Source organism: Colias croceus, chromosome 13 (genome assembly GCF_905220415.1).
Source record: "Colias croceus chromosome 13, ilColCroc2.1".
NCBI lineage: Eukaryota > Metazoa > Arthropoda > Insecta > Lepidoptera > Pieridae > Colias > Colias croceus.
This window is the reverse complement of record NC_059549.1, coordinates 1,715,454-1,859,632: the sequence shown is the minus strand read 5'-3', so window position 1 is coordinate 1,859,632 and position 144,179 is coordinate 1,715,454. Positions and strand designations below refer to the sequence as shown.

General features: G+C 32.9%; 8 protein-coding genes and 3 long non-coding RNA genes across 17 annotated transcripts in view; 4 read left to right on the top strand and 7 right to left on the bottom strand.

Moving 5' to 3' along the window:
- The window catches only part of LOC123696623 (monocarboxylate transporter 10), a 19,106-nt gene extending 1,223 nt beyond the window's left edge, over positions 1-17,883 (bottom strand). The window contains exons 1-2 of the mRNA XM_045642940.1: positions 17,453-17,883; positions 298-1,413 (exon numbers count right to left, since the gene is read on the bottom strand). Coding sequence (XP_045498896.1) covers positions 298-1,413; positions 17,453-17,711 — 1,375 coding nt within the window. The 5' untranslated portion in view covers positions 17,712-17,883. The remainder of the gene's footprint in view (positions 1-297; positions 1,414-17,452) is intronic.
- A 4,878-nt stretch (positions 17,884-22,761) lies between these two features.
- On the top strand, positions 22,762-25,681 carry LOC123696953 (putative nuclease HARBI1). 3 transcript variants are annotated; one of them, XM_045643348.1, is made up of 6 exons: positions 22,762-23,275; positions 23,468-23,658; positions 23,984-24,116; positions 24,531-24,672; positions 24,840-25,199; positions 25,619-25,681. In XM_045643348.1, the coding sequence occupies exons 2-6, from the start codon at positions 23,597-23,599 to the stop codon at positions 25,648-25,650; spliced, it is 729 nt and encodes a 242-aa protein (XP_045499304.1). In that variant the 5' UTR covers positions 22,762-23,275; positions 23,468-23,596; the 3' UTR covers positions 25,651-25,681. The 3 variants fall into 3 exon arrangements, with proteins under 3 accessions (XP_045499304.1, XP_045499302.1, XP_045499303.1); XM_045643346.1 differs by having other exon boundaries at positions 24,840-25,681; XM_045643347.1 differs by lacking the exon at positions 22,762-23,275 and having other exon boundaries at positions 23,336-23,658; positions 24,840-25,681.
- Positions 25,682-26,234: 553 nt separating this feature from the next.
- On the bottom strand, positions 26,235-29,166 carry LOC123696972. 2 transcript variants are annotated; one of them, XM_045643371.1, is made up of 6 exons: positions 28,838-29,166; positions 28,595-28,727; positions 27,681-27,863; positions 27,462-27,528; positions 26,544-26,918; positions 26,235-26,369 (listed from the first exon to the last, which is right to left on the bottom strand). In XM_045643371.1, exons 1-6 carry the CDS (start codon positions 28,897-28,899, stop codon positions 26,365-26,367), a joined length of 825 nt encoding a protein of 274 aa, XP_045499327.1. In that variant the 5' UTR covers positions 28,900-29,166; the 3' UTR covers positions 26,235-26,364. The 2 variants fall into 2 exon arrangements, with proteins under 2 accessions (XP_045499327.1, XP_045499324.1); XM_045643368.1 differs by having other exon boundaries at positions 26,235-26,918; positions 28,838-29,165.
- A 2,864-nt stretch (positions 29,167-32,030) lies between these two features.
- Positions 32,031-32,880, top strand: LOC123696808. Its single transcript, XR_006752131.1, has 2 exons — positions 32,031-32,399; positions 32,781-32,880. It is a non-coding gene; the product is annotated as an uncharacterized LOC123696808 (long non-coding RNA).
- An 899-nt stretch (positions 32,881-33,779) lies between these two features.
- Positions 33,780-34,393, bottom strand: LOC123696764. Its single transcript, XR_006752119.1, has 2 exons — positions 34,261-34,393; positions 33,780-33,876 (listed from the first exon to the last, which is right to left on the bottom strand). It is a non-coding gene; the product is annotated as an uncharacterized LOC123696764 (long non-coding RNA).
- Positions 34,394-35,793: 1,400 nt separating this feature from the next.
- LOC123696830 (E3 UFM1-protein ligase 1 homolog) lies at positions 35,794-39,674 on the bottom strand. The gene is made up of 7 exons (XM_045643205.1): positions 39,513-39,674; positions 39,221-39,309; positions 38,115-39,100; positions 37,533-37,962; positions 36,893-37,351; positions 36,344-36,555; positions 35,794-35,975 (listed from the first exon to the last, which is right to left on the bottom strand). Exons 2-7 carry the CDS (start codon positions 39,301-39,303, stop codon positions 35,857-35,859), a joined length of 2,289 nt encoding a protein of 762 aa, XP_045499161.1. The 5' UTR covers positions 39,304-39,309; positions 39,513-39,674; the 3' UTR covers positions 35,794-35,856.
- A 3,107-nt stretch (positions 39,675-42,781) lies between these two features.
- On the bottom strand, positions 42,782-45,054 carry LOC123696933 (prefoldin subunit 3). Its single transcript, XM_045643329.1, has 4 exons — positions 44,934-45,054; positions 44,450-44,692; positions 44,104-44,258; positions 42,782-43,592 (listed from the first exon to the last, which is right to left on the bottom strand). Exons 1-4 carry the CDS (start codon positions 45,000-45,002, stop codon positions 43,505-43,507), a joined length of 555 nt encoding a protein of 184 aa, XP_045499285.1. The 5' UTR covers positions 45,003-45,054; the 3' UTR covers positions 42,782-43,504.
- A 284-nt stretch (positions 45,055-45,338) lies between these two features.
- LOC123696744 (guanine nucleotide-binding protein subunit gamma-1) lies at positions 45,339-46,034 on the top strand. Of its 2 annotated transcripts, none has more exons than XM_045643107.1 (2): positions 45,339-45,449; positions 45,524-46,034. In XM_045643107.1, exon 2 carries the CDS (start codon positions 45,613-45,615, stop codon positions 45,823-45,825), a length of 213 nt encoding a protein of 70 aa, XP_045499063.1. In that variant the 5' UTR covers positions 45,339-45,449; positions 45,524-45,612; the 3' UTR covers positions 45,826-46,034. The 2 variants fall into 2 exon arrangements, with proteins under 2 accessions (XP_045499063.1, XP_045499064.1); XM_045643108.1 differs by having other exon boundaries at positions 45,350-45,452; positions 45,522-46,034.
- A 1,601-nt stretch (positions 46,035-47,635) lies between these two features.
- LOC123697086 (DNA fragmentation factor subunit alpha-like) lies at positions 47,636-49,231 on the bottom strand. Of its 3 annotated transcripts, XM_045643501.1 has the most exons (4): positions 49,166-49,231; positions 48,515-48,938; positions 48,334-48,445; positions 47,636-47,962 (listed from the first exon to the last, which is right to left on the bottom strand). In XM_045643501.1, the coding sequence occupies exons 2-4, from the start codon at positions 48,810-48,812 to the stop codon at positions 47,848-47,850; spliced, it is 525 nt and encodes a 174-aa protein (XP_045499457.1). In that variant the 5' UTR covers positions 48,813-48,938; positions 49,166-49,231; the 3' UTR covers positions 47,636-47,847. The 3 variants fall into 3 exon arrangements, with proteins under 3 accessions (XP_045499457.1, XP_045499455.1, XP_045499456.1); XM_045643499.1 differs by having other exon boundaries at positions 48,334-48,938; XM_045643500.1 differs by having other exon boundaries at positions 48,334-48,938; positions 49,153-49,219.
- Positions 49,232-71,666: 22,435 nt separating this feature from the next.
- LOC123697084 (D-beta-hydroxybutyrate dehydrogenase, mitochondrial) lies at positions 71,667-128,944 on the bottom strand. Its single transcript, XM_045643498.1, has 8 exons — positions 128,879-128,944; positions 118,284-118,406; positions 114,912-115,091; positions 101,883-102,086; positions 100,162-100,315; positions 84,605-84,792; positions 80,375-80,548; positions 71,667-72,213 (listed from the first exon to the last, which is right to left on the bottom strand). The coding sequence occupies exons 2-8, from the start codon at positions 118,392-118,394 to the stop codon at positions 72,055-72,057; spliced, it is 1,170 nt and encodes a 389-aa protein (XP_045499454.1). The 5' UTR covers positions 118,395-118,406; positions 128,879-128,944; the 3' UTR covers positions 71,667-72,054.
- On the top strand, positions 87,784-88,654 carry LOC123697085. The gene is made up of 2 exons (XR_006752172.1): positions 87,784-87,982; positions 88,235-88,654. It is a non-coding gene; the product is annotated as an uncharacterized LOC123697085 (long non-coding RNA).
- Positions 128,945-144,179: the final 15,235 nt, after the last annotated feature.

Here is a 144,179-nt window from a genome sequence, read left to right as displayed (position 1 = left end):
CATGTAATTATGAATAGATACTGTTATTTAGATGTGTATCTAAATTTTTAATGATTATAAAAGATCGTACCGAGAATGGTAGATCTTTATCATGTAAGCGAAATAATTATAGTTTTGCAGTCTAATTTAATGATACTGTACTGGTTCTGCGGTAGCAGTCATTTGATTAGTAAGGATGAAATTCAATTAGCTATGCACAGTACGATAAAACAATCTTACTAGCTGTGCTATTACAATTTACGATGTATTTTTACAAATACCTAATGTTTATTTAAATATATTTTAAAATAAACTCACCAATATCTTGTGTACTAGAAAGGTGTCCATTTGTGCTAGCCCCTTTTCTTTCATCCTTTCGACATCGGAAACGAATAGTAAACATAAGTGAAGCACCAATTATAGGAGATATTCCTGCCAACACGAAGGGTAATGTATACGATTCATAGAACGTGTAGAGTTTAGCTGCTAACGGGGGACCAATAGACAAAGGTGTCGCTGACAATCCTAACATACACCCTATAGCTTGAGCGGCATAAGCACTCCCACAAAATTCAAACGCTATCGGACCTATCAAAGCTATAAATGCACCATCGAATATACCCATACCTAAACATATCACAATGAACAGTTCGAATGATTTCACGAAAGGCAAAATTATCGTCAACGTCCCAATGACATAAAAAGATATCTGTTGCAACAGGATCCTATCAATGCCCTTTTTATCAGCTAAAATACCAAACATTAGCCTTCCCAGACCAGATGTAGCACCGATGCATTGAAGGGGTAACGTAACATTAACATTTGTAAAGGTTTTTTCAATAAACTCTTGAATATGAACATAAGGAACGAAATATCCGAACAAAGCGACCGGCATAGATAGGGCCCACAGTCGGTATTTCCTATTCTTCCATATCTGAACATTTACTATAGTTTTTATGAGGGCTTTGAAAGTATTTTTCTCACGTGACGGTTTTTCTATTACAACAAGCGGGATCGGTTTGAATAGTAAACCGCAAAGAGCAATTCCGAACGTGAATACAGCTAAGAGTCTGAACATCCACGGAAGACCGTAGTTCTCAATCATATGTTTCATGAGCGACGGCATGATGACAGTGAAGATAGAACTGCCTATAGTGACGAAGCCGTTGACGCGTCCCAAGTATCTCTTGAAGTAATGTCCGAGTATGGCCAAGGAAGGAGTATACGCGAGGGACGCGCCCAACCCGTACATAATCCCATAGGTGAAGTAAAGGGCATCTACGTGGTCAACGACAAAGGACGTAAGGAGCAAACTTCCCGTAGCAATGGAGCCTCCCAGAACAGCAGTCAGTCGCAGCCCCAGGAGACCAGTGAGAACGCCCGACAGTGGCGACAGTAGGAACGTTGTGCCCATTGTCAAAGCTCCAACCAAGGCTGAAATGAAAGAAAACAATACATGAATCATTTGTATGCCACTTGCGTATCATATACGTAACACTTCAATGAACGGATAATAAGGCTATTATATTATTCATTCATTACTCTATGAATGCAACACCCCAATTTAAAGTTGCAATGCTTTTGTTGTCATATATTAATCATTTCAAATTATAAGATACGTCATACGATAAATAATAAAGTTCTAATAAATGGTTCTAATATCATTCATCATATAATCATAACCATAAAGTGGCAAAGCGAAAATCACGACACGAGACAAGCATTCATTGTATGAACAGAAGTTTAAGATAATCCATACTATAATATTATAAATGCGAAAGTAACTCTGTCTGTCTGTCTGTTACTCAATCACGCCTTAACTACTGAACCAATTTGCATGAAATTTGGTATAGAGATATTTTGATACACGAGAAAGGACATAGGCTACTTTTTATCCCGGGAAAATGACGCAATCCCGGAAATCCCACGGGAACGGGAACTATGCGGGTTTTTCTTTGACTGCGCGGGCGAAGCCTCGGGCGGAAACCTAGTAATATTATAAATGCGAAAGTAACTCTGTCTGTCTGTCTGTTACTCAATCACGCCTTAACTACTGAACCAATTTGCATGAAATTTGGTATAGAGATATTTTGATACCCGAGAAAGGACATAGGCTACTTTTTACCCCGAGAAATAGGATAGGTTTTATCCCGGAAATCCCACGGGAACGGGAACTATGCGGGTTTTTCTTTGACTGCGCGGGCGAAGCTGCGGGTGGAAAGCTAGTACTGAAAATATTCAACCTTCACCACACACTTATGTAACTATTGACATTGATTAATATTGACATACATAAAACTGTATTCAGCGGTGAATATTGAAAGCAAGCTTTATCGTATTTATCGTAATTACCTACCTATTTAAGTTTTTTTATCAAACAGACAGAATCAATTAATGATATTTGATCTCTATCAGTTCTTACTTATTGCAGTAGGGTAATTTTGAAATCATTCGTTAAATTTTTATTTGCATTTATACTAAAATAACAGTTATAAATAAATAAAAGTGACGAAACGACCCACTTCATAAAATTTCTCCAAAATTGTAGTTATTCAAATTTCAAATTCACTTACTTTATCAAAATGTACTAAGCTATTTATCGAAATAATTTCATCTTTTTGAACTATGAACATTTCGACATTTCCTAAAATTTCTTTGAAGTGCAGTCTCATATCCTCAGAGATTAAACTGATAACAAGCTGTCAAACGGACACGGTAAAAGAGCTGATTGGCGAAATTGTAACAAGGAAACCGTTATCTTCTTTATACAAGCTTTTTCTACGAACCAATTGGGTTAATGCCTTGAAAACCCATTTCTTAATAGGAAGCACTTAATTTGTCTCTCTTCGTTGTCTAAATATACACCTACATTCACTCCTACACGTCTCGGAGACATTGGAATATAATGTGCCTTTATTCTTTTGTTCGTTTCTTCGTATTTTTGAGATGCGATGTTATTTTATAAAGTGATTAAACGTTCTAAAAAAAGTAATTAGATCCATTTAAACATAAAACGTTAATTTAGTATTTTTTTTTATACTTTTATATATATTTATTTTAAACTCGGCAGAGTCTATGGCTCTAAGTCAGGATTTTTTTTTATACGCTGTATGTGAATTTACACTATCCCACGGTATAATTTATCTTCGCCAAATCTGTAACATGGTCCGATAAGAAACACCAAGATGAATACAGGAGTAATCTCGGTCGGCCTGATTAGATTATGATACATTGTATGCCACTTGTCAACTTTATCTTTGTCAAGTTAATATCAACTTGCGACCTACAAACTTGGGTCAAAACATGTGAAGGTTCTCTTTATCAGTAATCTTACGATAATTGGTAACTTCTGTTCTTTCATTATCTCAGTCATGTGCTTTTAAAACAAATACATTAATTAACTTTTACGTTTTTCTTATTCTAATGAGTAATGATAATCCGTTTTTACTTTACGGTGATATGTTTTATGCATTTAAAAAAAAACTCTAAGTGATTTAGAATTCTGACATTTTAATTAAACGCTTTCAAGAAATTCGTTCGTGTAAAAAATATGTTTATTCATTTGTATTATTTTCGTGTAATTGCTATTAAATTCATTCACAACTCGCTTAATAGTGTCTTGGCTCTCGAGGCTGATAAATTAACGCTTATTACATTTTATATCGGAAGTAAATTTTGTCATAGGCATTGACGAATACTTAACAAAAACTCTACTACCTACATACTAAAAATCTATATTCGTAGCAAAAACTATATATCCATACGAACTATGAATCTAGTATAGAAATATAAATTGGTGTAGTGTAGTAGCAGATAATATAATTTAGGCAACGTAAATCAAAGTGGGAATAATTTAGCCAATATACAATATAATACTCGTACATTGCTTTATAAAATACTGGCATCCCGCAAGCGGCTTCGCCCGCGTAGTCAAAGAATAACCCGCATAGTTCCTGTTCCCGTGGGATTTCCGGGATAAAGCCTATCTTATGTTCTTCTCAGGTCTCAAACTATCTCTGTACCAAATTTGAAGTAAATCCATGCAGAACTTTCTGAGTTTCGCCCGTACATACATACAGAGAAAAATTCTAAAAACTATATTTTTGGATTTTTTGGTTTCGATGTCGATTGTAGATCACGACCCAATAATCTTTTTAAAAAATATTCAAAGTAAACTTTTGACATTCCTACGATTTTATTATATACGTATAGATAAGTTCAGTCTGCAGACGCAAGCGCATGTTACAAAAACAACAACATATCGAAAAACAATATGTATTTATATAAAAAAGCAGATTTAGCACATGAATGACACTCGATACATAGGTAAACGTAGCGTACGCGTGTCAATTGCGAGCATGATCATAGTATAAAGAAGAAAGTAGGCCCAATCCCGTCGTTTAGGAGCGCTCGGTACCTAAACTGGGAAGGCGCATGGTTGTCACTTGTCACATTGATTTTTAAATAATTTTGTAATCCAACACCGACCGCTCACAGCAATGAATGAAGGAACCGAGCGGCGTTGTGTGTGTGCGTATACATACAAACGGCGCGATGTACCTTTATTCGAAGCAGTGCCGGATTAGCCACGTAGCAAGAGTAGCAAATGCTACGGGCCCCGCGACTCGGAGGGCCCCGCGGTCTATAAAAATATCAATTTATAATACACGTACCGTAAAAAAAATACACGTACCTACCACGAGAAGCGTTGGTATCAAAATCTACAACAATAATTTAAAATTTTACCACGTTTCTACAATTGAGCGCTGGCCAAAAGTTGTGTTGTACTGCTTGCACTGCGCTACACGCAAGTTGGTAGCACGGCAAAACTAACAGGGGAATCCCTTGATATTGTCATCGAACGAGCTAGTCGTAAAATAGGATTCTATCGACTATCAAACCTTAGATTACAAAATAAACGGCAAATGGAGCATGACAATCATCCATCGCCCTTGTCAAAGAAAATACGAAATCAAAAACGAATACGAACCTCCGCCAGTGCTATAGCGATTATAGGATTATAGTGTCATGCTAAGGTGTCATGCAATACGTCAAAAGGGGTTTGCTATTTTAGTAAAAAGACTCAGACTCAGACTTCAAGACGAAGCAAGCGGAATACAAAGTACGATCATGTCACCGGCTCTACTACACTCGACAACTTTGTTGAAAATCAAACACCTGGACAACGTTTTGAAATTCAGGTGTTTATTGTCATTATTGATAACGTACTGTCTGCTTTAACTAAACGTATGGAAGCATATCATGAAATTACTGGTGTTTTTGGAATATTTCGACAGCTAAAATCCCTTACAACAGAAGAGATTTTGGAAAACGCCTCACGTATGGTCAGTGCTTACGAAGATGAAATGAAATGAAATGAAATGAAAATGAAATGAAGAAATGAAATGAAATAAATTTATTTGTCCATTATATGATTTACAATTAATGTACGACAGTGGGTCCCAAACTAAGTGAAATACTTGTGTCTTGGGACCCTGAGTTGCGCTTCTTGGTTATATACATATGTTATGGACAGTAGAAAGTTAACAAGTAGGTAAATAATCTAATGTAATGGAAGTTAATACAATTATTAAAAAAAATAAAATAAAAACAAAGTACATTATTTTGCGGTTTGCAGCACGCGTGTTCGTGATAGTGTGTGTGTGTGTGTTTACGTGTGTGTGTGTGGGTGAGTGTGTGTTTGTGTGTGTGTGTCATTGTTTGTGAGTGAAGGCATATTGTTATAGTGTGTGTCAGCTCAGTGGTCCTTTAAGTAATTGTTCGGTTTCTTCAAAAGACAGCGTATGTAACCATTTCTTTATGACCTTCTTGCATGTGTAGTTCGATAGTAGTGTTATGTGACATCGTTTGGCTAAAAGGGAGGATGCACGAGGACATGGCAGTGAGAATGTACGCCTTGAGGTGAGTTTTTTAAAGTCCTTTCTTATTTTTAAGGTTCTGTGAGTAGTTAACACAGCCTTGAGAACGAAGAGCTGCCTGACCCTTAGGACTGCGAGCTCGCTATACAGCTCAGCTGTTGGGAAGCGGAAAGGTTTTCTCAGCATCACCTTTATGATTTGGAAAGTAGCCTAGGCGACGAATTAGTGCAGTTCGCTGAACTGCTGAAAACAGATGTGACTACTGTTATTGATAGCAAGAAACAAGAGTCTCTGGAACTGCAATTTTATAAACTTTTATTAAATAATTCCTTAGAATCGTGATTCCTTGCCTGCCTGCCTGAAATTGCCTTGCGCATTTACTTGTCTCTCATGATCACTAACTGCAGTGGCGAACGTTCTTTTTCAACGTTAAAACGTATTAAAAACGAGTTAAGAAACACGATGGGTTAAGAACGTCTTCACCTTACTTTGATGAATATAGAGAGAGTATAATTTGCTTAAAGAAGTCGAAAGTGAAAGTGTTATCTCTAAATTTGCCCATATTAAATGCAGAAAAGTTTATTTGTAATAGTTTTATTTTATTTAACTAATACCCTTTAACTTGAGAAACTATAGCAAACGAAGGGCCTGTTGACAGAATTTGCTACAGGCCCCGCGCTGGCTTAATCCGGCACTGATTCGAAGATAACTTACTTTTCTCTTTATACTATGGCATGAGTACGGTGAATTATCTTGATGCAATCAGCGCCGCCGCGTCGCCTATGGCGTCTGGCTTCCAATATTCTCCTATTGTTGACGCCACGTGATCGCACAGATACAAATTACAATATGATTTGGTAACAAAATGATAAAAATCTATATAATAAAAATGAATCGCTTGTGTTGGTAAGCGCAAAACTCGAGAACGGCTGAACCGATTTCTGATATTTCCTAAATGTACAAAGTTTTAATTAAAGTTCTCCGTTTAAAACGGGTCAAATTAGAGTCGAAAGGAGGTTACATACAAACATACAGGAAATACAAAAAAAAATATCTTTTTGCCCACAACCCATTTCATGATAATAGGGTGTAGGTATTAATTTGCCTATCTGTTAAACCTAGATCCTGTTAAAGGTCCAGTCTAGCAGGAAAAATCACACACTTTACTTTTAACGAATTTATATTATTTGCCTTATAGGATTTGCCATCTGCGTCGCATATCTACATAATTATTTAATATTTTGTGGAGTTAAATAATAAGTAGACAAATTAAGACAAATATTATTTCAGCAGGATGATACTGTTATATCAAGTCACGCGCTACAATTTAAGTGTGCAATTTAATTATTTTTTGTTTAATTATTATCAAAGTCATATCAGCAGAGCCGTCTTTACCATAGGGGCACAGGGGGCCAGTGCCCAGGGCCCCCCATCGTCAGGGGGCCCCCCTGGAGGAGATGTAGGACTGACAATTTTTCTCACATAAATCTCAAAATATTTTATTAAAAAGCAATACAGCTTTTTAATGCCAGAACGTCAGATCATTTTCAGATTTATTCGAATCAAAACATCTATGTTATTACAAGGTTATTACATGGAATAATTCGAGTGATTCGAACACCATTATAATTAACTTATCAGACATTTACTCGAATTATTTATTTACTTATTAACGTAATATAATATATTTTTACTTGAATCATTTTGAGATTTATGAAAATTACTAACAAGTCTAAGTTTACAGAATAGCATACAAGGGCGTTGTGACAAAACTTTAATCTCTGGGCCTCTAGACAAGTGGCAGAATCGCTAGAGAATAGAATCCACTATTGATACTAATTGATATAAGCTTATGACGTTTTGCTAATGTTTCGGTCACACTACCAAGGACGACGACGACCACGACCAAAATTCCCATCCAGCCGAAATTTGGTGAAATTATTAAAAACACAATCTATACTTAATATAATAAAGCTGAAGAGTTTGTTTTTTTGTTTGAACGCGCTAATCTCGGGAACTACTGGTCCGATTTGAAAAATTATTTCGGTGCTAAATAGCCCACTTCTTTGGCAAGATTATAAGATACCAAAATCGTTGAATTACTCCATGACGTTACGGTATTGTTATGATGCAACCTTGAAATTTTACTCTCAACGCGCCTAAAGAAGTTTCACTTCAAAAATATATTAAAATTTCCCGATCTTCTGTTACTACGAAAAAATTTTTTCCTAAAAGTCAACAGATATAGGTTTTTCGTGATTTTTACCGAAACGGTACAAAAAATGTAGATGAATGAAAAATGTAGTACCCAAATTGTAGATCATAAAATTATCTACTTATACAAAAGAATCAATACATTATTTTCCTAAGATGTAGCTTCCTACCATTTTCTAAGATATAACGATTTATAAACTCATTCCATCCTTATAATATGCACACGTTTCTTAAATCACTTCACACCTAAATGATTTTATGATAAAACTTATCGTTTCAGAATAAATCGCGAAATCACCTATTTTTTTATTTATTTATAACCTGGAATATGTTTTTTAATTCACGTACCGGAATGACAGTTAATTTTGAATTTTATTTTTAGTAATCCTTATTCCTTTGAACAATTTTACTAATTTTCTGCTGGATATGAAATTTTGTAGTTTTAAAGGTCCTAGAATTTAGTGAACTCTGTTCACACCGGACCATTTCTATACGAATAGATGACAAGCGTTTTGACTTTTGCCATTTGCCTAGGCTTTGAATAAATTATGTTAATAACGCACGCAATAATTTTGATCAATATGAAACGGCTACGAAAGAAAAAATCCAGATGCAAATTAAAAAGATAAATTTGAAAAAGAGAAAGGTATAAATTTATAAAGAACCGAACCGACTCGAACCCGCATCCTTCGCGCCATTCCGGGGCGGATGCTTGACCAACTCAGCCACTCGTGACCCGCCGGAGCAATCGAATTTATTCTATTCCTTCAGTTTTATGTGTCCTAAGGGACACACCGCACGCCATCTATTGAGATGATTTTACAACCATCTCAACCAATATGAAGCACTTTTCAGTGAATACAATATTGTAACGATGGAACACGACCTTTTTTGTTGAATTTATATTTTATTTATAAAGCATTTGAGTGCCATAAAACCTAAAATATAAATTCAAAGAGAAAGGTAATTTGAAAAAGTAATTCTTAAAATATTTCTTAATTAAATTTAATTAAAGTCAACTTTGGAGCGCCATTACAGCAGCAGCGTTTCAAATGAATTATATAAAAAAAAAATAAGGAAAAAAGTTTCCTCAAAAGACCATATTATAATACAATATTGGTCAGAAGTAACTTTTTTGTAAAATGTATAAAAAAATGGAGCAAAAATTTTACATAGAAATTTTCTTTAAGTTTTCTTATTACTTCTTTAAGTTTCAATTTAGGGCAAAAACATATATAATTGTGGGAAAAAATTTGCGTACCTAGTTTGATTTCTTTATATTTCAAAGGGCCCCCAATTCTTGTGTGCCCAAGGGCCCCGGCATAGTCTAAGACGGCCCTGCATATCAGCATACGATAATTACACCAAACAATCAACTCAAGTGAAGACCGTTAAGAGGAAAAAAAAGCAATTTTAACAATTCCTTGAAAAGTATGATCTGTAAATACCTACATCTACTTTTAAACATAGGTAGGTATGTCGGTTATAGAGAAGTAAGTACTTTAATATTATTATACCGTAAGCTAAGTAACTAGGTATTAACTATTAACATTAAGTAAAATTACCTACCTCCCTACTTCACTTTTAAAACGCAAATCATCCCATTCTACCATTCGAAACAATTATTCTGCAAGCGTACCTACTGCGTAGTTACGGGTAGACTTTCGTGACCATTCAAAGCCATCAAGCCATGCCAGGTAAATAATGTTATGATGAATCGCGTTTCAAGCTATAAAAGTCTTTGATTTCTAAACTCAAATACATATTTATATTCATACCCTGAAACGTTATTCTCCTTTTTTGGACAGTCGTGTAATTATTGTAATTGTTTCAATTGAATAGAATAATACGTTTAATATAGTTAGCGTAATCACGCTACTCTTCAAATCACTGTTGCAAGTGTAGCACTATTGTAATTTGTAAGCCACATGATTGTATCCATCAACAAGTTTAACACTATGGGCGTTGTATTCTGTGCTTACCTAACTAGGTATATGGTGTAAGGACATTGCCAAAATCGGAGCATAACTCTGTGCTCTATTTCGCTATTGCTGCGGGCTGCCTAGCAATTTTTCTATAGGTAGTGTTTAGCAGTACCCTGTTCTATACACGTTCAGCAAAACTAGCCGACCACACAAGTTGTTAGCCCAAATTTAGAAAGTATATTGTAACTTAATAAAAGTCACAAGAACACAGAAGCCGCATTGTAGTCTACATGACCGTCAATTAGTTACCATCTATTTGATCGGAACTTATTAATTGATTAATAATAAACCTATTTATTATGAGGTCACACGAATCGCGGTCAATTAAGGATATTATAGTTTAACCCATACATGTGGACCACGGAGTTATTAATCCAGACAGAATTCATTTTAATTAATGACAATTAATGTAATTAAATAGACTGGGACCGCTTTCGTTAATTTGCTACGTTAATTTATCAAAGGAACGCGTTGTAAATTGTGGGTAATCTTACATTTATAGTTAATCAAATATAAAGTAAAGACTGGATAAGCCTGGAAAACGAATTTGCGTGTTATTGGACTATATTATTGATGATTTTTAAAGAGCCGGGAATAGAACCAAACTTTTGCATTTTTTCGTGACATGTACGAAAAACCGCAAAGTTCCGAAACACACTAATTACCAGTTGAATGAATGATTCATCTAAAACAATATTTTTGGTGTTATTAGCTTCTTCCAATATTTGGATAGATAACAGTATAATAAGAACAAACAAGTCATTAACAAGAAAATCCATTATCCTCAGAAAAAATCAGTACAATAAAAACAATAACAATGTATATGTTTAACTGATAACCCGTAATATCTACACCACAACTGCTTATCAAGCCCTAATGCTTACAGTTCATAGTGTCAAGATAACACACATTATTAGAAAATAATTATGTACGTAGAAATGCTTTATGCAAATTGCGCTGTTTATTTCAAATGATTGACAGTATTATTGTCATATTAATCATGACCCAATTAAATGACAACATTGTGAAACAGCTTGTAAATAATAAATATATTATACTAGCGGTCCGCCCCGGCTTCGCCCGTGGTACATATTAACGTTTTCTCTACATAAGAACCATCCTCGTACTTCAAGGAATATAATAAAAAAAGAATTATCGAAATCGGTTCAGCCGTTCTCGAGTTATGGAATTACAACGAAAAGTGGCATTGATTTTTATATATTAGACTAGCGGTCCGCCCCGGCTTCGCCCGTGGTACATATTAACGTTTTCTCTACATAAGAACCATCCTCGTACTTCAAGGAATATAATAAAAAAAGAATTATCGAAATCGGTTCAGCCGTTCTCGAGTTATGGAATTACAACGAAAAGTGGCATTGATTTTTATATATTAGATAAGTATATTTTTTTAATTAAAATAAAGTTTATTCAACTGCAAATATTTGATGTGAAATCATACTTTCAATTTGCATGTAAAACCTCAGTGTTAAGAATTAAAACAAAAGTGTTGAGTCTTAATGCATGTGAATCATATTATGAAATGGGCAAAAAAGTAACTATGTTATTCAAACATGAAAAAGTCAGAGGTATCCAAAAATTTGATGGTGTAACTTATAAAACTTATAAACTGTAAATTATAGAAAATAAATAAATACAAAATAAAAAACAGACTATTAACCCCTCAGCTGTCGCGGCGCGCCGCGCCGAAAAGGTGCTGTCTGTCGGGCAAATTCGAGCGTTCGGCGCTGATTTGCCGATTTTTTTCGATATTAAAATTTGTGATATAAACTTTAACCTGTGAGACTCTTGTAAATTTTGATGATAACTAGATAACCAAACTTTATATTAGTTACCTTACTTACTCCCTGGCATGTTTATTTTACTTATTAGAAGCATTTTTTCCCACACATTTTGAATAAATGTGACATTGTAAAGAAAAATACTCATAAAAAAATAATATCAAGGTATTTTAGATTTTTATTTTTGTATTTTCATACTAGAATAGACAATCTTTTGAGTGAATATAACAAAAACATAGGTTTATTTTATAAAAATTCGAGAAACTTGAGTACGAATATCATCGTTTACGCATGAACATAAGCGGACGCGATCCCCAATCATGTTCATACAAATACAGACTTTACAGGGTGCTCCAAAATTACAACATTTCAAAATTTTTTGGTACTTGTTTTTATTTTTATTTTAATCAAAACTAGATAAAAACGAACAGTAATTTTTACTTTTTGGAAATATTTAGGTTTTTATTAATGTTTAAAAATCGTCTTATTCCTAAATGACGTCATTCTTATGGTGGGCTTTGTTCTAACGTCTGTATGTATAACGTCTCCACATCAATTTTAATTCTAATTTATTTTCTCTTACAATTTGCGATTAAGAAAATATTTTTGTGGTAACAATAGCATTATGAAGAAATGCTTTTTTTTCTTTTATGCTCTTAATTATCTATACATAATATAATAAATCTGTAGAAGGGTCAATTCTGTACATTGAAAATATTGAAAATATAAATAGCAGGGGGTGTTACTGGATCGATACCAAGCCCAAATATGTGATTAAAAAAATTATTGTCTGTCTGTCTGTCTGTATGTGAAGGCATCACGTGAAAACTAAGGTTTCGGTTTCGATGAAACTTGGTATAATTATACCTTATTACCCTGGGCGTAAAATAGGATACTTTTTATCCCGGAAAAATATGTAGAAAAAAATCTTAATTTTTTCCGTGCGGACGGAGTCGCGGGCGGAAGCTAGTAATCGTATAATATGAAATGTTGTCCAACTACAAATCGAAAGGCACTGTATCCATTCAGAAAAATGTCTAAGCTGTACAAATGTGAAATCTACATTTAATTATACCATAACTTAATTATAGACCGTTACATTTAATTTATAAATCAAAAATTTACGGAAATTTGAGTTTGAAACATTTTTTATAAAATACAGCTTATGTAAAGGATAAAAATCAATAAACTTAAAGATTCAGAATAAATAAACAATTACATATAAATGATATTATACATCTTAATGTTATACTTATCATTCTAAAAATCAACAAATAATAGGAATCAGGAAACATACTAAATGAAAATCATTATATTATGTCCCTAGTTGTATAGAAGAAAGAATCGTATCATATTATTGTTTTATTAAAAAAATGAACGTTATGCCTTAATAAAATTAACGCTCCCAATCCTATTTATGCATATATTACTTAGCCACGCGTTACTCAAATAATTTTGTCCGTGGGCTAAATTAGCTTATGAGTAAATAAATAGTACAGAGATTCTTAAAAAAATATCAATCATCTAACGGATTGAAATAATAGGTAAGTACTTAAATAAATTTTATTTAACTGATAGCACTATAAAAAATTGTTATGAAGCTTTGTGTCTGTACTATTTATATACTCATGTGGTTGTAATGTGTGATGTTGACGCCAACATTGGCCAATTAATAGGAATATTTGCAACTTAGCACAAATAACGTCGAACAGAACGAACTTGTTCATTATTTCTTGTAATATATCGAACACAACGACCGCCTTGAGACGACGATTTATTACCACGAGGTTCCACTTGAATTTGATCAGGAAAGTGATGAAAGCTATCCAATCTAGTTTTTATTTTACTTCAATACATGCAGTATTTCCAAGCATATTGTAATTAAGATATAAACTAATCGGTAAAATTGTATTAAAATCGGTTCAGTAGTTTAGTCCTAACTACTAAGTCCGTAGTACACAAACGGCATGGAACTTAAAAATATTTTGATTGGAATAAAATAAAACGTAATGTGTAGAATTTCATGAAGAATCCTGGTATCAGGAATTAAAAGCTGCAAATTCCCAGACACTGATCGTGTAAGTATTATTATCTGTTCATTTGACAAAGTATACAGAGTTATATTTTCTTGATTTCAAATACTGTTAGGTACGTCCTATTGTTAAAGTAAGCCTTGGAGTGTCTTGTCTTCCATTGCCACAAGGATCGTTGTTCCATTTGAATTCTCTTTTATTGATACTCAAATGCTTACGAATCGGAAAAAGGTAATCCTATCAAATAGTTACCTACTTAGATATTTTTATCTTCAAATGAAAATTAAAATATCAAGGTGGAAGTTTATTTAGGGTTACCTAACAAATAAGTAATTATTGATTATGTAGTTTTAGACAGCAATGTGATATCTTCAAATAAAAAAATTGCTTTCTTCTTCTGGGTAATAGAAGCAGTTTTGACACCAAAAATACAATAATTGTTATCGCTAGTCATTTACAAAATGAGAGGATAGATTTATATTTTCAGGCGTACTGCAAATGATGCATTTAATTCGTTTTATTAAATCTGTAATGTTCCAAGACTATTTAAAGTCATGAATGCAAAAAAATAATCGTCTTCAGACAGCGATCTACATCTATAACGTTCTGCCTACGAATGTACTACATATAGTACATAAGAATAAAAAACTCGCACACCGAGGGCTCCGAACAAACCAATTTTTTATTATGTTGTAACTCTAAAATTTTATGATTTTCGAAATTATTCCTCAATCTGCGCTATAAGAGCTTATTTTACCCCAATTTCAAAACTCTACGTATACGGGAAGTACCCTGTAGGTGTCGATTCCCTTGCTAATGTCGAAATTTGCGAAAATTTGCAGCATAAACGGCTGTATCTTTTGATTGCGTTGGTTTATAAGTTTGATTGTTTCGCAGCTTCAATCGACTCAAGTAATCAATATAAATTTCAGTTAAATGTCACATTACGCGCTCCTTATAAAATGCGTCTTGACAGACAGACAGACAGATGGGCAGATAGGATGGACAGACGTAATCTTATTAGGGTTCTGGACCCTTAAAAACCAAACCCTTTGGGATGCAGCCGTTAATACTGCAATTTTTAGCAAATTTTTACATTTGCAAGGCAATCAAAACCGACAGGGTACTTCCCAAGTACATAAAATCTTTAAATTTGGTAAAAAGCAATGTTTTATAAAAACAGATATAAGAATAATTGCAAAGAACAAAGAACAACAACATTTTAATTGCCATTTACAAATAAAAAAAGTACTTAATAATTTCAACTTTCAACTAATATGAACGCCTACGTGTATTAACTTGATATTCACATTTAAAACTCAGATTTACAATTTAAAAGATACCTACAGCATAATAAAAAAAATAAGTTTGTACGAAGCCCTCGGTGCGCGAGTCCGACTCGCACTTGGCCGGCTTTTTATTTTTTCTGAAACTTAAGGTTCCCCAATAAATAATAATATGTTGTATTTGTATGAAGGTAAGAATATGTTGTACAATTAAAGTGTTAAATTTCTTTTTGAGTTTGTCCTACACAAATTACATAGTATCACTTTGTCCTATATATAGGTCATAGTGAAAACCATTGTTCCCTTGTTCATTGTTGTTTGTAGGTTTTTTTACTATTTTTCCAGCATATATACACTTTTAACCATAATATACTAAAACTAAAAGAATTAAGAAAGAAAATGTGTCTCTGGAATTTTTTCGTAAGCAGGTTACGGACTATAATTTTTGTAGTTGATTATGTATATCGTTTTTAACCTGAGGACAATTATAAATACCACAAAAACGATACCTTTTAATATAAACAAAACATATTATCATGTACATTTTATTTTGTATGAAAATGAAAAATTTAATTGAAGACGAAATTTAAAAAATAGTGACGTTGAATTTGTGAACATCCTGTATGCGGATTTTACGGGGAAATTATTGTCGGTTTTGATTTGAAAACGAAATATCTCTAAAATGGAACACAGTATCAAATTTTGAATTATATCATTAAAATCTTCATAAAATTTCTCGTAAAATGATGTAAAGAACAAATACATTATGTAAAAAAAAATATGATTTACCAGGGGTCAAAAACTAAGCAACGTACAGTTAAGTGATAGATACATATTTGAAACCATTATTTATGGTATAATTGTTGGTAATTTTCATTATTTCGGCACATAAACATTAGGTTATATAGTCAATAATAATAAAAAGAGCAATAAATAATTACCGTTTTTCAACTTTCCGCAAAATTTTACATTTTGTAAAACTTTAAAAGTTAAAAGTTACTCGACTAAAGTATGACATAATTACTGTTATATTTCGAATATTTATCGGTCAAATTATTATTGGATGGACTTTAAATATTCAGTAATTCATAAGCTATCAACTAAATAGTCGTTTATGCAGATTTGAACTATATTTGCGTTACAATGAGCCAATTTCCAACCGGCGATGATTTGGCACAGATCTGTGCCCCGACAGACTACGGGTACAAAATTTTTGGCACAGATCTGTGTTCCGACAGACGAGGGTTTAATAAAAATTAAGACAAAAGCTATGATAATTAAGTCTATGTCATGAGATTTAGAATTCTGAGACATGTTTATAGCAATCAATGTGTTACTCTTATCAATATGCAAATGCATTTTTATTTATTATTTAACTAGATAACCCGCTGAACTTTGTATCACCTACTTAATGTATAGCTCATTAGTGTAAGATATTTTCCATTACTTACAAAGAAACAGATAAAAATCACTTCTTTTTAATATCTATAGTACTAAATAGATTTATTCTTACCTCTACCTAAATAATTGGGTAACTTACAACTAATAAGATAAATTTTTTGTTGCATATTTTACTTCTGAGTTTAACATTGCACGAAAAAATATACTTGAAAATCCTACTTATATTTTAAATGCATAAGTTTGTAAGAATTAATGGATGTTTGGTACTCTTGGATTTAAATGGGCTATCTAACACCGAAAGAATTTTTCAAATTGGACCAGTTGTTCCCGAGATTACCGAGTTCAAACAAACAAACAAACTCTTCAGCTTTATAATATTAGTATAGATACAGATGGCATTGTAATAACACATTTAAGCATCAAACATAAATCATATTTTATTTTATTAGTTGCTGATTAAAACTTAAGTAGTTTTCTCACATGTCGGTTGGTTTCTCACTCACATGGAAAGTAAATTGTAATTGATAGAGCCTATTTCATCATTCAAACTGCTTGTAAATAATAGTGTGGTAGACATATTAATTGACTACACTGCATATTTTGTTCTCTAAATAATTTTATACAATAGTTAAAGTATTTTTCATTAATAAAAAAAATAATAATAAATTTTATGCTTCATTTTGGTTCGTTTTTTTTTTTCCTTAATATAAAAACATTTTTATACTTAAATATTTTGTAATTTCCTTATCAATTTTACAGGAAAAAATAATAATGAGGCATATATTAACAGTAATTAGACCAGCATAAAGATGAAATTTTTTGCGACATTATAGTGTAATCAGAATTAAAAAAAAAAAACAAATTTAACATTCTTACCTGCTTTACTGTCCGCATTAGGAACATTTTCATCTCGCAATCGCTTTTGAAGCACTGTATATATAACACTGTAGGAATTTATTACACCAAATAATAGTCCATTTGTTAAAAAAGAACCGATTACTATGGAATATGCTCTAAAACCCCCATCGGGTGGATCATTTGATGTACTATTAATAATTTCTGGTTCTACAGATTTTGGCCTTACTGTTCCCGACAGTAAATCACTGCTTTCCACTAGGTCTTGATCCTTATCCATTTTAATTTAAAAATAAATATGTCTCGCAATTCTTACAGCCTAAAGCACATGGCTCAATAACAGTTACAGCCAAAAAATATATAAATTCTGATAGAAAAAGCTAATAATAAATCAACTTTTATTTTACATTAAAGTAAATAAACATTTTTATTCAAAACTAAAAAATAAGAAGTCAACAAATTATTTACTATTTCGATGACATTTCACGTTAATTCACCACCTACTTCTAGACGTAAGACAGGACTATATACTATATTACTCTATGGACAGGACTGAATCATGATTCATGAATGGCGTAGAGATGAATGGGAACGAAGAATTAAGAATTGATCATTGAAGATAGAATGTAAAATGACTTGTGAATGAAATCCTTTTAAAGCTCGGAATACACGTACTCGTTGTGATTGCTCAAAACCATAGAGCATACTCAAAACATATTGTTAAATCACAGTGTTAAATTAACATACATAATATTATTTATGATTAATAAATTCGCCACAGCTTTAAAAATATATTTTTTAAATCTATTTAGGTATTTTCATCATACAATATGATAAAATATATTAAGGCTATAATTAAATTTAAGGTACAAATTTAACGCCTTGATATTACATTCAGAAAATCATACATTGTATTATTATGTAAAATATACGTTATTAACCCATTGTATTGAAAATGTATGAAAGTATTCTTACTTTCATATTTTCATACATTTTCAATACAAGTAGTAGTAGTAGTAGACTTTTGTATATCTGGCATTCTTTAACTTCTCGAATCTTTGGAAATGCTGTCGAGATTTTTATAAGTATATTTAAAAATGAAATATCGAAGTTTATGATAAAGTCACAGAGCAATATAGTAGGTACACTGTACACTTGGTCTAAGATCCGAATAAAAGCCGAAATGCAACGGCGTGATAATAGAATGAGACCAATTTTATAATAAATTTAATGTATTAAAAAATGTATTAAAAATGGATTGACTGGGAAAATCCTGGACAGGATATTTTTTATTAATTATTAAAAAAACCTTGCAGTTTCGAGATAATAAAACAATTTTGTAATAAAACAGCGCTGACATAATTTTTTTTTCATCATCCTATCAAGTGAAAGTAACTGGTACCGACATATCTACCTGTTTATACCTGCCAACCTAGCCGTTTGTCCCGGTAAATATTAGAAAACGACTATGACTGCACATTCTGTAGGTTTCCTACTTTAAGTCTATTATAATTTTTTTTATTATGTTGATACTGCAATTAATTAAAAAAAATGTTTTTTTTTTAATTCATTAAAAGTGTCCTGTCCAGGATTTTCCCAGTCAACCCATTTTTGATACATTTTTTAATACACTAAATTTATTACTGGTAAAATGGGGTGAATAGAAATCGCGGGGTGTATAGAAACAAACCTGAGAACTTTATTAAGGTCGTTCTAGTGTCTCTATAGTCTGTTAAAGTATCTTTATTCCCACTATTAATAAAACTGCAACATTTTTCCTTCAATCTGGCAACATTAAAATTTACGTAAAGTTTAATGACATAAAGAAAAAAGCTGTTGAAGTGAACGTCTGCGTACAACTGTTTATTAACTGTGTAAAACTTTTAAAAAAACATCAAGTTCTTCACCGTTATCTCCTTGTCAATTTGCATACTTGGATAGCTAAGTTTCTCATCTATTAGGAATAAAAAGTTGAGTATCAATATTCCATCATTTTGTTCTAATTTTTTAGTAAAGTCGAGACTTAGAAATTTTTTACAGAATTCGAGGTGAATAGAACCGAGTGGGGGGCGATTAGACACGCCCTTAGGGTCAATAGAATCGATCAAAGGTGTGAATAGATACGAGTGAGGGGTTGATAGCAACGAGAAAGAGGTTAATAGAAACATGATTTTCAGGGTTGTCAATCGAGTATTTTTTCATCATGACAGTTTTCAATTAAAAATTTTTGTTAAAATGTTTTTCTGTGACACTTTAATTTGAAAGTTGCATTTTTTATCTTCAACGGCCTTAATCGGCATTAATTCTTTCAACCTTTGTAATGTTACTAACGCTACCAATATGATTATAATTACAAAAATTAAACTTTTCAATTATTGTTGATAGTTGTTTACTGAAAAACGAATAAGTAGGTACATAACATTGAGATAATATTAATATGGAGCAGACACCACGAACAAAATCTGTGCGCCAAGCGCGGCGGCGCGGGGCGCGCGAATGACGGCTAGACAGTCATAGATTATGCGATGTCACTGACTCACCGCTATAGAGGCGACACTTTGTTTCATTCTGTCTATTTTATTGGGTGCCACTCCTTACATGCACGTTGACTTGAAATTTTCTTTGTACTTACTTAATATTTATTTTAGGTATAAACTGACTTTACTACGCGGGGCTAACAATATCTGGCATATAATATAGGATGATGTAAATAGTGACGTCATATGGAATAATTTAATTTTTTTCGTGTTTTAGGTTCAGTCAGGGCTATGGGAAGTTTTATTCCTTACAAATTGAGCCTTTTTTAGAAAAAAAATAATTTTTCCCTTTCTTCACGGCCCAAACATGGAAACCTTGAATAGAAAAAATATTAATTACTTATCTCTGAACTAGCGGTCCGCCCCGGCTTCGCCCGTGGCACATATTTCGCAATAAAAAGTAGCCTATGTTCTTTCTCAGGGTCAAGATTGTCTGTGCCAAAGGAGAATGCCCATGAAAGTATGGACCACAGTACAGTGTTGCGTCAATGCCAGAGTGGTTTTGGAGGGTTCTTCGATATTCAAAAGATTTCTACCAATTGATTTTTTTGTGATAAAAACAGGGGTTTTCAAGATATTGAGAAAAATGTGAAATAACCTCAAAACTTAAATAACCCCGATTTATGTGTGATTTAGGTAACATTTTATCGTCCAAAGGTTATTTTTCGATTAACATATTTAATCTATGCGTAGAGCTTATGCTTTCAGACAAAGTCTATCTGTTCATCGGCTAGTGTAGGTAGGCACCAGAAATCTTCCGGGACGGATTTCAAGAAAACCTAAATATATACATAAAAAATGCCAATTGAGTTTTTATTCGGTTTACATGTTGTTGTTTGAATCATTTTTTCACTACATATTCGAAGAAAGAAACAAATAAGAAATAACTGGTTTCCTACCAAGCTATGTCATAATAATATTTTTTTTATATATACATATTTATATTATTTTACTTCACTATCTTTGTTAAAACAACCTACAGTGTATAAACAATACCATAAAGAGTGATTTTATGTTAATTGATTTTTTTTGTAATTCAATGAAAACAATAATCGATATTAATACATTTAGCTATTTACCATAGTAAATGTAATAAGTTACCGCTTGGTTACCGTGGTAACCGGTAATGGACACTAATTCTATAATAACGGATCTAAACAATTACATGTCTTAATAGATTTTACAAAACATTCCCTGTTCAAAATATATTTTCCGATGGTAAGAAGGCCTCTAAATTGCCGAGATTTTTTTAAATAGTATTGTTGTCTTGATGCATGAGAAAAACCAGTACCAAAAATGGGCATTTTCCTTTCATCAAAATCGGTCCAGTAGTTTATGAGCCTATTAATTACAATCAAACAAACAAACAAAGTTTTCCTCTTTATAATATTAGTGCAGATAAATAAATAATAATTCAATTATACGTTCAAGTCAGTAGCTTATACAATATCAATTAAAAACTTGATTAAAATCAATTAACAAAAAAAAAATTGGTGATTGAGTAATTGATTTTAATATTTCATGATTTCACCTTTTTTCAATTAACAACCAGTCTATGCTTTTCTAAATATGTAAAATTATTATTTTATACTATAAAAATATACGCTAGCAAATATTACTAACAACACTTATTTCATGCCCAATGTCATATCTTAAATTTTTAATCTATGACAAAATGTCGCCAGCCAAAAATTTTGCTCTAACTAAGTTTTAAAAATTATTATCTAGTTACTTACTGATGAAAAGTTATTCCTTTGCACTTTTCCGTATTCTTTGTATTATTTGTGCAATATCGTAACACACACGTAGGCATATTTGATGCGTTTCTTTTTAAAACAAATAAAAAATGAGCGTGACGTTCGCGCCAATGAGCGAGCAAGCGACTGAGTGCAGTTACGCCACATGACGTATGTTGAGTGGAACATAAGTGATGTAGGCGGTATCGTCTCCATATTAATATTAACTCAATGGTACATAAGTACAATACAAGTTGATTTTGACAACCCTAAGTTTTTTCTCTATTCACCCCTCTGTCGTATCTTTTGACCCCACTTTCAAGGTAAATAGAAACGGCCTACTTTTTCCTATTTCACAAATAATTCTCAAATTTATGTATAATCAAAGCATAACTATTTGGTAAATTAAAACGAGACTCGCAATTTGACAAATATTTGATAACAGCTTTAATACAAAATGTGTAAGAAAATCAGTCTAGAAGTTGAAAGTTGTGTCTATTAACCCCATTTTACGGTATAAAATTGGTCTCATTATCACGGCGCCGGCCGCGCCGTTGCATTTCGACCTATGCTACGAGACGGGTGTATAATGATGTAGAGTACCTACCTGTCCGTCTAATTATTATTATTCTCGAGACCATGAATTGAACTTTGAAATGTGGCTAATTTGCCGGAATTTACTTTAGTTGTCTCTTTTTCGCTCACGATAATTTAATAATGCCATCTTGGCGTTTAATCGGGTGTTCGTTATTATTCCTTATTTTGAAGATCGAATATTGTGCAGGTAACAATACCTATAGATAGGGAGGCGAAGAGGGGAATTTTCTGTAATACTCGAGCGTGGCAGTTTAAGATATGAGAGATACCGACCTAATAGAACAACCTTGTTAACTATTTAGCTCTTTATGTAGTGACGCGCGCCTAGGATAAAGGATCTGGGGGCCTTAGACAAAGTAACAATTAAAAACGATAACGAAGTTAGAAAAGGCAAAAATGTATGGAATTGACATACGCCGCGTTAGATCACGTGGTCTATCGTCATCGTTATCGCAAGTTGGTGGACAATGCTAAAATTCGTAACGAAACCATAAAGTAACGAACTGTTATCGTAGTTATCCCATACAAATGCGTAGACAAGCTGCACTCTTGTGTTCACCTTCGCTTCGGTCGCGATCGCCAAAAAAGATAACGAAACGTTGTAGTTAGGTATTGAAAAAGTATTGAAACAATATGGCCGCATGGCGCATTTCATTCATCAGCTGACAGCTGATACTGTGGCGCGTGGCGGACAGCTTAGAGAGAGGATTTATTAATTATAAATTTCATTTGTGCTTTTGTGGTATTAATCTTTGTAGTTAATATGCATTCTTTGCGTTTATTGTGGGCTGCACACAATGAAAACACCTGGGAGAGGCGCCAAAAGCGTTTCCAAATGCGAAGGCAAATAGAGGCAATTGAATTTGTTTATTCAACATTTTAGGCTAAATAAAAAGACGTTCGCAAAATTGTCTACTGATTTAAGGCGTCATGCTGGATTGAGAGGTTCCCCTGAAATTCCTGTAGAAATAAAGGTAAGAAATTTTAATCTATAGAAAGAAGACTTAGGTATTTACTGCATGTTGCACTTGAGTTAACACTCAACTTTAAAGCGTATTCTTCTTTTGCTTAAAAAAAAACAAATCAAACCTAAAAGTTACTGACCCATGTAGGTATATGTTATGTAGGTATGTATATAATAATTTAAGTATCATTATATTTTTCAGGTGCTATGTGCTCTTAGCTTTTTAGCTACTGGGTCATACCAAAAAATTGTGGGTGTGGGTCAGTATTTCACCCAGCGTACGACAAGTCGCTGCATTAGGGAAGTTGTGAACGCCCTTAATCACAGTTGGATGGTTAGCAGGTGGATAATGTTTCCACAAACACCAAATGAGAGGTGTTTAATCAAAGAGAAGTATGTAAATTTTATTTTATAAATAAGCTGAATGCCTGTTTAAAAATTAAAACATATTTTTATAGAATTCAAAAGATAAGTTTAATGATTTTGTTTTCTATTAATATAGGTACCTAGATCTTATCTCATAGAGTAACGGTACAACATATCATTAATATACAGTAGTGGCCACAAAATTAGGGATGCAGGGTGATTTTAATACAAACGAAGTCACTCTGAGTCCCTAATTATGTGGCCACCACTGTATATAATTGTTTTCTTTTAGCAGAGTGTAAATATGTATATTGATACAGCTACAGTACCTAAATAATTACATATTTTACAGATTTCAAAGGACTCATAATTTGCCTGGAGTGATAGGGTGCATTGACTGTACCCATATTGCTATCACTAAACCAATTCATGATGAACATATGTTTTTTAATAGAAAAGGATATCATTCATTAAATGTTCAAATGGTAAGCAGCTGGATAAATTATATCCATAAAATGAAACTATGTTGCATAACATAATCAAAAATAAAATAAAATACTTATGCTCTTTTTACTGTATGAACTCAATGGAAAATATTGGAGATCTATGCCAAGGTGCACAGCAAATAAAAGTCGTAATGAAAAATCTATAAGTCATCTATAAGTCTTTTTATAAGTAGGTGCCTTAATTAAAATGAAGGACTATTATTATTAAATATAGGAATAATAATTCCTTTTGCATTCAGCCTCTTGAACTGGTCAATGTCAAATCATATGTAAAAAAATAAGTACCTATCTGTTAGATTGAGTAACTTAATTTCAGCGCTTAGAAACACTTCCATTCCTTGCAGTTTGATTCTTTGTTGGAGAGAACCATAATATTCATCATTTTGTTTTCAGATTTGTGATTTTGACTTACGCATAATAAGTGTTAATGCAAAATTTGGTGGAGCTACACATGACTTCCACATATGGTCTGCGAGTCACATGGGCACATACATGCAAGGGCTTCACGAAAGTGGTGAACACGTTTGGTTATTAGGTAAGACATTGTTCCTTATATTGTAAATAGTAAGACATCTGTAATAGCCCTATACATAGTGGTAAGTAATAGTATTATTAAGTGAGCATGACATGACTACAAATAAACAACAATTATTCATTAAAATTGGAGCAGTCTATTAACAAAAATGTAATTGCTTTTTTCAGGAGATTCTGGTTACCCACAGCGACCATGGTTAATGACGCCAATATTAAATGCTGAACCAGGATCCCAGGAAGAGGTGTACACACGACGTCATGTCCAAGCCAGATCTCGCATTGAGCGCTGTTTCGGATTACTTAAGGCACGTTGGCGGTGTATGCTTCGACACAGAGTTCTTCACTATCACCCTTACATGGCTAGCAGAATCACTAATGCATGTTGTGTGCTACACAACATCGCATTAGCTGCTAAAATACCACCTCCAAGTGATTTGCCAGCCGGGGGTCTAGAAAGTAGTGAAGATCATGCTGTACAACATAGTACCTCCACCAATGATAACCAAAATGAGTTAATCCGAGGGAGAGTTAGGGTCTCAGCACACATATGGGATCGGAAAGGGATCGTAACCGTATCGCCTCGAGCCGTTCAGAATGGTTTGTATTAAACTCCCTACTGCAACGCACACTAATCGGAATAGTAACGTAATCGCCTCCCCTCGGAACAGGCTCCGAACTTGCAATTCCAGCGCTAACGGCTCATCGTCCCCGCGCTTACGTCTCTCCGTCCCCGCGCTTATGTCTCTGCCTGCTACGACTTGCCGTACTTTGCAGTTTGCCGTTTTTAGGCGTAACGCCGGTGTCGCCTAGCCGTAGCCGAGTTGACGTACAGGCGCTGCTGATACGCTTTCGTCACGTGCATACGGTAGGTTGACGCCTGGTTGACAGCGAGGCGAAAGGCGTTACGGTTACGATCCCTTTCCGATCCCATATGTGTGCTGAGACCTTTATGCGCAATTTCTTAGTTAGTAGGATGTAATTGTTAAATAAATAAAATTAATATTAACTGATATAATATTTTTATTAACAGTCACAATTATATGTCTTATTTATAAGATAAAATTAAAAAAATCAACTAAAGTATCTCTATTCATTTTCTACATTTTTTTTTAAAGTACTATAAAACACTGCGCGCGACCCGATTCAAATCAGTCGGCAGCGAGCCTTTCTAGAGAGAGGACACGTTGCTGGGCGCTCTCCTTGACCCCTGAGTTGCAAAACTTAATACAAAAACATGAACAGTCTTTCATTGCAGTCTTTAAATTTAACAGTAAAAGAGACATTTCACTTTTAGTGTCAATTTCGAAGCTAAACTGAAATTGCTGACAGATCTAACAAACAATTTTTTTTAACTAATTGCAAAAATCCTTAAAGTTGTCAGTTAAGATTTTTTTATTTTGGACTCCCTAACTTACGAAATTAAAATCCGAACAATGTGATTTCTTTTAGAAATTATAATCGACAAAATGATTATTTTCACCAAGATATTTGACTTAATTGAATTTATACATATTGCACTAAAAGAATGTCTTATTTATAAGATGAAATTTAAAAAATCAACTAAAGTATCTCTATTATTTTTCTATATTTTTTTTAAAGTATAAAACACTGCGCGCGACCCGATTCAAATCAGTCGGCAGCGAGCCTTTCCAGAGAGAGGACACGTTGCTGGGCGCTCTCCTTGAATAGTTACTCAGTCTCAGTGGTTAGATAGAATCTACGCGATCTATCGTAGCTTGCACTATCCTTTTACTATGAACAGCAAAGGTCAACTCAGGGGACCTTTGCTGTAGTAAAAGGATAGCGCAAGCTACGATAGATCGCGTAGATTCTATATAACCACTGAGACTGAGTAACTATTCAATGATCAGTGGTTCAGTGTTCTATCAAGCCAGGCTTGAGCGACGTCCACTAGTCTATTAAAAACTTGGTTGCGTTCATGCTCAACCTCCAATGCTCGCAATTCACGCTCGTGCTGCTGTCTCATCCTGGTTTCCTCCAGCTCCAGGCGTCGTAATTCCACAGCCGTAAACTCGCTTGCCGCTCTCTCGAAGGGGGTAGGTGCCCGTCTACAGCGAGGTCGCAAACAAGGGCGGTCGGGAGAGGCAGCAGACTGCGGTGTCGCTGGCGACCTTAGCCGCGGACGACGCCTTGCAGATGGTGCTGCAGGGGCTGGTGAGGCTGGCGGGGATGGTGCAGCAGGCCGCTGTTCCTGAGCACGAGTGGGCCTCGTGGTGGTATTTGTATCTGGGATGTGGAAGGCAGATGTAAATTATTTGAGGGTTATGAAGTGGAAGGTTGTGGTTGTGGCGTTTTTGCAAAAAATCAAATTGAGTGTTATTCTAGACAGTTATGGATTAACTACTACTAATCTTATAAAATGTGAAAGTTTGGATGGTTTTTTTATTTTTTACAAGCTAACGCCCGAGTCTTCGTCCGCGTTTAATTCGGATTAAAAAAGTTTTTTTTATAAATCCCATGGGAATTCAATATCTTTCAATATCTATCCTACTAATACAAAAAAAAATTATGTAATTATTAATGTAGGATCAATCAACGGCTGAACGAATTTCGATGAAATTTGGCACATAGTTCATAGCCTGAATAAAAGCACAGAAAACTTTTTATTCTGATGAACACTGAACAGTTTCCAAAGATTACACGGACGAAGTCAAAAGCAAGAGCTACTGAAAAATTTAAATAGCAAATCTATGGTTTATTAGGTAATTTTAAAGAATTGTTATTTGCAATTTATTTACACTAAACAAGTTAATTACTAAAAAAACTTACCATCTACACTTTCTATCACATACACTATATCCTCTTGAGCAACAGGATCATCAGAAGATTGAGATATCTGAAAAAGATTGTTAAAAAAATCAAAATCAAAAAATGTTTATTACTTTTTGTAGCACAAAACTTAAAACTAGTTACCGATGACTCCCATTAAGCCTTATCAGACTGTGTTGGGAGGCACCGCTCAATGGTGTGATAGTTACATATACATACATTAAATCCAAGCTTTTCTACAGAGGCTTGTCCTTCCACTGCTATGGAACCCATTATAGCTAGCACTCTTTTGTCACTAGCTGACAAGGTTTGCCCGCTGGCTGGTCCACCTCCAGTCCGTCCTGCATGTTGCTTTATAGTCAATCCCTTTTTTTTGGTCTTTGACTTCCAATCTGCCCATACCTTTATAATATAAAAATCACTTAGACATAAGTATGTTAAAGTATAAATGAGATTAAAAAGCCAATTAAAATAAATTGGACATATGGCCATCGGACCCCAAAGCATAGCTTATAGTATTCTTTGTAGTCTGTGCTTGAACTATTGGTAACATGCGACTGATTATTATCATCATAGTGAAAGTCCCAGTTACATTACAAAGCATTCACTTCCAGTGCTAGTCTAGTAATAACAAAGTGTGCACACTGGTCTATAATGTATTATTATTTTTCTGTAGTCTCTGTAGTTTTTTGTAGTCAGGCAGCGAGCGAGATAAAAAATAACAAACCAAAATTCATAACCACAAAGGTGTCCTTGTCCAGACACAAAACCATTGATTAGATTAATTAATACACTTTTAGATGAATGATTGTCTCAGTTTGGAATGAACATTAATCTATACTAATATTATAAAGCTGAAGAGTTTGTTTGTTTGAACACACTAATCTCGGGAACTACTGGTCTGATTTGAAAAATGCTTTCGGTGTTAGATAGCTCATTTATTGAGGAAGGCTATATATCATCACGCTACGACCAACGGGAAAGGAGTCAAGGGGATGAAACCGCGCGGAGCAGCTAGTTAGATATAAATGACTGTTCCAGCTGGGAATCATACCCACAACCCTTGAAATCATGTGTTATCCGAACGAGGATTACTAGCCTTTTAATTCCAAAAATGTTCATTAGGTCCTTACTTTTTTCCACTTTTCTGTTGTCTTGCTGACCCCACCTCCCTGAGCATTTAAAATGTTTGTAAGATCAGCCCATAGTTGCTCCGATCTTACCCGACCTTGAGCTCCAGCCAGAGGCCTAGCCAAGTCACTATGACTGTAACATAAACAAATTAAGATTCAATTTATGTAGGTATCACAATATATCATGGCGTCATTGTTTACATTACATGCACGTACTCATGAATAAAACCTAGATTTACTTACTTTTCCATAAACTCAAGAAGCATTAACAATTGTTCGGAACTTGCTCGCGCTCTTGATTCCATTTTTATAAGTTTATCACTATTAATAATATTTTAGCAGTGATATTAAGTGAATTGAATGTTATTACTTTTAATAATATCAAAAAATATGATTTCCCAGTTCGCGAGTTTATTCCGACAAGAAATGTCACAATTCTTGTTTGACATTGGCACTATATATTTTCGTTTCGTACGAATAAAGAATTCGACACAACGATCGCGACCGCGACTTGGCTAGGAAATTGTTATCGATATCTCAGAGACGATGACGAATTTAGATATCGTTTCGCTGCGAAGCGATGTTACTTTGTCTAATGTACCAGATTAGTAAAAAAAAATCGATAAGTCCTTGACGCCGCCGAGTTATAGGGTCCCGAACTTGTAAAAAAAAAACGTTAATCCGGCATTCTCGAGCGCGATTTTTTTTATTTTTATTTTGAAGAATATATAAAACTTACTAAAAATACAAAATCTGCCGGTTTCCGCATGACCCGAAGTCTGGAGGAGCCATTTCGTCTTCCGAAAAACGCGTTGCAGCCATTGAGATAATATTAATATGGAGTCGATACCGCCTACATCACATATGTTCCGCTCAACATACGTCATCTGGCGTAACTGCACTCAGTCGCTTGCTCCGCTCATTGGCGCGAACGTCACGCTCATTTTTTATTTGTTTTAAAGTGAAACGCATCAAATATGTCTACGTGTGTGTTACGATATTGCACAAATAATACAAAGAATACGGAAAAGTGCAAAGGAATAACTTTTCATCAGTAAGTAATTAGATAATAATTTTTAAAACTTAGTTAGAGCAAAATTTTTGGCGGGCGACATTTTGTCATAGATTAAAAATTTAAGATATGACATTGGGAATGAAATAAGTGTTGTTAGTAATATTTGCTGGCGTATATTTTTATAGTATAAAATAATAATTTTACATATTTAGAAAAGCATAGACTGGTTGTTAATTGAAAAAAGGTGAAATCATGAAATATGAAAATCAATTACTCAATCACCAATTTTTTTTGTTAATTGATTTTAATCAAGTTTTTAATTGATATTGTATAAGCTACTGACTTGAACGTATAATTGAATTATTATTTATTTATCTGCACTAATATTATAAAGAGGAAAACTTTGTTTGTTTGTTTGATTGTAATTAATAGGCTCATAAACTACTGGACCGATTTTGATGAAAGGAGAATGCCCATTTTTGGTACTGGTTTTTCTCATGCATCAAGACAACAATACTATTAAAAAAAAATCTCGGCAATTTAGAGGCCTTCTTACCATCGGAAAATATATTTTGAACAGGGAATGTTTTGTAAAATCTAATAAGACATGTAATTGTTTAGATCCATTATTATAGATTAATTAGTGTCCATTACAGGTTACCACGGTAACCAAGCGGTAACTTATTACATTTACTATGGTAAATAGCTAAATGTATTAATATCGATTATTGTTTTCATTGAATTATAAAAAAAAATCAATTAACATAAAATCACTCTTTAAGGTATTGTTTATACACTGTAGGTTGTTTTAACAAAGATAGTGAAGTAAAATAATATAAATATGTATATATAAAAAAAAAATTATTATGACATAGCTTGGTAGGTAACCAGTTATTTCTTATTTGTTTCTTGTTCGAATATGTAGTGAAAAAATGATTCAAACAACAACAACAACAACAACATAAACCGAATTACATAAACCGAATAAAAACTCAATTGGCATTTTTTAAGTATATATTTAGGTTTTCTTGAAATCCGTCCCGGAAGATTTCTGGTGCCTACCTACACTAGCCGATGAACAGATAGACTTTGTCTGAAAGCATAAGCTCTACGCATAGATTAAATAATATGTTAAGTAATCGAAAAATAACCTATGGACGATAAAATGTTACCTAAATCACACATAAACCTAACTAAATCGGGGTTATTTAAGTTTTGAGGTTATTTCACATTTTTCTCAATATCTTGAAAACCCCTGTTTTTATCACAAAAAAATCAATTGGTAAAAATCTTTTGAATATCGAAGAACCCTCCAAAACCACTCTGGCATTGACGCAACACTGTACTGTGGTCCATACTTTCATGGGCATTCTCCTTTGGCACAGACAATCTTAAGACCCTGAGAAAGAACATAGGCTACTTTTTATTGCGAAATATGTGCCACGGGCGAAGCCGGGGCGGACTGCTAGTTCAGAGATAAGTAATTAATATTTTTTCTATTCAAGGTTTCCATGTCTGGGCCGTGAAGAAAGGGAAAAATTATTTTTTTTCTAAAAAAGGCTCAATTTGTAAGGAATAAAACTTCCCTGACTGAACCTAAAACACGAAAAAAATTAAATTATTCCATATGACGTCACTATTTACTTATATGCCAGATATAGTTAGCCCCGCGTAGTAAAGTCAGTTTATACCTAAAATAAATATTAAGTAAGTACAAAGAAAATTTCAAGTCAACGTGCATGTAATCAGTGGCACCCAATAAAATAGACAGAATGAAACAAAGTGTCGCCGCTATAGCGGTGAGTCAGTGACATCGCATAATCTATGACTGTCTAGCCGTCATTCGCGCGCCCCGCGCCGCCGCGCTTGGCGCACAGATTTTGTTCGTGATGTCTGCTCCATATTCATATTATCTCAATGGTTGCAGCATATAAGTCGCGAACTTTACTTTTTCCAAAAAAAAGTTTAAATAAACAAAAAAGGTAATTTTATTTTACAAAAAAAGGTCTCTTTTCATTTTTGTCCAAAGTTAAAACTTTTTTTACTTGAAGCATCATAAAAACTCAAACTCCCGGTTTTTGAGTATATCTCTTGGTATATCTCGAAAACTGAGGGTGATAACCGCTCATATGCTTTGTGCAACCACAGTTGCAAAAATGAAATACGCTAAATTGTTTCCGAAAAAAATAAAGGTAGCCTACTTTGCTAGTGCTCAGGAACGTGCGCCGCGCGTTCGACCCACCGCTATTAAAAATTAATTTATTAGTTCCGCGTGAGGAGTACTTCAAATATATTGATTGTAATCGATTGCTATTGAAATAATACTATACAAATATGTGTTATTTTAACAATATATGATTACCGTATACCTCTAAAAGTTATGAAATCGTCTAAAGTCTACTAACTTTTACAGTGCGACATAAAAGAGATGAAATTAATTAATTTGGAACTAATTTTTTTTTCATTATCCGGCAACCCTGAATTTTCAATGCAGCTGTCAAGATTGCGACTGAAGGACTTGTATCCATGGTTATAAATAAATTATTAAAAAAAAAAAAATGCAGCTGTCAAGTTGAACAAAAATTTGTTGTTTTTTTGGCGAAGTTGAGATAAAATTGTTATTTTAAACATGAAATTTACTCAAAAAAGGAGAAATCATGAAAAAGGTTAAACGTAGCGGTGTCCGTGATGGCATATATAAAGTTTTCATTCGGTGTTTGTCATAATTTCAAGCTGAGAAACGAGAAAAATATTTGGCTAACGTTTACAAACGTACAGCAGATTATACCGGTGAGATTCCATTTATTTTTGCTCAGTACTACGTAAAATAGAATATTCCATTAGTGACGAGTGTTTAATGTACGTATCTATGGCGATTATTACGTTTTTGAAATTTAATTTGAGGTTATTTGTATGTAAACAAAAACTAGTTTTTATAGTGCGACCAGCACAATTTGAGTCAAGAAGTTATATCCAATCCAACCAGCTTTAAATAGCATAGTGATAACTATTTTCATAAAGCTATCTATGAATCCTTACTTACTACATACCTACGCAGGGACCCAAAGTGAGTCTTGGCCTCCCACATAAAAAAATAGTTTTAAACTACTTACTAAATAAATATGTTAAATGTACTATTTGATTTTATTCATCTTAATTCGTTTGTTATAGGGGTTTCTGAAAGCACAGTACGCAGGATAGTAGAGCAATGGAGTAAAAATGAAGGAGAATATCTACAAAAAATAAATAAAAATATTATGTAGTTTTCAAATCACCTTGTTTTTTTTTTACCTGACGGACCCAGAAGGAGGGTAATGTGTTTGAGCTGTATGTATGTATGTTTGTTTGTTCGTATGTTTGATTCTATGTGCGCTTCTGCAGTATAAATGGCTTGACCGATTTTTATAAACTAATTCCAAATACATTTAAGTAAAATTTGACCTAGGTATTAGGTAGGTCATTTAAAATACTAATGTATTTTTGTCTTAAATATTTGTTTTATATTTTGAATTTTTATTCTATAGTATCAAGATCGCTTACGTCGCAGTATCAGTGTTGCTATATGAGCGACGGTGGCGTCCTCATTTTTTGTCATCTCTTTTGTGTCGCACTATAAAGTCGTCTTAATTACATATTTATTACAATGGTCACTAAAATATTACTTTATAACAATAAAACTCATGTTAGAGAATAATTTGGTAAGTAAACACGAGTAGAAATCAATAAAATACAACAAATACGGCATATTTTAACACTTCCTTCTAAGACACGTGAGATACATACAGTGCGACACAAAAGAGATGACAAAAAATGAGGGCGCCACCGTCGCTCATATAGCAACACTGATACTGCGACGCAAGCAATCTTGATACTATAGAATAAAAATCAAAAAAATAAAAAGTAATAAATACCGCGATTTAAAGTTGTTTCATTCATCATCGTGTAAATTTAAGACAAAAATACATTAGTATTTTAAATGACCTACCTAGGTCAAATTTTACTTAAATGTATTTGGAATTAGTTTATAGAAATCGGTCAAGCCATTTAGACTGCAGAGGCGCACATAGAATCAAACATACGAACAAACAAACATACATACATACAGCTCAAACCTAAGGCTCAAACACATTACGCTCCTTCTGGGTCCGTCAGGTAAAAAAAACAAGGTGATTTGAAAACTACATATTTTTATTTATTTTTTGTAGATATTCTCCTTCATTTTTACTCCCATGCTCCACTATCCTGCGTACTGTGCTTTCAGAAACCCCTATAACAAACGAATTAAGATGAATAAAATCAAATAGTACATTTAACATATTTATTTAGTAGCTTAAAACTATTTTTTTTATGTCGGAGGCCAAGACTCACTTTGGATCCCTGCGTCCACTCTAGTAAGTAGCAAGTAAGGATTCATAGATAGCTGTATGAAAATAGTTATCACTATACTATTTAAGGTTGGTTGGATTGGATATAACTTCTTGACTCAAACTGTGCTGGTCGCACTATAAAAACTAGTTTTTGTTTACATACAAATAACCTCAAATTAAATTTCAAAAACGTAATAATCGCCATAGATACGTACATTAAACACTCGTCACTAATGGAATATTCTATTTTACGTAGTACTGAGCAAAAATAAATAGAATCTCACCGGTATAATCTGCTGTACGTCTGTAAACGTTTTCCAAATATTTTTCTCGTTTTTCAGCTTGAAATTATGAGAAACACCGAATGAAAACTTTATATATGGCATCACGGACACCGCTACGTTTAACCTTTTTCATGATTTCTTCTTTTTTTATTAAATTTCTTGTTTAAAATAACAATTTTATCTCAACTTCACCAAATAAACAACAAATTTTTATTCAACTTGACAGCTGCATTGATAATTCAGGGTTGCCAGATAATGAAAAAAAATTAGTTCCAAATTAATTAATTTCATCTCTTTTATGTCGCACTGAAAATTCTGTTTGAAAGGTTGGTAGTATTGGGTAGAAATAGAAAAATCAATTAGTTGTCTTTGGTGTAAATACGTAAAAATAAGACTCTGAGAGTATGAAATAAGGTTTATAATCAATTGAAATAAGAAAGTCGCTTCGCAACCACAGTTGCACGAAACAAGATTTGCGATCGTGTTATTGCAACTGTGGATGCACGGAACAAAGCAAGGGGTCTTTTTTTTTTTTCTGAAGCATATGAGCGGTTAAGAAAAATTGATATGAAATAACGATGATTAAAAAAAAGAAAACCACAAACCTTTCGGTCAGATTAAGAGAACCCACCAACATTTTTGTCAGATTAAGAAAATATGCTTTCAGGATACCGAGATAAACCTCTCCTATGAAAATCTGACGCGCTCGAGTATTTCAAAAGGACTTTTTGTTTTCTGCATTTTCAAATATTCATCGTAACTTATCGTCATGCCGTAATCGTCAGTTTTTTTAAGGGGAGCTTCCTTGGGGCCTACTTATCACCCCTTCCAAAAATCTGACGCGCTCGAGTAAATTTTTTTTGTTCATTTTTGACGAATTTATATGCCTAGCCCCACCACGCAAACCGGCAGATTAGTATACCGTTGTTATCAAAGGCACTTGTGGCATACGTAGTATGAATATCTGACGCGCTCGAGAATGCCCAAGTTACTGTTTTTTTTTTACATTTTTGAAAATCCGTACACGCCAAACCCACCGCTAAAATGGTTTTTACCATAGAAGCTTTTCTTTTCGAAATTATTTTCTCTTTCGATTTTGATAAGTCTCGACGACGCCGTTGAATTACGCCATTTAGCTACCTCGCCTCCCTATCTACTACACCTTTTATTGAGAGTCTGGCCAGTGGCCAGTCAAAGCTGAACCCAGTGTTTTTTGTAGCGGCCACACTATGGAAAGTCATCATGGCGTTTCGGCGTAGTTAGTTGTCAGTTTTGTTGAAAAGGGTTAAAATCCTTTACTTTAATAATGTTTAAATCCTGCTGTGTTGTGTACATAATGCACCTATATACTATGATCACCTTTATGAATATCAAAAGTATCAAAATGTTTTTTTCCTACTAAAGCCGATGTTACCTGGTCCATATTTTTTTAATTTGCCGCCCTTTACTGGGTTCAGCATTGGCTGGCCAGACTCTACCACAAAATAACTTATGATTCGTTCAAAAACTAAAGGAATGAGTAAAACAACCTTATAAAAAAATAACATATATATATATATTTCTTCATAAAATATTATATTTTAACAAAACAAACAATTATTTGTACTTCTTAACCTCGTTTACCAAATTTTTTATAGCTGGCATCTCTTCTTTGAGATTTTCTTCTAGAGAGCTCTTTTCTTGCTCAGGTGCTATTAAAAACTTGGTAACAGATTCTGCAACAAAATATGAATTTACAATATTTTACAACCATATAATATATTATACCCACTATTACCTATAGGTAATAGTATAAGAATGGTATGACATGGTCTCATGGGTGTTCATAACCCATATACAAAACGCAGATTATAAATACAGAAGATTTTAGTGACTACTATTAAAATCATAGTTACTTTGAAAACATTCTAAAAGTATAGATGGTGATATCATCCATAAGAGAATAATAAAGAAAAAAAATTATATATTGAGATAATGATCAAGTTACATACATCAATTGGACCACAATATGGCAACGGTTATAAAAATTGAAAGAAAATAATCAACAGTCTTTGAAATATGTAAGAAAATATGTAAAATTTACCTTGATAGTGTTGTAGTTTAGCATAATCCTCTTCCTTTAGTTGTCCTTTCAAGAATGCTATAATAGAGGGGACTTGACGACCAGACGCATGAAGCATGTTTTGGTTCAAGATCGTAAAAGTTGCAAGCGCAGCCAGGTGTAAAACTAGTGCTGGATCATCGCAATTCTCCAACTCGGATATGAGTTTCTCACGATGATTTTGTACAAGCAATCTGTAAGAGAGGAAAGTACTTGTATTTGAGGATTTTAAGAGACATTACAATATAAGTGCTGTGGCTGTTGGTTTAGAGTTTATATTGCTTTATTTAATGATGATCATATAAACTACTAGCGGTCCGCCCCGGCTTCGCCCGTGGTACATATTAACGTTTTCTCTACATAAGAACCATCCTCGTACTTCAAGGAATATAATAAAAAAAGAATTATCGAAATCGGTTCAGCCGTTCTCGAGTTATGGAATTACAACGAAAAGTGGCATTGATTTTTATATATATAGATATATTATTAATTTCAGTAAAGTATTTCATATCACTGTAGATTTATACTTACTTATCCTTCTTCTTATCAACCTTCTTCAAGATCATGCCACATTCTGCCAGACACACGTCAACAGCTTGATAAAATGAATCCATATTTTGTTCAGTTAGCGTCACATTCAAAGCACGCAACGGTTTCATGTATTCTTCCGGCAAATCGTTAAGTATTTTATTCCGTTGCTCTGGTGATAATGTATCAACTTGCACAGAAATATTGCACTGATTCGCTGCATATTTACAGAACTCTCCAAGAACGTCAGCTCCAAATGTTTTCAATAGATATTTAATGTATGCAGCTTGTTGGTCAGCAGGAAGGAGTTTTAATCCTTTTTCGTATAACTTCATATCATTGACGAGAACATTAATCCTGTCTTGAGCTGATGAATGCGTTTGTTTCTTGTTTTGATTTGCACTTTGTAAGAGCTTTTCGGCCAAATCCTTTGCAATTGTGAGCGCTGTTTGGTTTAAGCCCCTGTAAGCAAAAACGTGATCATGTTTTAATGATGAAATATTCGGAATTGTTACGATATGACCACTGTAGACAAATCAAACTAGGTAAGTATGTAATATTGAAAAAAATTATATATTTCTTGTAATAATAGTGTGAATTAACATAGAAAATGATACCAGTAAATAATTTCAGAGTCACTTACACTTGTAAATACTCCGCAATTTGCGTGATCAAATCCTCCAGACCCTCATTGTCTAACGTATCTTTAATAACCGCTTCCACATCATCCACCTGAACAATTTCAAGATGCGCTTGTGCTTTCTTAGTGACCTCCTCTTCAGAATCCGAATCATGCGCTGCTTGTTTTGTTCTTGCGTGCTTTTTGACCGCTTTAGTCTTTGTTTCTCGGCCCTGTGTACCACCACCGCCCTTACCGCTAGTTGCTTTGCGTCTACGCTCCTCGCGTCTTTCCGTTTTATGGTCTACATGACTTTGAAGCTGTTCAGATTTAGCCAGTTGTTTCTCTAAGTAGAACTGTTGGTATTGACCAGACTTCACTATGGCCTCTGCTTTCGCATTCGTCATTGGCATGCAAGCTTGTCTTAAGTTCTCGATGTATTGGTTGCTGAAGACTGTAAAATTTATAATTACATAATATTAGGATCGTAATTAAACATTGGAAAATATGGGACACTTATGATCTATGTGTAGTTTGTAATATATGACTCATAAAATATTCTTGATTCAAAATAAATATTAATAAATATTGTATTACAATTTTTACCTGTATTATCAAACACAGTTGTAGACTTAGCATTATTTTTCAACAAAACATCTAAAACATTTTCAATATCCTTATCAGATAGGATTGAAGGCAACAAATTAACAACATCCAAATAGCTTTTGGACGCAATACATTCTTCCAACGCCGTCTCCAATTGTAACTTAATTTGTGACCCAATCAAACAAGTGCTTAAAAATATCATATCTTCATCATGTATCACTCTTTTTACATATCCTTTAGGGTCCGATATTCCCAAGCGAGTCAAAGCATCATACTCCAAATAGTTATTTTGCTTCCAAAAGCTCATAACCCATTCATTTTGAGACTTGGTGTAACAAGATGGTACATAAAGAGCTCCCGAATGTCTGCCTGTCAACACACCAGGAGCATTTATCTGATCAAATAAATTCATAAAAAGACGCTCAGCTACATTACAGTGACTGATAATTATTCCAATTTGAGTTGGTTTCAGTAAGCCCATCAAGGCTCCCCTAATCTTGGCCTTTGTTCTTGTTATGTATTCTTCAGTGTAGAAAGTCCTGGGTTCAGAGGGATCCTGCTTTCCTATAATCAATGTACCCAAGTTCTTTTCTAAAATGGTATGCAACAGAAAGTCAGCAGGCAAATCATACTGCAATGTCAACTCGCCAACTGAAATTTGCCCTTGCAGTTGTAACTTCTCATTTATCTCTCTTGCTATTTTATGAGTGTATTCATCCGATATAAGATATCCAGATATTAATTGGACATCTTTTCCCTTGATTATCTCATGGAGATTGTTGTTAATCTGATTTAGATCAACACTTAACTCTCTGGCTAAATCAACAGTGTTAACTCTTCCACCTCTGACATATAATTCATCTTTGATTTCTTTAACTAACTGCTGTGACGTTAAGTACTCTTTGCCATCAGTGGTAAATATTACATCTATTAATTTAAGCTCAAGAAGCTTTGTCACTATTTCTATACAATTCCTCTCTGATAATCTGAAAGTTTAAATTATTGTATATAAGTTTATCTTATTTTTATACAATAACACATATTTATCAAATCAATTCAAACATTTTATCAATTCATAACATAAGTAGTAAAATATACAAAATTACCTTTGAGAAGTTGAGCTAAGCTGAGCTTTTTGAAAGTCAGCAGCTAATCTTTTAATTTCATCCCAATCAGTTGAAGGAGCCATTGCTACCTAGATAAAGTAAAATTATATGTATAAAAATAGTAAGAGAAATTTTATATTACTAGCTATACAGCTAAAAACCAGGAATTAGGACTATAGGTTGTATAGGACTAGTTAATCTCTATTAGCAGGTAAATATGTGCAATAAATAAGAATTCAATTCTGAATTCTCTTTCTGCACCTAACACAATTCAATATTCATTTAAACTTACCTAAATACTTGGCGCTAAAGAAACCTTTCAATTCAACACACCAGAATCTTTATTCTTATGTTATTCGTAAAATTTCTTGTTTTTTAATTCAATGAAATATTAGTTTAAAATTCATTTTCTTATTTTTCGAATACTATTACTAGGTAGGTACCTTGTAATATTATGACAACCAGATGACAGCCAAATGGCACGTCAGCTACAGCCAGCCGTCACTTTTCTGAAGGAAAAAAGAGAAAGGGACCTCAGAGCAATATGAGAAAGGGACGGTCAACACTCTACAGATACATAATCTAGACACGCGGCAGCGTGTCAAGCCGAGTTCAAGCGAAGAGAACTGGCGAGCAGCAGCCGTGTGTATATTTACACGAACCATTTCGAGCCACTTTTCACCCCCTTATAACTTGAAAACTATTTAAGTTAAATAAACCAAATTTGGTACATATCAAGAGGACCTCAAGATAAACAAGAACCTTAAATTTCATAAATACAGATTAAACAGTTGCGTAGATATTAATATCCAAAAATCGCAATTTTTAAGACTGACTGACTTATAGACATATACAAAACCTAACCCACTTCCAGATGACCTAGAAAGTTCAAATTTTGTAATCAACTAGGTAATAGTGAGTGTACAAAGGAAAAAATCTGAAAATACGGAATTTATCTGTATTTAATTTTTTTTTTTCAATGACATTAATTTTGTTTGTATGGAAAAATGGAAATGTTTATAAAAATAGAAAATATTATATTCACCTTACTAGTCTTAAAAAATAGATCAAAACTAGTCAGTGGCCGAAAAAAATTTTGAAATCCATCAATAAATGACTGAGATATAGATTATTGAAGTTTACACATTTTAGCGCGAAACATCTGTAGATTCGATGCGCCTCTGACATCACACTCACTCGCGCTAGTATCGCTAGGGCGGATTACTTCGATTGCATGATTTCTTTATTCAAAACTGTTAATTAAACGAAAAATAAAAGAAAATTGTAATAAAAATATTGCTCATACAGTTAAAAATAATATATAATTTTACAAATTCACATTTCTTTATTCTTTATTTATGAGTGTTTAGTTTATTTTTAATTTCAGTGTAATGGAAGAAGGCTTTGTCGAAGGTCGAAATGATTTAATTTGCGTAGGTAATTATAAGTGAAACATCTTTAGGCGCGTTTAGAGTAAAATTTCAAAATCTCGTCATGGCAATACCGTAAGTCGTAACGTCATGGATAGTGTTGCCGAACTATCGATAGTTTGACTATCGATAGTTGACCTTGAAAATAAGTCAGAATATCGATAGCACTATCGATAGTATCGATATTATCGATACTATCGATACTATCGATAGCGTTAATCATGGAATACTATTGATGAACTGCAATAGTATCGATAAAATCGATAGTATTGATTGCCAATAGTTGCTATACTATCGATACTGTCGATAGTATCGATACTATTGCTACTGAATATTGCAACTACAATCGATACTATCGATAGTACTGATACTATCGATAGTTTTGAGCTATCGATAGTAGTAAATTGTGCAATAGTATTGTTCACGATTTCTTGGTATAATGGGTCAATTTAAATTAGAAGACCCTAACTATGCACAAATGTACGTGGCTTATTGGATTACGAATTAACGAACTAAAAAAAAATGGATTGTACAAAGCGCCAATAGATAACTTGAAAAGTATTATAACCAAACATCTAGTTCTCTGTCATCCACTATAATATTATTGATAAAGCAATACTATCGAGAAAAAGGTCACTATCGATGGGACGATATTATTGATAGTATCGACACTATCGATAGTATCGATAGTTCGTTCGATATTGAGCTTCGATAGTATCGACACTATCGATAGTATCGATAGTTCGTTCGATATTGAGCTTCGATAGTATCGATACTATCGATGGTATTGCTATGTGTCGATAGTATTTACGCTTATAGGACTATCGATACTATCGATAGTATCGACACTATCGATAGTATCGATAGTGCTATCGATACTATTGCTTTTCCCCAACTATCGATAGTTAATCGATAGACTATCGATAGTGGACTATCGAGCGGCAACACTAGTCATGGAGTAAAGCGACGATTCTTCTACAACGATCTTTGCATCTTTGTAATAGTGTGTGTACATATTCACGCTGGATGCTTAGAAAATCATGTAATCTTTTTAAACAGAAAACGAGTTTAAAAAATTGCAGATAATGACGGGGCAATGTGCGCTGACATTCATAACATACAAGAAAATATAGAAAATAATACTAAACAAACCATACAAAGAATCCGCAAGAAAAAATATAAAAAAAATCGTATATAAAAAGTATTATATTCATAAAGTAAATCAAATTTGCAGAGTAATTTTCTGTACAAAAAGTAATGATATCCCACCAAAAACATAAATGTAAAAATTGGAGCCGAGTTCAATCGTTGACTTAATTTGCCAAAAAAGAAATGAGATCTAATTAATGTGTGCCAAGTTCTGCAGACAGTCCAGAAATTTATTTACAAAGATGTATTAAGTTCTTAGGTTGACTGAAAACTCAATTGTTTTATTTTCCCTTAGAGAACAATGTTTATTCCAAAATATAACTTTTTTAATTTGAATAATATAATTATTTTCACAAAGCATACATTTACATACTGTTTATATTTTGTGAAGTTCTAAAAACTAGCCTCATCAAATTATGGGGTTCAATAGGTCATTAGTTGTTTGCTTTGTGAAAATAATTATATTATTCAAATTAAAAAAGTTATATTTTGGAATAAACATTGTTCTCTAAGGGAAAATAAAACAATTGAGTTTTCAGTCAACCTAAGAACTTAATACATCTTTGTAAATAAATTTCTGGACTGTCTGCAGAACTTGGCACACATTAATTAGATCTCATTTCTTTTTTGGCAAATTAAGTCAACGATTGAACTCGGCTCCAATTTTTACATTTATGTTTTTGGTGGGATAACATATTTAATTCATAAATTTATAGTCTGTGGCCGTATTGACAAGTTCGACCTCGACATTTCGACAACTCGAGTGCCAGGATTTCCATTGCGTTATTTTCTCAATTTTCAGTAGGTACCTCATGTTTTTTGAGTAAAATTGTGCGTTTACTTCATAGATAATATAATTATTTATATTATCTTTTATATTATTTATATATAATTATTCTGTATATATGTTTACTTGTACAGCATTATGCATTAACTAGGAAAGAATTCTTTATAACCAAATTTTTATAAATAAAACAAACAATTTGTGTTTGGTTTTTATATTATTTGGGAAGTAAAATGAATACCACATCAAAATTGAATAATGCATTTATAGCATTACTAAATTGAGAAGCCACATTATTTTTGTTAATATTTTAGTGTTCAATAATGAATTAAAATAGTATACATTCTCTAATTTAGTGAGTATATGCTTGGCTAAATATAAAATGAAACATATAACTGAAATTAGATAACATATTTTAAAAAATGTGTTGCTACTTATGCATTATTAATATGTATTTCTATATTGTTCTAACAATTATTTTCTTCTCTATTTATTGCCTAGAAAGGCTAAATTGATTGCTAAAAAAGTAGTTTTTATTTTATTATATATTATTGCTATATTTCCAGTACTTGAGAATACATGAGTATAAAGCAGTGAAGTTTATTGTTTCATTATGCCTTTCATGCATTAACAATTTAACATAATATATACCTATATGTACCTCAATTTCAGAACAAAGACAAAATATATGACATCATCAATACAAGCTTGAAGCCCACAAGAGCGAACTTTATAAATATTAAAAATACCAAAATCATTTCACTTGTGACACAGGCTTTTAAAATAGATGTCATTTTACAAACAGTTAAGTTAATAATACAAAATTTAGAAACTTAAGACAATTAATTTGAAAACATTTGCAAAGATTTTGAAGCTATGTATTGGCAGTCCAGTATATCAACTCATTGTGCATCTGGTTTATTAGCTGGATGCTTTTGCAGCTTGCCGCCTCTTCACATCCCAGTTGTAAACTCTAGCCATGTTCACTTCTGTTGTTGTCCATTGGTCTCTGTGAAGATATCACATACATTTAAAATAATGAAAATAAACAAAATAGAAAAAAAGAATTTGGAAATTCATACAAAGTATGAGTTTTTAAAGCTTTCATAAGTTTAGGATGTATCTGGCATACAAAATCTATTTTATCAATAATTAGCGGTCCGCCCCGGCTTCACCCGTGGTACATATTCACGTTTTCTCTACATAAGAACCATCCTCGAACTTCAAGGAATATTATAAAAAAAGAATTAATGAAATTGGTTAAGCCGTTCTCAAGTTATGCGCTTACCAACACATTTTGGGATTCATTTTTATATTATAGATGTCAGAAACATAACATGGGTCATGGACTAAAAATTAAGAGAAATATTATATGGAAAATTTAGGGAATATAGGATGAAACTACACAGTCAAAAGTCACAGCATAGGAACTTTGCAAAATGTGCAGGTATGTTACAATTAATGCATTGCATTATAAATATTTTACTTTTAGCATTTTGAGTAAGTAGGAGAGTAGATACCTCAAAAAGTCCAAATCATGCTCAACACATTCAAGATTTTTCTTTGCAGTGGCCATATTTGTTGTGAGTAGGTTTTCTGCATCTTCTAATGTATACTCCAACATGACATTAGCTCCAAGCCACAAACATACATTTTCTGTGGGTGGTATATCAGCCTGAAATATTCAATGCTTCATTAGATTCAATATAAATAATTGAGAAATATCAAGCAATCCTGTTTGAAAGAAATATTGGAAATATTTAATCTTGATTAATACCTACCATATTGGCCAGTTTCTACTAAGTAACAAAATGTTCAGAAAAACTGTAAAAAGACAATACAATAGCACCAATGCCACATCCTTACCTTAACAAAAACTTGATCACTGAGTAAAAACTGTGTTTCGACGTTCTCCTTTTGGGCTCTCAGTTTCTCAATCATTTCGAGCGATCTACCTAAATCGGGGATTTGCTGTCGGAGCCGCCTCCTTTTAGCGCTTAATGTGTATTCCATAAATTTATACTTTCCATGTTGTTCATCCAGTCTTCTAAGGACTTTTTCAACACCTTCTGAATTTTCCGGTAAATTCATAAACTCGTCTACATTGTCCTGAAATTTTAAATGTATTTATATAAACAAATTAAATAACTAAATGTATATTGTATATAAGGATATACTCTTTTCAAAAACACTAGTTTTACTCAGATTCTCTGAGTACATAACTAAATAAAGTGATTATTTATAGCAGATGTATCAATGGCATTTGGAACATAACCTAACTTTGTCGTTTTGGGCTAATAATTATCTTGAGCGAAGATTATTGTTTTAATTTTTACTTGAAAAATCTTACCACGAATATTGCTTCTGGTATTCCTGAAAAAGACTTCTTTTCTGAATTTTCAGTACCGTCTCCTTCCATTTTTTTGGCTTTTGACTTTTTTTCTAATAACACCAAAAAGTAAAGAATTATGACATTCTCTGAATCTCTGATCTATGCCCAAATCTGCGCCACAGACTATGTTGAAAGAACAGACTTGAATTATTAGGTCAGAAATTAATAAAATAATATGTGATAATCGTCTTCAATACAGATTTTTGTTCGTCCTATCGAAAAAAAAAATGGAAGAATAACAAATTCAATTCTCAGGACGTAAATTGTAAAATATTTCATGGTTTTTCAAATTGTGTAATCGTGATCTGTGGTAATCGTGGTATAATCTATGGTTCCCATCACAGGTATAACTTTACTCTATGGTTCGAACTTCAAACGTCATTTTGACATTTATCTGCTTGCTGTACGATTTACCCAGAAAAATAATTTAAGGAATTTACCTACAAAAGACCTCGAATCCTTCCACAAAACACTGTAAGCTATTTTGTATACTATTGTGTGTGTGATAACACCGGAATAATATATTAACATAAACCATTTACTTACAGATCCAAGGCTGTAGTTATAGACTACGCCCTTTTGTACAACTGCGTTGTTTATTTTTGCTATCAACATAGGCCTCTCGGATACCGCCGTCATGGATATGATGGTGTCGACTTTGCAGCAGCAACGTGCTGTTACAGAGCAGCTGCGGCGGGAGGCAGCTATCAAACGAATCCCCGTATCCGCTGCTGTATCGGACATTGTTCGATTCATAAGTGAACACGAACAGGAAGATTGTCTCTTGGTTGGCTTTTCCAGTCAGAAAGTCAACCCCTTCCGTGAAAAAAGTTCTTGCACTGTTTTGTAAATTGTTGTGTCACTAATCAATGGTAATGTGTGTTTGCTAAACTTGGTGTTCCTTACAAACTTGGTTTTATTTATTATCCGATAATTGATTAGAACAGGAATTGAAGAGAATCTGTTTATTTCAAATATATATTTTAACTATCACATTATTAATGTTTCATAAATATAATAAATGATCTGTAATATTCAATAAATGATTTAATCAATGTATGAATTTGTTTCAATAGCTCCAGCTAGATAGGTATTAACATTCTATGCACAAAGGAGTTATTTTATTAGAAATACATACCTAACAGAACTTATATTTAGAAATAAATAAGAATTTTACTGTCTAATATTTTATTTGTGCACAAAACAAAACATTCCAAAATAGATTACAATATAAATAATTTTAAAATTAAGGTAAATAAACAGGAAATGAAAAATAACTTATAGGATTGATTTTTAATTTGGTTCTCAACTCTACAATTTTACTAAAATGATACAGTTTTTATACACAAACATTTCTGTAAAGGCTTGAGCATTTTGCATTCTAATCTATGTCTTATCTAATGTCATGAAAATTATTATATGCGGGGTAGATGGATGCTTACTGCCAAAATTAGAACTAATATTTAATAAAATAGTAGACAATCCTTATACGTAACTATTGAGTAGTGTTTTCCGGAATGCATATAATTTTCCGTGATATAAAGTATAATATGCTTAGTCTACACTTAAAACACCTACTGACGTTACGTGCATTGTAAATATTAATGGACATAGAAAAATTTTACACGACAGATTCGATAATAATTGTGGATACAATAGATTTTTTCATAATTAATGTGCTTTTAATAGATGGTATACAAGCAGCAAAAGCTTTCTTTGCCAATCTAACTACCTATATGTAAAACAAATCATTTATTCTTTGGACAATGCAAGCAACAGTAAAGTAAGATCTATCCTCCAATGACACAATTCCTTTTATACATTATTGAGCTATGCAAAGGTAAATATTTGATACGGCAGTGGAATTAAACATAGGTAAAACTTATGTAATATTTGTAAATTGTTTGAGCAAATTTGGAATTCAATGAATAAACCTTATTCTAGGGGTAAAACTATATAAAAAAATGAAATTTACCAACTATCAGTCTTTAAAATTGATGTTGATTATCAACCTTGTCGCAATTTTACTCTCAAAAGTTTACAAAAAGTGTGAAATAATGAAATTTTAAACATGCCTATTGACTAGCATCTATTGTCAGATTTTAACTTTAATATTTATATCTAGTTTTATAATTTTATCTTTAAATTTAATGACAATGTTATTAAAGTAAGAGTGAAGTCGGTTTAATATGAAATCAAAGAACAACATCCAATTTTAAACAAAACATACAATACTGCCGCAATATTTCTTTTTACTAGAACTTTAATAGTTCATATAGTAAATGTTCAACTTATAACTGTTTATTTAGTGACAAGTTCAATCCATACTGTAATTTCAATGCTGAAAAACTTTCATCTAGTGTTCTTCCAAAATAAAGTATCTAGGCCCCTTCAAACAAGGAATACACTATACATCCAATACAGAGACATATACGAATTATACAAAGGTGTAAAATGGAATTTTATATCTACCTATCAAATAACATTTAGAATGTTACCATACATTTGATTATAGCTCTTGTTCATAAGACTAGCTTCTTATACTAACATCTACATACTCGCCTTAGAGCTAGCACAAAGAATGCAAATCCTGATAAGTATATATTAATTAAAATTAATTTGTATAATGTATAATCTTGACTAAAAAAAATACTGGTAAATAATGTTATGTAAATATAGCATTTAAAACAAGGCCTCCTTTATTTGGTGTTACTATTTAGGTTACAGCTATGGAGATGGAGTATGTAATTTTTTTTAATAAGTACTTTCGTAAATAATAATGGCAAGTTCTTTGTAAACTTTTGAGATACACCATCCCATAAAATAAATAATTAAGGGTTATGCTAAGGGTATACAATACATATGCCAAAGTTTAAACTCGCTCTTGGTTTGGCGGAGAGACGTCATCTGTTCCATTGGCTACACTCTGATGGTACAGCTTTAATAATTCCATGGCATCTTGAGCTTGACGCTTCTCTAGGAGTATCCTGGAATTTGTTACAAACAATTTCATGAAGTATTTAAATGATTAATGCTTTTCAACTAGTGAAAATTATTATTTTATAGATTGCTTCGTGTTATTGACATGTTATTTTGAAGCTGTATACAAATGTTGTTATTCAAACTATGCACTTTTGAAATGTTCATTCATAATTATCATGTTATGTTACACTTACTCATACCATAATTTATTAAAATAATTCCAAAAAAACAATGTTTTGTAATAGGTACATAGTATATAGTGATATTTTATTGATAATAATTTATATTGAAAGTGCACTATAATAAAAATTTAATGAAAATAATTAGAAAAGTTAAGGGAATGGCAGTGTTATCAAGTTTGGTACTGTTTGTTTACCTGCCAGAAGCTTCCTTGATGTGTTCTAGAATTATTCTGTTGTCCCTGTCTGTAACGATATCAGCAAGGCTGTCGGGATCCATGTCTGACAATAGTTCCAGGTCCTGACCACCTAGCAAAGAAATATGACATAAATTGTGTTGGAGCCGACCAACGAGATTCGCAACTTGACTCTTATCACCTAAAGTAACGTCGTCCGTTTGATCCAGTGAAACTTGGCATTTCGGCATATTTGGTGCCCATTTTTCGGTGCCATGTAAAATCATTAAGGATGTGTCTGGATCGAGCGTTGAAAAATATTCCTCATCATCCACTTCTGTACCGTCACACTCAAGCACCACAGTTAAATTCTCTGTCGGCAATCCTAGTTTCTCTGGCACTTTTGATAACAAATCTTCTAATGACGAAGCCACAATTCCTTTCTTCTTCTCACGATTCACATCACATATTTTGTACGGTTTGTTTATACCGTTTTCCATTATGTTATTACACTCTTAACGCCCAGGATAAAATAGGAGCACTCTTTTGTTTAACAAAGTGTATTTACTCCGATGTACATTCTAATTTTAACCACAACACTGTTCTCTTTACGGCTTGAAAATGAACTGAAAGAATTAAGAAATAATGGGTAGATTCAAGATTGACAGTTTTTAAGTTTGACGTAATTGAAATAATTGCCAGAATCTGTTAATTTTAAAACACACACAGAAATCAGAATTTGAAAAAAAAAATGATCACTATTAAAAATGGTTCATGCAGTATTCGATTTAATAATAAGGCATTATTTTAATAAAGAAAACAAAAAAAATAAAAGATTACAAAAATATAGTACGTGATATTGAAACGTTCGTGATGATCAAACGACTGTCTCGTCTAACTGCGAGCCGCTGAATGTTACTTTACTAAGGGCACGTAGGTACATAATAATATTATAATGATACCATAGGTCATGCTAGGACGTTAACAAGGTCTAGCGTTACAGACGGAGGTTAAACAAAACAGGAGGTAAATTTTAATTATTTTAATTGAGCATCGAGCATTTCTATGAAAATGTTATCTTTATATTTGTGTGTTATATTGATTTTTACGAAGGAGGGTAAAAATAAATAGTAGTTCGTAATTGTAATAAAAATCGTAATTTCCAAAAGGTCTGATATTTTTTAAGGTAAGGAAACTAGGTATATTGTATATGTGAATGTGGAAAACCATAGAAAAAGTGCCAAGAACTAAAATATTTAAGCAGTGACCAGAATATTATATAGAGTATAATAATATTGATCAATGTTTAATCGGTGTTTATTCGGTTTATACTGTAGTATTTATACTGTGTATAGGGAATAAAAAAAAAAATAACAATAATCATTTCTGAACGAGCTATATTTTAAATTGCCGTTCAATTGCGGTTTTCACATTAATATTGATTGCAATTTTCTTCGCTTGTATGGCAGTTTATTGATGAAGATGGAAAGATCAGTGAAGGGCAGGTAATGCCGGGGGTTACATTCGGTCAAAGCGTGGCGCGACGGGCGGGGATCAATAAGACACCCGCCTCCCTTCTTGTCTCCCTAATGTTCTTCCAGAATGCATTTTGCAGCGCGTACCTCCACCTGCTCTCTAGTCAAGCCATTATTTAGCGTTCTCACTTGCCTATTATTTATTATAATGCAACAAGCTGTTTAACGTTAGCGGTCACAGCTATAATATAAACGGCCATTTTGCGCAGTCATCCGCTGGATAATGTTTATCAAAATTTCATTTTCCCCGGCAAGGAAAGTTAATTGAAAAGAATTTGCGAGGGCGGGAAACTTGAAAGACGTTGCTTAAATTCATTTAGTATGATAAAGTGATAAGTTATAATACCATTTTGGATATATTAAGGATCAAATTCTCTATTCTTATTATAAGATTTTTTTTTTTTTTAATTTAGAGTCTTCTATTGGATCTATTCACTTATAAATTAGAAGTTCATAAGAGCTGGTGATGTTTTGTGTTGCCCTAATGGTATTGGAAAGACATGTGAGTGTGAACTGTGCCTCTATCACTACGCTAAAAATGCATCCACGATCTTAAATTAAAAATGCAGTGGAGAGCAGCGTTTATCAGCCTTTATAGGGAAATATCATTAGCTAAGTGAACCAGCTTTACAGTTAACACAACACATTAAAATTCTATACATATACTAAGCTGACAAATTTCGTGTTTTACCTACAAAGATGTAGCTTGCGTAAGCGTGCAACTGTTTGGATCAAACGTATTCGTGCTGAAAACAATTATTCTACCGCGTTGTTATGTGCTTGATTTGAGCAAAATTTGGCGTTATAGAAATTTTGAACAATACAAGAATTTTGTACTGTTATGTATAAATTAAAACTCTCGAAGGTGAACAAATAAAAAATAACGACTTCAACAGATTGCGTTTTAATAAAATAATAATTGTTATCAAAGAGTTAAATACTTTGTTTGGCAAGATAACGATATTGTTACAGAAAATGTGCAGATAGAACTGGAGATCCAATCAAGCAAGAACTATTTTTAGGTCAACGAAGGAAATTTTATTTGTCCAATTTCTAGCTTGTATCTATGTTCATGCATAATACATATTACTTCTACACTTAGTTCAAAGGTAAAATAAACATTTTTTTCGTACATACTATTAAAATATGCAAAACCGTGATGCTGATGTATGCACACGCAGTACGCCCTAAGATAAGCTTAGGGCGTACTGCGTGTGCATACTCTATCAAAAGAGATCGTTTTTAAAATGTATTATGTAATTATAATTATTATTATTATGTATCTCAGTTCCATAATACACGGGTACCATCATAAGGAAAGTACCCGGTCCTTTGGAAGGCTTACGTGGGGACACGGATCCAACACGCAGAGGCCCTTTCGAGAACTTTACTGTGTTGTGGGACACCAGCCGCAGCCTGCCCATGACTGCACTATAGAGATACAGCCCTGGGCAGTCCGCGGCCGATGTAGGACTATTGCAAGATAAGGAAACAAAATAAACTGGGCTATGGAATGGGATGTTAATGGACCGGAATTAAGGACTATGGAAGACTATGGCACCTGCCTTTCTACTAAGATATAGCAAAAAATTGTTGGCAGGTGGTGACTCGCCCTCTCACTGTATGGGCCCCCGAAACAAGTCGCTGCAATAGTGCGACAAGGGGGCAACATATTGTGAGCAGCTAAGGGTGGAGAGGCGTCCCTGGACTTTAAACTCCGATCACGCGCTCCCTGAGGGTCCAGCATCACGTGCCCACTCGCCACTTACGATTCGCATCCACCCTTCGAGCTAAAAGCTCTCGCGACTCCACTCTGGCCGGCCGGATAAGGCAAGCCAGAGGTGGGGGTCCTGTCCTCGTCAGGCTTCACTCCGACCGGCCGGTGAAGGCAAGTCGGAGATGAAGACAGGGGCCTCCCCCGGGAGCGCTCGGTTCCCGCGGGGTCGCTACTCCCCGACACCCCGCCACAAGGTGTCCTGCGGGTTGACTGATTGCACGGGTGGAATATCTATTATCACGTAAACAATAGATATCCCAACCGTGGGCGATGGGGTCGTCACATCCCTACGCCCTTATTATAATCTCTCTCCATAATACACGGGTATCGCCGTAATGATGATACCCGGTCCTTTGGAAGGCTTACGTGGGGACACAGGTCCAACACGCGGAGGCCCTTTAGAGAATTTAATGTGTTGTGAGACACCAGCCGCAGCCTGCCCATGGCTGCACTATAGAGATACAGCCCTGGGCAGTCCGCGGCCAATGTAGGACTATTGCAGAAAAATGGAAATGAATAAAACTGGGTTATGGAAGGGGGTGTTAGATGGACTGGTATATTGGGTCTATGGGGGCTATGGACGTCTGCCTTTTCAATATTAAAAATTGAAAATTATGGCAGACGGTGACTCGCCAGTTCGGTCGATGGGCTCCCAAAAAGGTTACCGATAATGGCAACAAGGGGGCAACATCAGCTGAACGGCTGGGGGTGTAGAGAGGTGCGGCACCGGTTTCACCATCGCGAGCCCGCGGGCCCGGAGCGGGTTTCCCCGCTATTACGCCATTAGACACTTCCACCCCCGAGCATATAGCTCTAGCGGCTCCACTCTGGACGGCCAACAAAGGCAAGCCAGAGGTGGGGGATCCTGAACCTCGTCATTGTTCACTCCGAACTGCCACCGGGACAGCCCAGAGGTGAGGACAGGGACCTCCCCCGGGAGCGCTCGGTTCCCGCGGGGTCGCTACTCCCCAACACCTCGCCACAAGGTGCCCTGCGGGGTGACTGACTGCACGGTTGGGATATCTATTGTAGATATGCCAACCGGGGGCGATGGGGTCGTCACATCCCTACGCCTTCACATCCCTACGCCTTTACATCCCTACGCCTTTATTATAATTATTATTATTATGTATTATTTATTAATGTATGTATTTATTTAAAAATAGTTTTGAGGATTATCAGTGTTACAGCGAGTACAGCTGTTAAGGTGGGTAGAACGAAACTTTTACTCTCCTAAAATAAAATGACGTAGCAGCTTCGTAGCACATTCGTAGCACCTTGCGTGCCCGCATCGTAGCTTTCTCTTTCTTCGTCTACGTGCCACTTTACGAGTGTACGAATAATACTTATTACGAGTCTACGAATAATACTTATTACGACTACGAATAAATTTTATTCTTTACTCATTTGAATTGTTAAGTTATCTGGTTTCTTAACAATTCAAAACTCATCTTACGATTATTTGTTATTTTACTATTAAGTATTACGCATATTTTTTGGGTGTATATTACGATATCTAAGATTAACATTAGACTTGATTTTCTAAAAATTTCGAATGTTCAATGACACAAAAGTCAATGAAATACTTTGCCAAATAAAATAGACATAACGTGTATTTTGGGATATCGCACCCGTTACGTATTCAAGTTCAGCTGTAAATAATTTATTCCCATCTCACCCGCAGAGAACCTTTCATGAATTATTAAAGTAAATAAAATACCAAATGGAAATTGCTATGTTTATTGATTTCCGATCGTCTACTTGAAGGTGTGAGGAATCCAATTTAGCTTTCCGGTCGCCTTCACCCATCAAATATGGGACTTCCTTGAGTTAATAATCTCTGTGATATTATAATTAATTAATCATAATAATTTTTCTTTCTTTTTGAAGCTTATTTCATGCCAGCGTAACTATGGATACAGAGACAGAAGATTTTAATAATCCGATAGTTGATATTTCGTTTAATTAAGTTCTGTATATATCGAGGTTTCATCCCACTCAAATTATTTCGTATTTTTCATATCAATATTTTATATATGGACATAAGAATACGGAAAATTTCAAAGAAGAAATACAAATCTTGCATGTCAATTAAACTAGCCTAGCGTTTAGAGAGTGAAACTGAGAACTTATAATAAATGCAAATACAATGTAGTACAGTTTTTAAATCATATAACAAAGATAATATTATGTGTGTAAATAGGTTTGAGGAAATTGCATGTTTTTATCATAAATATAAAAAGTGATGACTCACTACATTTTTATAAAAATTCTACTATTTTAAATTCAAATAGAAAAACGATCCATGAAAGCAAACGCCTATTTCCCCACTCTCCATAGAAGAGTCTCGAACGATCGTTTGTTAATAAACAGTAAATTAAAATGACATATTTATAGCACTGATTGCCTACACGTGCTGTAATAAAGAACATGCCTGAATAGCTTACCGATATCTATACGAATAGAGATAGGTTACATAAAGGAGGGTATTCATATATGATTCGAATAGGGAATAAATACCTACAAATTTTTGTTCCGTCATTAGTCCATGGAAAAGTTACATTTGGGGTCGCAATTTTTAGAGGACGCAATTTTATTTTTTTGATGTGTAGTAGTAGGTCAGTGTGAAGCTATCACCAAGTTTGTGGGGTCGTCACCCTTGTCCCACGGGCGCCATCTTGAAAAGAGCGGTTGATTTGTTAGCATTATTTGTTGCAAATTAAATTCTCAACAACTTTAGTTCAGTACCAATCAGTACCAAACCACTATTTTCAAGATGGCGGCCGTGGGACAAAGGTGGCGACCGGGCGCGCAAGTAGCGCGATGTTTTGGGATAAATATTATTTTCTATTTCAGAATTATACGAAAGATAACCATCTCAAATATCGTATTAAATATTAACAATACTTGGCATGAACAAGCAAGAATTAATGTAGGTCACTTAAATTAATTAAGTACTAAAATTTCATGAAGAAAATTTGTTCAAATTATATCTCAGTAAAATAAATTTGGTAGTGTAGCGTTGAATATTATTAGAGCATCCAATATATTATTATTATCCCGATTGCTTAAGTTATTAGAGTTTTTCAGGTAACATTTATTTTTAAATATACCCTCAACAACGTTATATAGTTTTGTTAGAGTTTAAAATCTGTTCGTGACGTTTGTTGGAAAAGCCTGCTTATTGTGGAGTTAGTTTTAAATATTTTTTAAATAATATTCTCATTCTGTTTTAAAAACTAGGTGGTTTTGCAATTTTGGTCGATATAGATTCAACGTTAAAAGCTGAATTAAAACTAGCCAATAGTAAGTATATAGTATATTAAAATTAAAAATAACTAATAAAAAGAAGCATAACTAAAATCAATAGTGAGTACCTACTCGTTAAAATATATAAAAATATGGTAAAACTTAACGCCGCTTATGCATACGCGTCTACATTATTTTCTTTGTATAGTTATGTGATGAAAAAATATTATCAAAATAACGTTATTTCGCATTTACATAGGAAATTAAATGCACATTTATTAGTAGCTAAGTATTGCATTTTACTTTCAGACTGTGAGGCGCAGTTTAAAGATAAAAACTTTATTTGCATTCGTAGATAGTTATATTGCTTATTATTCCATTTTAACTAACAGTGGACAACGAAAAGCTGGCATCTGATTTAATATTATTTCCATTATTTTTTTTATTACTAAAAAAACCGAAGCTCTAGCACAAACAAAACACAAGTAAAGCACAATCAAGGACATTTTTCTCTCTTTGCCACTTTGAAACGGACGGTTCGCTAAATTCAATACAATACGAATTAATTAACGTTAAATATGAATAAGCATTAAACCCAATTTGCGATAAGCAAATATCGCAATACCCACTTGTCTACTCCGTAGAACTTGCTAACAAAAGTTCCAATTAACGAGGCCTTACAGAATTTCGGTTTATTACAGAACATTCTGGCTAATTAGCTCTTAATTTTTCTATTCAATTTCTATATTTATGTTCAATATCGAGGTTCGTGTTCAAATGAGGTACGGAATTTTTGTCTTATATAATTTTTTTAATTAAGCGACGTGTAAATTATAAGGTTGAGAAAATTATTTTCAATACGCTTATAGCTTCCCCTGTATGTTTGTGTAACCGACATGTTTGTATGCAATCGACTCCTTTAGACTCGATTGTGACCCACTTTACACGGACAGATTTAATTTAAACTTTGTACACTTACTTATCAAGAATTGGTGACAATAAAAATATGTGATGCGTACTTAGGTAGATATATTATGCGATAATAAAGTATTTTAAGCCTGTTCTTTAGCCTTTTAAACTACATATATTACTTTATTTTCTATGAATATTGTTGCATTACATACTTCGAATAGAAACGGGTTTATTGTTTATCATTAAGCTCAGCTGTGTCACCAACAAAGGTATGCAATGGAGCAGAATCTCACTAAGGGCTTAAGTCTTCATAAAGTCTTCTGTTCATAAATGGAGGTAATAATGCTCAAAACAATCACACTGCTCTATTTTCACATTTTATCCCATCTTTCTATATAAGTATATAAAACTCAAAGGTGACTGATATAGTGATCTATCAACGCACAGCTCAAACCGCTGGACGTATCGGGCTGAAATTTGGCATGCAGGTCGATGTCATAACGTAGGCGTCCCCTACAAAAGGATTTCCCGAAATTCTTGCGGGAACGGGGAAAAAACGGGGATGCACGTACAAAGTCGTGGGCGGAAGCTAGTTATTTAATATAATCAAAGTAAAAGCTTGCAACGATGGATGTATGTATGATTGTTACTCTTTCACAGGATCACTGGATATCCACTGATCGGTTTTGGATGATACCTAGCAGTGATGTAGCTTATGAGCCTGAATATATATAGGCTATAGAAATATTTGCTTTTGCTCGTGAAATCGTGCGGCACAGCCAGTATAATAGGAAATATAAATGGAGACTTAATTACCTCAAGAAACTTAAATAGGCTGTGATCTTAAAATAAAATATATTCAAAAACAAGCTTCTCACGAGATAACGATTGCGTCATGATTGAATTAAACTACATATAACTAAGCCGTGTTCAAATGGTGACCTCGACCTGAAAACATAGGCAAAGGTCGCGCAGCAGCGGTGTCAATTCGCCAGGGGGCTACAATGTCACTTGTTTCATGTTTGTGCTAATATCATCCAGCTACATTTCCAGCGAAGTGTTTTCTATGATACTCGCGAGAATAGAGAGAAGTAGTCATACTTAGCATGCTATTATGCAGCAGGCAAATATGCAATGAGCCAGGAATGTTTTTACTTTAAATAGTTTTACGCGGTGGCTGAGTGTTTAAGTGATGTCACGTGTTCTAGCTTAGAGTTTTATAAATGGTTTATTAAGATTTATGTATGAAGCCCCCTTTTTTGTCTTGTAAAATATAACGATGAATGTTTCAAAATTGCAACCTTTAAGTATTTTACTAATTTAGCTTTTCTAAGTAGTCGTTTGCACTTTTGAGAAAAGCGCTTTTATTACCTATGTCTAGAGCGATTCGTTCTTAACACCGATTTCTAAGATAAACCTGTTTTACAGTACAATTTTACAGCATTGTGTACCTTGACATTCGTAATCCATACTAATATTATAAATGCGAAAGTAACTCTGTCTGTCTGTCTGTTACTCAATCACGCCTAAACTACTGAACCAATTTTCATGAAATTTGGTATGAAGATATTTTGATACCCGAGAAAGGACATATGCTACTTTTTATCCCGGGAAAATGACGCAATCTCGGAAATCCCACGGGAACGGAAACCATGCGGATTTTTCGTTGAACGCGGGCGAAACCGCGCGCGGAAACCTAGTAAATAATAATTGAGAAAACAACAAACATTGATATGATAAAAAATACAGGATATTAAAGAGCTATTTTTTAGAATTTCAAACATCACAAAGCTTTTAAATTGCCAATACATCATATGCTTTTATTCTAAAACTAGATCGATGACTCCCGCGGGAATTGCATCGGATTCCAATATTTCCCAATAATGCGAAATTTATATAACTGTATAATAATCTATCCATTCTGATTCTAGCTTATCGAGTTAATTAGATAAATTATATTGTGTATTCGTTCGGGATTTCATAATAAGCTGGAAATTCCGAGTAATTTCAATTAGTTACGCGAAAACATCATGCTTGCTTTATAAAATATTGTCGTACTTATGATAAATATTTCACTGTGATAAAATTTCATAAAATGTCCAATTTTATTTAATACAAAAATATAAGTTGATGTACGCGAAAAGAGCTTTTAATGTGTATCTCGTCAAATGCAGATACATTTGAATGATATTTAATATAACATTTTTGTTATTACTTAAAATAAATATTTACTTGAAATTTGCTAATAATTAAATTAAAATAGATCACTAAGAAATAAAAAAGAAATGCATAAAAAATTTACATACTTACCAAAATAACTTACCTCTTCATAACCACTTACTGAAACCAATATTATATGGTAAATATTATATGAGCTAAATATTTTCGTTATCTGATATGAAAATAACTAGAGCAATCTAGAGTTAGGCAGATGTTCTGCCGAGCCTGCTATTTTGTCGGCTTCAAAACTTCGCGTAATTGCGCCAACCAATTTGTCCAAGTTTTTCTTGTTAGATGAAATAGTGAACATGATCTGATATTAATGAATAATTTGTGTATAATAAGCTTGTTGAAGCGTTTCATAAACAATGTGGTTGTGTAGCATTTTATTCTTTTGTGATTATTATATTTCGATTGATAATAATGAATATGATATATGTAGTTATAAAATATAATCAAGGTATGTTTCCGTGCTGGACATATTACAGTACATTTTATAGTGTTCGAAGTTATAATCCATACTAATATTATAAATGCGAAAGTAACTCTGTCTGTCTGTCTGTTACTCAATCACGCCTAAACTACTGAACCAATTTGCATGAAATTTGGTATGGAGATATTTTGATACCCGAGAAAGGACATAGGCTACCTTTTATTGCGAAATATGTACCACGGGCGAAGCCGGGTCGGACCACTAGTATTATTATATAGTAATGAAGAAGAACTAGAATAATAATGTAACAATTAAGACACATTTAAATAAATCATTCAAATTCCATTTACAGATTTAAAGGTAGGTAAGTAATAGAATAATAATTGTCTATAGTAAGTATAATGTAGAGATAAACTCCCTTTCACTGTCTGCATCTCGTAAACAATGATAGGTAATTACAAAGTTGTTCGTCATTCATCGCCATCTTCAAGTTAACAATTGATCCATCCCTTTTGTTCTCGCGTTCAATAAAAATATCTATTCATAGACACAATACGGAATATTTCATTAGATTTTCATGTTTTAGAGGCCGTCTTTTATTTAAAAAATGACAATATATAACTTACCAGCGCTCCACCTCGCTTGGCTGCACTTTCAAAGGCAAAATATGTTGAAAAACCTTTGAAAAATATAACCAATAGCGACGGTATTATACGGAACTATACATGACTGTTATTTTTTTTTATAACATGCATATTCAATATTATAATTTATTCTTATAAATGAATTATATTTGCAATCGTAGTAAATTAATTTTAGCATATATACAGAGCAGCTTACAACCTCACAATAGATCTTTGTCATGTGGTGCGTATATCTTCCAACGTCGTATTCCAATTCAATTTCAAGTTCAAAATTATATATCATATTTCGTACGATGAAATGTTTGTGAGACATGCTTAATATTATGTTAAATGTGTCTACAATTACATGTCTGTATTTGTTAGGTAATATATTAGATTTATAGAAAAAATATTTTTCATTAATGGAGACGGTTGAAATCTTCGTTGAAAAAGTCGCTTTGGTAAGTCCTTTAAATATTGACTTATGTAAGTAGATTGTAAAATAAACTGTGTGGTCAGCGTAATGGCTTTTGCCTTTTGGCTAAGGTCTTATAGAATGTAAGGTCTCTGCAAAAAATGGTTTACCTACTGAACGATTGTGTATATGTTAAGTTGTTAAGTAAACAGTATTAAGGTACACCTTCCATTTTTTAATTAATGATCGAAGCTTTTAGTATGTATATTGGTTACTGAGCTGTGTAGATTGTAGATTTTCTTATGTATAATTGTCAGTATTTATAAATCATTAATTGTGTTCAATTAAGTATTTTCCATATATTACATTCATATACGTGTCATACATATAAATTGTTAAAATACTATTTAATATTGTTAAATACACATATAGTTCTGTTGTTAAATATGCAAAAATAGTTGAATCAATTTCAAAATAACATCCTAGTAAAAGAAAGTAAATTCAAGGATAACTCAATTTCCCTTTTGATAAAAATTGACCTTTAGACTTTTAATGCTTTTAGTCTCCAAATTCTGAAGGTTACCTTTTACATTTAAAGTACAGTCACTGATAATAGTCAGGTTAATTCATTTTAAAAATTTAATTAATCAAAGCTTATAGAAATAAAATAATAAAGCCTAAAGTTAACATGTATAAACATATTTATATAGAAATAGGTACCCTATAATTGAAAAGCTATAATAATAGAGTTGTCTTTGTGTGAATTTGATATTAAAATCGACGTTATTAAGTACTTGTTTATCATAATAATATTATATATAATAAAGTTCAAGACAAAAGCATCCCTATGGGACGGTGTCGGATTCTGTAAACGGGTTAAATTTTCGAAGGGATATTCAAAATAATTTATAAGTAAACAACCCTTTCAATAAACCATAATTTCTCAAGCATAAATAAATATACCACGGTCCATGAGATACAGAGATGTTATAATTCATGAATATTTTAGATTCATTTACATTCTAACATAGAGTTACATTATAAAAGAACGCTAAACCTGATGTTTTAAAAAAAATACAGTCGAATTGATAACCTCCTCCTTTTTTTGAAGTCGGTTAAAAAGTGTTGTTCTTTGCCGTTTATTCTAAACTGATATTGTTATATTCTCGCTTCACTCCATACATTTTATAAAGCAGATAAGGCACATAATCGTCCTCGCTAAGCCTGGTATGAGCATGCATAACTTGCACTTATCATCACGATAACTATAATATTCTCGTATGGTGTATCCAAACGAGGCATAAAATAAAACTCGTAAAATATCTCTTAGCTAACACCTTACTTATCGCTTTTGCATAAAATTTATTTGTCTGTTATTGGGTTTAGAACCGTTTTATAGGCTCTCAAATGCATCATACGCATTCAAAGATAATATCTAAGGATAATATTATGTCGGGGGCCGAGACAAATGTCAGAGCCGACCGAATAGAAACTGCTATCGCTTATTCCAATTATTGACATGAGCTCATGAAATTTTTTGTAATGGTTCGGTCACACTTCCAACGACGACGACTACCACGACCAGTTGAATCCACGAATTGTCATTCGCTTACAGCAATTTTTAAAAACAGATACGTAGTACCTACATTTAATGTCCATCACATCGTTTTTCGTAACTATAATTCTACTAGAATGGAATACGACAAGATGGAATTCTGAGATCAGGATAGACATCAAATCAGCGGATTCCTTGACGCCTTGATCTTACAATCCTTTACAACATTATTCTTTCTTCATATACAAATACAAACTATAGACCCGGAGATGTAGTTGAAATTAAAAGATCTGTTTACTATTGATTATCAAGTCATGGTATTATTGGTACCACAACACTATGATTCAACAAAATATTTTGAAGTGAAACTTCTTTCGGTGCGTTGAGAGCAAAATTTCAAGGTCACGTCATGGCAATAACGTCACGTCGTGGAGTAAGGCGACAATTTTAGTATCTTTAAATCTTGCCACAGAAGTTTCACTTCTGATACGTGTGCTCGGCACACACGCTCTTATATTTGTGAGTTCGTCTGCAATGTAATTGCATTTGTTACAACTTACAAGTAAACGTTTCACCTCAATTTAGGCGAAGCACGTCTTCCATAAATAACAGTAACAATTTGTCGCCTTAATTAAATTGAGATAAAATCCGAGAATAAGTATTCATGCTAGCATCTAGAGAACTTTCTAGATTGCCGCCCCGCCCGCGCCGTGACTACACCCAGCTCCTAGTCTTCAGTATAAGGTATAGTATAGCTTATAATAAATGATTTTTATTTTTATTTTTATTTAACTCCGCCATTGACGGTCCCAAGCCCGTATGCGAAAGGAGGAGGGTTGGCTGAGAGATGACCAACCAGCTGTAAAAGGTCAACGTCGAGTATCGGGCGACGGTTAATTAACCCGACAGCTACAGCCTAACCAGCTTGTATAGGTGAGGGTAGGAAATGACCTTCACAACAACTCGCAACTCTGTGCATCCACAGAATCGAGAGCCTTGGCTTAGCCGCCCGGGCCACGAGGTAGAATACCTCTATAAAAAGTTACCCTAATCCCAAGGTGGGACTACGTGCCGAAGGGATGCATGGCTTGCAGGAGGCAAGTTCTAAGCGCCAACCTCGGCGGACCTGGCAAACGCCGTTGTATGTTGCCTTCTTGAGGGAATGGGCGTCACCCCTCTTGTGACCTGTTATATCGACCCTACTCGTGGGAACAAAATGAGCAACATCCACCCTGAAAACCAAAAATTAGATGATAAGAGCAACCCAAAAACTATGACCCAACAGCTTTTCCATAAAGGTATGTTTATAAATCGCCCGAGATCGAGTTCCTTCAGTGGAACAACTAACCAAAGGAACACTGATCTGGTAGATAAAACAACCGAGGAATCTGAATCTGAAGAACAACTGTTCACAGAAGTGTATTACGGCAAAAGGCAAAGATCTAGCCCCGACGCACTAATACGCAACCAAAAGCAAGCAAAACTAAATTACTGGCTAGCAACACCAGCAGTACCAACATCTAATAGATTCAAAGCGCTTGACGATATAGAACAAGCAGACAAATCTGAAACCCAAGCACCAAAGCCCATAAGACCTCCTCCACTATTTATCGACGGAGTTAAAAATATACAACCCTTAATGAAATTATTAGAAGATGTAGCAAAAGAAGACTATGAAATAAAAGTATTACGAGGTGATAGAGTTAAAATACAACCAAAATCGGGCGAAGCATATTCGACCATTTATAAAGAACTTAAAGCGAAAGACACAGAATTTTATAGTTACCAGCCAAAACAAGACCGCAGCTTTAGAGTTGTGCTAAAGAACCTACATCCATCTACAGACAAAGAGGATATAAAGATAGCCATTGAAGAGCTTCACCATAAAGTAGTAAATGTATGGAACATCCAAAACTCTAAAACAAAACAAGCGTTATCAATGTGGAACATTGAACTAGAGCCTCGCGAAAATAACAAAGACATATATAACGTTAAATACTTACTACACTGTCGCATTTCATTTGAGGCACCCAGACCAAGGCGAGTAATCCCGCAATGCACTAATTGCCAAGATTACAACCACACACAAAAGTTTTGCAACAGGAAGCCCAGATGCGTCAAATGTGCAGGATCGCATCACACGTCAGCCTGCCTACGGAAAGAAAGATCTAAAGAGGTCAAATGTATCCTTTGCGAGGGGAATCATCCAGCTAACTACAAAGGCTGCACAGTCTACAAAGAGCTGCTGAAAGTGCGATATCCCGCTCCCATCACCAGAGTCAGGAAAAATCCTGGCCACACCAGAAAGGAACAAGAACCTACAAACAAAACGTCACTTAACAGAAAATCGTATGCTGAAGCCACAAAAGAAGCTCCCAAACAACCAATGACACAAACTCCAGAAACTAGCGAACTCAAAACCATTACGGAAACACTTGTTAACCTGATGAACCAAATGTTAATTATGACCCAAACGCTAACCAATTTAATTCCAAAAATGTCATCACATTCACAGCATTAAAACTATGTGTATGGAATGCCAATGGCTTATCAAACCACTCGGAAGAGTTAAAAATATTTGTAAAAATACACCACATAGATGTTTTACTAATCTCAGAAACCCACTTCACCTCCAAAAGCCACTTTAGGCTACCCGGATACAATATGTACCATACTAACCATCCAGACAATAAAGCTCATGGAGGATCGGCCATTCTTATTAGGTCAAACATCAAGCACCATGTACTGCAAGATTACTGCAAAAACTACATCCAGGCAACAAACGTTGTGATCACAGACTGGATTAGTGACATCACAATATCGGCCCTCTACTGTCCACCTAGATTTACTATTAAAGAAGCAGAGTTCAGTAACTTCTTTCAATCACTTGGTGGCAGATTCATTGCAGGAGGTGACTTTAATGCCAAGCATTCGCTTTGGGGCTCCAGGCTTATCCTTCCTAGAGGACGAGAGCTGCTCAAATGCATTAAAAAACTAAATATGAATGTGGTATCGTCTGGTCAACCGACCTACTGGCCAACTGATAAGAGAAAAATCCCAGACGTTATAGACTTTTGTGTCAGCCAGGGAATTGCAAAGAACATCATATCGTGTGAGAGTTGCTGGGACCTATCGTCCGATCACTCTCCAATCATTGTAGAATTGCGTACAACCCCTCAAGAATGTATCAGGAAATGCGTTCTGCATAACAATAGAACTGACTGGTCACTATTCAGGGAGCTCACAGATCAAGCATTCAAAGAATCAGTTCGTCTAAAATCGAAGGAGGATATAACAGAAGCGGTGCTTTACTTCACCAAGTGTGTGCAAAATGCAGCTTGGTCATCGACCCCACCTCTACCATCTAGAAATCAGGATACCCATGTAGCAAAACATATATTTGAAAAAATAATTAACAAAAGGAGACTACGAAAACGCTGGCAAACAACCAGAGACCCTATTGCGAAAAAACAGCTCAATCACGCTAGCAGACAACTAAAGCGCACTCTGGAGAAAGATAGAAATGATGGTTTCCACAATTACCTCACCGGCCTGGATGCTACTGCTTCCTCGGATTATTCTTTATGGAAAGCCACCCGGAAACTAAAACGGCCCATTAATGTATCGCATCCTATAAGAAAATTAGATGGTACATGGGCACGGACAGACGAAGAGAAAGCCAAAACCTTTTCGGAACATCTCTCAAATGTATTCACTCCTCACCCATATGACGGCACACCAGAAGATGCAGCAGAAATTACTAACCGCTTAAGCAGTCCAAAAGGTACACACGATATGTCTATTAAATTTACCAAATCTGAGGTTTCCCAGACTATAAAAAAATCTGACCCAAATAAGGCCCCAGGATACGACCTTATCACAAATCGTATACTCAAAGAACTACCTGAATCTGGCATAATCTTCCTTACGTCACTATTTAATGCAATGACAAGACTGCATTTCTTTCCTTTGGAGTGGAAGGTCGCACAAATCATAATGCTGCTGAAGCCAGAGAAACAACCTGAGGAAGCAAAATCATATAGGCCCATAAGCCTGCTACCTACTCCATCTAAGATATACGAGTCCCTGCTATTGCAACGCATCCTGCCGATACTCAAAGAAAAGGAGCTAATTCCCGATCACCAGTTTGGATTTCGCAGTAAGCATGCTACCATCGACCAAGTGCATAGACTAACAAAACATATCATGGAATCATTAGAAAGTAAATCCTACTGCGCCAGTGCATTCCTAGATATATCTCAAGCCTTCGACCGGGTGTGGCATGAAGGATTGCTATTCAAACTAAAAAACGGGCTACCAGACTACCTTTACAGAATATTAGAATCATTCCTCCAGCAGCGTCATTTCATAGTACAACAAGGAGATGCACTGTCAGATCTTCGCCCTATAAAAGCAGGAGTTCCGCAAGGCAGCGTACTTGGTCCCATACTATACCTTCTTTTCACTGCGGATCTACCGACATCTGAATCTTTGGTTACTGGAACTTTTGCTGATGATACCGCTCTACTAGCTACACATAACAACCCAAAAATAGCCTCAGAAATACTCCAACAAGGCCTAAATGAGATATCCCTCTGGCTTAAAAAGTGGCGGTTAAAAGCGAATGAAACAAAGTCAGTAAACGTAACATTTACCTTACGAAGAGACTCTTGCCCTCCAGTCACGCTGAACAACATTGCTATCCCCCAGGCAGATCATGTGAGATACCTTGGGCTGCACTTGGACAAAAGGCTTACCTGGAAAAAACATATCTTCACCAAGAGGAAACAACTTGGCATCCAAACGCGCAAACTTTTCTGGCTGATTGGACGAAAGTCGCAACTGTCCCTAGAAAATAAAATGCTTTTATACAAAGCTATACTCAAGCCCATCTGGACATATGGCATACAACTGTGGGGAACTGCCTCCCATTCAAACATCGAGATCATACAAAGGTTTCAAAATAAAACACTCCGCATGATAACCAATGCACCCTGGTTCGTGCCTAACGATCTATTACATCGCGACCTACGCATGCCCACTGTAAAACAAGAAATTGTACGCTATACTAGAGCGTACAAAGAGCGTATAGAACAACACCCAAATTCACTGGCCCGGTCACTTATGTCAAATCAGACCAATGCGCGACGCTTAAAGCGTAAAATACCTCAAGACCTCATACAATCGCAGTAAATATAGTTACTGTTGTAACAATAAGGATGTGACACAGGTTACATGCCGTGCGCGCCAGCATTATAAGCACCAACCAGCATACTGCTGAATGTCCCCCAAGGAGACAGATTGCAGTAACTGAAGGAACAAAAAAAAAAAAAAAAAAAAAAAAAAAAATTATTTATTTATCAAGAGAATAACTATTTATATCAGTACAAACCACAATAGGTACATATTAAAGAGATTGTATAGAGTCTTATTGATATATGTACATAAATAGTATAGACTGAATTCGAATTACATATTCAAATATAATACATAGTTTTACTAATTTTTCTATGAGAAAAAAAAATTAACAATCCCCTTGTGCGTTTACGTAACATTTTAAATCATTTTTCGAAATTGGAATTCATTTTATACGATCTCTGAAAACTTTAATTGGCTGAGGCAATTAAGAGATTTTTCAGATAGCCTACGTAATGGTTTGGTGTTTCGACGTTAATTTTTTAAAATCATACAATTATTTCCTAATAAATGTATATAATATATATTAATGTGAGGGTTAATGTTTATGAATAAAGTAACATTAAGTAAAAACTTGTGTTTTAATTAGCGTGTTATACATTAGAATTACAGGGAAGAGAATTTCTTCATTTGTTGAAAATGTATAGTAGCGTGAGATAAAATTATTTCCTAACAATAGTGTATTAAATAAGTAGTTTAGAAATATAAATAATACAAATTGTGTATTGCAGGAACTATTCATAGTGCGTATTCTTTGATACAGATTACAAAATGTTGAATTTTTTTAAAAAAAGCTAGTTAGTTACGCATTCAAGCGAAAAAGAATGTACTTTTTAATACAAATGAGAAAATAAAAGTAATTCATTCTCGTATACCATACGACTCATCTGAACTACATTGTAATGCATGCAAATTGTGCCTTACATTCCTAATTAAATAAAAAATTAAATTTATTTGTGAACTATCTACTAATACATATTTTAGGTCGATTTATAATCATTTCATATTTTGATTCTTTTTAATAGCACTTAATATAAGTGAGAGGTTGATCTGGATACACATTATTAAATTTTCACGTCGCAATAGCTCGTCAAAGGGCGTGTAAACTATACAATATACATAGTAGATAATAAACCTTGTATAGCCTATTATCTGTGCCTTAATCAATAATTTAACCTAAACTTTTAAAACCCAAATTATAAAACCAATACGCAGATCGGAAAAATCGATAAAGCTGTTAGTGATATAATACAGTAGGTTAATTTAATAATTGCCTAAACCAGAAATGGGTCAACGAGTAGGCGGTGGAACTAAGTCGACACTATACTTTAGAAGCTTCTAAGCCTTGTTTGTGACACTGAAGTTGTATACGCTAATGTATTACAAAACTGGTTGTTTGTTGTTTTATTACAAGACTACGAACTAGATAACAAAGTTTAGGAAAGATAAAGTTTACGAGGAGAATAAACGTTCACAAGAAATTACCGGACGGTAAACAAAAGGGTATAAATATAAGATGCAGTAAGTATAAAAAAGTGTTGCACTATAATATTATATAACTATGTAGTTTATGTAAATATACTTACTTGTAAAGCGCGTAAAGATGTTTAGTTTGATATATTTCTTTAGCTTTTTCGTGAAAAATCGAAAGCTCATACGAATAGAAGACGAAGACGACGATTCTACATTTTATCAAGGACAGAATTAGTGACTGCAACTTTAAAGGATTGTTTCATTCTGTATCGTGTAGGCAAAATATGAAAATACTTGCCTGATTTGACAATAATACAAATAGCATTGTTAACTTCATATTTTCGCTATCTACAGCTACGTGTAAAACTTTCATTAGGTATTAGATTTGCCCCTAAATACATAAATACATAGATATTTGAATAAAGTCAAAGTGTTCCTGACTTAGAATATAACTTAGATCTATAACCAAACTTCACTAATGCCCAGGAGATAGCATCAAGACCCTGGCATTACTTTGCGGTTATTTATGTTGACGTCTCAAGAATGCACCGTTAAATGTAAGATGAGCCCTAGATATTTTATTACATTCCAACTCTACAGTCGCGTTCCCAACGGCCACTTTATTTATGCAGTTACTAAATTTTCGACGGCGAACATTTCCAAACATTTCAACCAAGAATTTAAAGAGATAATAATATACTTTTTAGTTTTTATATTAATGTGTTTTAGGAAAATTTCTATATTTTTTACTTTATCGTGTACAACATCAATCACGAACCCAACTCAATCTAAAACGTGATCGAAATTATTCTAGTATTTTTGTAAAATGTCCTAAGCTTACTTCATACCACAAGCAAGGAGTTGCTGGAACATTATCGACGAGCATGATACATCATTATTTTGTCCATTATTTCGTGCTTTTAAAAATATCAATCTTAATCTAACGGCGCCTTTCTTCCTATCCTAAAGAAACATTGTCTTTTGTTGTATTAATTTGTTTCTGTAAGCTCTTTATGCTTTAAGGCTGGCTTCTAATCTACGCGAAATAGGGCTGAGATGGAGTTTGTAATCATAACTTAATTTTCAAAAGGCGCTATAAACAGATTATACTGCAATCAGTCGGTGTAGTATTTTCTATTGAAACAAACAATTTAATAAACAACATTTAATGTATGTAATATACAAAAGCACTGACTTCATATTCTAAGCTAAAAATTTCATATAATAATAATTAGCGCTTGAAATTAGTTCTTTGATGTTGCTTTATAATATGAGTGCTGTTTTATGCATAATAAATCTAATAGTCGTAATTAATAATGTATTATCAATTTAAAATATATTATGATGGTTCAACGTTATGTAAGTATTAATTATAAATTATAAATATGATGTTATTTTGCATCCCTTATTATACCTATTTAAATATTTAAAATTGGATGAACTGGATGTTGTTCTATAATTAAAATATCTCTCGCATTTATATACAAAATTTTGTAGTCTCAAAACATTATATAGGTAAGCTGTTCTTTCATTTTTATTATCATCAATATAGCAAATCATCAAAAATAATTTCCAATTACAGGATAAAAAGATTAACCAATATAAATAAAACACAGTATATCACAGTTTTATAACATTTATTACAAAATAATACAAGATTATTTCACACAAATTTCAATTATTAATGCGGGTTGGTGTCGGATACAAGTTTAAATGCATTTTTTAAATGTAGCGATCTGCAAGTAGGTCATCCTATAACTTAGGTGTAAGGCTGCATTTTTTAAATTACTTTCTTACTTGGTATTAAGGTTTCAACGTCTTATATTGCAAGGCTTACAATACATACCTCAGGTAGATGTCCATGACCAAGGAATTTAGAAGTTATTCCATTCTTACGGCTGTTTGCTTTTAAAAAATATTGAATAAATTTACTTTCGCTTCGGGATGGATTCCGAATTCAAAACACATTAAGCGAACTGAATATTTATAAGTTTATTTTGAACCTTAGATGAGATTTCATTTTTCATAAATACGTACACTTTATTATTTACTAAAGTGTACGTACGTACGTTAGTACTTCGCATCCATACAAATATATATTATACTGTACATTGTAATATTAAATGTTGTGGTACAATAAATGATTAAATAAATAAATATTTATTACAAGGGTCATGGACGCGCTAAAACACAATTACGATCTACATCTACTTACAATAAATTATCAACTATAAAATAGAACAAATGTTAAAATTTTCTAGTTGCTAAGTTGACTAGATTTTACAATATTACCTATTAATATAAAGAAAAAACTAAGCTTAACAAAAAATTATTCAAAATAATTTAAATTCCGTTCCAATACTTTTTACAGAACCGAACAATCTCTTCTCATGGCGTCATATTTCAGTAACTTCTTTAAGAATTTTTTTAAATCAAAAGGCTCAGAAATTTCCAAGCATTTCAGAGATCTTTTTGTGTTTCTTTATCATATTGGTACGGAATATAAATCATTTACTTAACTAATGAAAAGCTCATAAAAGAGATGCTTAAAATAACTCTTCTCTCAATCTTTCCAATTTATACATTAATATTGACTGATTTCTATATTGAATCAAAATTATATATAATTATAAATGAAATATACTATGTGTAATATTTTATTTGTTTCCATGAAAATGTGTTAGCAAAAACTTAATTTAAAATTCAGTACAGAAACCAACCATATAAGTAAATACATATCAACCTAAAAACATAAATAAATACATATATATGTAATATTTTCTGGCTGGCTAAAATTCTAGGTAGCGTATCGTTAGCACTCAAATTTTTAATGTACTATTTCGCCAGTCACTATGAAAGAAGAAAAAATTACGTCCATTAATTTAACGGGACCGTAGAGCCAAGTGCGATTGGCAGCCATCAAGTATCCAATATTAAAACTGGTGATATCTTCCTAAAATAGTTATAGTAAGTTAGATATATCGTATATATAGTTATATATGTTAGTAAATAGATAACCATTGTAATCATAAAAAATAAAGGAGCATACTTTACATACTATACATATACATACATAGACATGAAAAAATATTGTTAAAGTAATAAATGGTATATAAATATATTCTATTCGTTTCCGTGATAATATACACGTTAAACAAAAGCAAATCGATTAAAGATACTTAAGTAAAAAGGGTGATAAATAATATACTGGACGCTTTGAGGTCGATAAAAACCGTAAAATGAAAATTTACGGTACTGTGATGATACTGATAGCCTGTTAGGGTATCGTTTAAGTGCTTTTAAATTTCGCTCGAAAATTAACGAATGTTGTCATATATACGATATTTTTATTAAAATGTACAAGTAGCTTTAAAGAAGTATAATGAGATAAATAAAAATTAATGCCCAATTAAGTATTTGTGTTATTTTGAATGTATCGTAGTTTGAATAACAATTGATGTATTCCAAACGATTCGCGGTTCGTTAATTAAATAATTAAATCAAACAAAACCGCATCAACGATCAATTAACCTGCTTGTACATACGAAATTAAATTATTCGCAAACTCTGTTTCGTGTACATAATGCATACGTAGTACGAGTTTGGCCGCAGAGGTGTGCCCTCATTTGCTACAAGAACAATTTAATTGCCTGAATTAATAGGAAACTAGGTAACACTAATTCAGATGGCCTAACTGTTAGTTATCTGGCTAGGCAAATTATACTGATGTTCAAGATAATGAGTTATTTTTAGCAGTTATAGCAAAACTATATAGAAATATAAATTTGCTTTAGATCTAGAATGTTGATTTCAATGTATCTATTTATATTCATGAAAGACTTTTTAGAAATGCGAGAATTTTCTAATGCAGACCATGATGATGCCGTGACCACTTAAGACTCGCATAAATATGGCGTATTATGTTATTTATTTTCATTGCAACGTTGGATAGAGAATTAGAGATACGTGTTCTATACAATGCTCTATTAGAATTATTGACCAAATTTTTTTCACATATTTTGTCGCGCACGCTTCTGTAGCGAATGGTTGCCATCGGCTATACGTGTGTGGTCTATGCAAAATATAATATGAAAATAGTGAAAAAAGTGTCAAGTGCCTGTCGCTGGCCACCAGGGAATGTGGTCGGTGGCCCGTTTGCGCCAACCCTTAGTGTTTACTTTTTTACAATTTACAATTTCACATTATTTCTGACAATTCCAAAATATAAATACAATCGATAGTCAAAGTCGACCTTCAAGTATTTTTCAGTTTTGCAAGTTTAAATTTATGAGACGTCATTTTTATTTTTCAACAATACAAAAAATCTTGTAATGAAAAACAGATTCGTTTTCATTTAATCAGCATACAATCCTTCATACAGCGATCGTGGCATGTGTTCAGCGAGGATGGACTTGAGCTTCTCTCTCGGAGAGACCGGCGTGTAGCGCGACAGAGGGAACGTGCGGGTCACTCCGTCACTGAGAGCACGAGTTACCGCTGTTAGGTCGGCATCCTGTGGGATTAACAAGATAATTATGGAATTATGTAATTAATATACAGGATGTCCCACTATTGGTATACTAAGCGCGAAGGGCACAACTATAGGTGTCCCAATAAGAACGCAAGATTTAAATTTGACATAAAACGCAGATATTTAAAAAAAAATTGTGAAAACTATATTATATCGTAAAGTAGACAAGATGAGGTTATGTTTGGAACAATACATCAGGGAGATGGCCGCCGCGGCTTTGCTGGCACATACGCGATCTTTTAATGAAATTTTCAATGACCGTTTTACATAAATGATGTGGTATTTCATTAATACAGCGTCCAATTTCGTCTTTTAAGGCTTGAGTCGTCGTCGGCTTAATTGCATAAACCATCGAATTCAAAAAAACCCCTAAATCGCATGATCTAGGTGGCCAATTATGGTCCCCAAAGCGTGAAATAACACGACCGAGAAATGACTGATGCAGCAATTGTATTGTTTCTCTGGCTGTATGACATGTGGCGCCGTCTTGTTGAAACCACATCCCCTCCAGCATGCAAGACGCAAATCTTTCGTCAAAATTCGCTGCATAGTGGATTCGGAAGCACCAATTTTTGGAGCTCGGTGTTGAATTGAGATGGATGGAGTTTGAGCGATATCATCACGTACTGCTGCGATATTTTCGGTTGATCGACCTGAAGGCGAAGGCGCGTTGTTGTCTTTACATCACTAACAGACCCAGTTTCAGCAAATTTTTCCATTAATCTCTTTTTACTGATCGCAATTTCTTTGATAGCAATTTTCGTACTGTAGCCGCAAAACTTTCACTATTTTGGTAAAACAAATTTTGCAATGAGAATGTGTTGATCCTTCGTTTAGCGTTCCATTTTTACTAACCTTATACCTTCTACTAAAAAAAAATTACACTTGTTGATATGTCAAACAATGACACTTCGAATGGCGCCAAATTTAAATCTTGCGTTCTTGTTGGGACACCCTATATATCCTTCTTTTAACTTAGTATACCAACAGTGGGACAGTAGGTTTGATTATTATTAGATTATAGACTTTAGACGCTATAATTACACCTTTATTGCGCGTCATTGCTGTTAAGTCGGCGCCCCGTGAAATAATCATGAAAAATATAATATCGAAGTAATGAGTAAGGAGTTAAGTTCGTTTTGTTTAGTAAAAAGTTTAATGTGCTAATTACAGGAACTGGTTTGAACTGAAAAATCAGACTCCTGGGTCTAGTGCGACTGGGAACGTGCGTTTCAAAAAAATTTTTTTTTTGTTTTTTTTTGAGTTTTTAGTGCGATTGGGAACGTGCGTTTCACTCAGCGAGCGTTTCACCCCCTCCAAACAAAGATTCTTAATTAAAAAAAAATCTGGAATGTGTAGGTAAAATGTATTTATATTATTTATCGTTTGCCACTGATGTATCTGAAGCAATATGGCAAGTTAAGATTAGACTTCTTTTAATAATGAATATTAAATAACGAAATCAGAAAACTATCTAATCACATAAATAATTATAATGTAACGTGGAAAACTGCCTTCACATACTTTTTCAAGTTAATGTTAAGGTAGGTAAGTACTTCACGTTAAAGTTAAGGTACTTTATTCTCAATTAGGAATACTTAGAATACCTGACAATATGTGCTTTCATTTATAAATGAAAGTAGTGCAGAGGGAGTCTTAACTCTTAACTAGCATTGAGCAAATTTAACAAAAGCATTATCATAGAGTTATGAAGTTTGCGTTTAGTATTATGGCTGTTGTTCAGTAAATATTTATCAATGAAACTAAGCACTACAAATTTGCATCTTTATTTTATAAAGAATATTTAAAAATATTCGCCTCTTGGTACGTTAGTAGGTAATATTACGTATTCTGTGCTCTATATATTAAACAGGAAATATTCAATATTATGCTTAAACTACACGGTAATAATTAAATATTATAATAGTTTATTTAAACAATATAAAGCTTAACCTAAAGCTAAACCATCCTAATAAAAAACAACGACATTCCAAATTAATAACAGCTTTACTGTCAGTGTCATGTGTCACTAACATAGTTTGAGTTCATTTGTGTGTGTGAAATTTTCATACCTACTATCAAAATGTGATGTATTGTTGGCTGATAATAAATTGTTGTGTGAAATTAACATCTATTTCTTTATAATTGTTTTTAATTGCATTGAAAGATTAACCTATTAGACTTTCTTTGCGCATTAATTAAAACTTAGTAGGTATATACCTAATACTTAAAAAAAAAAAGTTATGTATTATGCAAGGTATATAACCAAATCTAGCAAACGGTCTGTACATAGTATTGAGTGCAATCAAGGTGACAACCATAGACATCGAGAATGGACCACAGAGCATAATATAATATAATTAGGTGAACGTTTCTTATATCTTATCTATGCGTGATAATACTAATTGATAGATAGAATCTTCGCAGCAGTCGTCTAGATATAAGTACGTACTAGATTTTAATCTGATTGAAAGCCGCTTCTAAAAGCTGAATTCTAAACAGCTTTGCAGAATGATGGAAATATTCCATACACACCTACATAAGTATCAAAATTGCAGTGTTAAAATGCGTTGAAACGTTTGATGATTTATAAATCAAGGTCTACGATGAAAAGCAATTTTCCGCTTCAGAAGATCAAAGCTTTAATTACTGTGCTACTGTAATATGTTTGATCATTAGTGCTTTAGCGAAAGAGAATTCCTTTAAAGACGAGCTGTTATATGGATCTTTAGATTGCAAGTATGCTTAGGGAATACGTAAAGACTTTTACAGAACCTTCCCATAAATGCAAAACATGTAGCGTGTGCTAAAATACTTTTATACCTCTCACTATATACTGAGCTTACGAATTTATAATGCTATCATGTTGAATAAGTTTTCATGCAAATAAAAATACAAATTTTATGGGTTGCTATTTTGTGCACCCTCTTAATTAAAAGTGCAAGTAATAAAAACGTAATTATATCTCGCATTAAGCCTTTTAATCAGGCCATACATATAGCGTTAGCATTTACACGGGAATGAAACACATTTGAAAAGCTTGCACTATTGTATGTTTTGTGCAACTGTAAGTTCCAACAAGTCACTTCGTATAGAATGCAGTTCTTCATAACCTGACAACAAAAGCCGTGTAGAGAGATGTGCATGTAATACGTTATGCTTAGATTACAAAATAAAGTACAGATGGAGCATGACAACCGCCCGTCGCCCTTGTCAAAGAAAATACGAAATCAAAAACAAATACGTCGCTGCACCAGTGCTATAGCGCATATAGTGTCATGCAATACGTCAAAAAGGGTTTGCAATGTTAGTAAAAAAATGCCGTCTTGTGATAATAAAACGCTGTAAAATTTGTTCCCGAAAACAAAAAAAAAGATAAAACATCGTTTCACAGGTTTTCTGTAGATTATTTGGCTGATTTATTTCTTTAATACGAATAATAATTTTACAGATATGAAGGAATACAAAACTTCAACGTATGTTGCCAGTATTTTGAAAATGAATTTGCCATTTTTATTGGTAAAACGGTAAAATGGTTAAAGGATCTTCAGGGTAATGCTGTTGGATTTTTCGATCGTGAATGTGATTATTTGTAAAGTGCACCAACGGTTCATGATAATTATTAGATTATTTTAATAAGCATAATACATTATTTTGTTACTTTTATAAAGCTTAAAAACGTCGTTTTCGCTAGCGATTTAATTTATGTGAACTCCATGATGGATATGATGAAAATAAAGTGTCCCCTATTCTCGACTAAAAACTACCGCTATTCGTATTCATATATTATGAAAAATAAAAAATAATATAATTATTATAGTTAATATTGAAACTTTTTTTATATAATTTATTTAATAAAAAATTGAATACAATTTTTTTGTCCATATATAACTTTAGTAGGCAGGTACTTTATGTAATAAAAGAATTTAAATAAAAATTAAAACTTGACTTCTCATTTATGTATATAGCCTACGTAACTACCGCCACTAACATAATAATTCAGATCATTGCAATGAAACCTCGCAACTCAAAATCGGTCCAACGGTTTATACTGCAGGGCGTGTCAAAGAAATATTATACATACATCCATAAACTCGAAAAACATAACCCTCTTTTTTGCGTAGTCGGGGAAAAATTTGGGAAATTTTTCAATATCCGGTAACATTACACGCACACAGAAGCACCGTGTACGTACAGTGCAGCGGCGAAATGACAGCACACATAGCTTTATTGAAAATGACGATAAATTATTCGGTTTAGTTCGGCAACGCTACATCTGTCTTTTATTTTGTAATCTAAGACGTTATGTAACCAAAAAACTAAGACACGACTGCATTTGCCTCGCGTGGTTTAGATCTGGTTGACCCAAATTATAAAGATGCACAATGAGTTTAAACACTTAACAAGAAACTCGTTTAAAGTACATGGTTTTGTAAAAGACAAATAATGTAATATAGCCTTCCGCCCGCGGCTTCACCCGCGTTTTTAAAGGAAACCCGCATAATTTCCGTTTCCCTGGGATTTCCGGGATAAAACCTATCCTATGTGTTAATCCAAGTTACCCTCTGTATTTGTGCTAAATTTAATTGTAATCGGTTCAGTAGTTTATGCGTGAAAACCATACATACATACATACAAACCTTTCCTCTTTATAATATTAGTATAGATAACATTGTAATCATTATTTATAGTAAATCAATATGCTCGTTAAAAATGTAATTGGTGTTGTAACTGGATACCGAAATTATAAACGCTTAATTGAAATGTAAATAATAACTTATTTAATTAGGTTAGTTTTCTGTTTGATGGTAATGGAATGCATAATTAAGCGGTTATTGGCAAAGCGTCTCTAGTGGTTTCCAAAATGTAGCTAGCTCACTGGTTCAAACAGATTATTTAGTATTTAGAATTATATTTAATTTAATTTCCACTGACGCTAAGAGAAACGTAAATTCTGTAATTTGTGAGCTTAATAAATATTTATTTTCATGTAGCTTCAAGTAGCCTCTTTAAAAAAAATAGTCAGGCAAAGAAAATACTAAATGTAACATTTTACAGCAACTTAAATGCAAAAAATTATGAACGCTGTAAATTCTCACTTTTATTAAAAGTCAGATTAATTGATTACTAGGACAGTTTTTATCTTGGTGCGACAGAAAAGAAATCCTCGTTGTCACTGATTTGAATGCAGCTATCTTGATATTAAAAGTACTAGAGATTAAAATATTTATTGCGTTTTATTTATACACAAATTGCGGGACAACAATGAAGAATAGGTTTACTCATTTAGGTGGAATTAATTTCTTTTCTGAGAATGTTGATTCATTGTAATTTGGAAACTTTAATTGAAAACAATTGAAAAGATTTACGAATAGAAAAGTTTTTAAGAACTTAGACAACAATTTTTTTCTCTTACCGAGAATAATGTTACAAAATTTGTAATTGGACAATACAATAAAAATAAATATTCGATTAAAATATACATGTTTTGCTCATTATATAAACATGTTTAACATCGCAGTGTATTTACGAATAATTCGAATTTCGAATACATTAATCACAGAACAAACAAGATTCAAAATTTACAGCCGTTTTTAATTAAAATCACAACAATGATATACGGTGCCACCGAGCGTGGTCTAAGCGCGTATAGATCAAAATGTAATTTCCTCAGTTACAAACTGTAGCCTAGTTTACGGCGCTCAACGTCTTAGTTGTGTCTCGAGAATCCTCAACGAGCCCCAAGTGGGTGTGATATGGCCCTTTCACTCGTTTCCACATGTCGCTTTGTTTTTGAACTGCTATTCTCACTTCTATTTTAGGTCATCTATGTGACAATCTGCCTATGCATTCTTTAATTGCATCATTAAGAAGTCTCAAGACAGTCTCAGAGAGAAGCGGTTTTGTATCTTGATTTGAAATGCAGTAAGGCAATATGATTTTTGTTGTCACATTTCAAATTGAATAACAAACCATTATTTAACAAAATTTATATCACACCTTGTGCTACTATAAAATCTATACTAATCTTATAAAGCTGAAGAGTTTGTTTGTTTGAACGCGCTTATCTCAGGAACTACTGGTTTGATTTGAAAAATTATTTCGGTGTTAGATAGCCCATTTATTGAGGAAGGCTATAAGCTATATATCATCACGCTAAGACCAATAGGAGCGGAGCAATGCGGGTGAAACCGCGGAGCACAGCTAGTATAATATAATGTATAATTCTGTTTTAAACGCACATCTTGCACAAATGTCTGATGTTTTTAATGTAGAGTTAGGTTACTTAATACTTTTGGAAAGATTATTTTCATTCATCTACGTTGTACAGAAATGTATATCAAAATGTGAATACCCTTTTTCAATATCAACTTTATACGTACATAGGTTTCAAATTTTGCTAATTTTGGCAAAGCTTACTTAAAATTCAAAGTCCACTTTACATTAGACGGCATAGAAGTGCAGTTTTGCATTCATTTACCTTCGTAAAGAGCTTTTTGTGAAATGATTTATTTCTCGTCTTGTCATAGTCCGGTTGTTTTAGAAATCTGCATCGTTAATTCTGGACATAGGAAAATTTTAATAAATAAAAATTTTATAATTTTTTTTGTCTATATTACAACGAAGCATGTGTTGGTAAAACTTCTCTAATTATAATTTATGTTAAGTCTTTAAATTCAATACATTCGTTTGTGTTCAAATATTATTTTATCAAAGGAAAAAGTGTTAAAAGATGCACAGTTTTTCAACGCATTTCAACGTACCTACACTCCTTTGTTATCCGAACCGTCTCTGGACACGTACTTTAGCTCCTTAAGAAGTTCATTAGGTAAGTCAAAGCCCATTGCTCTAGCTCAATTTGCTTTAACTCTACTGAGTTATGACGTATTATTAAAAAAAATTGTATCTGTAATAAACTTACTTGCTTTTTTCTTTTATTTATAAATGGAATATTTGTACTGTATGTATCTTTAACATATTATGATTTACGTCGTGTCAATCTATTACATAATATTCATAATTATCTACACTTAACTAGAAGTATTTTACTTCAGTACTTTAGGAATCGTAACAAAAATTTATGAAACTATTTTACCTTTTCGTACCGCTCCCTTGATCGGCGAAGTTTTAGAATTTTACCTTTCCGACCTTTACACGTTCCTCATATTGCATTCCTTTACTTCTCAAGATATCGCGCGTTAATGCCAGACATTTCGGAACTCCAAGGAATTCTTAAGTACGTATCTATACTAATATTATAAAGCTGAAGAGTTTGTTTGTTTGGAACCTCGGGTCCGATTAGACAAATTATTTCGCCGAGATATGGTCCATTTATCGAGGAAGTCTCTATATTATATAACATCAAGCATATGCGGGTAAAACCGCGGGGCACAGCTAGTAGTAGATTTAAACATGTGCGTATGAGAGTAATTTATGTGCACAGACAATTGTTCAAAACAGTTGTTACAACAAAAACAGTGTTCCACAGTCATGTTCCCCATACCTAACTGTTTGGAACACGAAACACATCTATTTTTAATAGCTTGAAGTGGGGTATCTAAATATATATCAGAATTACAGACCATGTAAATATTAAACTTAAAATTTTTCACACAGTCAAGATTTTTCGTTCGTACCATTATTTCCTAACTATTGCTTACTCATATATACTTATTCTTGGTATACTTTCCAAAAATATTATAATTAACGGGATTAAAATGATTTTTTTTAAACTATTGCATAGCTTCTATCGCGGGCCTTGAGCGCGGGGACTGAAACGAGAAATTCCGTAACGAAAAAACCTCACGCTCCCCACTCCGACGGGCGGAGGTGTGGCTTGAAGGCATAGCATGCAATAGCTTTACCGCGGCAGTCCCCGAGTGACACACGTCGTTTTGAAGTTTACTTCTTAATGAAAGTAAAAAAGATGAGAGTGAATTTTTACGATGCGCGCGCACACCGAAACCTAAATTTAACAGCATGAAGTTAGTTCTAGGTGGTATGAAAATTGATAACTATGTTCAAGTTGTATTTTCTAGTATTTTTATCCATACGCCAAAGAAGAATAACTTCTAACGCGTGTACATAAGTACACACACACAGTTTTTATACAGAATTCATTTACACCTAATGTTCTACTTACCGCATTCTTCGTATACTTCTCCAAGCTACGCAGCGCTTGCTCGAAGTAGTCCTCTCCGTACGCGCCCTTCTGTTCGTCACTGAGCCGCTTCCACATGTCGCGCGCTTGTTCCAGAAGCTTCTCTTCGTTGAGCCACGCGCTGCCCGTCGTATACTCGCCCGCCGCTACTACCACCTGGATTGGAAATTTTAGTTTTGATTTGTAATATTTAATCGTTTTGAGCGTGTTAGTATTGTATTTTTTAATGATGTTTTAATATGAAGATATGATAGTTAAGATATTTACACTGGGTTTGGGGAAAATCAATTTCAATTGATAGGCTCTATGCCTTGCCGAATTATCAATTTGCTTTTTTGATTTTCATCGGAAATGGCATGAAAGACTTTACCGCCAGCAACTTAAATACTTACCACTGTGCCAATACGACTATTTATAGAAGCGAAATAAATTAGTTTCGCTTTATAAAATGAATACAAAAACAATAAGAGGACAGGCGTACACATGCCTTTTTTTCAGATTTTCTTCAGAAGTGCTTGGTGCCTTGTTAAAAAGAGATTATTTTCAACGTATCGCCGCGCTATTGCCTCGTAAACTGAGAATCAACGATAAAATGGTTTGTATAAACATATTTATTTTTACGTTAATTTATATCACGTATAGTCGAATTTTTATCCGTCAATTAATTAGTTATACCTATAGAGTGATCATGAAAAATTAATTAATTTTCAACTTTTGTTATGAAAAGAATAGCTTATTTTCCAAGTTTTTATTGCTTTACATAGTTTAAATTACATGTAAAAGCTATGCTCAAGGCTTCGTTCGCGACACAAATTAGAATTCCAGACAGCTTTTGATGTCAGCTGAAACGCTTTGATATTCTGAATAATATCTAACTTTCTTAAAGATGGAGGGTATCAAAGAACAAAGTCCTTGCTAAGTCACCATATACACAAAATGTATTTAACCACTTGACATACACACATAAAATAAATTACATTTTCCGAGACAACCAATGAAGTTAAACTTTTGAATACGTACCAAATTATGTGAGTCATAATATTATTATTACTCACGAATATCATTAACAGTATACTGTTTACAGAAATAACAATTTCAAAGCGTATTAATTAATTTTGCGAATAATTTGTTCATTTTATACGTTTCTGCTTCGAGCAAACTACATTCGTTAAATAAAATTCAGTTATTTACATTGCTTTGTGATAAAGGAAGCCGAATTAAAATAATGTATGTAAAAGAATTTACGAAAATAAAATGAAATATTTGTGTCACTTATCGTATTCAGTTAGACGTTCAATAACTATCTGTTTCTCTAATGAGATAAATTATATTTGAAACGTTTGAAACCAGGTTTTTGCTTTGTTAATGTTCATCACAAAGCGATAGTTTTCATAACAATTTTTATATATTATAATATTTAAGACGAGAATATGCTGTCATGATGAAAATAAATTATAAGAGCATTGAAGCTTAGAAAGCTTTTTGTTATTGATCACAATAAAAGTTAGAGAGAAATTTGAAATAACCTCAAAATAGCTATTATCTGAGACAAAGACAAGGATACTTTTAAACTAAAACGTTACTTTTAAATAAAATATTTTACCAAACCGAGCAGTATTTTAGACCGTTTATAAATTTATTATTTAAATAGCAACTTCAAGGGAAACGCTGAGAAATTGGCTTTTTAAAAATGTAACCGATAAAATATTACCTACAGATTTTACTTCTCTAAACTTTTACTTATCTGAAAATATCTGACTTATAAACGAAAAATTATTCATAATCCCCAAACCATTTCGATTCTTTCTATTTGTGCCTTGAAATACACTAATTTTACACAAATTTGCGTAAGATACACGTTCAAATTATTTAATTATTAACATGATCTTGCATCAAAGCCGTTGCAGCTCATTTACATAAAATTTTTGAACCAACACCTGAAAATTCTGAAGGTTGGTGACCTTACGATTGTATGTAATTTAAAATTTCTATTCTACCACGCAAGAAATCCTTCTAAAAGAATTAATTTTTAATAATTAAACCATTCTCAAAATGAGGGCGCTCTAAATATAAGTCGCGAACATGATACCAAAGTAGGGACATTAAACTTTTAATATGCCTCTCATTAGAACTAGACTTAACCTAGTTACAAGATAATGAAGCCGGATCGAGCGTTATAATGTTACATATTTATTACTAAATTAAGTAGTCATTTGTATTTCATCTGCGTAATAGCAAAAGCGCCTAATTATACTGCTTTTGATGTTATTTTGAAAGTGAATAATAAATACAGGATAAACAGTCGTTATATCAAAAGATACGTCAAAGAGAAATATGATTTATACTATGTGTGATAAAGTTTATATTTTCGTTTTGTAGTTCTATCGGTCGAACAGTAATGAAATTGCTAAAGCTCGGTCACTCGTAGATATGCCTTAGATTGCCTTTCGCTTTTCTCATAAATGCACGAGAGCCAATCCATGATTTATGCCTCGTTTGCAATTTATTTATTCGGCATATTTCTATTGATTTATATTTTCTAGCGTGTATTATTGTAGAAAAAAGTATTTTGCACATAGCATAGATTCAGTTAAGCGATAAAATTGTATGAATGCATTTAATATTCATGTTAAATCTAAATCAGTTATTTCTAACACATTTAGAGGTAGTTAATAATATGTATAGATAGATAACTGTATACACGTGATAAATAACGTATAAAAAGAAGCGAATATAACGCGTCAAAAGAATATAAATGAATAGTTTGAATAGACGACGATCGCCAATGATAACTGAAAAAAAAAAATCAAGTAGCGGTCATAAAATTAGTCTGAACTCTGAACTCAGTATAAAAGAGATGAATAGGTAATCGTATCTGAATTAATTCTAATGAAAGCAAACACTACAAACCTCTTTCATAATGAAAAGGAACGAGCCATTCAAGGGAACGTAATTTACGAAGTTTTCTAATCGAATTTGTACCATTAATTGAGTCGGAACTTCGTTCGCGGTATAAATTTGGTTTAGGTGCAAGACGCTCATTAGTTTCGTCTAAAATTCTTCCCGATAGTGCTTTTAACAAGGTTAACCCATTACGTGTGCGACCCACAAAATTTTAAAGTATTATACCTAACTCAGATTATTTGCAACATAAGTCTTCATTATTAAACTTTAAGTAACGTACGCTTCAAGGCACCAAAGGGGTTAACGGTCAAAGTCGAAAACACATAATTTAGTACTCTTTGAATCTTAACATTATAATTTTATATAAAGGGATAGAATTTATTAATGCTTTATGTTTTATGATAGTAATTTTTTCAGGAAATAAAGTAATTTTTCTTTACAATCCCACGGGTCCGCATCTTTCGCCAGGAAGCATGTATGAACAAAATGATATCTTACGATTTCTCATTATTTTACACTGTTACTAAATCATTAGGTGTGTGTTTACCCATTGAGCCCCGAGCGGCCCGATCCGACCACGACACAATAGATTTTCTATTGTGTCTGTGATTCCGGGGGCTGAGTTATTAATGTTGGAAAGAACGAAAACGAAGATTTATGTTCTATTCATTGTAAAAATTAAATATTTAGATGATTTGGGGTCGTAAGAACGCTTCAAAAGGCCTGAAACGTGCTTCGACTAAGTGCCTGATATCATGCGATAAACGTGATGCATACCTTACAAAGGAAAAGGTATTTCATACATATTTAACATTATCTTACCTGAATCAGTATATTATAAAAATGTGATTAGATAAAGTATTTGTCTCTTCACGCCTACACAAACTAACTATTGAAACTAAACTACTGAACCGATTTGGCTGAAATTTGGTTACAAGAGGTGAGTGTTTCCCATATTTCCTTCTCCGCTATATATGCACGGCCAGTGCCGTCGCTTGCATCAGGAATTAGGACGATACGAGAACCACGCGTTCACAATATCCTTCTATACATAGTTCTTTTGCATATTATGTTATATATATATTATGTAGTTAGATTTAAGTTACATATTATGTAATATTGACATGTTTTTAAAAGAGCAACTATGGAGTTTCTTGCCGGTTCTTCTCCATAGATACTGCTTTCCGAATCGGTGGTAAATGTTAAAAATACTTATGTAATGACGATTCGCAAGTGCTACTAAAAATAGTCTAATTGAATAAATAAATGTTTGAGTTTGAGTTTACACACGGGCTACTCAGTACTCACCACATCAACACCGCGCGGCTTCAGCTCCCTGCGCAGGCACGCCGCCATAGCATCGAGCGCGGCCAGCGACGCCGCGTGCACGCCGCGCACCGGCGCCGCCACGTGCGTCAGGATCGACGATGCGAGAACCACGCGCCCGCGCGCTCTTCGTACGAGCGGTAGCATCACTTGGACGAGGCGAGCAGGGCCTGGACATGAGTGTTAAGGGGGGTTAGGCGGTCAGCAAAAATTCAGCTATTCAGGCCTGAGGTAAGCGGTGAGGGGGTCCGCGTTTAGTATGGAATCAACGTGCTCGAAACTAAAAATCGTAAGCGCCATTCACATTTTTATCAAAAAGTGAATGAAAATATTTAGTATTTTCTAAATCTAAAACAGTCACGAAATCGAGAAGGTAAATAAATGCCTATGTACTTGTGATTTTATACGAATTATTATCGTAAATGTATGTGAAAAATAAAAGATCAAACTCTGGAACATATCCTACTCCTATGAAGTTAGGTAATAGCTCGGCAACGGATGGCACACAAATTTGCAATATGTTCGCCGACTATTTTTCTTCAGTATATGAGACTAGCTCACAACATAATGGTGATATGAACTCAATGACTCACAACGCTACTTCTTATCTGCAATCATTAACTATCAATCAAGATTTGGTATTCAAAGCATTAAAGAGACTAGACCAAAAAAAAGGTGCCGGTTCAGATGCAATACCGCATGTATTTGCCAAAAAATGTGCTAAAGAATTATGTTATCCATTAACTGTTATATATAATTTATCACTTAAACAAAGTATTTTTCCATCAGCTTGGAAAGAGTCGATCATAGTTCCAATTCCTAAAACGGGCGACGCGAATCTGATCAACAATTACCGACCTATATCAATCCTATCTGTTTTTGGTAAGGTATTTGAAAGTCTTATCTGCCCAATTATCACTTCCCATATCAAGCAATCAGTCAGCAGGTTTCAGCATGGTTTCACAAAAAATAGATCCACCAGCACAAATCTTCTACTTTATCTCGAATGTCTTGTAGAGGCTGTTGAAGCGCATACTTGTGTTGACGTCATATACACAGACTTCTGCAAGGCATTCGATAAAGTTGATCACAATATATTGATCCAGAAGCTACACAACATAGGTATTGGCGGTGGTCTGTTGAGATGGTTTTCGAGTTATCTTTTGGGTCGCCATTCTAGAGTAGTGGTGAACGGTTTTGCCTCTGAGCCCTTTTCTACTAAATCCGGAGTCCCACAAGGGTCCCACTTAGGCCCCATTTTATTTAATATATTCATAAATGACCTCCCACTTAACTTAAAGTACTCAAAAATATTTTTATTTGCAGATGACCTTAAAATTCTGAGAACAATTAAATCAACCACTGATAGTACTCTTCTCCAAAAGGACATAAACTCTTTAGCAGAATGGTGTAACATCAACAAAATGAAACTTAACTCAGAAAAATGCTACCATATACGATTTAGCAGACATAGAAGTAGAGGTATTATTGCACCCAGTTACCAGATTAATAATCATATCTTAGCAACAGTAGATAAAATAAAAGACTTAGGTGTTTATTTCGATGCAAAACTTAGTTTTCACGCCCACTTCAACAATATAATTAATAACGGTTTCAAAATGTTGGGCTTTTTACTAAGAACTTGTAAAAATTTTAGGAACCCTCTCACAAAAATTACCCTCTTTAATGCCCTAGTTAGAAGCAAATTAGAATATTGCAGCGTAATATGGAATCCAAAATACAATATTCATATTAACAATATTGAACGCATTCAAAAAAGATTTTTGTGGCATCTAGCGTATAGTTGCAACGTAGCCAAAAAAATTCGTAGTTACTCAGAACGTCTTGATTATTTTAAAATACGAACACTATCAGAGGAGGAAGGTTTTGGATCAGGTCTTTTTACATAAATTGGTGAATGGGTCAATCGATTGTGCGTCATTGGTATCTCAGCTTAACTTTAAAGTTCCAGTCAGATTGCCTAGAAATTCTAATAATATGCCGTTCCATACAAAATTCCACAATAGTAATCTAGGCCATTATTCAGGCATTTCTCGCATTACCAAAGAATATAATAATATTGTTTCTGGCAATAACAAGACTATTGACATTTTCTCAAATACTGTACATAAATTTAAAAAGGAATTGCTCTCGATTGAACCTTTGCCAAAACCCAGTTGATTAAATGTAGTTTTATTTTAACATTAATTGATTATTTTGCCGTCAAAATTGGATTTATGTATTATGTATTATTTATATGTGTATTTTTTACCTAATCTGCAGTTAGCTGCAGACTGTGTGTCTTAGATTTGGATTTAATGTTGTATTTGTTAGTGGTGGTTGCCTATAATTGTGACAGCACTATGTCTACGATTGTAATTACTTTAATGCTTTTATCTATGTATCAGTGTATGTCATGTTGGTGATCCTTAATGAAATAAATAAATAAATAAAATACGGTTGTAATGAGCATTTATATGATATTTTAGAGGTAACTTCAGGATTTTTTTTTATCGAGCAAAATTTTTCCAATCGTGTTTTGGAAACAGTCATCCCATCACACATACGTTCTGTAATACATATTAGAAATTTCAGTGCGAAAAAACCTCAATATTTTCAATTATAGCTCATAGAAAACAGTCCATTTTTCCGTGTTCACCTACTAAGGGCCCTTAAGTATATCAGCCCCTATTTGTTCCCACTGAATATAAGGTCGCCAGTGGGGCTGTTGGATTGGCATTGTTTCACATGTCATCGAGCATAGAATTTAAAAAATACTCAAGCTATTTTATTTCATTAATCACATTGGTACAATTTTGAGATAACAGAGACAATTTGATTAATTGCAATTATTTAATTAATTTACATTGCGTATAATTAAGTCATGTACCATTCGAAAATTATTGCGTCGAAACATTTTTATATATTACTAAATGGCAGTAGTAGTAGATCAGAGTTCATTAAAGCTCTTTCGCAATGTTTAAGTCTAAAGGCCGACTTTTCCGCCAATGCAAGAATTTCCTATTATTTCTGAAATCAATACCAATATGAATCTGAAGAGTGTATATTTAAAAAGCTGTTCCAGGTCATGTAACTTAATTTACTGTTTCCATAAGGAACTTATTGCAATTGTTCACACTTTGCTAAAATATAATAGAGGAAAGTCACCAAATATGGAATAGTATCCTAATATGGAATTCCTTCATTTCTCTAAGACTATAAGTATGAATCGCAAGATTCGACCATCTTCCGTTTCATTTGGTGTACTAATTATCGCACTAACACCATCGAGTTAGTTGCGCGAACGGTTTACATGTAGCAGGGGTGATTTGTTTTGTTGCCGTACAGAAAATTTTTAAGGTAAGTAATAAATGAGTATTACCGGCTATTATGTTTGTTTCGATAAGTTTTATACTATTTAGTATATCGGTATTATGTTTATTTCACCATTTTGTGATCTTTTGTCTTTAAAATATTGTGAAATGAAAAAATATTTAGAAGAGTTTGATCTAGTATAAAAATCCAAATATGGACAGTCGTCGGTGTCTAATTATGGAATATGAATAACTTGCTATTATTTCTTTAAAAACTGTATGTAATGTTTGTTTTTAGTAACATACATGCATCAGCAGAGTCAGGAGGTTCTGTTCAAGACTTCTTTCCATGGATGAAAGTGGAGAAAGTAGAATTAAATGCTTGATGTATGGGCACTGAACACATTTTGATGTGCTGTTCCAGATGGATCTGGATTTGTGACTTTTGCAAGTAATTACGTAACTCCTTTCATTTATCACAATATGTTATATTAATTTAATTGATCTCAAAGATATTCATTATATTTTTTGTCATTGTTATGTTGATTTTTGCTTATATTCCATATATGGGTACCTATTCCATATTTGGTTACTCTTTTGTGATTTTGTTTTTTGTGTAAGATTTTAATTTGATTACTGATATTTTTGGTTAAAGGCTATTAATTACTACTTATAGATGTATGACTGATCAGTAAAAACAATAAACTGATTTAATTTATGTGTAGTTTTATTTTTATATGCCAAAAACAAAATGGTATTCCATATTTGGTGACTTTCCTCTACGTCCACTTAAATGAGAATGACATAAAATTATAGCAAGTTGCTGGAAACAAAGTAATACATAACTGAGACAAAGAGTAATGAGACTTCTAATTCTTGCAAATGTTTTAAAGGAAATGTCAAGATTTCATTGTTAAAGATAAAGAAAACAATGTGAACTTGGAAAATATCTCATTAGTTAATATTTAACGTAATTATTAAAGCCTACACGGAATTAAATATGCATAATTGCATAGCTTCATATTATGCATGGCAGGAAAATTACATGTTGATTACATTTATGAATTTTTACAATAACTGGAGAATCCTTAATCAGCCATTTCAAAATTACAATGGTATGAAATTTTAATCTAAAAATTAAAAGTCTAAGTAACTACGACGAGTAGGATAATTCAATTTAAAACTTTCAGTATTATGTGACAATCACTAGATGGGCTGGGGTGTAGCATTCAGATCATCTACAAGGGCAAAAACTTTTTAAATTAATAAGTGGAATATAGAGCCTTGGGTTGATAATATAGATAGGCACATACCTATGCTTTTCAATATTTCGGTAAGGTAAACAATTTTCTTTAAATTTAATCTCAAATATTATGTACTTTTAATCTGAAAAAGAATGGTTAGAAAAACATTATCGAATGTGAAGTCATGGTCATAATTAATTATATTATAACATTTTGACAAAAATATTATACGTTGTTACGTATCATCACAAAAAAAACTACTCATACGAGCAACGTAAGCAGAAATTTTTAATTTCCAACTTCCAAACTTTCAGGCTTCAGGCTCGCGGCTTATTAAAAAGTTAGCCCGGATCTGAATTAACACGTTTTATTAACCTCAACTCACAATATGAGCAAATTTTTTACAAAATAGCAATACATTATAGTGTTCTATATATGAATAGTGTACATTCCTGAATAAAATGTACCAACTTTAATGTTACACTGAATTTTTATTATTCATTTACATAGGTACTAGGTTTATTTTCACTTATAATAATTTGTAGGTTCTTAAGATCTATACTAATATTATAAAGCTGAAGAGTTTGTTTGTTTGTTTGAACGCTCTAATCTTAGGAACTACTGGTCCGATTTGAAAAATTCTTTCAGTGTTAGATAGCCCATTTATCGAAGGCTATAGGTATAGGCCATAGGGCATACATAGGCTATAGATATATCATTACGCTAAGACCAACAGGAGCAGAGCCACGACAGTGAAACCGCGAAGCGCAGCTTAATTGATAAAACAACTAACTACAAGTAATTATTTTTTTTCATAACATTCATAGATGTGAATTTACGATGTTATGAAATAAACTAAAATAATATTTCAAATAATCTAGCCGGCAAAATCTGATGTTTTAAAAATTGGTTTATAATTATCATTTTACTAGCTTCCGTTCGAACCTTCCAATCGGATGAATAATATATTTCACGATATTATTTCCGTTGAAAAAATATTTAATTATAATTTATATTCTTCCTTTCACGCTTCGATGTTACGTTATACATCGAAGCGTGAAAGGAACAATATAAATAATTTTATTTATATTTGAATCTCATTATCTGCAGCATCTTGTATATTGATCGTAGTATGAAACAGTTTATGGGTAATTTATACTTTTTATCGTAAAAAGATAACGACCTAAAATATTTGCAATAAGGCACAAGAATCTCAACTCCAAAGAAAATTGAGGCCATTGCGGCCTAGACGAGATAAAAGGGTAAATGTAGACGACGTTTCAATGCGATAAAAGTATGAAAGAATTTAGTACTAAGGGATAAGAGTAAGATTCGTATATTTCCAAGTATTTTAAAGTCTCTTTTACAATAAATACGTCGGCATAGACCTTACTAAAAATTCGCGCTTTAATATTATTTAAAAAGCCGTAATAATATTCAGCCAGCCAAATACTTCGTTTCGGCAAAATGCCAAATTCCGTCTATTCATTTCAAAACTATGCTAAATTGAGAATGTGGGTATAAAAATTGAAATATTGGCTTATATGAGATGTTAAGAAATCGATACAAATTATGTGGGATAAGTAACATTTAATATAAATATTGTGTAAACCATATTCCTTTGTTTGTTGGGTACAGAACTAAGTTTAAAAATAACAGGAATTGTAATTAAACACTATTGAAGTTATAAACGCGAAACTTTGTCGGTTCACGCCTGAATATCTGAATAGCTTTAATGAATTCTTATTAATGACTAGGTTTCCGCCCGCGGCTTCGCCCGCGCAGTCAAAGAAAAACCCGCATAGCTCCCGTTCCCGTGGGATTTCCAGGATTGCGTCATTTTCCCGGGATAAAAAGTAGCCTATGTCCTTTCTCGGGTATCAAAATATCTCCATACCAAATTTCATGAAAATTAGTTCAGTAGTTTAGGCGTGATTAAGTAACAGACAGAGTTACTTTCGCCTTTATAATATTAGTATGGATTCATATAGTAAAATTTTAAAGAAGCAACATATTTATGGAAACGACTGTCGCTGTAAGAAGAAAAGTAAGCAAACGTAGCTGAGCGCGCAAAGTTAGTATCTATAATAAACTAAATCCCAGCCTATAAGGCTTTTACAAGAAGAAAATTAGGAATCATTATTAGAACATTTTCTTTCAGATTGGGTTATGCTCGGACCGCATTAATCTTACCCGCACGTAGTCTAAGCTCAACATTAAATACGTGGAAAATTTACTTCTTCTTGTGTCTATATAAGCTTGAGGTATTTTTTTCTCTTGTCTTTTCACCGTTTAATTTATATCATCGTGTCTTACAGTTTATTATATTGTAATTAATGAGCTGAACTGCGCGGAGCAACGTTTTTGTGTACCGGGTAAAAAATGTTAAATCCCGAAATTAACTCTGTCTGTCTGTCTGTTACGCTTTTCCGCTTAAACCTCCCAACCGATTTTGATGAAATTTGGCACAGAGAATATTTAGACCCTGAGAAAGAACATAGGCTACCTTTATTGCGAAATATGTACCACGGGCGAAGCCGGGGCGGACCGCTAGTGTAGTATAAATGTGAGTATAAACATCATCCAAACACGATCACACAGATCCCGACCACTCTCACCAACTTAACGTTCATAATAAGATTAAAAACTTTTCTTTCAAATTTTATACATTTTCATTATCATTTACTACTGCCACTAGCGAATTGTGTTCAACTGCTACTAGCGAATTGTGTTGATCATTATAATATCTATATCATACTTTAAGCTCCGGCTTATCAAGTTTGTGCCGAATAAATTCATTTCATTTAATACGCGTTTTGGTAGATATAAAAAGTTTAGCGCCACAGCCTTATCGGCATAAAACACTTATAGTAATTAAGCCAGCGGGTTAACAGGAGTTCAAATATATTCCTGACCCGGTTGAGTTAAACGTTGCTTTCATTCAACCTCCTGGAAATTCTTGAAACAACAAACCGTGAAGTTTTTACGAACTATTTTTTCCAGTACATAATTGTTGTGTGTGCTGAATATTTTATGGTTTATTTTTAGAGGCTAGGTATATTTTTCTAACAATAAAAATAGTCGTATAACTATTTTTTTCTAATTTATTACATGGCTACTGGCAAAATTGAACTTGTGAAACGATAATACTTCTTAAGGAATTTGTTGATAAAATTATTATAATACGTCATATGATGGTCATATGCGTTAAGGTATGTCCATAAGAATGTGTCTATTCTATGGCTGAATTCCCAAGGCAATTAGCGTACCTTACATTCCAATATAAGCTTTCACAGTGATTACGCTTAATTAGGTTCATTACTTGCGAGCGAATATATCGCAGTATAAACGCAGCTATCAGAATATAACATTATTTCTGTTAGCGGAAACATTTTTAACATTTTGAACCCAATTAGTAAAAATATTTATTTGCCTCTGTTCAACTGCTTGTCCGCTTAAACTTTTGAGCTCACTGTCATGCTTAATGGTTGACTTTCTGTAGTATAAAATAAAAAGATATCATCTTTTTATTTTATACTACATACACTTTTAAATTAAATGTTTATTAAGTAATGCATTATAATAAAATAAGTTAAACACATACTTATTCAGAATTGTATGCTATATGCTTAAACGGTCGTGAATATGGTAGAGATTTCACTTTGCCATGTCATATTAAATTAATTTTTTGAATGATAAAACCATGTTATAACATTTAATCTAATTTGAAACACGACGAATTTATGCCATTTAAATTTTACGACATTTTTAAATCGAAGTTATTTTCTTAACTTTAAAATGATAATGCCCACGTTAAATCAAACACAAGAGACTAGTTTCGAAATTCTCAACTATTAGTCTACAGGAGTTGTCTCTCCTAACATAGTTTAGTACGCAAGTGTGTATTCCGCCTTATTATCCCTAGGAAGTTCCATAGTTCAATGGAGCGACAGGCTTACTAGCGTTTGACGAAGATGGATTAGTTGTACACCATTAATTGTTACATTCTCAATAGAGGATATTATTATAATCGCATGTAGTCTTGCATGCTCAATTAATTCGCCCACGAGGTTACTTGGCAGATACACGAGTAAGTATATTTTATTAAAATAAATGTTAAAAACTAAGTAAAAAATCCAGACCAGGATTAATATAAATTGTCTGTTAATTTATTAGCCGTTAATCTCAGAGAGGTTTCAACCGATTTATCTGCGGTTTTCAATAATGAATTGAGATACGGTAAATGTTTTAACATTTTAATTTAGTTTGCGACAACAAATTATTGTTTTTTGAAAATACATATTGCCTTAGAGACTAACAAGCAAATGTTACCGACTTACCGATAATATTTTTTTACTGTAGAATCATTACCGCGAGAATGTAATCCGTTGCTTACACAATATACAAGAAAAACGATAAATTCAAACGACAAAATATTTGCGCAGTCCCTTCGCAATGGTATTAACTTATTAAGTAATTAGCTATTACGGTTTGCCACAACATTAATTGAAGGAACGCAGGGTGAAATTTCAGGAGGAAGTGGGTTACTGGATATTTATTAGTAGCAAAAGATGATATTATTTTGTAGCCTAGAACAGGGCAATTCGTAGAGATTTTATATGATGATACAAAGGTTTCGTATAATACAGTAATGCTTTTATAAATCTATGCTATTTCATATAAATAGCTGTGTTTTACCTGAAAATAAAACACATATTAAATACTTACCTATATTTGAAGCTTACATATTGAGAAGGCACCTAGCTTTTTCCGCCTATTTTCACTCTCTTTCTCGTTGTACGTATGCTATCTCTCTCGCACTCGGCACACCTCCCACCAGGTGGCGCGGCCGGCGCACGATAATGTGCAGGCGCTAAATCTTCTTCATTGAGTCGAAATCCTCAACAGGTGGACGTTAAGTGTAAGCTTCAAATATAGGTAAGTATTTAATATGTGTTTTATTTTCAGGTAAAACACAGCTATTAAACACTTGACCGTAATTTGAAGCTTACATATTGAGACCCGTTTGTTACCCACCTGGTGTATAATATTTATATGGACGCCAATGTGAATTTGAATACATAAGTAATTACTTATTACTTTATTTGTAATAGTAAGGTGTGCCGATAGTATAACAATAAATCACACAAATTTTTATTATCTATATTTTAACAATTCCAGAAGAAAAGTTAATCAAATAAGAACGAAAAAATAAATCATAATGATTAAAAGTATTACAACTTATGAATTTGTTTCAAGCATACCTTAGTAAATCTTTTGGGCTTGAAAAAATAAAGTTACTTTAGCGTAAATTTCATCTAAAGTACTATTAGACTAGATGATGCTTACAAAATTAAGCAACAGCCGATCACCGATGAGGCAAGAATACCAAATAATAATACTCTTACTTTCTACTTCTACGCTAAAATGGTTGCTGTATATGTACTGGAAACAAATACTGATATATTTATAATAACACTATATTATGTTCATTATGTTTATGATAACTGAACTCAAGGGAGTTAGAGACTAAAAACATAAGAGCTTATCTGTGTCCCAAACGTGCTATTACTACAGCTAAGTACGTTCGTTTTAATAAAATTGATTTTAAGATATATGTTATATTATGACTTGCATCAGAACTTATTTACCGAAAGTCTCGGAGTTACATAACATGACCACAGATTTATTTATAATAATAGTGTTTCGGCCTTACTAATAAAATGTTACCCATTCGCTATGCAATGGATCAGTCATTGCAATAACCTGTCTTGTTTTTATGATTGACGTTTCATGTGAGCAAGAGCAGGACACAGCTATTGTATAAAATGGTAGAAATTTATCCATTGTTTAACTTTTTATTAGTAAGGCCGTTTATGTATAACACTAGGCCGTCAACAGATAGGAAGTGAGCCAAATTTATCCGGTTCAACCAACTACTACTAGCTACTCCGTATGTGTTTTGGGTAGACGGAGGCAAAGAGGATTTTTATTCCGACTATATCATTTGACTTTCTCCACATTTGTCACCTTGTCACTTTCAGAGTCATTTTGCAGACTAGTGGTGCAGCACTGAACACTGTCTATTAGGTGGATGGTGCTGTTGACCGGGTCTTCAGTTCCGCTTTCCAGAATTCCTTCGTCCCTATCGGTGCTACTACTACTGAAATAGCGGTATGCTTACACGTTGTTCAGGTCTCGAATTGACTAGGGTTTCTCATATCTCAACAACCCTTACTCGCTCTAACGAAAGCAAATCTATCGCCGAGGAATTCTGCTACAGGCCAATGGCAAGAGAGATTATTAGCTTAACTATGCTATTATTATTATGTTCAGGAATATGGTGGATTTTTGAATACTATCATCGTCTGAAAGTATCTCCTTTCGATTAACTGCATTAAGGGTGCAGATCTGATTCCATCTTTGTTGCGTAGGAAGCCTACGACAGTCTAAGCAACACACTAGACAAAAGAAAGTTGCCCTGTATATGGTCGGTTGTTCCAACGTCCCTAATATGGCTAGCTTACTTTAGCTACCCCTTGATTGTAACTGCTAACAATGGAGGCATTGCTCATGTGTTGTCCGCAGTTCTGCGAGTGCAAAATTGAAGAACTGAGCTCGTGGAGAGCTGTGTCGAAAGAATCTGTGTTAAGATTATGAGAGGACAGTTGGTTTTGGATGCGAAGATAGGACATTAGTTTATTCATCCGTAACCACGAGAGGCAGCCACGGACAGCGACATAGCAAGAACTAAACTAGCAGTTTAGTTCGCTTACCTGACTATGTCATATTTTAAATACAGAATATCCTCTGCATAGCATTGTATATATTATGACTACAGACATACTTAATTCGCCCGTAAACACGAGAAGCCGGCACGGACAGCGATATAGCAAGAACTAAACTAGCAATGTTTAGTTCGCTTACCAGACTTGGTAATGTTTTAAATGCATAGTCTAGTAGTATAGTCTGTATTGCATTGCATTTATTGCACCCCCCCCCCCCCTTCAAATCAAAGAAATGAGAAGTCCTTTGGCAGAGCTTTCTCGTGAAGGGTAGGGGTTCCAAGTAATGTCTTATAACACGAGGCTTTTGTTTGGAAAGATTGACTTTCCGTTATTTATCCTCTATCCTAAGTAAATCAACCATCAGTAATCACAGCACTCGTTTACGTTGATAGGTGTATCAACGTTTATCATTTATACGTTTATCATTATCCTGGTGGAATAACAAGAAACTGTCGAAGCAAATGATTATCCTAGTCCTTCAGCGATTTATTGTTTGACCCCTGAAGAAACCTCATGGGTGCTATAATGAGGCCAAATGGGTTGATATGCGAGTCGAATAAATTGCCTACAAGACCGGGTAACTAAAATAGGCCTATGAGAGGTCATAAGACCTAGAAGAGGTATGAGACAATCAATCGTCATTTGTTATATTCAATCGCTTTGGTCTCTTCCGATGTTTTTATGTGAAAATTGGTCGGCTAGTGCCATTGAATTACGACACTTAACATACCGTCACGTTGACACAGGTTTGGTGACATAGGGGCTTCCTCGAAACCATTGCCACTATTCATCTACGAGATGATACTTGATCCGACTCGATTTCCTTTGTTGTGAATAGGCTCTGCATTGGTTAATACAATTTTTTCAGATCCAATTTCCATAATTGGTAAACCAATGGTTTCCTGATTAAATGAGCGTAAGCGGTACCCTTTTAGGAAAACGAAGTTCAAATTTCATGCGCCCATTATTTAACGTCTCTAATATTGTATAGTATATTACTATACTTATATTGTATAGATGTCCCACTATGAAGTAGATTTCAAAAACCTTTTTCTACCTACCTTATAAGAGTGAATATCCGTTACTGTCATCTCTAAAACTTCTTTCGTGGGTCCTTGTTGGCGAAAGCAAATATCTATAAAAAATATAAAAAAAAATATAAAATGATCATTTTATTGATCAATCCTTCGTAAATTTGCACCAACCGCAATAAAGCCCCGCGAGGGCTGATATATATATTTGCTCCATTTCGTCGTGAGGGACGGTTGTAATCAAAGCCCCGCGAGGGCTGATATATATTTGCTCCTGATATATATTTGCACCGTTTCCCCGTAATGGACGGTTGTAATCAAAGCCCCGCGAGGGCTGATATAATTATATTTGCACCATTTCCCCGTAATGGACGGTTGTAATCAAAGCCCCGCGAGGGCTGATATATATTTGCACCATTTCCCCGTAATGGACGGTTGTAATCAAAGCCCCGCGAGGGCTGATATATATTTGCACCATTTCCCTGCGAGCGACGGCTGCACGAGGGATGGTAATTGCATAAGTTGCATGGCTAACCCCTGTTAGGAGTAGCGGCCACATATTTATGTATTTTGCTCTGATCAAGGTTTAAGGTGCTAATAAAAAATTAGCAGTTAATATTAATTTAAATAATATAACAATTAACAAGGTCCTTTAACTTATTTTTCAATGCTAGCGAGAGCTGTCCAGGATGAAATAAGAATTGATTTGACAAAGGTAATTTTTCATTACCTATGTATAAAAAAGGACTTTAGTTAATACAAAATTCATAATTCAAATCATTTACACTAAATTTAAAAAAGAACTTCGATTAATATTCATTTCAGTTCATGAAATCGATGTCACATTTAGTTGCTTTATATCCGTTAACATTCCTTACGAACGCAGCCATACCGTCGTAGGACGATATTAGTGCACAAAATAATCTCCACTCACCCGCAATTTTTTACTTTTTGTCAAGGTGTACAAGATTATAATATTATTCTAAAACGTTAGAATAAGTGAATTGTAAATCCTTTGAAACAAATGTCTCTAAACCTAATTACTAATTAAGGCATTCCGATAACTATACGATAACGTCCCTTTCAGCTCAAATTCGGTAAACCAGAGAATCTAATTGTAAAATTTTTGGTACTTACACGTTTTAACCAAAAATTTGCATTATTTGAAACATAGGAAACGTAATTTTCAATCAAATTATCCGTGTGTAATATGTCTATCTATATAATATAAAAGTGAATCCCAAAATGTGTTGGTAAGCGCATAACTTTAGAACAGCTGAACCGATTTCTTTAATTTTTTATTATATTCCTTGAAGTACGAGGATGGTTCTTATGTAGAGAAAACGTGAATATGTACCACGGGCGAAGCCGGGGCGGACCGCTAGTTTTCACATAAATACGGATCCGATAAATACTCTTAAAAGGACACGTATAGTCTTGAATGTGTGGTATATTCATGGTACATACATACGTGAGCGAATTCAATCATTATTCAAAGCGGCCAACTCCCGTACAATTTATAACATATCACGACATGTTCTGACACGCCGTGATTCATGCAATTACGCTAACAGCAATTAATAGATAATATATAATTTGTTCTTGGAGCTGACTCATCTCGTTCGATAATTTTTAGTAATAAACTATGATTTGAATTCCGAACCGTTGCTAGTGATAACGACAATGTAATAAAGTCGTAGCAATGGATTGCATGCCTGTAAATCTTTGAGTTGGCTCAAAGGCGTTAGCCTTGGATTTATCCATACTATTAATTGAAATTTTTCCACGAAAAATTCACTTGTAACCTTGTAATATAAACATTATTAAAAATGAAATAAAATGATAAAAATATCTATATACGAGAGAGGGTAATTGATATATCTAGTCAATATCAAATAATTACAAAAGTTATATTAACGATTCGAGTAAAACCGAACGGTAAATCCGTTAAAATTGCTTTACTCACAGTATTAAAGATTCAAATATTAATTTCAATTATATTGCATACTAAAATATTTCAAAAGAAAAGTTACTATTTCAAGAAAATGTAACGGTTGTATCGTTAATTTTAAATATCTTTATTCATGCTATTAAGTATTTAAGCATATTGAAAAATAAACTATTGCTGAAGGATTCATTAAAAACTTCAACATTTTAAATAGTCCAACGGTTATACCGTTCGTTGATTTAAAATATTTTTACTCATTTTTAAGTAAAATATCATTAGAATAGATGTAAAATAACTCACTGTACCGATGCGACGGGATACACTTTTTCACACTTTTAACACTTGCTATATGCAATACTTAATACTTAATAGCACCAAGGTTGTAGTCTAGTACACAACCTTTTGGCGGCGGAAGCTAGACGCCAATGAAGAAGATTTAGCGCCTGCACATTATCGTGCGCCGGCCGCGCCACCTGGTGGGAGGTGTGCCGAGTGCGAGAGAGATAGCATACGTACAACGAGAAAGAGAGTGAAAATAGGCGGAAAAAGCTAGGTGCCTTCTCAATATGTAAGCTTCAAATTACGGTCAAGTGTTTAATAGAAGATTATTTCGTACCTACTGTTATGCGTATTTGCATTAAAAGTTATTTTAAGTGTGAATTAAATTTTATGAAAAACTTTCTATGCGAAAATTTTTACTCACACGAATTCAATATAGGTACAATTCATTCAACTACCTATAAAACATTTTCACCTTCTTTGATTAAAATAAATGTGAATTACTTTCCTCTTTATTTAAAATGAAGGCCAATTTATTCCTATTTATTCAGACTGAATAAATTTCATGTATATTATACATACAAGGGATTAAAAGCGAATATGAATGTGCTCGTGAACATTATATTATTCAAGGATACATCGCGACGGGCAATTATTAAAATATTTATATGGAAACTCTTTGAAATATTAAACGCATAACGCCGTTCATATTTTGGAGTTAAAATGTTCAGTCAAATAAATAATATCTCCGAATTTCGGGTGACTGTAACCCCGTAACCATACAATACAGAAGGGAAACCTACGACGTCAATTTCCCATAAAGCCCGCAAACAGTAATTTAATAATTCAATGTCTAAAGAATTTACTTTCGAACAACTAGCTCTATCTAGCGGTTTTCAGTGAAACTATTTTGAAGCTTACACCTAGATACGAACCCAAAAGATTGACTTCCATAGCTCGTCGGATGACTGAAAACGGCACCCACTCTAGTTCCCCAAGAGCGCACCAAGATTCACAGTTGACGATCGCCCACAACCCTTGCGCGCCCTCTGGTAGGTGGTCCACGATGTATAGAGACGCTGACAGAATCTGAAATAAGGAATTGAAGTGGTTCCATTTTTTGACGCTAGATGGCAATAAAGGTATCAGATGGAAGTCGTAAGCTCTATGGCGGTTACGTGGTAATATTTTTCTAAGAATTTGAATATTCCATCAAGACTCAACTCCAATTTCAATAACCTTTGTATTTAAGTGTGTTTTTCCATAGAATTAGATTACAGTTTTGTAAATTAATCGCGTTAACGAAATCTCTAGATGTTTTTTTTTTTAAATTTTATTGATAGTGTTTATAACAACATCATGCAATGAACGCCATTATAAGTTATAAATAAAGAATTTTGTATTAAACTTGTTTTGAATCTGCGGAAAATAATTTAAATAACAAAAATTGAACTCATTGATCTTCAAAATTCAAAACACGTAGCCACCTAAATATAATTTACAAACATTTCTCATTTGTTATTATTGGATCGTATAAAGTACATACAATATTGCTGACATAAAATTAAATATAAACCATGCACTGAGCTAAGAATATCCGATGTATGTTTCTTTAGTACTTAAAGAAAATGTAAATGAACTGAAGCAATCAATTAAAAACAAATCACCTATACATATTTAATGTCTATTCAAAATTGTACTAATGAAAAAGAATAAAATTAAATAACTAAATTTACTATACCTACCTCATAATGACGTCATTTATACACTTTTCACTATACTTTCGGTTAAAAATATTGGGAAGCGATATTGTAGCAATAAATTCAATCATTGCATTTTACTCGTAGCACGTTAACTATATTTTATTTCAAATCGAAAGGATTACGATCCTTTGCATTTTAAGCGAAGTCTCATTTTACATATTACATATTGCAAAAGGTCAATCTTTTCTTTTGGAATAACATTATTCTAAATTTAAATTTATTGATGGCCAGCTGAAAGAACTCAAGAATTTATAGACAGATTATAAAAAAAAATTAAGCTACATAATGAATTATTTATATTTTTTGGTAATTATGAGGGTTTTTATATTTATTTAATATATTGATTATAAAGTTATGTTTTGATATATTATTATATGTAAGTATGTTTTAATATTGCTCTTGACCCACATAGCGCAATGCTATGAAATATCATAAAACACTATTAATATTTAATAACTAAGTAATATTACATAAAATTTGAAGATAATTTACGTAGAAATCCCTCCTAAAGTTTAATTACTTTTGGAACTTCAAAGACTTTTTTGTAATAAGATGAAGCGATATAACACAAAATTTATGACGCGACTATTCTCAGTACATCGTCATAAAGGTTGATGAAATTTACTTAATGTCGGTTTTATTCCTAAAAATGTGTTTTTATTTTATAAGAAGTACCTATTTAAAGTAATGAGTATTGAATCAATCAACAAATTAATCCTTGTTATCTTAAAATCTGTTGACGACCGTTTATCTCCAGGCCGTATTCAATATTTAGGTAATATCATGTTAGTTACCCATTTGGTTTTTTAATATTATATTTGAAATATTTAAAGCAAACATTTTTAATCGCGTAAGGTTAAACTTACGTCATTGCTTGTATAACCGTATTTTACCTGTGTTTCAGACGTCACATCCAATTGCAGGGTGTGCAACCTTCCAGAACAATCTTCCTTCAGCATGTCCGCGTCAATGTTGCCAGCCTTGCTCTGGAAGCCCGCGAACACGTGATACCCCAAATCGTCCAACCTTCTGGCTAACGCGTTACCCAGGACATTGTCACAGCCGGTCACAAGTACAGCCTTACCAGCTGCAGTCACCTGTCAACAACTAATATTATAAATGCGAAAGTAACTCTGTCTGTCTGTCTGTTACTCAATCACGCCTAAACTACTGAACCAATTTGCATGAAATTTGGTATGGAGATATTTTGATACCCGAGAAAGGACACCTACTACCATTTTTATTGCGAAATATGTACCATGGGCGAAGCCGGGGCGGACCTCTAGTTATTTATAATTTTGCGTCATCACGTATAAAACTGTTTACATCTGGATAAGTGTTTGAAATAAACACGATTATTTTTAAAACCGGTGCAATGTCGTTTGCGGACGTGTAATTTTGTTTTGCTGGATTAAAAATAATGCTATTTTAAAGTACGACGTCACAGTATGTTTTCGTTTTATTTAAATTTGATGCTGAATTGGAAATAATCCGAATGTTGGAAATTGTAAAACATAAGGTTTATGTTTAAATCTCTACAAGCCATCCGACCTCATCCTATTAAACTAGGTGAATCTTAACAAACTATCAATTTTTATAACAAGAAGAAATCCGAATCTTTAGGTAAGATAGATATTCCATGAATGAGCTAAAAATATCTTCATATCCATACAAACTTTCATATTATACGGATATTATCATATGACATACCTAGGTATGTGTTACCTATATAGGGAGTATTCTTCAATATTATTTAGATATTGCCAATTTTTATTATTTTAAGCTGCATACATAATTTATATTGTTGTTTATAAGATAATTATTGCCAGAAGATTGAATAAAATTCAAGAATTTATTCAATCTTGAATTCAATTAAATTCAATTCAAGATTGAATAAATTCTATTTAAATAGAGCAACTTAATAATACATTCGATATTTTATCAAAGTGCGAATTGATTTTGGACCTAATATTGAGACATTAAAAAAATATAAGAAAAAATAACATCGCACACCATTTATAAATGTTTTTCACGCAATTGTCATCGCGTTTTATTACATGCGAATGGCTTATAGCACTGATTAGTGCGTGACTAGAGCCATTGAGAGCCGTAAGATTAAGAATTAACTGCCAACCCGAAAATATTTAACCTCAAACGTCACGGCACACATGCTACAATACTTTATAAAGGAATAAAATATTCACTTAGCCGTCATTATAACCGACATCAATCAAGCTGTCGCTCTATTTCCAACGAAAACTTCATTTCGTCGCCAGCCCTATTATGATATAACAATCTTCATTCAGCCCTCATCCTATGAATAGAGATTCAAATTATGTCTGCATTTCGATTTTGTTCTGTAGCTCCCTACAGAACGTTTGTACAACCGCGACACAAGGTTGAAATTAAAGCTTGCTATTTGTGCTCTCGTTTCATAAATATCGAGTTATTGACACATCCGTATGCTGATGTTCATTAGTTTAACAATCTTTCATGAAAAATAAACGATGGACGTAGTTTGCCTTCCGGTAGATTAGATAAAAATTAAGTTGTGATTCATCTGCAAACATAGAAGTGTACAATTTGTAGGCCAGCGATAAGTTCGAAACTAGAAAAGAAAGCAGTCTAAGTACGTTATATAGTTCGATCTATTTTGTGCATACGGTCGTTAGCCTATTTTTATATTGGACTTTCGAATGGCACTGATGACGCAAGATACACAGAGGTTGGCACCAAACACTGTTCTTTCTTTAATTCGATTTGATCCGTACTTAAAGGATATCCCATAATAAACTTGTAAATTAAATTTACTAAGCTTCAAAGGGTACAAAGGTACCTATATAAGCTATATTAAGGCTATATTCATAAATGAAAATTTATTGTTATTATGATCCAGCCTGCTCTTTGTCTTGAAGCTATTTTCATGTAGGCCATGATATACCTTCATCTATTTTACCCTTTAAGCCTTCAAGTTTCTTGTCGTTTATTATTTGGATTTTAGACTAATATTGAGAACATTCAATTTGTCAGTTCATTTGTAGATTATCGCGGAAATTACTGATATAATTACATTTTCTTACATACATTGACATAGGACTACATTTTCTTACAATTAATACATACTTTATTATATTTTCTTAAATCAAGGTACATATTTAATTACACCTAAATATGAAATAATATTTATCAATTCTTATATATGAAATAAATTGCAAATATTCTATCATCCAGGTAATATATGTCTACTGAATTAAAAAGGAAAGTTTGAAGAAAATCCTCACATCGTCGTATACCGCATGCATAATATATAAGCAGCATAATATGTCATATATAAAGTGTGAAATAAGCCTGATGCAACTGTTTATTCGAATACTTATATCGTAAAAGCTTCATAAACAAATGGTTTTACTCTGTAAATAATAACTCACGTCTTCGCCTCAGGTGTTTAAAATCTTTTTAAAATGTAGTTTCAGATTTATGGATATTTGGAGGTATAAACTTCTGGAAGCGTTTAATGTCTTCTCAGATATGTATTTTGTGCATAAATTTTGTGGTATGTGTCATCTCATAAAACAAAATTTGAAGTGATGCTTTTCGTATTTTTAGAAATTTTTTTGGTTTTAGTCAGAGAGTACTTGCAAACAATTTATTTATTTCTTCATTCTCTACACATAATTGAAATGGTAGAAAGAGAATTCTTTATTATATTAAGACAATTGCAATTGCAATTGCTAGTGTTAGAATTACCTATAATAAAGTTGATAGTTAATTCGATTTTTGTACAAATTCATTATATTAGACGAAACAAAGTCTATTTTCCATTAAATATTGATAATGTAACATTGCTCCCTAAATTGAGAGTTGGATAATCCTTTGAAGATTTTATGCTTAGTTTTTTAAGTGCTAAATTATTTTATTGAATAATGTATTTTACACAGACACCAATGCGTAGAATATTCTTAAATTCATCCAAAAGCTTTCCAAAGGTCAAACGAGTGCATTGGTATTTCACAGTTATTTAATTACTACAATTCGGCAAAATAACGAAATAAACGTTTCTTAGAAAAAAGGAATTCGCGAACCGAAATATCCATTTAAATTTGGCCTGGATCCATTTTATTCCATTAGCGGAGTTTATAGAGTGTATTCCCTATGGGCAGTCATGGCCTTCACCCAAATACCTGTGGCTTGTAATTACTTGTGGAAAATTACTTGTAATAAAATGAATAATTTCAATGGACTGTGACAAGGAATTATTGTTACGCCTCTATAAAGAAATTTCTGGAAATATGATTGACTTAGCGTGTTTGGGTACTGGTGTAATCTCAAAAGGGCTTTTAGCTCAATTTGTGGTTCATTATAGTTAAAAAAACTGTTGTTAATTATTATTTTCTTGTATTGATTAAAATATGTACAATGTATTTTACCTTATTTCTAATCTCTTTGTCTTAAAAATAAAAATCTACATGAATACTTACCTACTTCATCTTCATCTTCCTTACTTAATATGTTCTTAATAATTGTATTTCTTTAACAGCGCCCGCGTCATGTAAGTACGCACGAATCAACTCAAACCTCACTTATTTCATCACAATTATTTATAATTTAATTTAGAATTCTATTAATAACCCTAACTAACCCAGAATATTAATGGATGCAAATCTCATCTATACCTATTTCTATTTCCCATGTTGCCAAGATAAATAGGCTCAGATAGCAGCTTAAATGTCGTGTATATTTATACTGCAGCATCTGTTGAACGTAGTCAATATTTATTTTCACTATTTTTATGGCTTATAATGACCTCATTATAATACAAATAACAAACAAGCGTCCTTTGATGGTTGGCGACACACACGGGCACGATGTAAAAAGAATTCGTAGTATGGCATTTCACATGTATGATTTTTCGTTTAATACTTTTGATTCATTTATAAATAAAAAGTTCATGGCCACGTAAGTTTAAGTATATAAGTCTGGAAATTAGTATGAAATAGCATAAAGGTTTTTATTTCATAACTCAACACTGAAGTACAGGTCAAAATAAAAATAAAATTAAAAGTAAAAGAGACACACAATGTCAGTATATATTATATAATTATAAACATTTATAAATATATCAAAAATCTATGCCATTTGTAACCAACTGCCCTGAATACCACAGACAGTTGCGACAAAACAACTGGGCGATAAATAACACTGAAGCTTTCATTCAGACATTAGTTAATACAACCTAATCCGCGATAAACTATGATTATAAAAGTATAACAATAGCTCTAAAATAAGCTTGTTAAGGTGTATGTAAATACAAATTCTTTCTTATATGTATGTACATTGTACATTGTACCTACATGTTTAGATTTATAATAATACTCTCAAATAATAGAACTAGATAGAGCACGTCTATAGATATGTCAGAATAATGAAATACTTTCATTTTCCTGTACTAAGGGCCGATTTTTGAATCCTTGGTTAAAATTTATCCGTCCAATAAAGTACTACACGAACATTTTAAAATGTCACCTGTAAACTGTCAAATACGGACAATCAGAATACATTTTTGAAATGGTAGTTTAATACGTTATTCGATGAATGAGTTTAAACCAACGATTGAAAAATCAGCCCTAAAACTTTTAAATACACATGTGTTTAAGTGTATAATAACTATACCTATAACTACAATAGAGTAATAAACTAGAAATTCCATCACTGCAACAGCTAATCAATGACATTTGTTTACAAAAACTTGACTGAGCAGACAGATCAATTTAGGAGTATTATAAAAAATAGCATTCCATTTTTAGAGGACATTTCAATAAATTCAGTAACACGCACTACGTTCATAATTCAGGATAAAGGTTTAAGGGTTTAGATTTCTTTGTTGCAGAAATTATTAATACCACCAATAAAACGAAATTACATTTATTTTCATAGCCAATAGATGTCCATGATAACATTTTCGCAAGGAATTCAGATAAAGGAATATATATTATATGAATAATTTGATTGTTAAAGTAACGAAATATCTTTCAAGTTTTTGGTTTGACGCCCCCAAAGTGTAAATGTTGAAGAGTAAAAAATAATGATCACAGTTTTATTTTAAATATCATTTAGCAAATAATAATAAGATATAAAACACATAGCTTTATACAATAAATAGCGTCGGCGTCTAAAATTGCAATTAAGTAAAAGCGAATTGTTTGTCTTAAAATACTACAAAAACTTTTTACCCAAATTATTGCTTCAAGCTTTTATTAAATGTTTAAAACTAGTTTGTAGAACTAATTGTTTATGAATTTATAATGAGCGATAAATCTGACTGAACTTAATGGTCTCTACTATAAAATATTTACTAGTAGGTAAGTATCTATGTAAATTCTGAAACTGTGCAGATAATTCTAGAATTTAAACACGTGTGAATGTTTGTTTATGTTATTTAGGAAATATTATGGGATTCCCATTCACAAAATTTAATAAAAATTGTAAATACATTCTTTATGGTATTGTAAAAGCATTCCCTTTTTTGTAAGAATAATGTGTAAATCTTATAAATCTGTCTAAATATTGAAAATAAAGCTCGAAAGTACGATTTTCAATGAGTGTCTTTGTCCTATAACATAACTGATAAATATTTTATTAAGATATCATTTTTTTTTGTTAAAAATATGTTTCATTGTAATCTAGCAAAAAGGTTAAATAATTTATCACATTAGCAATAATTCATGGAAAAGACACGTCGGCGCTATATAAAGTAACGGGAAAAGTCTTGTCTAGGAAAATCTCGTCTTTCTTTCATTTTATGTAGATTCACTATCGTTCTAACCGGGAAACAGCGTAGGTGGTTATTTATCGTTTTAATACGAATATATCCGCTGATATGACTCAATTTCATAGTTTATTTACTACTTAACATAATATCCTACTTCATTGATCTGGCTCGGCGGTTAAAGGTCAAAAATAAGGGAGACTAGACGCGCGTAGGGAAGTTAAATATGAAAATATTTTTCAATTGTTTTCAATTTATAATATATAATTCTTATCTTGAAGAGTGGGCAGTAATGTATATATGTTCAATGTACTTTTCCCTTAATTAACTTGTGAAGTGAAGGGAAACTAGTTATTAAGTTACCTACTAATAAAATGAACATTGACCGCTATCAAAATTTTAGTAGTGGGCGAATTAATACCTGTCAGAATTTTCCCTTTGAGCTAAAACATACATTGAAGCGAACATAATTTTGTACGTTAATATAAATTACGTTAAGTATCAAATTATAGTGTAATATGACGGTAAAGTGCTCCACAATATTGGCTCGATCTAAAATTAGATAAACTCGTTGAAATGTGCAAACATGTGTCGTTGAGTAGGTACACTGTGCCGCGCGTATGCTGAAAACCTCCTGGCTTGTTACTATTATTACCTACGACCCCATTCATAATGTACTGTAATAACACTGACCCTAGTTTACCTTATTCCATTCATTCGTATTATTCTTGGGAGAGGGATTTCCCACAGGATTTTTGCTTGACATATTTTTATATTTGCTTTTATTATAGTGCACTTATTATCACTATGTTATTAAAAACAAGTGATAACTGCGTTAAAAACAACCGACTTCAAACTTGCACTTGCAAAATTTACAAATACCTACAGACAAAAATGCTCATAAAATAAAAACTACTGGGCCTATCCGAATAAAATTTTTATGGGACCAATTCGACACCATCCCGCATCGAACAAAAAAAGAATCACGTAAATCGGTTCAGAAACCTCGGAGTAATCGGTGTACATACATAAAAAAAAAAAAAAAAAAAAAAATATACCGGCCGAATTGATAACCTCCTCCTTTTTTTTGAAGTCGGTTAAAAAAGAAAATAAGCATAATATAAATCAACCTCATTGCAATAGCTTAGCACTGGCCACTTATAAATTATCGGCATAAAAAAATAAATGTTGAATTCGAAATTTGAAATGAAATGAAACGAGCGTAGTTTAAATATAAAGATATCTGTTACAGAAAAGTGCTTTGTGGTAAATAGCAATTGTTATTAAGTTATCAAATTCTAATGAAATCCATATAATTGTACCTACAAGTGTGGTTTTATATGCAGTTACAGCCATGGAAAAAGGGATTAAATTCGATATACGCGCTACGCGTAGGAGTCATAATGTTCTTCGACGTGAGTCACGACTGAGACGTGATTTGCAAGTTTTTGAATCAGTTTTCTGATCATAGTTAAGTTAGTACAATGTTGGAAGTTGCCGACGCCGTGTGACTCATCTTTATGAATGGATCGTATTATTGGTTTAGAAATCGGCAGCAAATAAAACTGGGAAATTGTAGCTAAGTGCGAGTGAGTATTATGGAAATCGTTAATGCTTGTTCATCCCACGTTATTGCATGACCTTTTAAGTGAAGATATCAGCGGCACCATGGCTATGAGACATAGAACGCCTACGTTTCGCTTCAGGACGCTTGCCAGTTTTAAGTTGTTTTTATTGTTCAAAAATCTAGGTTACTTTCTGAGAATAACATGTGTAATGTTGACGTTAAAACTTTCGCTACGTATATTTGTAGGGAATTTTTGTCACATTTTATTGTGCTTGAGCATTTGATATGGGTATTACGAGAAAATTATTTTAAGTACTTCAAGTATCAACTTTTTCATGATATTATTTTCATTTGTTTTTTAAACCATTCTCACATACGCATACACGCACACACACAAACATTACCACAATAACAACACTTAAAGCATGATGTACATCAATACTAGAGATTTCTCATTTAATATTCACATTTGTTAGTTTTTAGTTCAACGACAATGTTCACAAATTCAACACGTGTACAAGTTCTACTAGGATTACCTAGAATTACTCGTTCCACAGGAAACCGTGGTATAATCACGGCTAGAGTAACGCCCACATTCTTTTGAGATGCAAATTGTATAGATCGTGATTTGTCATCAGCCTGAAATTTTCATCGTACGTGGGATATGGGCGAAGCGTGTAGTGGACTGTTAACACGTTAACTGCGAAACAGGGCTTGAAACACCCTGTCCGTGTCTCGTCGTTATAGCGGTAGGAAAAAACTTAAACTTCTCTGTCGTGCGGGAGGCATAACTTCCATCTGGTTCAGTGTAGGAAAATGATATCTATATATCTGAGATGTGCTATTGATTCCTAGTTCAATGGTATACCGACCTTAATACCGGGTTTCTTAGACCTCGTGCCGCACTGAACAAATAAAAATTCTAACACAGTGCGGAACAAGGTTGCGAACACCTCGTACCACCGCGCACCTCGTACCGCACCCTAAGCTAGCTTCACGCGGTTAGTGTTGTGCAACGCATTCGAGACTATTTGTGGAACAACTTATTGAAGCTTTTACAAAGAAGGACTTTAATGTGGATACAGGTAATTTTCAAACATCCTAACTACTCGTTATAATAAATATCGTTAATAGAAACGTGAATGTGACATGTTGAGTAACTTTCTTCAAATAGGTTGATAATCATGATTACTATTAGTGTGTTTGTTCATTGAATCAACTAGCGGCAAATCCAAAACACCCGGCAATCGGTGTATGGCTCATCAAAATTTAACTCTTGCCCAAGTCAACAAGGAACATCATCTCTTAAAGGGATCAAAGAAGAGTAGATGTGTAGGATGTTACGAAAAGCTCCGCACCTTCTTAACAAGTCGTGAGGCCGAAAAAGGTAAAGAAAATTCTCACAGAATGCACTGGTTGCAAACAATATTATTGTTTGGCCTGTTTTTATGAAAAACATCCATAAGTTTGATAAATAAATACAATTAAATAAAATCGATATTTCTTTTCCCATCACTAAATTATATGAAAAACTGCTATTGTTCAGTGCGGTATGGGGTACATCAGACCCCACATTTTATTTTACCCCTAGAATCTAAACTAACTAATCTAACCACGGGCGACGGTAGATTTAGGTTAATGAACTCATTGTTAATAATAATCACGACACAAGCCGCACACTTTGGCTTATTTGGCGCCAAAAAAACGATTTTGGTCGCCTACGGGCGGTGGGGTTTAATATGCCTCGTGCCGCCACAATCTCTGGTATAGGACAAGGTTTAAAACGTCCCGTAACGCAGTAATGGAAAGAACAGATATATCTGTGCCGCAGTGAACGTGTTAAATTTGTTATGAATTGGAAAAGGTGAGCTAGATATTCTAATCACTAAGATTGGTCAAGAACTACCTAGGAAACTATCGTTTAATCACAGACTAAGGCCTGTTTCTCAATTGAGATACACACAACCATGCTTAAATTGTTGCTCATATTTTTTTTGCTTTGTCACACCTTTATGAAATAATTGTCTTGAAATACCTATACATAATAATCTCAACTGAAAAATATGAATGAATGAATACTCTTTATTGTACATTCACAGAAATACAGTTTGTTACATGGTTGAGATAACATATGATATAAATGAATGAATGAACAATTTAACAATGAAAAATACTAATTGCTGTAAAATGAAGCTTTTTTAGATTTTATTAATATTAATCAAGACAAGTCTAAAGACCAACTAAAAATGATAGCCAATACCAACCGAAGATATCACGTACGCTAGAAATTACAACAGTATGGGCATCTGACGTCATTGCCGAATGTGAGTTGCGTAGTCCGTGGGCGGGAATTAAAAGCTCTATCGGATGTTCTATGAGACTTGGTGTTTTATCGCGATACCGATTTTTGGAACATCTTCAATAATTTATGTGATATTTTGTTCTATATTTCTAATCCATATTTTTGAAATATGAGTGAAATAAAAATTGAATTTGTTGTTATTTTAATAAACGTGTAGTGTAATTTATTGATTTTTATAAATTTCATGATGCACTAGAGTAAATGTTTATGAAACTCGTTAAAATTTTATATTTGAATTTACATTAGCATGTTTCCACCCACAAAAGTTTTAAGGCTTCGTAGTCAATTAAGCACCCTGATCTTTTGTTTGTTTTAAAAACTCTCAAACAATTTTAATTATTGTTTTTGAATAAACAAGTATTTTCTGGAATCTGGCACAGTGAAAATTACAATTGACACCGAAACAATGGTTACTAGGAAATTTTAACAAAAAGCTCTTTTCATGCAAAGAAATGTCGCCAAGGTAAGGCCTTTGTTTCAGTTGTACTGTCTAAACCGCTGCAAAACGTGATATGTGATACAATGTGTTTTATTGTTTCTTTAACAAAATTTCAACATCTTTTTTCCTTAGGAAAGGCGTTATGTAAATTTAGGAGAGTTTTTAATTTCAGTACTTACGGGTAAATAGCTTTACTTTTTATAATTATCTACATTTTACAGTAGAATTAATATGTTATCAAATGACAACTTTCTCTATCATGAAATATTATGTTAAAATCTAAAAACTATTTACTTATTATAACTAGATAATGTAAAATTATATTTCGTAATTTAATTAAAATAGATCACTGTAAAAAATAAAAATTCACCAGCAAATTATTTATCTGGCATGTTATCATAACATAAAATCACACAAACAGGCACATCATATTATTTGACATCACGAGAATTATTTGCTCGTCTGACGTGTTTACATTATGTGTCCAACAATCATCCTATTTACCATTAAACAAGTTAAACAAGTTGATGACGTTGCATTTTTTATTTTATACAAATTATATTTAGAGCTTACATTATAGGAAAAACATTTGAAGCGTTCTTTGTTAACCGCGCTTAAAATAACATTTCTTTCTTCGTATTAGACAATCGTGTGACGTTTAAGCTTTCATTAATAAGATATTGTTGGCACCAAGTCATATTATCATTATGTAACAACGTTTTATTTTGACTATTCAAAGACATTAACAACAACATAACAATAGACTGTAGATCGACACCTATCTCCAACACAGTCATACAATTGAGTAGGTATTTGAATAAAAAAAAAATATTGACTTTTTCATGTATTTTAAAACTTTATTATTAATAATATTGATATTTATTGCAAAAAACTAAAAAAAAATGTTTTTCAATTAATTATAAGCAATTAAAAATTGATGAAATTTAAATTAAAATCACGTGACTATAAACGCGCCATGACTGGTCACCATAGATGTGACGTCAAAATGTTATAGTTGTATACGTTTTTCTATCAACTGCAATGTGTGAAAACTAACATTATGACGTCACACGCGTCCGGGTGACGCTTCGGGAGTTGTCGGAGTGTTTTCGGTACTGGATTCAAAGACTTATTTTTATTTTGAAATAACTTTTGAATTATTGCAAAAAAAAATTAAAAAAATAGTTTTGTTATAAAACTAATATCTTTCCATTCAGCACAAAAAAAAATTTTATTCAAATACTCAATTGTCATTTTTGTAAAGAAAATAAAGGACTCTACAATTGTTCTGTAGAATTATTGTAAATTTATACGTCTAGTTATTTTTAATGCTATTCTCGTTCGAAAAGAGTATCCTTAATCCCAATAGAGCGTCCAGACGCATCTGTTTTGCTAATCTTTTTTATTTATCAGAAACTATCCGACCGCCACATTATAGATTTGTGCCCAAGAGAGACAAAACTATACGTGAGACTATCGAGCTCAGTTGCAATTGAAATAACTGTTGAATATTAATGTTTTTAATATAATTGTTGTGCAGAAAAAAGAAATAAAATAAATTGTGTTGATTATTATGGTGAAATATAATATAGACGAAGGTGAAGGCTTCAATAAAGGAAGATCAAGCGAGGAAGGAAATATTTCCTGACGGGCAGAGCATGACATGTAGTTACAAACATAGAACAATGTTGTGACAATCTACAGTTACGACTTAGTTATATTATACGTGGCGAAGAAATAAACCAATAAGAAGTAAAAGTATACAATGGATTGTACAAATATTGAAGATTTATCTTGCTTGATTAAATAGCTCCTAAAATATGACGAGTCGTAAAGTAGTGAACTTTTACTATCGACAGTGCGCAGTGCACTGCATAACATTTAATTTGGGCAAGATAACAAACTTTTACTGTCACGCCCACACAGGGGGATGATCTATTAATATTGATATAACTTTTTATTACACCAAGCATTTAAAGAAACTTGGTATATCTTCCAAGTTGACACCCACACAAATCTATATTTACATCACTGTGAGAGTAGATTACTTTTATTTCACCCGAACTTTATTAAAAGAAATTTAGCTTATCATAAAATCAATTATATATTAGTTACGACTCAATTAAGTAAACATGAGCTTAATATTAAAACTTAGGATAACGTATTATCTTTATTTGTTCCCTTAATAGGAAAGTAATTATACTCGTAAATGTCAAGCATGCTTCGATAAAATTAGGCTTACAGTGAGTAATAGTTTTAATTAAATTTCACAAACAATCGTAAGTGTATAAAAAGAGATAAAAAAGTCGGAATTGTTTTTTTTATTCTTGTTCATACATGTATAAACTAAAAACAAATACTGACTGGTTGTAATTTTCACCATTTTTCTTTATTTTTTCTAACACCGGTGACGTCAAGACGTGAAGAGCGCGGGGGGGGGGGAGTTTTTGCTATTGGAACTTTATTCGGTCCATGGTGAGTATATAATTTTTTCTTTACCCTTTTATATCCTCCCAACGAATGGCTATGGCCCTACAGGGTGTGGGCGTCCATACAAGAAAATAATAATAACAATTTAACCAAATTGACTATTATCGAAGAAATACATCTATCAATCAAAATGTCGTCATTATACTATACACTGTGACACTATCAAATATTATGTTATTTCTAGATCGTATATTCTTCACGTAGGGATGACGTACCCCTAAGCTCTATAAAATGTGTGAACAACAATAACATTTATTGCAAACGTAAAACATAATAATTTTATAGTCTAATTACATACCTGCAAGTTATGGTAGAACCACAAGGATCCGGTAACAGAAATGGCGAACCACAGAAACAGGGTGAACACGGACACTTGGCTGATATGCAAAGCATTTAGAAGAGCTGACAGCACCACGGCTAGAGCATGGCATAGTACTACGGGCAACGCACATCTGTCGATTATGTCCCATGGCACTTCCTAGAAAAGAAACGTTTAATTAATGAAGGAAATACTACCACAGACATTATAATACTAAAATATACTAGTAATACTTCTATAAATTGAAACTAAGTGAACTTTATATGAATTAGGGACAATTCAAGGAAATAACTTCTACTTTTATGTTAAAAACAAGTGAGCTAAAAACGAATTAGAGGCAATGCACTGTAAAAGATTTGTAAAAATGTTAACATTACTTTCTATAGAAAGAAAAAGAGAAAATGGTAGCATTTCAGAATAGTAAGATTTTTCTTTAAAATTGTTTTCGAAATAACTTTGTTCGCATTTATATTATTACAATTATAATATATTGTGTCATCTCAAGTTATTAGAAAAAATATTGCTTAGCCATGAAACCCAATTAAAATGTAATTAGGGACTCCACTATACCTCTAAGTAAGTTGCATCTAATCTATTAGGAAGATTAGGCAATTGGAACAAGGGACGGATAATCTCAAGATTTACGACACATTCCTTTAGATACAATCACAATGCGTTTACTTAGACCATGATATATTCATTTAATTGTAATACATACAGTACAAAACAAACAAGAATTATAATTAATGCCTCTAATTATGTAGCTTATAATATGATATCGTAGTTTTTATATTATAAACGGATGAGCAAATCCTTAAAATTAATAATAATAGCTTTTTGTTGAAATACGTGAAATACAATACTTATTGTTGTTCAGGAAACCTATGATAAATAAGATTTTATATCGTATAAAGTTTTAAAGGTCAGTATCGATATCAGAGGGAATTTATTGCATTTACCTATATCATATGGAAATGGCAAGCTGTATAATGATTGTAAAAGCATTTTCAATATATTATTATGAGGTAAAATTTTATGTTTTACTTGTTCCATTCCATGTTCTAACCACCGTTATTATTATAATAGAAAAGCGTATCAATTAGCTTACTAATGTTCAGAATATAAACTATGTTTTACATTTGAATATGCTCAGTGAGATAATCTACAGATTAAGAGTATGTAGGTAGTTTAACCTGTGGTTTAACTGCACTCACGTTAACAGCAATTTATATGCATAATACCTACGAATATTCACTGTTGAATAAATTAAACTGTTTGCATTGCGTATTTCAATATTAAACGAACAATACATAAAACCAATTAAACTAAGATTATGAGAAATAATTACCATAAAATTATATAGTACCTATAACATGTTCGAAATAAATAATATCTCTTCATTCACGTAAATCAAAGATTTATAGTTACTAAAACTTCGACGTAACTAAGTAAATTTCAATGTAATTCTCAAATAAACAAATCCAGTCGGTCAGAAGCTGTATAAACATTAAACGTTGTTATACAGGCATTATGTACAGGCATTTAACGTTGTATTTTTAGGATCAACTACAATATTTACCATTGTCTTTTCTCATTTATAGAGCTATATGAAACTGTACTGTAAAAACAGTCAAATGTGTGAAAAATAAAAAACCTACGTAAAAAATAATATACATCAGTGTTTTATTCTGTTTCAGGAAACTAGTTTTATTAATTAGCATACACTTTCGATTCTTTCCCGTCGTGACATGATTTGTAATTTTAGATCAGTTTGCATTAGATAGGGGGAAATATCCGTTTTCCTTTCTTTACAGTACAAAAACCTTTACCAACCTTTACCAAGTGTTCTCTATTCAAACTAGAAATAGGTTTAATTTTTTGTTAATTAGATATTCTTGTCACACGGTCTAAACCCACGCTACTGATGAAACACAACGTTTATAACACAATATTTTCTAATACTGAAAATAGTACTGACATACATCAGGTCAATAGTCACTTACTTATGTTCCTACCGAGCCTTTCGAAGAGATTCTTTCTGTGAAAATAACATCATCTGAAAAGGTTTTTTACATCGCCTAACATCAACATTAATAACGACCAGACATCACAGTCAAATGGCATGATTCTTATCTTTGCCATTTTCTGAACTCGTAAATCGTGTGAGCAATCAGGAAACATAAGTTTATTTTCGCTTGCCCGTGACCATGTGTTAAATTGTTCTAGTTTTAGAGTAAATAATAAAGCACAATAAATATTATTGCGCGTAGAATGCATCAAATGTTTTACGACTCTATGTTAGGAACCATTTAATACCATGAATTCGTGTGAGCGACGTTCATATACTGATTCATCAAAACTTCTGTGTACCTAAAGCCTTGTATCCACTTGAGCATGCTCAGGCGAATGAGCGGCTCAGTTGGCCGAGCCGCTCAAGTGGAGACGCCTGAGCATGTTCGGGCCGCGCGTGCTCAGGCGTCTCTACTTGAGCAGCTTGGCCAAATGAGCCGCTCATTCGCCTGAGCATGCTCAAGTGGATACAAGGCTTAAAAGTTGAGCTAATAAAATTTAACAAATTATTACTTAACAATGTTGTTTTCAGACGATAATGAAGAAATATTTAATTTAACTTTTAAAAAATTATTGATATCTTTTTTCAGCACAGAAAACTTTTTTCATTCAAGCCTTCATGAACATAGCGTAGCGATCTTCTCGTAGTTCCATAAAATAACTGATCCTATTTTCTCATCTCTGTGATTTCAAATTTTAACCAATTTTCATTATAAAAATAATCTGCTATTATTGTAACTGTTTTATTAGGTACCTACTGAATAATCTTGAAAGTAACTTTTTGTATGTTTCTGTACTTATAGATTTTATTTAGATTTTTTTGTACAATTAATTATTTTCATCCTACTTGGAATTGTCATGACTGCCATATATCTTCTTTGTCCTTATCTTCTTTAAATTTTAAACATTTCAGAACTATTAAAAGGAAAAATTCTATCGCAGTTCATAGTTACTTTATCCAGGTTATGTGACAAGATGCCAACATTTCTTACTTCTATGAGTCGTTCATTAAAAATATCCAGTTTGTTGGCATACCTACCAAAATTTTTCTAGATAGGCAGTCCTTCAATTGCTATAATATGTTTCATGCTTGATGCTGATGCTGATGCTGGCAATTATAAAGCAATAACTTTTACAACATAATAACATAACATTTTCTTTCAGTCTCCAGTGGATTCCTAGACAAAGGCAAGTGGAAACAAATGGATTGTGAAATTCAAATCCTAACTAATTTACGAGACGTCGCGGATAACGACTGTTATAATAATATTTGTAGAATACCTGGGAGGGCGTCTGCGGGTTCTTAATAAGGGAGCCGCGGCGTGCAGAAGGGCGCCGGTGCATGGAGGGCGCCGTGATCGAGGCGCGCCGGGTCACATCCCCTGCCGCCATCTTGGATTATGTCTACAAAAGTTTGAATATTTCAGATCAATTTTTTATCCGTGGAATGAAAAAAAAAATAGGATTTTTATAAAATAAATATGATTTCGTCCGGTATTTATAAAAATGGACATATGACATTGGTTCACATTTATTGTACATATTCTACACTTTTAGTGTACACAAAGGACATTTTATTGAGGTCACTGTAATGCTGTTTCCGCTAACATAACCATTTCAGGCTTAGGAATCGAACCCAGATATTATATTATGGTTAGTGCATAGAGATGTAAAAACTTGAGAAAATTGTAAAACATTAATCACATTTTAAATTTTTAGTTAGGGTCCGTTCACACAGACCGGCTCTGAGAGGAGAGCAGATTCTTATCACGATGAAAACAGAGTTTTTAGTATTTGTAACTTAAGGTTTATTTTTGCGTGTGCACTGCTTTTGACATTAAGAATGCTTGAACGCGCTTGGTGTGAAATAATAAGAGGAGCTGACCGGCTCCGATCGCGTACTTTTTCTCGTTCGCGCAGCCGTTCAGCTCCGATTACATTCGCATCCGCTTTCAGATAGCTTCCAGCTGGTCTATGTGAAATAGTTGACGGCTCCGCTCCGACCAACTCCAAGCGTATACGATCCGGTCTGTGTGAAAAGAAAAATGCGCGCCGATGCTCTCCGAGCCTGTCTGTGTGAACGGACCCTTATAAGAGATCAAAAAAAGAATGGGATTGCAATTCAATCATGTACAAAATTGAAAGGTTAAACTCATCAAGGCACACCCAGTAGAAATATCCGATTGCATGTCGTTTGTTAATTCTAGACGATTTCAATTCAATGTATTTTACAATTATTGCTTTTAAACGTCTATACGAATTTAAAATTGAAATGATATTTTGTAGCGCGAGATTCAGATTGTAGTTTCACTATAAATAAACTTTTTATGATAAATTGAATGCATAATTTTGTCTACAGTTTATCATATGCAAACAAACACACACTAATCATGTCATACATATTGCCAAACATATTGTTTATTATTAGAACATTAACCATAACTTCTAATGATATAGGAGCGCTTAAATTTTTGGCTAATTTTAGTTTAATCGTTCTAATAATACACAGGCATAAACATACAGTGAACAATTCCGTTGTTTTCAAATTAAGATGATAATTTTGTGTTTCGATTTATATATTATATATTAGGTGTGTCTTATTTGTATATTTATATCATATCATTTCTTCTAATACTGAAGCTGGAAAATAAAATATACAATAAATTATTTTCGTTCTCTCAGTAGTATAATAGTGTGACTGGTTAAAGCAGCGTTACTTTTAATAAGTAAATAATAACGATATAAAAAAATCTTCTACTCCGGGACAATAGGTAGACATTGTATTTACATACAATTCAATTTATTAATATGCATAAACTTTTCATTTTCTATGGAACTAATAACAAGAATGTGTGATTTAAATAAATCTTAGTGTTGTAGACTTGTTAAGTAATAGAATCCCATAATTTAAAGGTTTTTTGAGTGTCAACTCATGTCCAATAATCGGGAAATTGTAAAATAAACGACATAAATCGTGATGATTTAATTAAAATAATATTTGAGCGAGTTAAATACACTTCATTGTAGATAAATATAGAGAACGAGTAAGTGGAAATTTACCTAACATGTTTCCAAATAATATACGGGCTTCACAAAATTTACTTTACTGGAAAATTTTTCGTATAGTCTATGAAACATTGAAATATTAAAGGGAAAATTTTCTGATTAGTATTCCTTATGATCCTTTTGACAGATACATGTACAATATACCTTTAACATTTAGACTGGTTGCAGAGCTTGACCGACCATCAGTGCGTACGTCAGTCGCGCTTGTCATATGTATGGAAATTCATAAAACCGTTCATAGCTAGACCAACCATACGCATAGTGTCATATTCATACACATTGTTGATGCGTATCGTCAGGACCGACGGTACGCACTGATGGTCGGTCAAGCTCTGCAACCAGCCTTAAGAATACCTAACACATGAAAAAAGTTTGGAAGCTTTTTACTGAATAACTATCTACAAAATTAGATTAACTAGTTCGAAAGAAAGTAAGAATTCATACATTTAACACCGTAGCGAATTCAGTTTGGCCCTGGACGCAAGAAAAGGCCATGGTGCTGGTCAGTAATAATAGTTTTATTAATAAAGATACCGTAGGTTTTATTACGAATATAAAAAGAAATTTTATAATGCCACGTCATTAACTGTAACGGCTTTTTCACGTAGATAATAACTGTAATTAAGTTTCATAAGTAAATATAATGTGGGTGGCATTTTTTCATTAGTTTAGAAATGTGTCTTTTGGGATTATCCATTTGGCTTTGTCGTACGTGCATTTGATTTGTGAATATAATTATTGTGTTTGTGCAATTAAAAGTATGCATTTGCTTTTTTATATTTATCGTGTAATACGATGCAGTATTCATATACTTACGCACAATATGTTTCTATAAACTAACAACTTTACAAAGAATAATGTTAATGTAATATTCTGTAAATTATGATATTTTACTTTTTATGACGTTATTATGATCTTCTATTATAGATACGTAAAATAACTTCATTCTTTCGTACACATACAAAGACTTCCATAGAGATTCTATTCGAAGATCTAAAGTTATCCCTTACGGAGCTACGTCACGTACGTTTCTATACAACAGGGAGATACGTAAATTCCTATGACTACTGTTATGTAAATACTCGTATTTATTGAATTTGTAGACTAATACTTATGTAGGAAAATTACATAGAGTGGTTTGGTTCATGTCTTTCAAGTAATATATTGCTCATTTTATTCACACTAATCTTTCAATTTTGAGTGACGTGTTTACGTTATCCATTAACGCAATCTCTTTATTGCAATGTGTTTTCAACTTTTGCAAGTAACCCAGTTTAAGAAGTCAATTCTTAAAATAACATATCGAGTGATTTGTTTGTTTCCGAAATTGAAATTAGGAGTTAAGTTGTAAAAATTTAATTTTCCTCAAAAATTCCGAAAATATTACAAGTTTTTTTTGCCCGCGCTGACGTCAAATACAGCATCTTCAATGAAATGTGGGGGCGGCGAATCTTAACTTTCGCTATGATTCCCGTTCTTAAAGTGTTAATATTTTTTGTCTTAAAGCATTGAAATAAAGAAAAACATTATTTTGACGTTCACGGCCTATTATTTCAAGAAAGTGAATTATGTTAGGAAAACCATTAAAAGTCTTTCTTTTTTTAAGATTCAGACAACGCTTTGATTAAATATGTTTTGAGGTCAATTTGATATTTTTTATAGAAATATCTCAGGCTTGATGGTAAGAGGTATTGTAGATATGAATTCTATTTATTACCTGTACCTATTTTTTTACCCTGTTCTATTATAAACGACTAAAAGGGGTTTCAATTTCAGTTAGGATTTTCAATAAAAGTACAATTTAACATATCTTCTTCTGGTTCATAATAGTATGACGATAACATTATATTTTGCGAATACTACCAATATCTAACAATACGGAAACTCCCTCGATGTCAGCGTAATCCAATTCAAGCAATATGCATAATATATTAATCCAACAAATATCGAACATGTAATTCTTTATCAAATTGCATTATCAGAATAAGATTCTGAGCTACAGATTACAACGCAAACAAAACCACAAATTCATTCCACATTTTGTCCGAACAACTTTGTTCGCAACTGCTATTAAGCGAACAAAATAACAATCGCAGTCGTTAGCTAACGCAAGTATATTGTGGCTTATGTTCATGAGTATTAAGTATTAACTATATTTTAACGAACCATGTTCTGGATTTTGGGTGATGTGTTAAAATTTAATTTGCACCCTAAAATTATACTACGTTTAATAATGTTCAAAAGTTATGGATATAAACGAAAAGGAATAACTAATCAAGAGATAATTTTCGAGTTTTGGAACATAGCGAAGCTTACTCATTCTTTATGATGTACGTGATAACAATTACTATTAATTATCTACCTGTAGAAGCAATGTGTTACGTTAACTTCGGATATAATTTCATTTTCACACTGAAAATAGAAATAAAATTAGATCAGTTCTGACATTAAAAGAACTCTCAGTACGTGATTCGAGCTCGCTCTTAATTGAATTTTTGTCTCAAGATTACAATCACAAACAAATAGAGGTTCGGGCATTTAGTAACAACCGCTTTGGTAAAAGGTTAAGAAAATAACGTTATTCTTATAATACCAGACTACAATCTGAGATTTCTCATCCATCCAGGTTACATATTTATTAAGGTTATGTTTACTAACCCCGGGACTTAACATTACCGAGCTTAATTCTTTCAACCCTTTGCTGATATAATGCCTGGCTTGTTTTCCCTTTATGAGATAAATCAATATCCAAACACCAATCACGCGTCGTATTACAAACGATAAAGGGTTTCATTTCCGAGTGAATAATTAACATTTTGAACAGTTAATTATCTCAGGTAGGTAATGCAGACGGAAGTTGTGTAGTGTCTGTTACATTCCTAGAAGTAGCTTGCGAGGAAAATTATTATGTCTAACGTCAAAAACTATGCTGTGTATGTAGAACAACTTTGCATAATGTATACGGCTGCTTGACGTTGTTCTTAGGGACAGAACTACGTAGGTATGTATTTTTATGTATAATAAATTGATTCATCTTTTTTGATTTCATGATATTCTAAAGTTCTTAATCCCTTATTGGATGACCTAAAAACTTGTCTCTAAAGTACTAAATTGTCGAAGGAAAACTAAAACATTTGAGCTGTAACGCGTTATCCATTTATCTCCTCAGACATGCTTTGAATAGCTCATAGTATTATATAAATAGTTTGGAGTGTCGCTCAGCGGGTGCAATCGGTTATTTCCACGACGATTTGACCTAAAATACTAGATTTATATACAGATTGAGCTGGGACGGTGGGCGTGCGTGTCCAATGCGTCAGAAGTAAAAGTTCAAGTGTGAATTGTTGTCAATTGTGTTGTCACTTGTCAAGTGCTGATAATAAATTAATAATCATTTGTTATACATTATACAATATAACATGTATCCTTATTTTTTGATTACCGAAGCTTTTCACTTATCACCATCTATTTTATGAAAATAATACAATTTTTACCATTTGACAAAACTCGATTGTAGTGATTTTTAACCGAAAGAAAATTTATTAAAAGTAAAGCGTTATTGTCTTTTTAATCATCAGGTTCTATTATGATATAATAAATTGTTGAAAGTAAAAGTATTTTTTATGTTTAATTAATTAATATAATGATTCTATGTAGGTATTTAATTTTGTATTTCCCTATAGTGAATTATGATAATGCCAGCATGATATACAAATCCATTGCATGTGTCAACTTAACAATCACAATTTAAACAATAACTATAAATTAACAACACAATGACAATTTGTAAAGACAATATGGTTTCATTAAGACCTATTAAAACAATTGACTGATTTATCAATAATTTGCATGTCTTACGATGTCATCTCTAAAAGCACATTCAGTTTATTTCATGACAGAATATACTAGATTTCACTAATAAACAATTCAGCAATGTTTTTATAGGAAGTAAGAAGTAACTAGATAAATAATCAACGTGTCTAAATATCCCTTGTTAAATAAATCAATTTGATATTCTCTATCCGTAATAACAGTCATAGTATTGAGTGCAATAGTGCCAGTAAATCTCGATTTAAATTAAAACACGAATTAACGCGGTGTTATAAATCTCTCAAGAATGTTTTACTCTGTTTGTATAGATGTGCAATATGTAAATGTCACAAATGAATTACTTGAATGTGTATTTTTACGTGGCCGGCGTTTGTTGACTCAGTGTGGGATTAAGGCTGGTTACACGCGAACGATTGTTCATTAATTATGATTTTAAAAACGAATAATATATGTGGACGCTTTGTATTAGTTTGTGTTTGATTTAACAATTACAGCATCATTTTTATACCTTTTGTTTGTCTAATTGCAGTTGTTTTGATGAATACTGATATTAAGCTCATTTAAGGATATAAATAAAAGTTTTAAGTTGTATAAACAATTTACGAAAGGAATCTATATAGCATTCGCACTCAGTTACATGACTAAAAACTTCTTTGGAAAAGGTTTCAAGGATTTTATTGAATGTGTGGTGTTAAAATAACTAAATTTCTATCTGAATAGAAAAATATGTACCTATTTGCCTACAGTAATGATAATAGATGTCAGTATATATATTTAAATATACTCAGCATTAAAATATATTTAAATATATATTTTAATACTGAGTACCTAATTTAGTTTACAACGAAAAAATCAAGGAAAATAATTTCAAAACAATTTTAAATAGGGTTGAAGTTTAAGGCGAGTATCAAGAATAAAGCTTTTTAATACAAAAAATAATGCCATACACACCCACGTTTCCATCCCGATGGAAGATTCTATCTTCGAAAAGAATGTTTTTTGTTTTCTTTTTATAATAAATTACTTACGGCAATATTTATTCAGGACAGCGCTGAAAACGCTTCGTGTATAAGCAGGTATCTGATGCTTTGACCTTTTGCGTAACAGGAGTAACGTAATTATCTTAACGCGGTAGAAAAGAATGGAATACTTTATATCTATTTATAATAATCACAGGCTTATCACATTCACTGATTTCATTCATTGAAATGTATACTTTTATACTAAGCTTTAATTATTATTAACGTGGGAGATAGTTGTTGTTTTTTTTTAATAAATTGACAAGAGTTGTATGTCACATGATTTATACTATTGGTAATTACCAAGGTAATTACTTAAATATGTAAGAACCTACTCTACTATAATGAAATATTTGATATATAAAAAAGATCTGGTAGATATAAGCAATAGGTAAGCATGCTAAATCTGAACCAATTCAACATTAACTACATTTAATTTTAACATTGAATTTCTATCCTTATAAATTTCAATGTAAAACTAATCGTGGATATATTTATAATGGCTCTTTATAATATATCCGTCGGTTGAGCTTTTCCCTATAAAGTGATAAATGCTAATTTAAAATTGCATTCACATTTTCACTGCCTCTCCAATATATAATAAAAACTCAAGTTATATGGCAAGCGAGCAAAGCCGTAAGCTCTCAAATTCGCAGAATTCGCGGCAAAGGTCAGAGTTCAGAATATCTCGATACTCGTATTGATGTCGCTTTAAAGGCTTCATTCAAATGACAAACGGATAATCGATTCTACAATTCGTTGAAGCGAATGTTGAGAATTGTTTTCGTGTTGGATTGTTGTAAAAGATCTATTGCCACAATACGAGTTCCGTGAATATGTGGCTCAGTTGTTTAACCGAAATATATGTTTAAAAACGTAATCTTGCTGTTTCATTGAATACTGTACTGTGTACTGTAATGTGGTATGATAAAATAATTGTGGAAGGTCTGATGGATGTTTGCTAATATTTTATGAAAAGTGGCTCGTGTAATTCGTGAGATATTTATCTACAATTTGGCCATTTGGAAGGTAATGTTTGAAAATTATTGTGTTTTAAGACATAGTACTTGCAAAGCCTCATCTTCATATAAAAATAACGCTATGTTCTATTCTCTTTTGTTTCTGCACATAAATAAATAAATATCAACTCCCAAAAGGTAAGAAAACGATTTTGCTACAACATATTATACAGATGTTACATAAATTCAATATAATTAATGGATTAACTGGATTTACATATTGATGCGGGATATGTTTTGCGTCAAATTGCAATTTAGACATTACGTTTTGTTGCCAGGTCTATATGACGTGTTTAATACAACATTAATACACTCAGGGCGATGTATTTTCGAATATAGGAAACATAAAGTCTGCTATTTGATATAATTGTATACTACATACTTGAGAGAGCGATTAATTTTCATGGAACATATTAAAATTGGCTCGTAATCCCCACATAAATTATGAACTACTAAATTGTGTATTTATTTCCACGAACGAGTTTTAAATATTAATTGGAAACACCCAATAACGTGGAATGCGAATTAAAAATATGCATTGCAATTATTCAAACTTACCGTTCAACTTCGTAAATATAAATCAGTAAGTAAATAAGATATTTCTTGAGCAAACGACGCTGAAGAAAGTTACAAAGTCGGAAGAAACTATAAAAGTACATACCGCAAAAAAGTCAAAACCTAATTAACATTTCCTTTTGAGGATTCCTTAACAGACTCGAGTTCAAATGAAGGAATGAAGGTAAGTCTCGAATCTTAATTCGTAACTGACATTTGCTTGGTATACACAAGTATATCTCATTTATATTAAGATTTACAAGTTTTCTCAGTTATTCCTGACCACTGCTTCCTCGATTTAGCTCGCAGAACTTTAAACAATCTCATTCAATGTGTGTTGAGAGAACTTGAAGCTGTTTCTATGTTCTCAGTTTAAGCAAATAGTACTAGAAGTGTTTTAGAAATTAATACTTAAATGTTTTCAGTAGCATCTACGTGACGGTATAGTGTTTGATTTTACTATCATGTCACGTACTTATCCTGTCAAGCATATTGTGTTACGAGCTATTAAATTTAAAGTTTTATGGATATCGATAATATGGAATAGGTTATAGGATCAGGTGCATAGTTTTTATTGTTTTTCATATTCTTTAATACAATGGAAAGCATAGGAATATGCCATTTTAACTCGCGTATTACTGCGATGGAAAATAGAAATGGTTATTGTAAAATACAATTACAGTTTGATTTTTTAAACAAATTTGTCTACAATAGTATTTATAACTAAAAAATTAAACTGAAACATTTTACTTAAATTTATCAATAAAATAGTTAATTTTTAATAAATAAAATGTAGAATTAAGGGTTTAAAAAATTATTTGTAATTAAGAAAAATTCAGCCCACGTGGAGGAATGAAAGGTATAGGTACCTACTTTGGGCTGGTTTTAAATATTTGTTATTTGATCATTTTTGAGTTGTTGGTTTAAGCCTTATATTTATCACGTGAACATTCTGAACAAATTAGAACCTGTAAACGATTCCTCTAATTATATTTTTACACGATAAAATCAAATTAACTTTTTAAATAGGTTGGTTTTTAAATATTGCTTTTAAACACATTTATTTTTGCTGACTTTATCAAATGTGGAATGATTTAAGGTAATGTATTATTTATAAGTTAAGTAGTCAAACAAAATGAACATCTTGTGTATTGTGAAAGATTTCGCAAAAGCAATTCAACAATAGCGAAGAAAGCAATAACAGAAATAAATAACTGCCCAGAGTCGACGAAAATTAATAATTTATTAGAAAACCCGATTCGTCCTTAGTATACTAGCGAAATAAATTCGCTTATTATATTTTATCTTGTGTATTTTTAAATATTTTACCGTATTTCGTATTCCTATTGAAGTACCAATACATAAAACTTTATTCAATATTTTACACGCAATGAACTGGAAGTTTGTACCTTATGAAAAATATTTTGTATCAGATTTTTGGAGAAATAAAATGTTTGTACATTATAACACACGCTCTAACTATATTAATGATATTTTATATACTTATTCCTAATTAATTTCGATATTGATTATATGTCATATGGTTTAATTTCTACGTATTGCCACACATGTAAAGCAACAGATTTCTAGGAGGCCTGTAATCAAGCGTTGATTGGCACTTCAGAAACATTATCTACACAATTAACTTCTCGGAAACCTGTACTTGATCGAAGGAATAGATCCTTAGTAATTAGGCAAAGGCTTTCCTTCCGGGAAGTAACATAAACCACCTGTGAACATACGATTTCTATAAATACAACCATATTGTTACTGGAAAAGTTCTAATTACTCTTTAACGGTGTTCTTTATACTAGATGTTTTATTCTATGTCACTTTAATTAGTTATTTCTTTACTAAAATATATTTTTGTAATACGGCCAATTGTAAAGGTACTTATAAGACCGGATGTAGAGGGTGATGTAGTTATAAGAAACGATGGCATATTGTATTCAATAAAAATTTATTTAGTTTTATGTTATACTAGTAAACCGGGCGAACTCCGTTTCGCCACCAGAGACACCTTTTCTTTGCTATAAACCTCACGGAGCCCGGGAACTTTCCAACGAATGCAAAACCGTACAAAAAGGGTTCGTGCATTCTGGAGTTATAGCGTCAGGAAGGAGAACCTGACTTATTTTTATATAGTAGATTGTAATATTAGAAACGATAAGAAAATCATAAAATGTTTGAAATCGTAAATACTCGTTCGTTTTCACTACTCGTAAAATTATTTTTCAAACTCAAAAAAATAAAAATATAACTGCTCTACAATATATCAAATAAATATGAATATCCCCATCAGGTCCATCGTATTTACACAAAATCGTAAAACAATCGGATATTTCCACCACAAATGAGCACCAAAGTTACATAACCAGTGACATACATTATTGCACTATGCGCAGGCGCGTGGGTTTGCCCGACCGGCGCGTTCGGATCGCGAGGAGCCACTGCGCCCGACCTGTTTAAAATTAAACTATATTATTTATTATCAACTACATTTACTCTCACGCCGAGTTTATAAATGCTTTTTGACTGCTCATGAATTTTGGCAAGCCATAAACATTATGGTTTTTAGATACAATTTATTTATCGATCGGATTTGTTTTTATTAAGTATGCTAAAATGTACAGTTCACCAAACACAAAAATGTTTTTGAGCGAGTTTGTATAAAATATAACAGCGTTCTTTCAATAAAACATCATCTATCTCTTCTCAAATTGACATAAATAAATTAGGAAATAAACATGATATTCTATAAACAATCTTTCACGAGCAAGAAATAAATATCCGAGCGTCTTCTTGCACAATGCTGTAGGACATATTATAATTATCTAATTTATTTAAATGTTAGATATGACATGAAACATTTGGCTCAAATCGCCCACAAGCAAGATCTCATGCCAGTTCATTATTTTTGTGAATTTCAATATTAGAGGAAAAACGAGACTACAAGATGAATGTTAATTAATTATATTTTTACAGATTTATACGCTGGAAATATATTCTCTAATCTTTATTTTTGTTGATCTGTTTATATGACACAAGAGTAAATCATAGTTGTCTACAAATATAAATTCTTGCTATGCATCGTGTTACATGTAATCGGCATCACTTTTTTGTACTAGATTTATAATGAACTGTATAATTTAAATGTACTAACTTTTAATGCATTTTTGAGAAATTTACATAGAGTACCTACGTTTCCTTTGCTTGTTCATTTTAGATCAACCACATAATCTCATTTAGTATCTAATGCAGTAGATATAGTACGAAAGTTCAGATTTTTGAATGTGTGTTTATCATTATATCGAGAAGACTTTGACCAGAGCTTTTCATATTTTTTAGTCAAAGAGTTCACAAAGGTAGTCTCTATATTGTGTTTTAGTATTATTGTATGATTAATAAAACAAATAACCACGAGAAAGGTAAATAGCCTTAGTATGAAATTATACTATAATACAAACCTTTTATTGCGCTTACTTTATGAATATTTCCCCGACACCCAAAGTTTAGTGACCGCTTAATGTTGGTTATTTTAAGGTAACTAACTCCCTATATAGGTTGATATCATTAGTTTCAAGAAATTTTGCACCTCTGTGTATGTGTACCTCTGAGTCTTATGTTACATTTGATGCTACTCTATATTTGTAGAGTTAGTTTATAATTTACTAGCTTTCCACACACGGCTTTGCCCGCTTTGTCTTAAATACAATAAATTATATACTAAATATAACTCTTGAATCACTCCATCTATTATCTGAATCTGCATGAAGATCCGTAGCGTAGTTTTAAAGATACATCACTCATACATAGGGACGGTGAAAGCGACTTTGTTTAATGCCTGCTACTCACGTACCTGCCGCAGGGGCGATATTGGTACAATCTCGGTGCGTCGGCGGTCGGAGCAATTTCGGATGTTCTCTTGCTCTCTGCTTGCCTATACACATTACAATTAAGGAGCCAATTAAGGGTCCAATTCCGACATTTTACATTATTATTACAGAGAGGGCAATGTCGCGGCGAATAACGGCAGCGCGATGAGCCGAGCGATGAGCAGCGCGAGGATCATAGTGTGGCCGCGACGTAATGTTAAAAAACAAGTGACAAAGTTTACATCGACTAAAAATAAATCTAGTTGATGTTTTACTATTTGTCTGTTAAGTTTACTAGCCACAGTCGATGGAATAACTTTCAAGAATTCTGGTTTAGAGATGGGACATTGGAAAAGCTTTTGTCGCGAAAATAAATAAGGAATGGAAATGTTTACGGACATCGGCTATTCCGTGAAAACGTTCAGTCCACGTGAGATTAGAAATATAAAATGAACCATAGGTACCTATGTGTTACTATAAGTTGTTTGTTTTATACATGCAATGTAAATAACAGACTAATACATCGTTAGAAGGATCTGACATCTAAGAATATGATGAATAATCTCTCTGAGAATATGACATCTAAGTATTTATCGAAAACAAAAATTTACGTTATCTTGAACAGTTGTTTATCCTGAATGAATCCATCAAATAAAATTTCACATACTCCATACACTTTCGTAAATAGAAATGGAAATTCAATTTATCGCGACTATAAATCATATGGAAACGAATATTTACGCATTTTAGTATGTGCCACGTCGTGAATGTTTACAGCGTTACGCGGGACCACTAAACTTTATTACCCACCAAGGCTACCGATGTAAAAGTATTGGGCGCAAACACACGAAAAATAGACGCGCCATTTCGACCAAAATCCGACGACGTCAGAACTAAATCTATTGACTTTCCCGAGCGCACTTTGTGTCTCTATTTGGTATTCCAGTTCAACATACGAGAATTAGCTGTTTTTCAGCACGAAAATTGATTAGAGAGCGTGATAAAATCAGTTTACAAAGCGACATCGTTTCTTAATCTGCTGACTAAATTAGATTGCCGATTTTTCTGAGCACTCATGTTCACTATCTATCATGTTACAGTAGCTTTTCATTGAAAGCTTTATGTTATTTTTGTTCCATTTAATGAAACAGAAAGTAGCATAAACGGCATGAACGAAGAAACACATAGACACTCCAGCACAAGCCATTTCTATTCCCTTAATCGCAATAAAACTTTTACACTAACAAGAAAGCATCTACTGGTATACAAATGAAACAGTTGTTAAGACTTTCATTTCTATTCTAAACTGAATAAACACACGTGAGATTTATCTTCAAATTTAATAACATTATCAGTTCCCATGACGTCACAGGAACAAGCCAGGCCATAAGATAAAAGGGAGAAGTTTATGGCTCTGTTTTCAGTCGGATTATAGGTGGGTGTAATCTGACGCGAACTATTTCTTAGATAAAGCGCGTTTATCACAATACTCAGACATTTTTATATTAGACTGGCGATGGCTTATGACTTAACTTGGATATTGAATTGAGCCCATTCTGGTGCCTTTGTCGGCTTATGCGGAGTCGTTTTAATATTAAATAGATATTAGGTTCACAGCCACAATTGCGTCGAGTCATTTTTATGAAGTTTATTGTATATTGTTGTTTGACTCGATTACATTAAAAGATTTAGCGCGGTGTCACTACTTCTGGATATTTTCTGTTTAGCTTGTCTTGTATTATTTTAGCAGAAAATCGTGAAATTGGCCCTAAGGGTACTAAGAGTCACCTTTTATGAGTTTTGTATTTATTACTATTAGTTATACATATCGTGAATATTTAAATGGTTTACATATTATTCAGAGGAAGAACGTCCGAATAAGACCCGATATTATTAAGTATTTATAAAGGATCTATGACATTAATATAAATGTATATCGTGTGATATAATAATAAATTCAATAAGGTAGAACAGTGAGGAGCGTGTTATAATATTGCCGAGAACGCCGTGGATAAAAATGAAAAAGGTCCGAGGAAGAATACAAAAATATGCAATTTATTTAACTCCTACGCTGCGAATTTCAGGGTAACTGCTATTTCAATCCGCTAAGAAAGGGATTTTTTGAAACTCCCACAGGAAAACAGGAAATCAACGGGCGTAGCTGAAGGATATCTGCTCTAATGATTCGTTAATTTCTGCTGAAAAACATCGTATTTATCCGTTAAATGTACTTCATGGAAATGAATAAATAGATTATCAATTCCCATCATTAAACATTCACACTAGATATAAAAGCGTATTAAATTTGAAAGACCAAATCGTTAACCAAATACTATTAGAAAATCTGTACAAAAACTTATTGATTTATAATGTTTATCCTTAAGGGAACTGTATAATATTTCACAATTGTATTTATTTTCTGACATCAATAACCCAAGTTGGATTGTAAACAATTGGTCCAAGTACGTTGTTGAATTAAAATTTAAAAGTAATACTCCTGAGTGGCAGGGAGTTTCTTATGAGCAATCTACGACCTTCATGATATTTGTATTATAGTGATTACGTCTGAAAACCCGTGAGTACACGTCACAGGTGCGTTGTCAGGCTGTAATATATTCAATGTTTTTGTGTAAATATCTTATTTGTTTTGGAATATAGCTGATAAATCTTCACGAAATTCTACCCTAAACGATAGAAAGTTAGAAGCGCTGTGGCTCCACTAGTTAATGTGGTATTTATACAGACTTGTGTCCAAACTCCAATTCCTGTGTGATCAACGACATAAGGGGAGCTTCTAATTCACTTATAGTTAGTAGGTCATTCAGACTCAGCCCGTGCCAGCTCTGTAAAGGCTTAATTTGCATTTGCAATTCAAATATAACCTTATGCAGCGCAACTCAGATTTATATGTATGCCAGGCTTTGTAAGGACTTTGAGTTTAAAATACCTTATAGATGGGATATATAGGGAATTGTTCCTAATGCCCGAGGTAATGGAACGATATAGTTGGGCGTGGGGGGCGTAGGTAGACCTATGCTTACATAAGTTAGGAAATTGAAGCGCATTCCCGAAGGCAAGATAGAGAGAAATCTTGAGAAATTATTACTATTTTTAAATAGTTAGATATTATTAATAATAAGGTTACTGGTTAATTAATAACTCCTTTAACGCATAATTCAAAATTCTTTGAGAAATAGTTTAAACAAGATTTTCCTGGAACATGCAATGCTAGGAAGTACCTATTATTTATTATATGAAAAGAGTATAAATGTTTAAAGCCGGCTTAAGAACTGTTAATCTTTTTCATTTAAAATTATTAAAAAGATTATAAATCTTTTTTAAATAACTCTACCTACAATGACTGAAATAATACACATTTTCTTTATAGAAAAATCGTTCTTATTAATTCGAAGAGACTCATAGAAGCGATATTAAATGTATTTAAAGTCTAAAGAATAACTGAACTGATTTAATCAGCCTGTTGCCTGCTGCCGGTCGCATTGTCCGCCATATTCCTTTTTTACTGAACAAAATATCACAGAAATTTTCTCATCGTGCTTTACAATTTTATGATAATTTTTTATCACGTGAATTTATAAAGGTTAAAAGTGAATCGCTCAGATTGAATTTACACAACAATACTTCGTAAAATAACTATTTTTGTATAAACAATATTGTGCCAAAAATATAACAAGGCTTAGTATTTATACGTCAAATTTGTGAATTCAAACTGTCTGTGTATTTATCACTACGAGTACAAAGTATAATTCTACTAAAATGCGTTTTCCATCCCCATTTGTCGTTTGAACCATTAAAAGTTCTTACTGGAATTCGATTAAATGTTCATTATAAATAATAAATGTTCATTAATTAAAATTAACAACGTTCATTTATAACTTTTAAACCAAATCGTTAATTTTGCAATGATTATCAATTAATCGACAGGATTTCAATTTGAAAAGGTCAAGTCCGTAGAGGTCTGTAAGTGCCCGTATCTTTATAAATATCTTCTTTATTCTATATCAGAAGGAGGTATATTATAAAATAATCGCAATACGATAATAAAATCCTGAAAGCGCAACTGTATCGTCGTGGGAGTTCGAATTAAACTTAAACGTCAAACGCAAAGTTACTCCACAAAGTGCACTTTATATCTTATTTGTAAGCTTATGAGATAAGCCTGGGATAGGAAATTGTCTGCCATAATCACTACACTACACAGGATGCAATCACGCAGGAACTGCAAAAATAGATGGTTTTCGCAAGGTTGCGGTCCACGAAGCAGCTATAAATTAGAAATAATCCATGACATGCGCGCTTGACGAATGTTACGATATTGAATTTTTACAAAGATAATATATTTGTGTCTTGTATGTGATGCTGCGAGATTGCGAGCGAATAAAAAGTTTTATTTATGACAATTAAGTTTAGAATTGTTGTAATAATCTTATAATATAAAAATGAATCCCAAAATGTGTTGGTAAGTTGAGAACGGCTTAACCGATTTCGTTAATTCTTTTTTATAATATTCCTTGAAGTTCGAGGATAGTTCTCATGTAGAGAAAACGTGAATATGTACCACGGGCGAAGCCGTGGTGGACCGCTAGTTCCAAATAAAAATTATACATTGAAGTGTAAAATGACGATAACGCAGATGCGTTACCGTTATTACGCAAGACGCGTTGAGACAGATGTCTATCTTTATATTATATTATAAAAAGTAATGAAAAATTATCAAATTGTAGAGAGTAAATGTCTCAATAGAGTGAAATGATTTAAAATAAACAGACTGTGAAATATAAACTCTAAACAGAAATAATAAAGAAGAATGAACTAAATTGTTCATCAACTGACAACCCTAACCGCTTTTAATTTTGTTAAAATCAACAATGATCACTAGCATATTCACGCAGCTTGAACACAATATGAAAACATAATTACGCAACCATATTAACGTGTTAAAGCGAACTGGATATATCCAGTTATTCGATAAAACTAATTAGTTATTGTGGACGTGTCTGGAAAATTTAACGATTAATAATTGTATAAAGAATAATATTCTTCTATTAGTCGTTGGTTACAACCAACGACTAATATTGGTTGACCGCCTCCTTGGTACATTGGTTGACGCGTGAGCGTAGAACCGAGGGGTCCTGGGTTCGATTCCCGGTGGAGACGAAGAAAAAAAAATGTCTCGGTCTGGTAGGACACAGAAGGCTGATCACCTACTTGTCCCTAAAAGAAAAATCGATCAGTGAAACAGATGTATGCATAATGCATCTGCCCCTTACCCCACTACGGGGACATGGGACTTCACTATACTATTAGTCGTTGGTTGGTTACCACTTATTTGTGTTTTTATGTTTTCTTCTTAGAGGATAATAAGAAAGATTTTTTAACAACAAAAATGAATACAGAAAAAAAGAGATTTCGCGGAATAAATTTAATCCTACAAGTCAATCAATTATAATATAGTTATTTGTGTAAAGTGTAAACCAATATTCTACGCATACAATTTGTTCATAAAACATAAACTCTACAGTTTTGCACAAGCTCCAGAAATAGCCCGAATTGCAATATTTGTACGAATATCAGAATTCATATTTGCGTAACAATTTCCAGTGATAAATTCACTGGTTGACACATGTTACAAACATTCAGGCTCTAGAGACCACAGCTTCCTAAGTAACAGATGTGGAATTGATACTATCTTAACTCCCGTAAGGACATCTAAATAAATATTCTAATGCTGCATTATAAACTTTCAGTTGCTCTGTCTGGAGATAGTTTTATCTCTTCTTTAGAAACGAAACTATATTATGTATTGATAACTGAATTAAATGTCGTTAAACTTTTTTCTAAAAAATACCTTTAAAATCTTAATTTTTTGAATAAGGTTACAATATCTTATACATCATGCTCATTTAGCCATTATCCACTTTATTTGGTTACTTATTAAAAATAAAACATCCTTGTAGACGGAGACCACAAATCTACTTTCTAAGCTCCCTATTATCGTCAATAATGGTAGTCATAAAACACTATCCTCTCTATAACGTACTATGTACGAGTATGTAGCCGTGCTTTGAGATAGCGATACTATTACTTAGTATTTTGTATCATACACAATAGACAGAGGTGCAATGTTTTTCCGTACTCGGATTAAAATCGTACTCCATAAAAGCACTTTACTGTGATTTTAGTGTTCTCACTACGGAGAACATACAAGTCCTATACAAATTTACGAGCTTTAAATAGTCCACAGGAAAAGCAACTCTACATTAATGACTATAGGTGTAAAAGTGCCATGGAGCAATATCTAGTATACGTAAATTTGTGCCGTTTTCGTTAACAATAGATGAAAGGTAGGCAATAGTGTGGCAGTATGGTTTGGTTTATTTAAATTGTGATATATTTGACACGGCATTGTCTCTGTGAATGCCGTTTGATTGATTCGCGAATGAACCGCTGAAATTAATCAACGCAACATGCTTTAAATTGCATGCATATTTTATTATACCTATTGAGTGGCGAATTGTTATTTATGTAGCAACGTTTTGCCAAATAAACAAAGCAATACACAGCGTGTGGACTATGTATATAGCGTTTTAATTGAAATATAAGGCCAAAGGTAAAAGCGTATTTAATGGCGTGCGATAAACACCGCCCACAGTATTGGATAGAACTGAGCTCTAGATAAAAACGAGTATGGACCATTATGCGACCTTATATATAATTAATTAAAATGCCCTTTTTATGGTCAAGCACTTTTCCACTATGAAATTGTCTTTTAAATTATGTTATGATTTAAGACAAGCTTAGATTTTTCTTTTAGTGGAATGTATTTTACATATTATGTATTTACTAGGTTTCAGGCCGCGGCTTCGCCCGCGCAATCAAAGAAAAACCCGAATAGTTCCCGTTCCCGTGGAATTTCCGGGATTGCGTCGTTTTCCCGCGATAAAAAGTACCCTATACAGGACATAGGCTCGGGTATCAAAATAACTCCATACCAAATTTCATGAAAGTTGGTTCAGTAGTTTAGGCGTGATTGAGTAACAGAAAGATAGACAGAGTTACTTTCGCATTTATAATATTAAGTATGGAAGGCACAAACGAGGCAGCTGGTTCGATATACGATGATAGTTCTTTATCTAGAACACCTAAAAAAAATGTAAAAGTGAAATAGATATGGATCAAGGACTAGAAAGGCAAGGACTTTTGAATCAAAATAACTACTTACTATTTTGTTAACGGTTTCATTTATACATCATCTCTTGTCGCAGTAATTGAAGTCCTTTGATAATAATAATTTAGTCTGTTATGCTGAAATATGTTTTGCCGAATCAGCTACGACTACGGATGCACAAAACTATAATGGGATCCTATTAATTCTTCTAGGACAATGACACAAGAGAATAGCTCCCAAACTAGGTTTGATGTGTATGCGAAAGTCCACAAAGGGGGTTAATACCAGCAATTGTCACGGGAATTTATAAAAATCCAGCGTCAACATTTCACGAGCATAATGTATTTTTGTATTAAGTATGCCGACTGGCTCAGCAACACTGAACATCATTGATAGGGCTGCTACTTCATTGTAAACACGTATTATAAATAGAAACGTTTCATTTTGGCTTGTATTGGATAAATTAAAATTGATAGAGCAACTTCGAAAATTACTTATTTGACCTGTAGAAAATTATTCTTAATATTATAGTCTTAATCTGAGTTCTCGTTTACTAGATCTTGTCGAGAGAGACAGGGGCGAGCAGCTAAATCAAATGTATTTTATTATTATATTGATAGGACATACTGTTATAGTCACATTCAATCATCGTGTGTGGCTCTACTTTAAATATCTATTTGAAAATGAAGTTTATTATATACTTACGTTTTATTATTTACCTTTGAACATACATTTACCAAAGGTTATTTTATAATCTGTTATCTCTAAAAAATATATTTATTATCTTTTACATTTTAGATTATGCATCATTTTAAAGTCCCAATTTTTTTATTAGTACCTTATAGGTATTTGGTGGTTCCAATTTCAAAATTGTTTTGTTTATAGAAAAACAAATAATTTAATTGACTGGCAACCTTGTTTCCCGATTGAATCCATGCCAGGCTACCTACCAAAATAATTCTTGTTCCTATCGCTATGCACTTGCTATCTTAACGTCATAAATGTGGATCATTACATCTAAAATTAGCAATAATATTGCTTAATTAGTAGTATCAAACTAATGATATCTATTTATAACATAGAATATCGATTTCAGAAATGAAAAACTTATACTTCGAGAGTTCTATATCATTCTTCACTCAGTACTTATAAAAGTTTTTTCTGTTTCTATTTAAGATTTCAAGACAAAACAAAAGAAAATACAAAAACAGTGCAGCTATAAATGTAGTAAATTTTCAAACAACAAAATGCAGCCGCTCAAGTACTTCCACAGCCGCTTAAGAAATGACTTATTTTTATTTGTAGTTCCGAAGAAAATCAATATTTCATTGCTGTGGTTTCCATCAAACGTACTAAAAGTTGGAAGGTATAAAACTTTTCCAGATCAACGACTGAAAATATCGAGCGCGAAATTAATGGTATAAATATTATTTTGTTGGCTTACATTTATGTTGTAGGTATTCTCTGAATATCTCTTTATTTATTTATTTATTTATTTTTATTTTTTTATTTTTTTTTTTTTTGTATCGTTATAATTCTTAGGTCTAAATTCCAGTTTGATGCAAATAAACCACTTATAGGTTTCGGTACATATCGATGATTTAAACACCAATAAACCCATTTCTATTTATAGATTACTAGATTCCCGCCCTCGGCTTTGCCCGCGTTTTCAAAGAACCGGCATTGTTCCTGTTTCTGTGGCATTTCTGGGATAAAAAGCCTATGTCTTATTCTGGGTCTTCAGCTACCGACATACCAATTTAATCAGTTCAGTAGTTGTTACGTGAAAGAATAACAAACATCCATCCATCCATACTTAAAAAAATATGGCGTTTATAATATTCGTAGGATTTCGTTGCACTCTATCTTGATAAAATCCTGGTTCATATAAAGCACTTTTATTTACGTCAGGAAAAAGATAAGCCCTCAGAATTCAGAGGTGCGACGTCATGATAATAATCTCGGAGCGCATTTATAAAGCCTGTAAATAAATGAATACGAGGTTTGTGAGTAGGAATAAGCCATAAAAATTCTTATTAATATCATATACAACACTAAATAGAAAGGCAGGATATGATTGTATTTTTGTAGTTAAAATAAAATGCCACATTACAAGCTTTTATTGCTTCATACCATTGCAATAAAGCACTTAATAATTATGGTTTTAAATTTGAAATCATAATTAAATGACGAATAAATTAATGTTGGTTTCATATACTATAACATTTTATTATCTTTAGGAAATAATAGCCTCGAGTATAAAAAATATAGCGTTTGGATTGCGAGTCTGGTAATTCATATTGACTCTATATTTATATTCGATTGCATACCGATTTTGATTAATATCTTAGCAAACTTAACTGTACTGTGTAACATTATTTATTTATTTACATCGTTTTTCGCATTAATTATGAAACATTAAGTGGAAATTCCGAGAATAGAAAATAATAACAACCGTAATATTAAATTCATTGAAATTGTGGTAATTTTGTTTTTATGTTTGTTGTAGAAAATCTGTAATTTCGTTGAGTCTATTTACTTTCACATAAAACATTTGCATATTTGAAATTCTAATCATTATTTCACAGCAGAATTTTCGGATACTTTTCAAACTAAATAGATCGGAACACGCTCTTGTTTGGCGCTGAAAAGGCCGAGAGAACGGCACTCAGACGGAACACAAAGAGTCCTATTATCTGTTTCGTTCCTGTACTTGTATGATCTTTTTTATTATCTCCCCGTTTTTGAATACGTTTAAACAGCCATCCATTTTTCTTTATCGTGAATAAACAAGCGAGTTCCTAGTATATAAACAATCTTCAGACATTTGAACCAACAATTCAGTACCAAGGTAAATACAGTTTATATATAGTACTAGATAAATGAATACATTTACCGTAAACCTATTGAGTAAATAAACTTCGGTTAATGAATGAAATTATATATTATAACTAGTAAACCCGTATTAAAGTAATATTAAAACATAGCCTTAGGGCTGATTTTTCAATCCTTGGTTAAAACTTATTCATCGAATAACGTATAATTAAAATACCATTTCAAAAATGTATTCTTATTGTCCGTATTTTTTTAAAATGTTCGTGTAATACTTTATTGGACGGATAAATTTTAACCAAGGATTGAAAAATCGGCCCTTATAAGAATAAAAGTCACTAAAAAAGCTCTGTTTTTGTCTCACTGTCTCACAATATATATCTAACTCATACTTATACTCATACATACCTGTAGTGAAAGATGTAGAAACACTAACCTCTAGGCTCTATTGTACCTAATCTAAATAATAAAATAAAATAAAAAATTTAAAAAATGTGTGCATGTACACACGTAAGAAGTGAAACTTCTTTATGACCTTATTTTTTAAATAATTATTTATTCTAAGCAACTTTACAGAAATACGTCGAATCACGCGTGGTAGGGATAAGAAAAAGATGGCGCATAACGGAAAAATTTCACGGGTAACGAAAAAATGTCACACTAAATTTTTTTCCAATCCCGATAAAGAAGTTTCACTTCAATAAATGTAATACGGTTACATAAAAAAACACAGTTATGATAAAAATAACTGCGTTAAAAACAACCGACTTCAAAAACGGAAAAGTAAGAAATAAAAAAGATTTGATATTATTAATTACTACATATTATTTTTATGTGCTATTTACTAAAAAGGTTTGATGTCGGTGCACGGGCTTAATACTAAGTGCTTAGTGTTTGGCACCGACTTCAAACCTATTTAATAAATAGCACATAAAAATAATATGTAGTAATTAATAATATCAAATCTTTTTTATTTCTTACTTTTCCGTTTTTGAAGTCGGTTGTTTTTAACGCAGTTATTTTTATTTAATACTTTTTAGTGTATTTTTCAACACGAATCAAACGAGCCCAAACTCGATAAAGTTGAGTCAATATATTACTGAGTTCCTATGGCCACCTTCCGATTCCATCATCAGATCAGCTCCATGTCATGATAATGTTTCATCGCTATCCAATTTACATTCGTATACAAAATTTCAGCTCAATCGGTTACCGGGAAGTGAATCAAAGTTACTTGCTACATTGAAATTAAGTCATCGAGTACAGACAAAAATGCTCATAAAATAAAAACTACTAGGCCTAGCCGAATAAAATTTTTATGGGACCAATTCGACACCATCCCGCATCGAACAAAAAAAGAATCACGTAAATCGGTTCAGAAACCTCGGAGTAATCGGTGTACATACATAAAAAAAAAAAAAAAAAAATATACCGGCCGAATTGATAACCTCCTCCTTTTTTTTGAAGTCGGTTAAAAATATTTTAATATAACAAACATACAAAATATTCACTTTCTATAAATCAAAATATGACATATTCCTATTAATTTTAAACTTTTATTGTATGTAAAAAATAAGGTAAAAATATGTGTACACTGTGTCTTCTTCATTCTTATATAGATTTCTATGCTGTACATACACTCAGTGATAAATAAGATACACAGCGACTGTAACTGCAAAAGTTGTCTCCCGATGTAATTAAAACTTCCTTCATTAACAAGTGAAAAATTATCGAGCACAGCCTGCCAAGGATTTCCTTTATATGTTACTTTAAGATTGAGTATCGCATTATATAAAAATTCTATATATAGACAAAATTTAATCATTGAATTTTGATTAGAAAGATTGTATTTTCTTCCCTCCTTAATTCCTTATAAAATCCTCCTTGGATTCATATAAAATTCTAATACAAATATGATGTGGTTCCTTATGTTATTAATACAATGTAAGATTTCCTTTTATTTCCTAACCCTCGAGGCAAATGAGCAGTGGTATATATTTAATACATGTTTCTGTTTGTTTGTGGATATTTCCAATATTTTAACCTCCTTTTTAACTTCCCTAATTATATTTATAATATATAATATGGTAAAAGAAGTTTTAAATGAAGTTTTGTGAGCATAAGCTAAAAAACACGAGAAAATGAAGGACTTGTGGAAAAACTGAGTAAATTTATAAAGATGATCTTTAATTTAGGTTTTCAACAATTCGAAAAAATAGCTCATACTCTATGTTTGTAACGACCGCGACGTAGCGGTTCAAATAGTACATTAAAGTTTGGATATCCATTAAGAAAACCAAGTTTGGTATTTGAAGAAGGTTGGTAACTTGCTAACTTAGTAGTTAGTATGCGTGTCTAGGTAACCAGAAATGAACGGGAACCCAGTTATGCATAGGAAATGAAATAAGGATAGTGTTTGATGCATATAAATATTATTTTTTTGTACTGTCACATTTTTTTTATATTAGGTATATGAATAATATTATCAAATTAGTTTAGATTGTCTTTCATAACATGAAAGACAGTCTAACCTAACTAATTTGCGCCAATAATCATTAAAAAAGAGCTTTTTAAACTTCACACGATCAATAGCTAGTTGGCGCGAAGACAGGACAATTTAGTCTCTCACATCAGCCAGTTCTTAAATTATACAAATTCTTCAAGTCTGCATTGTTCACTTTCCCCCCAAATTCCTTGAAAAACTCCGTCTGTCAAACTATAAACTAGCGTCTAGTCTTTTGCATGACAATCTGACGTGTCTAGCATGTTTAAAAGTGCATTTCTTTGCGGAGAAAAAAAATACTACCTATCACCTCCGTTCATCTAACACGCCCTTAGCTAAAATCTAAAAATAGTTTAGTCGTCGTCTGTTATCCACTTTACGGTTTCAAATTGGATTTGAACTCGAGTGTACTTCGTCGGGTTTCGTAAAACCACTTTTATACTCGCGGCTCCAGATTGCGCACTACGCTGCAACTTTCTTTGAATTACTTTCTTTGTCGTTTTGATTAACTTCCTTTGGTATGAATTTTATTTATAAAATGTGCTCTAATGACAGGTTTATTTTTTAGGTTCACATGTCAAAGGCTTGGCGTTACATGTTTTCATTAGTATATTTTTATATTATTCATTTCTGTATATACTTTATGATTATTATTGAACGAAACCTTTAACAAAATTAAATCACTGATTTCTTGGTTCTTAGAGCCTTGTTTTTAATGTTCGGCTTACAACACTGACGAATGGCAAGTAGTAGAGTTAAAGTATTCGAAGCAATTTTTATTTAATGTAGTCACTATCAACCAAAAGAAATACTGTTGTCTTTTCGAAGCAGATTTAACCAAACATATTTTTAAAGCATTAGGGGCTAAATTTTTTTTTTGAGTATCATATTCATTTAAAGTGTTACACAAATTGCAAGCATAAAAACCTCAGTGCAATAAACTTATTGCTCTGAGATAAAAACCGATTGAATGTAAATTGTGTCGTGGAAATTTTTACGCACAGTTTTTGCCAAAAAATTTGATAAGGCGTTTTATTTTCAGGATCTCCAGAAAAGTTTCATTATTCTTAGAAAAAAACCGCAAACTTAATACCTTTTGTATTAATTCAAGTAATTTTTTGTAACCATCCGTGTTACCAACAATTAGCCTACGGTTTCATTGTTTCGGTAACATTAAGTTTCGTGAAAATAAATGTTTAAGGTATGCTTAATTATAATGTAAAACTTGAATTATTTTGTTACGCCTACTCTAAAAACCCACAACATTTGGAGTAATATAATTTCGTAT

Bases quoted from the DNA above. Each gene is read 5' to 3' on its own strand.
- LOC123696953 (XM_045643346.1), top strand. From the start codon at position 23,597: ATGGTTAGCAGGTGGATAATGTTTCCACAAACACCAAATGAGAGGTGT. The intron at 23,659-23,983 runs GTATGTAAATTT...CATATTTTACAG, and splicing joins AGGTGTTTAATCAAAGAGAA to ATTTCAAAGGACTCATAATT. The intron at 24,673-24,839 runs GTAAGACATTGT...TGCTTTTTTCAG, and splicing joins TGAACACGTTTGGTTATTAG to GAGATTCTGGTTACCCACAG.
- LOC123696972 (XM_045643371.1), bottom strand. From the start codon at position 28,899: ATGGAATCAAGAGCGCGAGCAAGTTCCGAACAATTGTTAATGCTTCTT. The intron at 27,864-28,594 runs GTAAGGACCTAA...TATATTATAAAG, and splicing joins CAACAGAAAAGTGGAAAAAA to GTATGGGCAGATTGGAAGTC. The intron at 27,529-27,680 runs GTATGTATATGT...AATCTTTTTCAG, and splicing joins TAGAAAAGCTTGGATTTAAT to ATATCTCAATCTTCTGATGA.
- LOC123696830 (XM_045643205.1), bottom strand. From the start codon at position 39,303: ATGGCTCCTTCAACTGATTGGGATGAAATTAAAAGATTAGCTGCTGAC. The intron at 37,963-38,114 runs GTAAAAATTGTA...TAAATTTTACAG, and splicing joins AACTGTGTTTGATAATACAG to TCTTCAGCAACCAATACATC. The intron at 37,352-37,532 runs GTAAGTGACTCT...TTTTGCTTACAG, and splicing joins ATTGCGGAGTATTTACAAGT to GGGCTTAAACCAAACAGCGC.
- LOC123696933 (XM_045643329.1), bottom strand. From the start codon at position 45,002: ATGGAAGGAGACGGTACTGAAAATTCAGAAAAGAAGTCTTTTTCAGGA. The intron at 44,259-44,449 runs GTAAGGATGTGG...TGAATATTTCAG, and splicing joins GTGATCAAGTTTTTGTTAAG to GCTGATATACCACCCACAGA. The intron at 43,593-44,103 runs GTATCTACTCTC...ATATCTTCACAG, and splicing joins CATGATTTGGACTTTTTGAG to AGACCAATGGACAACAACAG.
- LOC123696744 (XM_045643107.1), top strand. From the start codon at position 45,613: ATGGATATGATGGTGTCGACTTTGCAGCAGCAACGTGCTGTTACAGAG.
- LOC123697086 (XM_045643499.1), bottom strand. From the start codon at position 48,812: ATGGAAAACGGTATAAACAAACCGTACAAAATATGTGATGTGAATCGT. The intron at 47,963-48,333 runs GTAAACAAACAG...AACAAATTCCAG, and splicing joins ATCAAGGAAGCTTCTGGCAG to GATACTCCTAGAGAAGCGTC.
- LOC123697084 (XM_045643498.1), bottom strand. From the start codon at position 118,394: ATGGCGGCAGGGGATGTGACCCGGCGCGCCTCGATCACGGCGCCCTCC. The intron at 102,087-114,911 runs GTATGTAATTAG...AGTTGTTGACAG, and splicing joins GGTTCTACCATAACTTGCAG to GTGACTGCAGCTGGTAAGGC. The intron at 84,793-100,161 runs GTTCGTATCTAG...ACTCATGTCCAG, and splicing joins TATGGAAGTCAATCTTTTGG to GCCCTGCTCGCCTCGTCCAA.